Source organism: Balaenoptera acutorostrata, chromosome 2 (genome assembly GCF_949987535.1).
Source record: "Balaenoptera acutorostrata chromosome 2, mBalAcu1.1, whole genome shotgun sequence".
Taxonomy (NCBI): Eukaryota; Metazoa; Chordata; class Mammalia; order Artiodactyla; family Balaenopteridae; genus Balaenoptera; species Balaenoptera acutorostrata.
In genome coordinates, this window is record NC_080065.1 from 46484099 (window position 1) to 46620106 (window position 136008).

General features: G+C 39.4%; 1 protein-coding gene across 1 annotated transcript; it reads right to left on the reverse strand.

The window, feature by feature from the left end:
- Nucleotides 1-22366: 22366 nt before the first annotated feature.
- On the reverse strand, nt 22367-72933 carry IL6ST (interleukin 6 cytokine family signal transducer). Its single transcript, XM_007195601.2, has 17 exons — nt 72693-72933; nt 62491-62578; nt 58642-58720; nt 52705-53010; nt 51685-51805; nt 46909-47075; nt 46181-46335; nt 44218-44377; nt 42170-42252; nt 40951-41161; nt 40183-40365; nt 38294-38395; nt 37960-38106; nt 37548-37688; nt 32315-32411; nt 28186-28267; nt 22367-27333 (listed from the first exon to the last, which is right to left on the reverse strand). Exons 3-17 carry the CDS (start codon nt 58703-58705, stop codon nt 26596-26598), a joined length of 2757 nt encoding a protein of 918 aa, XP_007195663.2. The 5' UTR covers nt 58706-58720; nt 62491-62578; nt 72693-72933; the 3' UTR covers nt 22367-26595.
- Between the last annotated feature and the right edge of the window lie 63075 nt (nt 72934-136008).

Consider the following 136008-nt stretch of genomic DNA (forward strand, 5'->3'; position numbering starts at 1 on the left):
CTCGCTCCGCATCTGTTAACTTTGTCTACTTTTTAGTGTTCCTGACCCGTGGGCCAGCCTTGTCTGAGACCAGAGCCCAGTGGGAGCTGGATGTGGACCACTCCCAGACAGAGATCCATACCATCTCATTGCCAGCAAAGCTGCCTAGGGTGCCTGGCCCTAGATCTGTGACCCAGAGGGCTTGCTAATGGTCACCCCAGCATTAGACACACCGGGTCTCAAGCCCAGCTGGACTCCACAGGCCTCGCTCTGCAGGGACAGGCCCCACTCCTGTGGGGCAGAGGACTGACCAGGGCGCATTGTCCTCCAGATGGGCTGGCTCCCAGAGGGAGCGGCCAAGAGAGCAGACCTAGGGCTGCCCTCAGCTGATGGGACCCTTGGGGGTCTTGGCTTATAAGAACCACAAGGACAAGGCCCCGGGAGAGGACAAGGGGAGGGAATGCCGTGCCAAACAAACTGCTGTTCAGAATTCCAAGTATTAACTTGACGCTCAGGACATGGCAGGGCTTGGCATTCCATGGCAGCACACCCCAACTGGTGGACAACCCCCAGTGCCGGGGAGTCAAAACCATGCCGTGAAATGTACACATCTCAGAGCTTCTTTATTCCAGATCTTCCTTCACAGGGATGAGCCCAAAGGATGAAAAATCTTCCCTTTGCCCTTCCAAATAAATAGCAAATATTTACTTAGAATCTAAGTTGAACATTTTCTCTGGAGGAGTCAGCATGTATCTGTAACTCAAGCCCCTCCCAAGATGTGTTTTATTCAGCCAGCCTTTGTTGTCTTCCAGGAAAAAAATATGAGTTCCGGGGAAAAAAGCCTCTAGGGTTGTTGGATGCTGATTTCCTAATGGTAAGATAACAGTGTCCTAAACTGACAATTCCATGACATCTCAGGGCTGGTTCTAGAGAACACATGATACTTTAACCAAAGGGAAAATGCTCCACCCAAAGGCAGCATCTCTTGGACCCAAAGCAATTTTTTCCATCTCCCCATGCCAAAACAAAACAAACAAAACCAAAAAAATACCCCAAACACAGACACACAAAAACCAGAAACAAAAAACCCCCAAACATGGGCTTCCCTGGTGGCACAGTGGTCAAGAATCCACCTGCCAATGCAGGGGACACGGGTTTGAGCCCTGGTCTGGGAAGATCCCACATGCCGTGGAGCAACTAAGCCCGTGCACCACAACTACTGAGCCTGCACTCTAGAGCCCGCGAGCCACAACTACTGCAGCCCACGAGCCACAGCTACTGAGCCTGTGTGCCACAACTACTGAAGCCCACGCACCTAAAGCCCGTGCTCCGCAACAAGAGAAGCCACTGCAGTGAGAAGCCTGCGCACTGCAATGAAGAGTAGCCCCTGCTCACCGCAACTAAAAAGAAAGCCCGCACACAGCAATGAAGACCCAACGCAGCCAAAAATAAATTTATTTATTTATTTATTTAAAAAACCCACAAAACCCCGAAACAAAAACTTCTGAAAAGAACAAACCCAAAAGAAAAACAACAGAACGAAACCCAGGGCTCCCACTGTCTGAATATCATCCTATGTGTTCCCCCTGCCCTCCTTGGTTGGGAGAGTCCCAAGCAAATGAGCTTGTGGCGGGGGGTCCCTCCGAGGTCTGCGGTCTCAGGTTAGGACAGGGTGGCATTGGGGGCCCATGGGTATGCTGCCCGCAGCACAGCAGACATGCAGGCCCACAGATGGACGCATTCCTGACTTCTTAGGCTGGGAAAGCAGTCAGGCCCCATGAGAGCCTGGGGACAGCACACGGTGGTGTCTGGGATCAGAGCCACTACATGTGAGTTGGGACCAAACCTGGGAGGGTGGCGGCAGAGCCATCCTCAGGGCTCATGAATGGTCACCCCAGTTTCCTCCCACTCCTTGCTGGCTTTGGTGCCTGGCCGCCTTTGCCGGTGAGGGGCAGCAGGGAGGAAGTGACCGTGAAGTCTACAGGTGTTTGAACTCTGGTACTGATGCCGAAAACTCAGCCTCTGTGCACCAGTGCCGAATCAAATCTCGGAGACAGAGTTTTGGGTGAAGCAGAAAAGAAAAGCTTTATTGCTTTGCCAGGCAAAGGTGGACACAGCAGGCGCCTGCCCTCGAAAGCAGGGTGTCCCAACCTGGAAGGATAGGTGAGGAGTTTTACAGCAGTAGTTCAAGGGTGGGGTTGCTGACAGGATCAGGGTGTGTACAAGGCCTGCACTCCTTTAATCTGGTCTCAGGTGGTCTCTTGATGAGCATCTCTGTTTCCTTTAATTTGGCCTCAGGTGGTCTTCTCTGGTATGAAGAATGCTAACAGCTTCCATTTGTTGGGTTTTAGTTCTATAAAGAGCTCAAAGATATTGTTAATGTGTATCCCTTGAGGTGGAACAAAGACCCCAAGGCTGCGCTATAGTTTCTTGTTGGCTTCTCCCTTGTCTCTGCACTCCCTCCCTTCCCTGATTAGTAATTGTTCAAATCTGCCCTTTGGAACTCCGGGAAGGTCATGGAGGCTGGAGTCTCTTCCCTACAAACAAGAAACGGGGGACTCAGGAGCCCCATGGGGTCCTGCTTGGTTTCAGTACCCTAGCTTCCACAGGCCACACCCTTGGCGGGATTAGGACACAGACCCAATAACAAACCAGGAATTCTCTGGCTTACTCTCACTAGCAAGACTACAGAATGCTGGCAACAAAGCCCTGTTTTCTAGGGTTACATGCCTACCTGCTTCTCCCTCCCACTGTCTGCTGTGCCCCCAGCTCCTGAGGGCCTGTATGCGGCCCTGGCTGTGGGTAGGGTACTCAGCTGTGCGGGACTGACGGGTATCCCAGGATGTGGGCTTTGCGGTGCTAAAACTCGAAAGTCCCAGGCAAACCAGGATGGGGTAACCCTAGGCTGCAGGCCCTGGGCCTGTCCCCTCTTTTAAGGTTATGTCCTCGGGCTGGCATTATCTTGAGTGTGATGGTCCAGCTGTCCCCAGACCGTCAGCCAGCTTGTGCCCTGCAACAATGCCCTCAGGGAGCCCATCCCCTGACTGGAGAAGCTGGAGTGTAAGGGTGGCCCTTGCTCCCCACTCCTTGGAGGTCCATCAACCTCCAGTCAGGCTCCAGGGTCCCTCCCAGTTCCCATGATGCTCCTCATGACCCCAGCTGGCCCCTCAGTACACCTGGTCATGTCACAGAGAACCGCCCATGAGCGCTCATTCCTTTTCTTACAACAGCAACAAACTGGACTGTCTCCTGGCCGCTTCTGCGGCCCATGTCCATCTTTTAACCATTTAACCATTAAGTGATTTTGCCATCAAGCCAGGTGGGTGTGGGACTGCAGACCTCAGGGTTTGCTCTGTCCCATCTCCTAGGATGACCTGGGCTTTATACACAGGCCATCCCATCCTCCCCAAGGGACACTGGTGTCACAGAAGTATCCGCTCCTCCCGGAGGACCAGAGCTCTGCCAGGATCTTGGCAAAGACTGTTGTGTCCATCCTCGTCCTCACTTTGAGACTCCGACCAGCCCCCTCAGATTAGATTGGCCAAATGTCCCAGCCCCTTGTAACACAATGGAGAATAGGGTGATTTCTGGCTGGTCTGCCAGAGTTGTGGCTGATGAGTTGGGGCATGTTGGTTGGTGAAAGTAGGTGGGGATGGTACAGCGTATGCTGAAAGCTGGGCACCCTGAAAGCTTTCGTGGGCCCCAGGAAGCCCACATACTGTCAAATATATTGAAATTTCCACATTTCACATTAACTATAATTTTTTTTTGCCATAAAAATTTTGGAAAGGTTTTTATGGTGTTTTTTGAAATTATTTGACTGTATGTAACTTTGTTTTGTGATTTCTCAGCAGTCATCCTGCATCTATAGGGATTCTTGTGAACTGAGAAAATCCCTCTATTCTAATGTAATTTGCAACTTGTTTACCAACATAATAACATTTTTTCTGAATTCCAAATTAATGAAGTTTATTTCATGTTATGTTTGATATCAGCTTACTTACATAACCTTGCAATTTTCTTTTCTTGGTTTTTAGCCAATAATTGTTTTTCTCAGGTCACATATATTTTCTTAGGTCCCTCACCCACCTCTCGTGCCAGAGTATAGAATAACTCTGGCTGAGTGTTTTGTAACTCAAAACGCCAAACTGGCTGCTAATCAGAAGCTGTTGTGAGGCCAGCACCTTCCAAATGGGACATGGAGCGGAAGGGGGAAAGGCTGTTTCCTCAGAGGCAGGTGGGTCCACATGGAGGGCTGGCTCAGGGCTCAGCTTTCCTTGTGGGCGGAGAAGCAGGGCAGCACCCGCCAGGCCGACAGGATCGAGCAGCAAGCTCCCCCAGCCAGTGTCCCAAGTGGTGCCCGGCTGTTAAATGGAATGCATGAAGAGGTCACTCGATGGGCGCTTTCTGAGTTTGGTAGGCTGCGGCCAGGCGAGAGAGTCTGACCCTGTGAGTGAGTCGGCCTCCGACCATCACCTGGGCCCTCCTTGCACACCTGTCCGCTCTCAACCCAGATCAAGCCTGGGCCCATTATGGTCAGAGCAGTGACAGCTGCATCTGTTCAGGGTGCTGGGAGGGAGGGTGCCTTAGGTTAATTCCCCCAAAGCAAACCCTGAGACACCAAGTGTAGCAAATTTATCACCAGCGCGTTCCCAGGAGGCACTGGGAAAGGAGTGAGGGAAGCTTGATGGGAAAGGGGAAGAAGCCAAGGAGAGTGGGATTTCAGACGTGGTCCCGAGGAGGGCAGCCCCCGCCTGACCCCTAGAAGATGCTGGAGGTAATTGACTGGGTCCCCAGAGTGCGTCCCCGGCCAAGGCAAGGGGCCTGGGCTTTTATGCTCTTAAACCCCTCGGTCATTGCTACGGGCTTCCCCACTGGATGTGTGACTTTCCAGGCACTTTTGACTGTGTGTGGAGGCCAAGGACACCAGCTGCCCACCAAAGAGGAGCCACAGGGACAGGGGCAGGAAGCAACGCTTGGGCAATTGGCTGGATGGGGAGGTACCGTGGCACCCTGGCAGGGCGGCCATATTTAGCAGCTAAATATACAGAGCACATGCTTATTTAACATATACCAAGTACTGTGCTATGTGTGTTCGTCAAAGATTGTCATTTAATGTTCCCCTGTGGCCTCCGCCTGTGGGTGGGTGACCCCCAATATTTAGGCTAGAGCTTGGTGCTTGGAGCAAGAGCATTGCCGGCGGACCTGTTTTGACCCCAAGCTTTGCTGCCTGCTCACTTGTGGCCTTGCATGAGTTCCCTAGCTTCCCTAAGCCTCAGTTTCTTTATCTATAAAATGGGGGCGGGGGGAATAGTATCATGGAATTCAGTTAAGGGGAGATAAATGAAGTGATGATTGTTCTGAGCTGAATACAGTGCTTGGCACATAGTAAATGCCCAGTGAATAAGAGATATGCTTATTGTTGTGTGTTTAAAAATTTTTCTTTAAATAGTGTTTTGAATGTGAGGCAAGCTTATCTCACAGGAGAGTAAATGGTGATGGAAGTTTTGAGCAGTGAAGGAAAGGTAAGAGATAGTTCTTGCAGTGGTGAAAGAATAACTTTACATTTGTGATTGGTTGGTCATGGTGCTGGTGTGCCCAAAAATATTTTGCATGGAGGAGAGACAGGTAAGTAGGTTTATCCTGGGTGTGGACCTCTGGATGAATGTGATGGAGGGAGAGACACCTGCAGGGTCCTGATGAGGGTGAAGGCGGGCAAAGCTGATAGAGAAAGGAGGGGCGTGTTAGTTGTTGAAATGGAGGTTTTCCTGTGGGCGTGTTGGAGCGAGTTCGGAGGGGAAGGGAGGCTGTGTGGCTGAGGGGAGGGAGAGGAGCGGACGTGCTCTGGAGATTTTGAGGTTGGGGAACCCGGAAGCCAGGTGGGTTGTCTGCTTCAGACCTGGGGGTCCCGCCTCAACGCTTCGTGTCTTCTTTTCACTCAGTATTCGTCAGATCTTGGAAGGCAATTACTGATATCTTTTTTTTTTTTTTGTAAAAAAAATCGAAAAAGCTATACCACCTGTCAACTGAAAAAAAATGCACAACTTAAAAGCTGAGAATGATGTTTTATTCGGTGGTCTTACTGAGGACTATAGCCTGGGAGACAGCCTCTCAGCTCTGAGGAACTGTTCCAAAGAGATAAGGGAGGGGCCAGGATATATAGGATGGAAAACAAAAAACAAAAACCAAAAAACACCTACGTAGTCGAACATCAAAAGATTACTGTGAATCACAAAAACCAGACCTCTCAAGTTAATGAATTTAATGCTTTTTTATGTATGGGAAGACGCAAGACTCTGGGCTTATTGTAATCATTCCTTTGGTATACATCTTAACTACCTAGGGCCGGTATCCTGTTTTCTCCACCCTGAATTTCCCTCTGGTAGGGGGCAGCTGCAGTGGCTGAGGGCTTGAGGGCCACAACATCCTTTGTTTACTGAAATGGCAGGTGACATTCTTAGTCCACGCACCTTTGCTCAGGATTCTCAAGCCTTTGCCTCTAGCCCAGGTATCTTTTCTGCTCCAGTCTCCGCTTTTCACCTGCTGCATATGCATTTCTGAAGCCAACTTGACTCTCTCCAGTGCATTCTCTTCCCACTTGACTGCCTCTCCTCTCACATTTGGTAAAGCAGCTAGAGTGTCCGCTCCCTTACCTACCATATCTAATCAGTTGATCACATACTAGTGATCCTACCCCCTTAATACCCTCAAGTATCCATTCCTTCCTCTTTGTCTTCCTGACCCTGTCACTGTTCAAGTCTCTCCCAGAATTAGAGCAACAGCCTCTCCACTGCTCTCCTTGCCTCTGATTTTCACCCCACATTATATACCCAAGCATTTCTCCCCCTTGAAGACAAAGTGGTCTTTTAACTCTTTGAGTTATATTCCTACCAAATAAGCTTAGATTATGTTTGGGACAACAGTGGTGGAACATTTACTAATCTGATAAATTAAAACTCCCATCCATTGTGTCCTTTAATTGATGCCTAGTCTTCCTGAGGTATATTTGGAAGGAAAAGAAAACTTAGAAATTCAGGTTTTGTGTTCTTTCTTCGTACTTTCCATATCATTTTACTAATGCTAAATGCCATTTATTGAGTACTTACTATGGACCAGTCACTATGCAAAAGTTTTATGGGTCTTATTTTATTTAAGCCTCAAAACAACTCTGTGAGGTAGGCTCAATTATTATTCTCATTTTTTAAAAAATAGAGCTAATGAGATGACATTGCCCAAGGTCATATCACTAGAAAGCGATGGAACTAGGATTCAATAAAATTCAGGTCTGTTTGAGAAAGTTGTGTTCTTAATACACTTAATGCCTCTATTGTCACAATAAATTTCATTGTTTTGCAGGGTGGATTGGGAACTTAATGTGAATTTAGTTCAGGAGTTTTATGGTTTCAGGTCTTACATTTAAGTCTTTAATTCATTTTGGGTTAATTTTTGTGTATGTTTTAAGGTAGTGGTCTAGTTTAATTTTTTGCATGTGGCTGTCCAGTTTTTTTCAGAACTATTTATTGAAGAGACTGTCCTTTCCCCACTATATATTCTTGGTTCCTTTATCATAAATTAATGGACCATAAATTCATGGGTTTTTTTCTGGGCTCTCTATTCAGTTCCATTGATCTATGTGTCTATTTTTATACCAGCACGATATGGTTTTGACTACTATAACTTTGTAATGTAGTTTGAAATCAGGGAGCGTGATGTCTCTAGCTTTGTTGTACTTTCTCAAGATTGCTTTAGCTACTTGGGGTCTTTTGTGATTCCACACACATTTTAGGATTTTAGGTTTGTTCTATTTCTGTGAAAAATTCCATTGGAATTTTGATAGGGGTTGCATTGAATCTTAGGTAGCTTTGGATAGTGTGGACATTTAAACAGTATTCTGCCAATCCACAAGTACAGAATATCTTTCCATTTATTTGTGTCTTTTATCAATGTCTTATAGTTTTCAGTGTATAGCTCTTTCACCTCCTTGATTAAATTTATTTCTAGGTATTTTATTCCTTTTTTGAATATTAACTTTTTTAAGTTAATTTTTATTTTATATTGGAGTATAGTTGATTTACAATATTGTGTTAGTTTCAGGTGTACAACAAAGTGATTCAGTTATACATATATACATATATCTGTTCTTTTTCAGATTCTTTTTCCATATAGGTTATCACAGAATATTGAGTAGAGTTCCTTGTGCTATATAGTAGGTCCTTGTTGATTATCTATTTTGTATATAATATAAAATATTATATATTATATCTGTTTTTGTGCCAATACCATACATTTTGATGACTGTAGTTTTGTAGTATAGTCTGAACTCAGGAAACCTGCTTCCTCTAGCACCATTTTTCTTTCTCAGGATTGCTTTGGCTATTCAGGGTCTTCTGTGTTTCCATACAAATTAAAAATTTTTTGTTCTAGTTCTGTGAAAAATGCCATTGGTAATTTGATAGGGATTACATTGAATCTGTAGATTGCCTTGGGTAGTATAGTCATTTTGACAATATTGATTCTTCCAATCCAAGAACATGCTATATCTTTCCATCTGTTTGTGTTATCTTCCATTTCTTTCATCAGTGTAGTATAGTTTTCAGAGTACAGGCCTTTTGTCTCCTTAGGTAAGTTTATTCCTAGGTATTTAATACTTTTTGATGTGATGGTAAATGGGATTGTTTCCTTCATTTCTCTTTCTGATCTTTCTTTGTTAGTGTATAGAAATGGAAGAGATTTCTGTGCGTTAATTTTGTATCCTGCAACTTTACTAAATTCATTTATGAGCTCTAGTAGTTTTCTTGTTGCATCTTTAGGATTTTCTATGTATAGCACCATGTCATATGCAAACAGTGACACTTTTACTTCTTTCCTTCCAATTTGTATTCCTTTTATTTCTTTTTCTTCTCTGATCGCCGTGGCTAGGACTTCCAAAACTATGTTGAATAAAAGTGGCAAGAGTGGGTATCCTTGTCTTGTTCCTGATCTTAGAGGAAATGCTTTCAGTTTTTCACCATTGAGTATGATGTTAGCTGTGGGTTTGTTGTATATGGACTTTATTATGTTCAGGTAAGTTCCCACTATGTCCACTTTCTGGAAAGTTTTTATCATAAATGGGTGTTGAATTTTGTCAAAAGCTTTTTCTGCATCTTTTGAGATGATCATATAGTTTTTCTTCTTCAATTTGTTGATGTGCTGTATCACACTGATTGATTTGTGTATATTGAAAAATCTTTGCATCCTTGGGTTAAGTCCCACTTGATCATGGTGTATGATCCTTTTAATGTGTTGTTGGATTCTGTTTGCTAGTATTTTGTTGAGGATTTTTGCATCTGTATTCATCAGTGATATTGGCCTGTAATTTTCTTTTTTGTGATATCTTTGTCTGGCTTTGGTATCAGGTTGATGGTGGCCTCATAGAATGAGTTTGCGAGTTTTCCTTCCTCTGCAATTTTTTGGAAGACTTTCAGAAAGATAGATGTTTCTTCTCTAAGCGTTTGATATAACCAGATTCACCTGTGAAGCCATCTGGTCATGGACTTTTGTTTGTTGGAAGTTTTAAAATCAGTTTCGATTTCAGTATTTGTGATTTGTCTGTTCATATTTTCTATTTCTTCCTGGTTCAGTCGTGGAAGGTTGTACCTTTCTAAGAATTTGTCGATTTCTTTTTAAAATTTTTTTATTTGTTTATTTTTGGCTGTATTGAGTCTTCATTGCTGTGCATGGGCTTTCTCTAGTTGCGGTGAGCGGGGGCTACTCTTCATTGTGGTGTGCGGGCTTCTCATTGTCATGGCTTCTCTTGTTGCAGAGCACAAGCTCTGGGCGAGAGGGCTTCAGTAGTTGTGGCATGTGGGCTCAGTAGTTGTGGCTTGCGGGCTCTAGAGCGCAGGCTCAGTAGTTGTGGCGCACAGGCTTAGTTGATCCGCGGCATGTGGGATCTTCCCAGGCCAGGGCTCGAACCCGTGTCCACTGCATTGACAGGCAGATTCTTAACCACTGTGCCACCAGGGAAGCCCTGTCCATTTCTTTTAGGTTGTCCATTTTATTGGCATATAGTTGCTTGTAGTAGTCTCTTATGATCCTTTGTATTTCTGCAGTGTCTGTTGTAATTTCTCCTTTTTCATTCCTAATTTTATTGATTTGAGCCCTCTCCCTTTATTTTCTCAATGAGTCTGGCTAGAGGTTTACCAATTTTGTTTATTTTTTCAAAGAACAAGCTTTTAGTTTCATTGATCTTTGCTATTGTTTTCTTCATTTCTATTTCATTTATTTCTGCTCTGATCTTTCTGATTTCTTTCATTCTACTAACTTTGGGTTTTGTTCGTTCTTCTTTCTCTAATTGCCTTAGGTGTAGGGTTAGGTTGTTTATTTCAGATTTTTCTTGTTTCCTGAGGTAAAATTGTATTGCTATAAACTTCCCTCTTAGAACTTCTTTTGCCACATCCCATAGGTTTTGGGTCATTGTGTTTTCATTTTCATTTGTCTCTAGGTATTTTTTTTTGGATTTCCTCTTTGATTTCTGCAGTGATCCATTGGTTGTTTAGTAACATATTGTTTAGCCTCCACGTATTTGTGTTTTTTTTTTTTTTTTTTTCGTATTTGTGTTTTTTACAGTTTTTTTTCTTGTAGTTGATTTTTAATCTCATAGCATTGTGGTCAGAAAAGATGCTTGATATGATTTCAATTTTCTTAAATTTACTGAGGCTTGATTTGTGACTCAAGATGTGATCTATCCTGGAGAATGTTCCATGTGCACTTGAGGAGAAAGTGTATTCTGCTGCTTTCGGATGGAATGTCCTATAAATATCAATAATGTCTATCTGGTCTATTGTGTCATTTAAAGCTTGTGTTTCCTTATTGATTTTCTGTCTGGATGATCTGTCCATTGGTGTAAGTCGGCTATTAAAATTCCCCACTATTATTGTGTTACTGTTGATTTCTCCTTTTATGATTCTTAGCATTTGCCTTATATATTGAGGTGCTTCTATGTTGGGTGCATATATATTTGCAATTGTTATATTTTCTACTTGGATTGATCCCTTGATCATTATGTAGTGTCCTTCTTTGTCTCTTGTAACAGTCTTTATTTTAAAGTCTATTTTGTCTGATATGAGTATTGCTACTCCAGCTTTCTTTTAATTTCCATTTGCATGGAATATCTTTTTCCACCCCCTCACTTTCAGCCTGTATGTGTCCCTAGATCTGAAGTGGGTCTCTTGTAGACAGCATATATACGGGCCTTGTTTTTGTATCCATTCAGCCAGTCTGTGTCTTTTGGTTGCAGCATTTAATCTGTTTACATTTAAGGTAATTATTGATGTGTATGTTCATATTGCCATTTTGTTAATTATTTTGGATTTGTTTTTGTAGGTCTTTTTTCTTCCTTCCTCTTTTGTTCTCTTCTCCTGTGATTTGGTGACTATCGTTAGCATTGTTTTGGATTTCTTTTTCTTTTTTGTGTATGTATCTATTGTAGATTTTTGGTTTGTGGTTACCATGAGGTTTTGATATAGCAGTCTATATGTGTACAAGATTGTTTTAAAGTTTCTGGTCTCTTAATTTCAAAGGGATTTCCAATGTCCTGCATTTGTCCTCTCCTCTTCTCACTATTGCTGGCTTTGATATCGTACTTGAGTGTGGATGATTTCCTACCTTTACTGTATGTTTGCTTTTACTGGTGAGCTTTCCCATTTGTAATTTTCTTGTTTCTAGTTGTGGCCTTTTCTGCCTAGAGAAGTTCCTTTAGCATTTGTTGTAAAGCTGGTTTGGTGGCACTGAATTCTTTTACATTTTGCTTGTATGTAAAGTTTTCGATTTCTCTGTCGAGTCTGAATGAGAGCCTTGGTGGGTAGAGTATTCTTGGTTGTAGGTTTTTCCCTTTCATCACTTTAAATATATTGTGCCACTCCCTTCTGGCCAGCAGAGTTTCTGCTGAAAAATCAGCTGATAACCTTATGGGGGTTTCTTTGTATGTTATTTGTTGCTTTTTCCTTGTTGCTTTTAATATTTCTCTTTGTCTTTAATTTTTGTCAGTTTGATTAATATGTGTATAGGCGTGCTCCTCCTTGGGTTTATCCTGTATGGGACTCTCTGTGTTTCCTGGGCTTGAGTGATTCCTTTCCCGTGTTAAGGGAGTTTTCTGCTATTATCTCTTCAAATATTTTTTCCATCTCTTTCTCTCTCTCTTCTCCTTCGGCACCCCTATAATGTGAATGTTGATGCATTTAATGTTGTCCCAGAGGTCTCTGAGATTGTCCTCATTTCTATTCCTTCTTTTCTCTTTATTCTGTTCCTTGGCAATGATTTCCATCAGTCTGCCTTCCAGCTCACTTATTCATTCTTCTGCCTCATTAATTCTGTTACTGATACATTCTAGTGTGTTTTTCATTTCAGTTATTTTATTATTCATCCCTCTTTGTTCTTTAAATCTTGTAGCTCTTTCTTAAACATTTCTTGTATCTTCATGGTCTGTGCCTCCATTCTTTTTCTGAGATCTTGGATCATCTTTACTATCATTACTCTGAATTTTCTTTCTGGTAGATTGCATATCACCCCTTCATTTAGTTGTTCTTCTGGGGTTTTATCTTGTTTCTTCATCTGGATCATATTTCTCTGCTGTCTCATTTTGTCTAACTTTCTGTGTTTGTGGTCTCCATTCTGCAGGCTGCAGGATCATAGTTCCTCTTGCTTCTGGTGTCTGCCCCCTGGTGGGTGAGGTTAGTCCTGGAGCTTGTTCAGCTTCCTGGTGGGAGGGACTGGTGCCCATCCACTGGTGGATGGAGCTGGGTCTTGTCCCTCTAGTGTGTTTGGAGGTGTCTGTGAGCTCAGGATGACTTTAGGCAGCCTGTCTTTTGATGGGCGTGGCTGTGTTCCCACCCTGTTGATTGTTTGGCCTGAAGTGTCCCTGCACTGGAGCCTGCAGGCTGTTGGGTGGGGCCAAGTCTCTGTTCCAAAGTGGTGACCTCTGGTAGAGCTCACATCAATGACTATTCCCTGGGGCCTCTGCCACCACTGTCCTTGTCCCCACAGTGAACCACAGCTGACCCCCACCTCCCCAGGAGACCCTCCAAGATCTGTGGGTAGGTCTGGTCCAGGCTTCTATAGAGTCATTGCTTTGCTCTGGGTCTCAGTGCACAGAACAACTTGTGTGTCCTCCAAGAGTGGAATCTCTGTTTCCCCCAGTCCTGCACTCAAGCCCCATTGGCCTTCAAAGCCAAATGCTCTGGGGGCTCCTCCTTCTGATGGCAGACCTTCAGGCTGGGGAGTCTGATGTGGGTCTCAGAACTCTCACTCCTGTGGGAGAACCTCTGCAATGTAATTATTTTCCAGTTTGTGGGTTGCCCACCTGGTGGGTATGAGATTTGATTATATCGCAATAGCTCCTCTCCTTCCATCTCATCGTGACTTCTTCTTTGTCTTTGGATGTAGAATATCTTTTTTGGTAGGTTCCAGTCTTTTTGTCGATGGTTGTTCAGCAGTTAGTTGTGATTTTGGTGTTTTTGTTAGAGGAGGGCAAATGTTAACTGTTTTGATTTTTATACACTATACTAATATACTACTGCTAAGGCTGCCTAGGAGGGTCCAGGTCTGGGTTCTTGTCCTTGCTCCTCTCTTTACCTTGAACTTTTATTCAAATTTAACTCTCTTCTATTTTATTTCATTAATATATGTTTTAAAAAATTGGGGGGAGATCTGGGTTGGAAATTTTCTCTTTCTGATTAGTTTTGTGTGACCTTGGGCAGGCTGCTCACTCTCTTCTGACATTCTTTTTTCCCATCTTTTTCTTTTTTTCCTTCATGCTTTGTCTAGTTTCAGTTGCTCACAGGGGACTGCATGCAGAGGCCTTGCACTAGTCCTTCAGACCAGAGTTCCTAGTGCCAAAAGGCTGCCCTGACACTGCAGCTGGGGAGCAATGTTCTAGGTTTTTTATTCTTTTTGATGTAATTGTAAATGCAATTGTGTTCTTAATTTCTCTTTCTGATAGTATTATTACTGCATAGAAACACATTTGATTTTTTGTATATTGATTTTGTATCCTGAAACTTTACAGAATTTGTTGATTAGTTCTAACAGTTTTTCTGTGTGTGGAGTCTTTAGGGCTTTCTCCATGTAATATCATGTCATCTGCAAATAGTGACAGTTTTACTTCTTTTCCAACTTGGATGCCTTTTTTTTCTTTTTCTTGCCTAATTGCTCTGGCTAATACTTCCAATACTATGTTGAGTAAAAGCTTCAAGAGTGGGCATCCTTGTCTTGTCCCTGATCTTGTAGAAAAAGCTTTCAGCTTTTCACTGTTGGATATAATGTTAGCAGTGGACTTGCAATGTATGGCATTTATTATGTTGAGGTACCTTCCCTCTATACCTACTTTGTTGAGAGTTTTTAATCATAAATGGATGTTGAATTTTGTCAAATGCTTTTTCTACCACTATTGAGATAATCATATGATTTTTTATCCTTCATTTCGTTAATGTGTATCACATTGATTTATGTATGTTGAACTGTCTTTGCATTCTGGAATGAATCCAACTTGATCATGGTGTATGATCCTTTTTATGTGTTAATTGGATTTGGTTTGCTAATATTTTTTTGAGGATTTTTGCATCTATGTTTATCAGGGATATTGGCCTGTAATATTCTTTTCTTGTGTCCTTGTCTTATTTTTGTATCAGGGTAATACTGGCCTTGTAAAATGAGTCTGGAAATATTCCCTTCTCTTCTATTTTTTTGGAAGAGTTTCAGAAGAATTGGTATTAATTCTTTTAATGTTTAATAAAATTCACCAGTGCAGCCATCTGCTCCTGGGCTTTTGTTTGTTGGGTGGCTTTTGTTTACTGAGTCAATAACCTTACTAGTAATCAGTTTGTTCAGATTTTCTGTTTCTTCATGATTTAGTCTTGGTAGGTTGTGTGTTTCCAGGAATTTATCAGTTTCTTGTAGGTTGTCCAATTTGTTGGTGTTACACTTATTGTTGTTATTGTTACAGATGAGGTAAATGAGGGTCACAGAAATTGTGCCAGTTTTTTCTGCCCCCAAAGCCCATGCTTTTTCTAATGGGTAACCTTGCATTGTTCGTTCATTTCTGTGTGGGTCTATCTGTGTAATTGGGAAGAGTTGAACTTGGGTGGGGTATAAACCTGGCTTTACTGAGAACCTGGAGAGGGTCTGGGGCAGAAGTCCCACATTTTCCTACCCCCTATCAGTGCCATCGTGCTCGATGCTCTTCACAGACAGAACCCCAGGTGAGGCCTGAAGTCACAGGGCAGCGTCCTGGGGAGTTTAGGTAGTTGGTGCTGTAATATAGGAAGGAGGGATAAAGGAAGATATTAATTGGGCAGTGGTATTGACTACAATTGTCTTGAAAGTGGAATTGAGGTATTTCTCAGCTCTTTGCCATTAGCAGTTGCCTGGAGACACCCTTGTGAAGTTCCCTGTCTAGTCATACCCTGGAAGTCCTCCCTTGCTGTCGGCCCAACCCTCCCCAGCTCATAGGTACAGCCAGAGACATGGCATGAACATGAGCCCCTGAAACCAACAAATTGGCCTCCCCAGGACAGAAGTCTGCCAGTCCTAGAGAGGGAGGATGGAACCTGGTGTCATATGACAGGCACCTGGGACCTCAGGCTTCCCTAATTGTCTGCAGGATGTCTCTCTTTGGAGACAGCATCAAAAGTAGAGTAGATTTTCCTTTGCCTCTCTGGCTCATTTATCCAGATATATCTCCTTTCTCTCTTTCCTGACTGGCTATGTGGCATCTTAAATGTCTTGTGAGCTGCTTTTGCCTTCCTGTTTTGTGATTGGATGTCTCTATTGAACTTTCCTTAATTTAGGTCAGAGATTTTTTTTTTTAAATTAATTAATTTATTTTTGGCTGTGTTGGGTCTTTGTTGCTGGGTGCGGGCTTTCTCTAGTTGCTGTGAGCAGGGGCTACTCTTCATTGCAGTGCTTGGGCTTCTCACTGCAGTGGCTTCTCTTGTTGCAGAGCACGGGTTCTAGGCACACGGGCTTCAGTAGTTGTGGCACACGGGCTCTAGAGCGCAGGCTCAGTAGTTGTGGCACACTGTCTTAGTTGCTCCGCGGCATGTGGGATCTTCCCGGACCAGGGCTCGAACCTATGTCCCCTGCATTGGCAGGTGGATTCTTAACCACTGCGCCACCAGGGGAGCCCCGAGGTCAGAGATTTTTGATTAGATGTCATCTTGGGCATTTCTGTTTCTGTCCTGGGATTCCCTCCCCGTAGCACTTGACTGCGGGTTGCAGATCAACCTGACTGTGCCCATGCTGAGAAAAATGGAGATGTGACAACTGGGCATCCTTGATTACTTTTGGCCAAGGGCTGGAAGCAGGGCAGGTAATATCTGGATGTTACTCAGAGAGGTTAACAAAAATTTTTTTGCCCAATTCTGCAATTTAAATCATACATCACAAAAAGAATTATAGTTCAATCTGACCCCAAAAATCAAGGCAACATTAATATGAGAACAGTTTGCACACACTAGTCCCTCTCCTTTTCACCAATTCATGCCCATTACTTGTTCAAAATTCCACAGAAAATTATTTTCTTCCAGGAAGGCATGCCTGATGAATACAGCTTTTTGCCTGAATAGAAAATGAGTGTTTCCCTTAAAATCATTTCCTAGAAAAGGAAGAATCCCCCAGTAGTAAATTTCTTATAAGGTTTCTCATTTTATAGGTTCTCTCTCAATTACTTTGAAAATAAGTTCTGTTTAGGAAAAACCCATTCATCAAAATTCACACTAGTTTGGAAAGCATGTGGAGATCACCAGGAGAATTTCCATAAAAGGAACCAAAGGCAAAACCCAAAGATTTAGCAATAAATAACTCCTGCAGTAAGATCTCAATTTTTAATGTGTTAGATTTCATTGTAAACAAATTTTTAAAAGACTCCTTTAAAAAACAAAATGATAAGAGGTTACATTAGAGATGATACATAGGCATTTCTAAGATAATTGGGGGAAACTGTGTTAATATTACACAAGTGGTACTTAGGGCTTGGAATGCTGTTTTCATTGACAGCTTCATCATGCTGTGTCTCAAACAACTAGATGGGCTGAGCTCTGGAAAAATGTGCTGATGATTCAAAAAGGGGAGCTTGTGATGACAAGGAAAGGTCTTGCTGTCCAAGAGCATACAAAGATTTGGATAGAATTATTTCATAAGGTATGAGTGAAAAAAATCAATAGTCTATATTCCTATATTCTATATAGTCTGACTTAAAATATGGACTGTAGTTAGACATCTGACTATTTAATCAACATCTCTGAAATTTAAACATTCAAGGTGTCCACATTTTTTTCTTTAGGATCTTCTCATTGAGAAATTGGGGTATCACTCTACATTTGGGGCTGTCTCATCGTTTAGCCTGGAGATAACTCAGAGCCTGGTGTGTGGCTTGGATTTATTTGACTTTTCTGATGTGTTCTTTTTTAAGGATAAGCCTGATTCTAAGCCTGTTTATTTCATCTTCCTTTCCAGACAATGACTTCTGAGGGCAGGGCTGTCCTCTTTCTATTAGAACCCTCCTGATCGAGTTTTTTCCTCTTGAGGTGTTGGAAAGTTCACTCATTCATCTTCTCATTTTCCTTGTCTGCAGGATGATAAGATTGAATAAGCTAGTTTGTAAGGATCCATACTGGCTTTAATTTTTTTCTTGAAATTTAAAAAAAATTAATTAATTATTTATTTATTTTTGGCTGCATTGGGTCTTCGTTGCTGCACGCAGGCTTTCTCTAGTTGTGGCGAGCGGGGGCTACTCTTCGCTGCAGTGCGCGGGCTTCTCACTGCAGTGGCTTCTCTCGTTGAGGAGCACGGTCTCTAGGCGCACGGGCTTCAGTAGTTGCATGACACGGGCTCAGTAGTTGTGGCTCGCAGGCTCTAGAGCGCAGGCTCAGTAGTTGCAGCGCACGGGCTTAGTTGCTCCGCGGCATGTGGGATCTTCCCGGACCAGGGCTTAAACCTGTGTCCCCTGCATTGGCAGGCGGATTCTTAACCACTGCGCCACCAGGGAAGTCCTTGAATTTTTGTTCTTTGACTCACCAAGTATGTGTGTTGCTTTAAAAAAGCTTTTGCCCTTGGTGGGGGTGGAAGTGTGGTGGGATGGGAATCAGGAGATGCTTTCATGTTGGAGGTGAAGAAGAGGGCGGATTCCTAACTTCCCATGGCACTATGCAACTCTGGGTAAAATGAAATCTGAGACACATGCTAAAAATTAAAAAAAGAAAAGTTTCAGTAACAAATTAAAAAGTCTGTTCTGTCTCTTCATCCATCCAGCTCTTTCTATAAACAAGATTTATCAAGCACCTGTAAATACCAAACACTATGCTAGGTGCCAGGGAGTCAGAGATAAATAAGACGGGGACCCTGCCTCCAGGGGGTTCAGCTCCTAAGTCAGAGAGAGACAAACACTGGCCATCGGTCTGGTCTCAGGACACAGAAGGCCCTTAACTCTGCAGGGAAGGAGAGAGGAGGAGAATGGAAGGTCTCACCCAGGAGGATCTGTTTGAGGCTCTTACTGGTGAGTAGGTAAGAATTTTCCAGCTGAGCTATGGATTGGGGGCAGGAGAACATTTTAGGAGAGGAAATCATATGCACGGGCTGGGAGGTAGAAACACAGTATATTCCGCAAAAGAGGGAGTGTGTACCTGGAGAGGGGGCTATATGAGGCTGGAAAGAGAGGCACAGCAGGACCAGGAAAGAAGATGGAGCCTGAAAAGCAAATGTTGGCAGTTTGGTCAGAGTAGCAGGACCTCAAGCAGGCCCTTCACGCTGCCAATGCTGCCCCCTAGTGGAGTAGCAGGAGATGGGCAGGAGCAGCTGGAAACCATGTTAAAGGGAAGGCCCCAGAGGTGGACAGGCTGGGAGTGGGTCCCCGCGCTCGGCAGCAGTCCCGGGAAGCCTGTGGCAGAACCACCTGGGACAGATGATCTGAGCACTCAGGAAAGATGCCCTGCCCCCAGATCCTTTCGTCACTGGCTGCAGTCGCCAGATTCCACCGTTAGAGGTTCCCCCCCTACCCCCGCCCCCAAATAATGAGACTGTAGGAGTTGTGTCAACATGCATTCTGCTCAGGAAAGTGTGACATCTTTACCTCTCTTTTAGATGTTCCTATAAATGCATGTGCTGTGGGGAGGGAAGGCAGGCTTCAGAGCTAACTCAGATGAGGGCATAAGGGGAGAGATCCTGATTAAGGAACTGTACTCTGGGCTCAAGGCCCAGTTAGGACGCTTTGAAGTGGTCCGTTGGGGAAGGGGGGAGCGTGAGGTGCTGGGGTAGGGAGGAAAGGACGAGGAGGAGGAGAGAAACTCAGAAAGACGTTAGCAAGGTCTGGGAAACAGAAGTGCATTCCTGTACAAGCTGGCTTTCCAGCATGCCCACCATCCAGGGTTTTGCTAAGAGCGGTTGGGTACAGTTGGTATACGTGGCAGAGAATATAGGCTTTGCAGTCAGGCTGGAGTTGGAGCCCCTTCTCCTCTCTGTCAACCATAAGACCCTGAGTGAGTTGTTCTTTTCTGAGCCTATGAGTCTAAATGGTTCTGGTATTTACCTCGAGTTTTTCAAGGATTTAATGACCCAAAGTGCACATTCCATAGATGGTGTGCATTTGTTAACCTGTATACACCCTGCACCAGCATGGCCCCCAGTAGGTGATCAGAAATGTCTTGGGCAGGGAAGGGCCCCTCGCCACAGCAACACGAGCAGCCAACAATTTCTAGTCACAATTCTAAACGTGGAACTTAGATGTTCTCAGAGCTCCTTTCCTGGGCTCTGATGCCTGCTGGTAGCTCAGGTGTTTGTAAGTCTAGATTGAACATTGAGCAAAATCCACACTGACTTTGACCTATAGGGAAGAGTGGTTGCCTTTTCATTCCTTATTGGGGGGGGGGGTTCTTTCTTTTTAATTAATTAATTAATTTGGTTGCACCAGGTCTTAGTTGCGGCAGGTGGGCTCCTGAGTTGCAGCACGTGGGCTCCTTTGTTGCGGCAGGTGGGATCCTTAGTTGCAGCTTGCCAGCTCCTTAGTTGCAGCACTTGGGCTCCTTAGTTGTGGCATGCAAACTCTTAGTTGCGGCATGCATGTGGGATCTACTTCCCTGACCAGGGAGCGTGGAGTCTTATCCACTGAGCCACCAGGGAAGTCCCTGCCTTTTCATTCTTTAAATGCTCCTGCAGAGTTCTTTCTGTTGTCAGAATCTCAGTGCCTTTGAGTACCTTTTTACTTAAATATTCTCTTTCAGGCTATTCATTTAAAACCATGATCCCCTTTCTGGAAGCGTACAGAACCAGTTCCAGAGAAGTTGATATTCATTTAAAAGCTATCACTAGTCAACAGGTTTTTTCTGACTTTAGCCAAAACTGTAGGGAAAACAATTTCCTATAAGGACAGGATCCAGGTGTGTACTTATGAGTTTCATCTTTAACCGTTAAGATTCTTCTAGCAGAGAGAGTGGCACTGACATATACACACTACCAAATGTAAAACAGATAGCTAGTGGGAAGCAGCCGCATAGCACAGGGAGATCAGCTCGGTGCTTTGTGATCACCTAGAGGGGTGGGATAGGGAGGGTGGGAAGGAGACACAAGAGGGAGGGGATATGGGGATATATGTATGTGTATAACTGATTCACTTTGTTATAAAGCAGAAACTAACACACCATTGTAAAGCAATTATACTCCAATAAGGATGTTAAAAAAAAAAAAAAGATTCTTCTAGCAAAGGAAGCCTGGACTGAGTCAAGGGGTGGGATCTCTTTCAGTGTTTGAACCAGTGCTCTGGGGAATAAATCACTTTTGACCGCTTGGTTAATCTGGCCACTCTGTATCAAAAGGACCGTCCACAGTCCTCGCTGATGAAGTAGCCAGAGAGAGAAATGCTTGATCTGAGTTGTCTTCTTTTTCCCCTTCTATTTTTGTGTGTGAGGATTCCCACTATGTATCTCACCACATTATCCTGGAAGGATTCTAATTTCAACAAATGCATAAATGTATAAATAAAAGCCATTTAATGTTTTTAAAAAAATGTTCAAGAATGAGGAAAGACAATTCTAGTTATACTTTTCTGACACATAAAATGACAAAACCAGAGTCACAAGGGATAAATGTAAAAGAATTGGGTTTTGAATGTCCACAGATTTCTAAAACTAAGCTATGCCTTCCCATCTGTTTGAAACCTTTTTAGCAATTGGGAAAAAATAACTGTAATCTAAGAAATTTTGAACTTTGAATTTAAAGTAGGTTTTTCTCCCTCAGTGTAGATAGAACTGTTTTAAGCTGTTGAGGAACCAAGTAGCCTTTCGAAGGTCTTTCTAGGTCGGCCAGCAGCCAACCTAAATGAGCAGCAATGGGGGCATGAGCTGTTGACCTGGGGTCACTACCTGCTTCCCTCTGCTTCTCCACACTTCCTTCTCTTTCCACCTCAGGTCTCTTTTTCTCCTTCTCTTCTGTACTCTATGAAGTAACCAGAGCATGTTTAACTAGACTTAAACATCTCTGTAAGAGCACAGTTTGTTGTACTCTTGTTTATATTTTGAAAGCATGGAAGGAACGTTTTATATTAATTTAAAAAGAAAAAAGTTTAAACCAGAAGTTAAAATTGCTTCTCTGTCTCTGGGCTAGGGAAACTGAATGCTGAGGGAACTCTGTAATCTTTTTGGCAGTAGGATGGATTGGATCCATAATATAAATTAGGGTTAGACAAGAGGTACCACAAAGAAGTCAGGCTGAGCCCGTAAGAGCCACAGCCAAAGATTTTAAACAAACACATAGCCCAAACCCAAGACGCTATTTCTACAACCTTTAGTATATATGTGAAGGGATGAAGTTAACTTGTGTGTTTGTGGGTTTTTCATTTACTGCATATTTAAGATAAAATCACAATGTGAAGACACAAATCTAGTAGTTCAGATTTCCTCCCAGGTGGAACGGTTACTTTCATACACTTCTACTCAGCAACCTCAGGGGGCAGCAGTGGGCTGCTGTGGAGCAGTGGGCTTCGTGCCTCACTGTGACAAGACTCTAGTAGTGTGGGCACAGACAGGCCACAGGATGGCGCAGCGCCTCTGTACTTGGTTGGTCCCCTGGCAACCCAGTTAAAAAATATCCAGTGGGAGGTAAGATGCTGGGATTCCAGAAATCATCTTAGTAAATCCAGAAAAATGGTCAATGAATTTGCCACCTCCGAATCTGTATTTATTAAGGCCGAGATAGGGTATTGATTTTCTTCTAAACCCTATCCATTATGCTAAATGAGCATTTAAAAAGCCACAGAACCCTCAAAAACCACCTAGTTTACACAAAGGCCCAACACCAGTAATGATAAATACTGTTACCTTAAACATTGTGTTTAATGACATCTGGTAGTGACCACACCCAGAAAAAAACTGAGTTAAGAATTTATTAAATTTACTTAAAGGATGCGAGCTGATATATGAGAACATTTAAGAGTTATGTCAACATAAAAACAATAGCTGTGGTTACAAGTTGCACATGCAATTCACTGTGCAAAAGTGAAAATACATACAATACTCTTTCTAGACAAGCCTTCTATATGAAGTTAGATTAGGTCGGGGTAAAAGAGCAAGTGAACTTAAAAGGATTGCACTTACAATTAAATGGGACATAGGGTATAAATAGGAGACATACCTAATGCTACTCACTGTACTGTAGTACTAGTAAATTGCACACTTATTTTTAGAGTATACTATTCTATATATATATATATATATATACTAAGACTAAAGAATTTTCAAATATCCACCTTTAAACTATCCCTTTATTTCTGACACATCACATTTTGATATTCATGTAACAGCATCTGAAGCATGTAGTTATCATTCTCAAAGCTTATGTTTAAGAGATAAAAGGTCTGTAACATCTATCACCATTGGCCTTAAATTCATTTTCATCATTATCTATCAACTTTAAAGAACTGTGTAATGAAGTTTAACCCGTTTTAAGGAACTACTGACTACAAAAAGCCTTAGTAAAAAATTTAGAAATAGGTAACAAAAGAGCTCATCCAGAGCTGCCATTTTTAATGCAATGCATATTAGAATATCGTGGGAATACACATACAAGTAGCATATACAATGAAAAAAAAATAGATTAACCCAAAAGATATTACATTTAGCTTTGGAAAGTTTTGTTTTGACGTACATCTAAATTCTGTTTATAAATAGCCTGAAAAGGAACGGCTACCAAGGACCGGTTTATAGAATTAGGCTGTAAGTTTGCTAGTTTAAAATTTCTTAAGCCTAAATATCTTGCCATTTTATGGCTTCATATTCTTTTAATTTACAAAAAAGTGCAAAAAAATTTTTAAAGTAATCTTACCTGGGCAATAGAATCTAACACAACCTACAACAGAAAGCTATCCCAATATTTTTAAACAATTGAACTTTAAGTTTTATGTAGCTTATTATTTTGACATTTTACCCATTTCAACAAAGAACTACTGAAACAGAAATGTATGGTATAGAAATTTGTTCCTAACACCAAACAGAGGAGGAGATTGGTGTGGAATATAATGGAATAGATTAGGAAGAGTTCTCCTACTTAATTTATAGTTGGTCAGTACATGCCAGTTAACAGAAATATTTTAGGGAATTCTACTATATAATTATTTTATTTCTAAATTTATGTCATGATTTTAACTAAACTATGTGAGTAGAAAAAAGATGTCTTTTAAAATCTGATTTCTATTTATAGTGCTATTTTAGATGTTCCACTTTAAATTTGACTTTTCATAAATATATGTTTTAAAAGTATATTTCAACTTCATTAACCCTTAACTTCAAAATAAACTAGGGTCTTGGATGACTTCGTGTGTTAAAAAAAATCTCTTATCAAAGAAAAAGGTTGAAATTAAACAAACAACTAGGCACAGAACAGATGTGAACACAAAACACGTGAATGATTCTGCTTTTTCCCTTGCTTCTGCTCACATGTTGGGTATGTTCCCTAGTGCTGAATGATCCATGTTAAAAAAGAATTAAACTTTTAGATTTTAGTGGGTTTGAAGTCTGACAGTTTTCCAAGTTATTTAGCCTCATGCCTTTATGAAGGATGAGGGTAGGATACCAAAGACACCAGTAACAATCAAATTACAATAACAACACATGTAACATATGCTTATTATTTTTTTAATCTTACAAGAGGGCAACTGCATCAAATTTTTGGATACTAGATATTTAATGAGTAGTTTATCCACTATCTTAAACATAGTCTAATTTTCACATAAATTAACTGGATTTGTTTCTGGGCCTACCTAAAATATAATTTACATATATCAAGACAGATTATTCTAAGACATGCCTTATGAAAGTAATTTTGTACTTAAGTTTCATGATTCCTTTTCTCTTTTGGGGCAAAGATGTATATTACATAAATATATTTATATCCTGAATGAAGTTTTGCACAGTAACTATGTCCATTTAATATGCCTAAAGTGCTTTTGTGGCTGGGGGGCATTCACTCACTGCACCATATTCTATACAAGTTTCAACATACAAATTTGCTTATATGATGTCCTTTCTTAAATAACTATTTGTTCTGATTCCCATAGATCATGAATTCACATTTTATAACTGCCCACCTCCCACATACAATTTCCACACTAAAATGTTCTTTGCAACACTGCTATTTGTTAGGAGGAAGGTTAGAGCTAAACATGGTTATAACAACATGACTACTTTTTTTGAGGAAATGAAAAATGTAATAGATATAAATCTGTTGACATTTAGCAAGATAAATCTTGTCCTGATTTGGACCAGCCTTTGATGACCAACTTAAATGGTGGTAATGCTTATTACCTTGTAGTGTGTAGTGTGTGTGAGTTCGGGGTCTCTCTGTTCCAGCCTGACCTGTCTGTGCCTAATTTTCCTCATCTACTACTAATTCTGACATTCTACCAACCTCATGTTGGTTTTGCCTAAAGTAGAACTGGATATATCAGAATAAAGCATCTGCTCTGTCTCGCAAAGACTGTATATGAGAAAGAACTCTGAAAAGTATCAGGCAAGAATACAAGGGATAAAGCATAACAGCAAGTCTAATGTGAACAATATTGAGAGTAACGAGTTGAATTACATCTCAACTGTAAATGTGTACTAATTTTTCTCAGCCTTTTATTCTTCAATAACCTCTACAAACTATTTTAAGTTGGCTTGGTTTCTGTAACTTAAATATGACAGAAAAACAACACAAACTTACTTGGCAGCAGTAGTCAACCACATGACAATTTCTTCTTACTTACTCAGCTCCTAGCTTTAGCCCCTGCTTCCTTGTCAAATGTGGTGGGTAGGGAATAACATAAATGTGAAAGTGAGTTTAGTGCTAAACTCTGGAAGCCCAACTCACTTTTCCCCTGAAGAACAGAACATGTGGGAAGAGGTTTAAAATATTCCTAAATCATCATGTAGAACTAAGTTTCACCTACCTCAGAACTGGCAGACATTAAAATACTATCTCTTCATTAAGTGCCTCTACAATAAGGATATTTGCTAACTGTGATATTTCCTAAGATCAATATGTACATTTTTGGGGCGGTGCTTTGTTTGTTTTGGTGAGTATTGCCCAAGTCCTCTAAGTTATTAGTCTGCTTCAAACACCTACTAGAAAGAAAGAAAAAACTCAATCTTGGCCTACTTAAAAACAAAGCATATTAAATCAAAACACATTTTAAGGTGAAGACATACTGTATAAAGTGCTTCATCAACCAAATTCTCTGATGTCTTAACAAGAAGGGTCAATAATGTACATATACATGTATAGAAAAGTGTTAACAATTTAAGCCTTTATAAATGGCAAAGAATTTTTTAAATGTTTAAGATAATTCGTCGCATTCATTCCTAGCTCTTATCTGGACCCTCTGCTGAGTGTGTGAAATGGATCTTCAGAGGTTGTCAACAGTGATAGAAAGCAAATGTTTGAAAATTTACTTATTGTCTAATATTGAAAAATTAATATTTTTAGTTTGCCAAGTTAAAACTCCAGAATTCCTTTTCTCCAGTAACTGGCAGCATCACTACCAATGGATGAGAACTAATATTTTATATGTTGGTATGATTATAAATGAGCCCAATTTTTTTCTTCTTTTTGTCAGACAACAAAAGCTAGGCTCATATTAGTTGTACCATCTGGACTCTTTAAATTATGTTGTCACTTGAAGTAGAGGGTCTAGACCTTGCTCCTCTAATTTTTATGCTAATTCTCCCCAAGATTTGATATTTGATGACTATTCTCATTAAAATCAGTATAGCTGTGCTAAGTTTACCACTGCTTTTAATTTAAATACCCTCTGTTTTCTAGATAGCAAAACAAAAAGTTTCACTTTATAAATTTCAGACAAGCTTTGTTTTTCTTCAGTGCAAACATCCTGAAACAGCACAGTCATTCAGCTATTTGGAGGATGAAGTCAGTTTATGTAGTGCTTCAAGTCAAATCCCAGATATTCTGGGATGGAAACAGCCCACATGGGAGGACAGTACCTTCTTGTCCTTAAGGGCAAATGATCGTCTTCAGTGAGTGAAGATCTGAAATCACAGGTAAAATACTTTTTAGCTTTACTTTACAGGTGTTTCCAAAGCTGTAACAGGAGCTAGTCCTTCACTGAGGCATGTAGCCGCCTCGTCTCACCGTCTGTGGTAAGTAACTTTTAGGCACTCCTTCATCAACTGCAGCCTCCATCCCAACTGTTTCAAATCTCTCTACTTGTCCCTCAGTGCCTGGACCAAAAGCATCTGCTGCAGGAACCTCCTGAAACGTTTTCATTTGCCCAGATCCATAGGGCTGTGAAATATGATCTGAAATCTGTTGCTGTATAAGTCTAACAAAATCTTCTTCATTGACTGATGAAACTTGCTTTGACCTTTCAAAATGCGAAATATCTGGACTGGTTTCATGTTGACTGCAGTTTTGTTTGAAATACTGTTGCCTGGGCAAAATGCCGTCACTGCCATCCACATTCTCTACCAGCTGTAGATCTTCTGGCCGTTCTTCAGAATCTAACAAGGGCTGGGTGGACTCGGATCTTGAGAAGACCTGGACCGATGGCACCTGGTGTCTGTAGCCGCTGTGTACCACAGTGGAATACTGGACAGTGCTCGAAGTGTTCTGTGCAGATTCATTTTCATCACTGCTAGAAATGCTTGGCCTAGAAGATGACATGCATGAAGACCCTCCAATACCACTGCTGTGTCCTTCAGTATTAATTTTTTCCTTCTTGAATAGGTCCAATGATTTTAGATCTTCTGGGAAAGGCTTTTTGTCATTTGCTTCTATTTCCACAACACTTACATCAGTGAAATTGCCATCTGGATACATTTGATCTTTTGAATTAAAATGCTAAGAAAAAGAGAAAATGAATTACTACCTATGGTGCATGTTCATTTAGAAACTCTGAAATAATTACATACGACATATTAGTTAAAGCCACAGAGTAATGAAGCTCTGAAACTTCTCAGTAACTTTTAATGGTGCAGAGATAATCTATATCACTAACTAAATCACGTGAATCACGGACATTGTGAAATGATTCTAAAAAGTATGAATTAGGCTGTATTTCCTCAGAATTCTAAATCAATATTGTTGGTATTACATTTTGATAAACTTAAAGGTCTAGAAATAAAATTTCATATTTCATGCCTAGTCTGGGCAGCCTAGGATTAATTGGATAGAAAAATGAGGAAAACATTAAATCAAACTCAAATGACTGAAGTTTCATAGGATATACATTTCAATCATCTGTTAATCTAAAATTAACGGACTGTCAGAAGGTAATAAGTACAAATCATTTCCCCTTTAGGGAAGTTCAAGGAATTTACTGTAGGTTTCCAGAAGCCATTTAATCATGTTAAAATGGTAGATTTAAAATTTTATTTTAATACATAATCTAAAATGCTTGCCTTACAACAGAATTATCACATAGCAGCATTAAAACATAGTAGGTTTTCAACTTACAAGTTCAATCAAATATTTTTAATGTATACTAAATAGAATTAGGAATATAAGGACAAATATGCTATGGTGATAATAAACTCCTAGAATACATAAGTATTATTTTAAATTTTGACTAAAATTCTCATTTATGTACTATTTTCATCTACTTTTCGATTCAGTATTATCTTTTGCTTGAACTCTATAATATATCCTAATATGCTTGTGTATTACAAGTAAGTCAGAAATATTTCATCTTACCCTTGGAGGTGTGTGAGGTGACCACTGGGCAATATGACTCTTTGAAGGATCTGGAACATTAGGCCAGATGTGTTTTTTAATTCTGGAGAGAAAAGAAATATCTCATATGTAGAACCACATGTAATAAACAATGAATAGTTCCTATTTCTAAACATTATCATCCAAGAATCTTAAGAATCAAACCAATCCAATTAAATAAACAAAAAATACCTGCTGTATCCCAAAGCTAACAAAAACGTTATTTTTCTTGTAACCAATAGAAATACTGTTAAAAATGCATAAGGATCTTAATCTTTATCCTTAAAGAAAAAGTGTTTGTTTATAAGACTAAAGCTGGTAATCAGTATTCAATTTTTAAAAATCTCTGAAATTAAATTCTGCAATAAAAACCACTTAAAGGACTTCCCTGGTGGCACAGCGGTTATGAATCTGCCTGCCAATGCAGGGGACACGGGTTCGAGCCCTGGTCCGAGAAGATCCCACATGCCACGGAGCAACTAAGCCGGTGTGCCACAACTACAGAGCCTGTGCTCTAGAGCCCACGAGCCACAACTACTGAGCCCACGTGCCACAACTAGTGAAGTCCGTGCGCCTAGAGCCCGTGCTCCACAACAAGAGAAGCCACTGCAATGAGAAGCCCATGCATTGCAATGAAGAGTAGCCCCTGCTCGCAACTAGAGAAAGCCTGCACGCAGCAACGAAGACCCAACACAGCCAAAAATAAATAAAATAAATAAACAACAACAACAACACTTAAAAACTCTAGCCAGAGTCACAAAAAATTGTGGTATACCTTCTCTCCCCAAAACAAAAACCCAAAAATGTTCAATTTTCACATTGGTACAAGATAAAATAAATTTGATTTTTCACAAGGAAGAAAAGGCTAACAATGAATTCAGGATATCCCCCATCATCAAAAACCTATTTAAATATCTTTACCTTAATACAGTCCCTAGCCCAACATTAGAGGTCCATAGTGTACACAGGTACACAGGAAATGAGTCATCTTGAGAATAAGTTCAAATAAAGATGAGTAATAAGATCCTAACAGACTGTCCTGCAGGAACAACTATGAAATCTGGACATAATATAAAAAGCAATAAAGTTAACAACCTAAATGAACTGACCAACCAAAAAAAAAAAAATGGATGAATCCCTTGAAAGACACCAATTAATTACCAAAACAGATTGAAAAAGAAAACTTCAATAGCCCTATACTTGTAAGAAACTCAATTTTTAATTAAAAACCTCCCCACAGGGCTTCCCTGGTGGCGCAGTGGTTGAGAATCTGCCTGCCAATGCAGGGGACACGGGTTCCAGCCCTGGTATGGGAAGATCCCACATGCCACGGAGCAACTAGGCCCGTGAGCTACAACTACTGAGCCTGCGCGTCTGGAGCCTGTGCTCCGCAACGAGAGGTTGCGACAGTGAAAGGCCTGCGCACCGCGATGAAGAGTGGCCCCCGCTTGCCGCAACTAGAGAAAGCCCTCGCACAGAAATGAAGACCCAACACAGCCAAAAATAAATAAATAAAACTTAAAAAATAAATAAATAAATAAAAATTAAAATCCTTAAAAAAAAAAAAAAAAAAACCTCCCCACAAAGAAAATAGCAGGCCCAGATGGCTTCATTTGTGAATTCTATCAAACATTTAAAGAGGAAATAATACCAACCCTACACACTCTCCCAGAAAATAGAGGTACTATGTCCTGAGGCCATTCATTTTATGAGATAATTAGTATTACCCCGAATCCAAAACTATACAATGACACCACAAAAAGGACAAATCAATATCACTTATGAACATATAAAAAATGCAAAAATTATCAACACACCGAATCTAGCAAAATCCAAGGAATGCAAGGTATAACACCTGAAAATCAATGAATAAAATTCACCATATTTATGAAAGGAGAAAAATCATAAGCTCATCTCAACAGATGCAGAAAAAGCATTTGACAAAATTCAATACCCATTCATGACAAAAACTCTTAGCAAAACATAAATATAAGAACTTCCTCAACTTACACCTAACATAACATGCAATGGTGTAAGACTGAACGCTTTTTCGCCTAAGATCAGGAATAATGGAAAGATGTTGGCTCTTACCACTTCTATTCAACATAGTACTGAAGGTCTTAGCCAGTACAATAATGAAAAGAACTAAAAGTATAAAGACTGGAATCTTTACTTGCAGGCAGCATGACTGTGCATGTAGAAAATCCAAAAAGTGACTGAATTAATTTATGAAGATCTCAGTATACAAGACCAATACATTTACAAGATCAACTGTACTTTTCAATATACTAGCAATGAACAATTAGAAAATAAAAAAATTTAAATTCTATTTATAATAGCACACACACAAAAAAACACTTAGGAAGGAATAAATTTAACATGAGATGTGCAAGGCCTGAAAACTACAAAACATTGCAAAAGGAACCAAGATAAGTATAGAGATATACCACGTTCACGTACTGAAAGATTTATTTGACTCATGAACATGTGAACTCATGTTCAGATTGCATTTTACCCTAAACTGATGGACAGATTCAATAAAATTCCAATAAAAATTCTAACAGATTTTTAAAGGAAATTTATAAGCTGATATTAAAATTTATATGAAAAGGCAAAGAACCTAGCAAAAATAATTTTGAAAAAAAATATTGGAGGAATTCTACCACCTGGTCTCAAAACTTACTATAGAGCTATAATAAATCAAGACCACGTATTATCAGGATGAACAGACATATAGAACAATGGAACAGGATTGAGAGTCCACAAATAGATCCAGACTTATATGGATAATTGGTTTTGGCAAAGGTTCAAGATAATTCAATAGGAAAAGATAGCCTTATCAATAAATGATGCTGGGAATGACTAGATATCTATGGGAAAAAACTCTGACCCTGACTTCACAACATGCACAAAAATTTATTCTAAATAGATCACAGCACAGAGCTAAAATGATTAAACTTCTAGAGGAAAATATAGGAGAACATATTTGTGACATTAGGTTAGGCAAAGATTTCTTAAACAGGACATAAAAAGCAAGAACCATTAAAAAAAAAACCCTGATAAAATGGACTTGATCAAAATTAAACTTTTGCTTTTCTAAAGTCACAGTTAAGAGAATAAAAAGGCAAGCCACAGTTCAGAATTTGCAAAACATATATTTGACAAAAAGTTTGTAACCAGATATATAAAGAACTCTTAAACCTCAATATTAACAAGACAAATCACCCAATTTAAAAATGGGCAAAAGATTTCAAAAGACATACCACAAAAGAAGATGTATAGGTAGCACATGAAAAGATCTATTACTAGTTATCAGGGAAACAGAAGTTACAACCACAATGAGATAGCACTACAAATCCATGAGAAAGAATAGCTAAAATTAAAAACCTTGTCAGTACCAAGAATTGGGGATGATATGGAACAAATGGAACTCTCACATTGCTCGTGGGAATACAAGATGGTACAAACACTTTAGAAAACAGTTTGACAGCTTCTTATAAAGTTAAATATGTACTTACCATATGACCCAGCAATCCCACTACTAAGCATTTACTCAAGATAAATGATAATATATCGTCACACAAAGATCTGTATGTGAATGTTCATAGCAACACATACATATTTTAGCTATTTGTAATAGCCAAAAATCAAAGAAACAACATAAACTTTCATAATAGATGTACGGGTAAACAAATTTCGATATCTCTATACTATAGAATACTATTAAGCAATAACAAGAAAAATATTAGTATATGCAACAACATGGATGAATCTCAAAAATATGTCAAGTGAAAGACATCAAACACAAAAATTACATGTTTGATTCCATATATGTGAAATCCTAGAAAAGGTAAAACTGCAACCAGAGAAAGCAGATCAGTGATTGCTGGGGCCAGGGGCTGAGGGAGAGGACAGAGTACAAAACAGAATGAAGAAACTTTTTAGAGTGATGGAAATGTTCTCTATCTTGAGTGTGGTGGTAGTTATACATCTATATACAGTTACAAAAATTCATTAAACTGTATACTTAAGATGGATGAATTTCATTGCATGTAAATTATAGATCAATAAAGGTGGGGGAAAATGCAAAAATATGAATACAGGTACTTACAGGTCTCGCTTATTAAAGCAGAATAATACTCCCAAAAGGGTTGTCAATAGGAATGCTAAGCAAACAGGTACAACAATAGCTTCAATTTCTCCTTGAGCTAAAAAAACAGAAAGGGGAAAGAAAGAAAATAACTGTTGACACATATGCGAAAGAGAAATAATGCAACTTCCCAACCAGATTTGAAAAGATGAAATACCATCCTAATATTTTTTGACAACCTTTTCAAACTTAAAGGTGTTTCTCTCCCCCCTCCCTTCCCCCTTGGTAAATCATATCCTAGCTACTTACACCTTACACAGTAACCTGACCACATAGTATGCATAAAATATATGTTGGCTGGTGGAATAAACTGATTAGTTCAGTTTACTGGATAGATAATCTATCTACCTGGTAAGAGCTTTCAAACCTATTTATTACATTTATGGTCTGCACTCAGCAGAATCTCAGCAAAAGCTTATCTTTGAGTTCTAGAACTACTGGGTAGAATTGGAAAAGCCTTTTCTTTTTTAAAATTAATTAATTAATTAATTTTTGGCTGCGATGGGTCTTTGTTGCTGTGTGCTGGCTTTCTCTAGTTGCGGTGAGCAGGGGCTGCTTTTTGTTGCAGTGTGCAGGCTTCTCACTGTGGTGGCTTCTCCTGTTGCAGAGCACGGGCTCTAGGCACACGGGCTTCAGTAGTTGTGGCATGCGGGCTCTAGAGCGCAGGCTCAGTAGTTGTGGCGCACGGGCTTTGTTGCTCCGCGGCATGTGGGATCTTCCTGGACCAGGGATCGAACCCGTGTCCCCTGCATTGGCAGGCAGATTCTTAAACCACTGCACCACCAGGGAAGTCCCTGGGAAAACTTTAAACAATCTCAATAATTGAACTATAAATGTAATCTTCTATAAGAAATAAAAATGTACAATTCAGGCAAAATTTTTTTTTTTTTAATTTTATTTATTTATTTATTTAGTTATGGCTGTGTTGGGTCTTCGTTTCTGTGCGAGGGCTCTCTCTAGTTGCGGCAAGTGGGGGCCACTCTTCATCGCGGTGCGTGGGCCTCTCATTATCGCGGCCTCTCTTGTTGCAGAGCACAGGCTCCAGATGCGCAGGCTCAGTAATTGTGGCTCACGGGCCTATTTGCTCCGCGGCATGTGGGATCTTCCCAGACCAGGGCTCGAACCCGTGTCCCCTGCATTGGCAGGCAGATTCTCAACCACTGCGCCACCAGGGAAGCCCCAGGCAAAATTTTTAATAGTTATTTACTATTTTCAAAAAGATGATAAATCTGACATAGGGCTAAGAATTTTAGGAGAATCTTAACAGGCACAAGGAGTGGCAGAAGTAGGAATAATATCATCTAAAAAGCAGCAAGCCTGAGATCCCTAAATACCACATGAATCCCTATCTGCAATCAAAACTGCAATGAGGTATCACCTCACGCCGGTCAGAATGGCCATTATCAAAAATCTAGAAACAGTAAATGCTGGAAAGGGTGTGGTGAAAAGGGAACCCTCCTGAACTGTTGGTGGGAATGTAAACTTGATACAACCACTATGGAAAACAGTATGGAGGTTCCTTAAAAAACTAAAAATAGAACTACCATATGACCCAGCAATCCCACTACTGGACATATATATCCCTGAGAAAACTGTAATTCAAAAAGAGACATGTACCACAATGTTCACTGCAGCACTATTTACAATAGCCAGGACATAGAACCAACCTAAATGTCCACTGACAGATGAATGGATAAAGAAGATGTGGCACATATATACAATGGAGTATTACTCAGCCATAAAAGAAATGAAACTGAGTTATTTGTAGTGAAGTGGATGGACCTAGAGTCTGTCATACAGAGTGAAGTAAGTCAGAAAGGAAAAACAAATACTGTATGCCAATGCATATATATGGGATCTTTAAAAAAAATAAAAAGGTACTGGTGAACCTAGTTGCAGGGCAGGAATAAAGAAGTAGACATAGGGCTTCCCTGGTGGCGCGGTGGTTAAGAATCTGCTTGCCAATGCAGGCAACACGGGTTCGAGCCCTGGTCTGGGAAGATCCCACATGCCGCGGAGCAACTAAGCCCGTGAGCCACAACTACTGAGCCTGCGCGTCTGGAGCCTGTGCTCCGCAACAAGAGAGGCCGCGATAGTGAGAGGCCCGCGCACCGCGATGAAGAGTGGCCCCCGCTTGCCACAACCAGAGAAAGCCCTCACACAGAAACGAAGACCCAACACAGCCAAAAATAAATAAATAAATAAATAAATTAAAAAAAAAAAAAAAGAAGTAGACATAGAAAATGGACTTGAGGACATGGGGTGGGAAGGCGAAGCTGGGGCGAAGTGAGAGTAGCATTGACATATATACACTACTGAATGTAAAATAGTTGGCTGGTGGGAAGCAGCCGCATAGCACAGGGAGATCAGCTCAGTGCTTTGCGATGACCTAGAGGTGTGGCATAGGGAGGATGGGAGGGAGGCTCAAGAGGGAGGGGATATGGGGACATGTATATGCATGTGGCTGATTCGCTTTGTTGTGCAACAGAAACTAACACAGTATTGTGAAGCAATTATACTGCAATAAAGATCTATAAAAAAATAAAAGAGGACTTATTAATCAAATGAATCACTAATTGGGACAATTTATATTAGATATTTTTTTAATGATTTACCTATGGTTGTTTCTGGTTAACTCCTCCAGCCCCCTGTAACTAGTCTTTTACAGGAAAAATGTATGAAAGTAGTACTATAGTCATACAGTATTCACTTAGTCTTATCTTTCCACCACACGTATCCCTTTGTAAGTAACTTTACCTCCTACAAAGCATGATAGGAACCAAGAAATCAGATACAGGCTCAGGAATAAACTATAGGTTGGAAAATATTAATTCCTGAATGCTAAGGTTCTCATACATATGCCAAATCAAATTCAGGCAGATCCTCTCCTTTATTGGTGCTGAACTTCTGCTTACTATATTTTCATGCCTTGGGCCTTTGCTCATGCTGAACTAAGATTTCATGCCTTGGGCCTTTGCTCATGCTGAACTAAGATGCCTTCTTCTTCCTATCTGTCCACATCTTAACTTCAAGGCTCAAGTACTGTCTTCCCACAAAATCTTTGAAGGTAAAACTCCCCACTACAGATATCTTTAAATTCCTGCTCTATTTACTATCTACATGGCTCAAATGTCTCTCTGTTTTGTTTACTTGTACCATATTTCTTCAACTAAGCTATATGGTCCTTGGGAGCAAATTCCATGCCATGTGAAGTAGCCATAATGAATCCATAAAACAATAGATAGGTCAGAGGAAAAAGCAGATGATGAAGTAATACTAATAAGTATGATTTTGTTTTTGGAAAAAAATGTATGCATAGAAAAGACTAGAAGGATATATAAATATGTTGAGATTATTTTGGATGAGGGATCAGGAGTGATTTTTCTTCCTCTTTGTATTTTACTGTATAGTCTAAATTCCTTATAATTAACACTACTTTTATAATCAGGATAATATTTTTAAAGTTTATTATTACTATTTTTTAAAGATCATGGCACAAAGTTTTATTTCAAATATTACAGGTATCCCCCCACTTTTGGAAAGTTCACATTATGTCACTTCACTTTCAGGAAAGACCTACATCAGTATACTAACAAGCTTTTTTCATAAATTACATTAATGTCTGTTTTTGCTAACAGAAATAAATTTATGAAAAAAGCTTGTTAGTGTACTAACATAGGTCTTTCGTGAAAGTGAAGTGGCATAATGTGAACGTTCCAAAAGTGGGGAATACTCTTTGCTCTACACCACTTTGGCTTATGAAAGGTTTCATAGGAATGCTCTACTTTTGGATGGCGGGGGAAACCTGCATTTGTTACATATATATTCTACAAACATGTCACCACAAATATTATCCCATAGACTATATTCATTATTGGCCATCACAGCAAAGCTCAGGATCTTTTAATATCTATCTTATGTAGTCACTTATCTACTTATTTGCTCACTCAGCAATCATTCAACCAATGAGGAATATGGTTGAATGATTTATTTATTTATATGATAAATAGCTTATTATTTATCATTCACTGTCTTGGTGCTTGGGTGTAGGTGTTACAAATACAATTACAATAAAATAAGGTAATTTCTATAATGATTCAAAATGTAGTAGATACAGGAAAGAATGCAGTTTAAGTCTGCTTTAGGGAGGCTACAGGAATAGCCAAAACAAGGAAAGGTATAGGGCCACGTACTGGGAAAAGACAAAAAGGTGGGGAAAATGATGAGAAGTTTAGGGTCAAAGAAAGAGATTATGAAAGCACACGCACAAGCAGTAATTAGAAGGCACAATCTACTGGACTTGATACTTGGTTTATGTAAGTGAAAAAGATATGAAGAAACTTACTACAATTGCACCTAAATTTCTGGCTTTGGCAAAGAGTTGTGGCATGGAACAAAGAAAGAAAAATGTATTTGGGAAGGGAAGAGAGGATGGCTGAAGTCATAGGCAGGGAATCTGAATAGGCAAATAAGAAAACAGTGCCAAGAACAGAGCTCTGGAGAATATAAAACATTTAAAAGAGCAGAAAAGGAGACCAAGAAGAAAGTACCAGGGAGGAGACTCAGGAGAGTGTTATTAGAAAAACAAACGAAGGGAAGGGACAGTTTCAAGGATGAACAGGCCAACAGGGTCATATGCTGGGAAGCGCAGGAAAAAAAAGATGACTACAAAGCATGCATTGGATAGGACAACTAAGGGGTCTTCTATGAGTGACACTAGAGAGGTTTCAGTGGAGTGGTGGGTTGGAAGCCTGGTTTCAGCAGGTTAAATAAAGACTGAGCTGGAGGTATGGAAATGAGACCGCAAGGGTGGACTAGTCTTTATAGCAACCTGCCAATAAGAGGAAGAACAAGAGAAGAAAGACCACATCCAACTTTTGCCAGTGAAAAAGTGAACCCATTTAGAAAGATATACAAATTCTTTTGGGATTTACAGAGTACAAGTGAAATCAGTCAGAGACAATTAAAGAAACAACAAAAAAGTAAGGAAAAAATTTTCTGTAGTTTAAAGACATAACCAAAACCAGATAAACAACAATATAAAAATCATAATTTATGAACACTTCATTTATATGAATCCAAAGATGCACTTTAAACAAAATTTTAGCATATAAATTAAGCCCATTTTTAGTCTGATTAAATTTTAAAAAGAAAAAAGAGAAAAAAAGAAAGATCAAACATCACTATTTCTTACCAAACCTTGGTGTAGTAAAAGTGAATTCTGGACCATCCTTTCCACCTTCGTCTGTATATGCTGCCATTCGTACCATATACAAAGTGTCACTAGTCAAAGAGGACAGTGTATATTCTGTGTGGGAAGAATCCACATTCACAGCTGGAAGAAATCAATAAGTGTGCTTTATTCAACTATTCTTGCTTGGTTTGGCCTATATTTGACATTGTGAATGTATTAAAACATATTTTACTAGAAAACAATGTTTCTTTAATAGGACCATGAAAGCAACCATAAAGCATATTCTCAGGTATCTCTTTTCTGAGGATAATATGCTATACTAAGATGTATAACACAATAAGGTGAGACAAATTAGTATTTAAAAGCTTAAGAAAAAACACCTGATTCTTAATAGCTGATATAGTTTTATTACCAGTTTCATTTCCAATGATGGTTCTATAAAATATAGTATAATTTCTGATAAATCCGTTCTGCACATCAACAGGAAGTTGGTCCCACTCTAAGACAGCTTCATTTTTCCCCACTTTTTTTGTCCGGACAGTAGGTCCTTTGGAAGGTGCTGAAATAGAATAGGGTATTTACCAACTGAAAATCATTAGAATTTAGTAAATCATTAAGACTTCGTAAAATTTCATTATCATGAAATTATTTGAACATAATAAGACATATCCTTATTTAAAAGGGATAAAATGTCTTTGTTAGTTAAAAAACTCAACATTTCTCAAAGAAAGTAGGTCTGGACTTACGAGCTTGTTTAAGGTATGCCTTTATAGACTCGGGGGTTCCTGGTCCATCAGCATACACTGGAGTGACTGTTATCAAATAACATTTGCTCTCTGCTAGGTTTCCTGAAGTAAGAATAGTGGATTAAGCATTTTTTTCCCTATAGTGAAAAAAACCTAATTAATTCCATTACTTACTTTTACATTATAATTTCACGACCACTGAACTTTCTTTTATTTTCATTCATTTTTTAAAATTGAAATACTGTTGATGTACAACATATTTCAGGTATACTAAATAATAATTTGACGTCTGCATACATTATAAAATTACTACCACTGAACTTTCCTTTTTTTAAAGTAAGCATTGCCTTTTGTGTACTGGATTCAAGCTTAACAGAATAAAACTGTTTGAAAATAAAAGGTTACTTTTATTGCCAATACAGTGAATAAAAAATATTTATACTGTCAATAAAAGTAATGATTGCATTTATATTCAGGATTTATAAAACACTGATCTCAAATTATCCTGGGTCTTCCTTAGAGTTTGGCAATTTTTGTACATTTTACCTACTTCTCTGAGAACTGCCTAAGTGCAAGATGTCACTAATCAGAGCTAGGGAAAGCGCTAACGGCTGTGGTTTGTCAGGTAACTGGGAAAACAAGAATTAGTGTTATTTCTCCCAGAAAGTAACATAATTTTAAAAGAAAAAAATTATCTTAAATGTTTCCTTTATTTATACTCTCTCCAAATTAACAAAGCAATCTATCTATCCCTTCAGCACGCAATAGCAAAAAATTTTTTTGTTATACTGAAGTTTATACTTTCAACAAGAATTACATTTCCTTAACTATTATGCATGAAGTGACATATGCTTTTTTGATTTCTTAAAGAGAGTAATTTTCTTGATGATTCAATATTATCAAGAAGATAATCTTTGTATATTCTGCTGTAATACAGTGATGTTTTATCAGGCCTACTGAGCTTTGTGGGGATACCTGCACAACCTGAAGGTCTCCAGAGCCTACGGTATGCTATAGTAAAAGTTCCTGTTGTCCAGTTATTATCAATCTATCTCCTCTCTAGCTCCACCTTGTTTTTATTTGGATAAGGTGGATAAACTAGACAACCAGGATTAGTAAAACTATATATTAAATAATAGGTTAATGAGGGCCAAACAGCCTATGTTATGAATAAAGCTCATTAACCTTATGGCTATATATAAAGATATACGGTATATCTTTGTTAACATGTTTTCTCTGATTAATCATATTATTTGTAGCTGAATTCTAATGGTTATCCTTCTTTACACACATACAAACTGAATGCTCTGTTTTCTCTTTAAAGTTGTTGTATCACTTGATAAGTAGTATCTTACAATTAAAGCAACCCATTTTGGAGCTCTATAATACATTACTTTCTGTCCTTCATTAGTACTTGCAGTTTAAAAGACAAGGAAATCTAAGTTCTAGTTCTGCTTCGCTTCTTCAACAGCTATAAGAAGTTAACAAGCCATCTAGATGCTCAGGGAAAATATTTTCTCATTAAAGAATGAGGGAATTGAATCAGGTACAGAGATACTATTAGCAACAGAGGTTGGATTATCTTGTATTTCTCTTACTTTACAGTTTTGTGAACATTCCTTTGATGATCAAAACAATAGTGGAATATTACAAGAAGATAGTATTAACCCCACTTAGTCCATAAACAGACCCTGCAGTTTAGAGAGGTTAAGTGTGACTTGCTGAGAGTCACAAATCTAGTACACAAGACGTAACTAGTAACTATGATAAAATGGATATCTTTTCAATGGACCACAAAGCCTACAAAGCAGAAAAGAATATGTAAAAGAAAAATCTGTCTAAAGAGCTAGAAAAAGGACAGCAACTTAAATGTTTGTAGCCAGGTATACCTCTTAAATAGGTGCGATGTACAGTACCGTCTTCTTGTTGCCAGTCTGGGACACAGGGCGATTTATCTGATAACACACACCACTCAAGTACATATCTGTTTACAGATTCATTTGGAGCAGTCCATTCTACCCAAAGCACATTATCTTTGGGAAATGCTTTAAGATCCGTTATGGGGTGAGTAGCTTTAAAACAAAGTTTGAATACTGATATGACAAATGAACATTAAAAATTTGATATTCCAGTATTTTACATTCATTTCCATAACCATGTGATCTATCTTGCTATCACGTTTTTGTAGCATATAATATTAACATGTATTTACATGAATAAAAGCACTTTATTATAATTTACATGTAAAGTAAATAGTCAACTTATTTTGGAACTTAAATTCTTCCTTTCCCAAAGTTCTTCAAGTGTTTTGTGTACGTAAGTTGCAATGTTTTTCTTCTTTGAAAGCTACAGATAAAGCTATAGAAAAACAGTATATTTAAGTCATATACATATAAAGTTCCTAAAACCTTAAAAATATATTTAAAAAAAGATAAATAATCAGAAAATGCTTAAATGAATTAAGTAGCTTACTGCAAAGTTTAAGTAAGCCATAAAATGATGGACCAGGTTTGGCTGCTGACTGACTTCTAAAAATATGATCACTGTTGATACTGAGGAGACAGTCTTAGAATACTTACATTTTTTTACAGGAGCCCTGTCCATACCTAACTACCCTTTCCCATTCATAAGTCAGCCTCCATCTCAGGGACACAAACCTTGAAAGTCCCAGGCAGGGATAGTTAAAACAGATGCATCTGATTTGCCAACCAGATTTCTTGCTGTCAGAGTTGCTATGTAGCGATCATTTGTGAGGTTTACTGTCAGTTTTGTGTCCTTAACTGTGTAATTTTGTAAACGTGATTTCCATCTTGTGAGAGTCACTTCATAATCCAAGATTTTTCCATTGGCTTCAAAAGGAGGCAATGTCTATAATAAAATAATTTATTTTAAAAATGTATTTCATAAATCTTGAATAAAGTTAATCAGTTTTTCTTAATGTTCACAAATTCTGCTATTATGTCAAATCTCTAAATATTTAATTGGAAGGGACTGGCAACCTTACTTTGAACTCACTACTGAAGTAAAACTACTACACACTGAATGAAGACTGACTTCAAAAAGCATGACGTCAACTACGAGGGAAAGCACCATTCTGTTAGCCTTTCGTTCTCTACACAATTCTGCACTGTGGCTATGCTGGCCTAAATTATTTTATGTCTTGAGTATTTTTCTTTCTACCTTATTTTAGTATGATCCACTCATGAACATTTATGGAGTGCACAACAACTTTATTTCCTATTACCAGCATATACTTTGATTACCCAAAACACTAATTATTTTCTATGAGGCACTGAGGAAAGTTTGGTAAAAAACAAGGCTGCTAGGACTTCCCTGGTGGTGCAGTGGTTAAGAATCCGCCTGCCAATGCAGGGGACACGGGTTTGAGCCCTTGTCCGGGAAAGACCCCACATGTCGTGGAGCAACTAAGCCCATGCGCCACAACTACTGAGCCCATGTGCCACAATTACTGAAGCCCATGCACCTGGAGCCTGTGTTCTGCAACAAGAGAAGCCACCGCAATGAAAAGCCCCACGCACCACAACAAAGAGTAGCTCCCGCTCACCGCAACTAGAGAAAAGCCTGTGCACAGCAACGAAGACCCAATGCAGCCAAAAATAAATAAATAAATTTATAAAAAAAAAAAAAACACAAGGCCCCTCTTCTCATAGAACTTTCACGGAACTATGCTGAAATATCTATGAAGTATCACCTGTAGTTTAGGAACCTGACTTTTTTATAGTATATATAAAGCTTTGTGTTTCTATTTATTAAAAATAGTTATCAAATAGATATCAAAAATTAAGCTCCACTCATAACACCATATAAAATATATTTATATGAGATAAAAGAATATAAATAGGCAATTTTTTTTACCTTCCATATGAGTTGTACAGATCTACAGCCATGAGTATGAGATGGCTCTATCTTATACCAGAAGCTTGGTGCCTTGGATGGTCCTAAAGAGATGACATAAACTTTTTATTATAACAATAAAATAAAATCCTAGAAGTTATTCTCTTACTTTGTTCTTAATATTCTTGCCCTCCAATCATATGGTGTCTCTCTTTCTTTCTTTATACCAGCCTTTTCCCATCCCAGCATGATATGCCTGGGTCTTCCTTTAGTCAGGGTGATAGCTTGATGATTTAGATTACATTGAAACTCTTTTGTAATCTTGAAATATTAAAAGTACAAATATATCCTAAGCAATAACCAAAGATGTATCACTATTTCTTATTGCTAAAAATCAAACTGAAAAATCATATTTAAATACATGCTTAAAACCCCTAAATGCATACATTTAAGAATAGAAGACAAAATAAATGGAGTTAAATGTAGTATAAGTTTACTACTTTATGTTGGATGAGTCAATGTAATGGGATATTATAAAAATGAATTCACAGGATTGTTGTAATAATCACCAACCATGTGAAAAAGCACTTTATAAAACATCAAATGCTGATAATTAGGTTTTAAAAATTCAAAATTTTTATAAATATAATTGCAAAATATGGTATTCAACAGAATAAAAAAGGATCTGAATAAAATCTAAGCAGTGATGTGCTGATCATGAAGAGGTAATTACAGGTGACAAAACAGAGAAAAGAGGAAAGGCAGACCAGGGAAGGCTGGGGAAAAAGCTGCTGGTACAGGGAGTTCAAATAGATATATACATGAGTACAGTGCAGCACCCCGAAAGAATAAAGAACATGAAGTTATAAAGGAAATTTTATGGGCTGGAAATGGTTCCTAATATAAAGAGGACCTAGAAGCTTCTTTCACTAATTTGAAGAAAAGCATAATCCAATGGTTCATAACTTTTTGGACACCAGATATCTCTTTGATTTGACAAGGTTATGTACCATCGCTCCAGACAATTCACACAAGTACTAACCACAATATTTTGTCAACATTTTGAAGTAGTTCAAGAACTCCCCCAAACTGACCCAAGTACTTTTAAAGGCCCTAAGAATATCAGTTTAAGAATTCCTGACCAAGACAAAGGGATCTGATCGAGGATTCCCAAACCAGCAATAGTAGGATTACTTTCTTTCCTGGCATTTATCAAAATGAGAGAAACTTCTTGGTGGAGAAAGGTACTTTACTTTTCTGACTTTGACATTCTCGATTCATGTAACTCTCATGAAACCTCTGGAAGAGCTCCATGGAAGTGAAGGGATACAGGTGGTAGGGAAGGTTTTAAAGCCATGGATGCTGCCACTGACACCTAAAGAGGGTGACCATGATAGGAAAATGTTCCGAAAAAAGAATAAAAAAACAACAAAAAAACTATATGCCATAGGATTATTTCTTGATGGCTACAGAAGAAATTATTAACATTAGCTGCTTTGGGGAAGGAATTTTATTTTACATTGTGTATCCTTTTATGCCTTTTGGATTCTACACTATATACACTGTATTATCATGAGAAAGAAAGGGAAAATGAAAATAAATCAACCAACCAAAATGCCAGGATGCTTTTCCAGGGGCTTATTAAGTACTGATAAAAAAAAAAAAAGAATAAAAACTATAGTACAAATATCTTTTTGATAGTGAGGGTCTAAAGCACATTTTGCTAGATAGTGTGATTTTTAACGATTCAGGATATGATTCTAGTTAGAGATATTTCTGGACACCTCTCCTTTAATAAAATGTTCTGCATTTACAAACCGTTAAGTTAATGGTTTTCTCATGGTATCTAGGACACTATTCCATAATTTTCTTTAATTAGGTATCAAAAAGATTTGTACTATCAATAATTTATATTAGATTTTATACTTGATATCCTTTAAAAAGTGTAAAATATCAGTTTGAATAAAATGATCACAAAATAAGAAGCAATGAGATCTATATTATTAAAACCAGACATAATTTATAGTTAGAATTCCAATGCTTTTTTCTTCATATACTTATTTACTTACTATCTTCATATGTGATCCCACTCGCTTCTTCACTCCAGTCACTCCAAAATCCTTTACCATCTTCCTTCATACAACGAATCCTAAACACATATTCTGTAAAAGGTTTAAGGTCCTGGACAGTGAATGAAGATCGGGTAGATGCTGTATCTTCAGGAGGAATCTGAAAACAAAGCAAATTGACCAAAAAAAAACCCCAAAGGTATTTATTATAGGTCTTCTAAACTGCCTAAGATTTTAAAAGCTAATTAATGAAATAAGACTAATAACTAATGAAAGAAGACTAATTTGACTCAAGCTCTGGAGAGAAATAAATGCAAGTGAATAAGCAGTCAAAATCAGTAAAGTTAATAGGTTTGGGAAATACAGAAACATCTATTACTAAACCTTTCATCCTTTCTTTTCTTTCTTTCTTTCTTCTATGCTCTTATAACACTCAGGGTCTCAGCAGGAAAAAGATGGAAATTCCAATTAGAATTTAATTCAAGGAGGGTTTACTATAGGAAGTATGGGCAGAGTGTCGGGAAACCTTAGATAGTATAGGCAGTACTCTGGGGCTTCTAGGTGCTACCAGCTTTAGACCCAAAGGGATGAGGGGCGGTACCAGAACCTGGAAGAACAGGGACACAAAGGGTTAACTTGAGAGGAGCAGTGACCTCAGGTTGAGACAGGAAAGCTCCAGGGAGGAAGCAGGGAAAATAAATATGCTCATCTCACTTTTCTCTCTCCTCTCTCTTGTCAGGACCCCTCCTCCCATTAGCTAGGAACTCACTAGGACACTAGAGAGAACCAATAGATAAAATCCATACAGGTCAGCATCTCAAGACAAAGAGTAGGGTGGAGAAGGGTAGAGTGTAGATCTAGATAGGCAAAAGGAAGATATCCAGCCCAATTAAGAAAAACAAAAGCTATCTTTGTAGATAAACTTGGTTTTCAGGAAATAAAGACACAGATAAATAACAGGTTTTTTCTACCACTCTGAGATTTCAACATTGAATACCAAATAGGTGTCGAGTCTTTTTTGTACCAATGAATTAAGATTCTATGATATTAAAAAATATTTTGAAGGACTTCTGGTATGTATCCTCTCTGTACAATCCTCATGTACAACATGAAGCATTAATCCATTTTGGTTTGTTGCTTTTTCTGATTGTATTCTGAGCCCTTTAGATAAGTGGAATGCAGGACAGCAGTAGGAAGGTCATGGGCTCAATTCCCTTCTAAGCTCATTATTGCAACCAGAGAAACAAAGCAAAAGCATTCTGTTAGTGATAAATGGAGTTACAACAAAGAATAGTATGGGGAGCTCAATGCTATGATGATAGCCTTTTGAAAAGCTCCAAGTACTTCTTTTGCTGATAGCATCATCTTTGGGTACACTGTCCTTTTCCTTTTGGGTCTTACAATCCCTTCCTCATGGGTTAGCAAACTTTCTATAAAGGGCTAGATTGTAAACATTTTAGGCTGTGGGCCAGATGGTCTCTGTTGCAACTACTCAACTCTTTCTATGTAGCACAAAAACTGTCAGAGACCATATGTAAACAAATGTGTGTGGCTGTGTTCCAAGAAAACTTTCTTTACAAAAACAGATGACAGGCTGAATTTGGCCAGCAGATGTCGTTTGCTAACTCCTGCTCTACCTTATCTGCATAATCTCTTCATTTTTACTCCTCTACTTAATCTACTTCCTGTTATTTGTGGTCCTTTCACCTCTTGTCAAAAATGCTATTCCCTATCATCCTGCATCACTTCCATATTTCACTTAAAAGCTACTGTATTGAGCAAAACTGTATTTTCTATCTGGATGTCTTCCTGTTGGTCCTTGCTTGAGATACAGGTCTAGAAGAGGTGTCAAGCAAAATACTTCACATAACCAGAAACTTAAGACATTCAGAAAATGATTGGGATTTTTAGGTTAGTGGGTTGCAAGAAAGACTATTTGAATAAACAGTAACTTTCAATTTACCTGGTTCCAAGTTGAGGCATCTCTGGTCCTATATTGAATGTTATATTTCAGTCTTATAAAACTCTTAATACTTGAGTTGATCCATGTCAATTTTAAAATACTAGACAGTTCCTCTGAGTTGCTGACTGATAAATTATGTGGTGGATTGGGCTTCACTGAAGAATAAAATAGATCCAATAGATTATAACTTCTTATACAAAGTCAAATATATTCCTTATATTTTATTTTATTTTTATACTCCTTATATTTTATTTAAGTATTCTTTTATTCTCACCAAATGAAATAATTTCTCTAAAAGCAATGCTATGCCATACTATTATAATGGAAAGGAAAGGCTCCTAAAGAAAGTCTAGTTTTTTTCCTTGTCAGCTTATTACGTTTGTTAATCTTTTCAGGTTCAGATATTAAAAGATAGTTAAGTATTTATGATACATGAAATTTTAAAAAAGAATAAAAATGGAACATGTATATTATGATTACAATGCTATAAAATGTTTGATATTTGGACAAATACCAGAAGATAATAGTCAAAGTGAAAACAGCTGTGAGTGTGTTGGATTATGGATATTTTTCTTTTTCAAATTATTTTTAATGTTGTTGATAAAGTGAATTTGTAAAAGTCACTAAGATAATAAAATAAATGCTTATTTCTACGTTAATTAAACTTAAAACTAATTTATAAACCACTGTATATTCTAATAAATTCTCAAATTCAGGTTTACAACTACCTTTATCTACAGGATCAAAATTGATATGATCTGAGGTAACCTTCCCAAGAGCATTCTCTGCTTCTACCCAGACTTCAATGTTGACAAAATACACAGGAGAATAATCAACAGTGCATGAGGTGCGGGTGTCACGTTTTGCTTTACAATCATCAAACTTCTCTGTTGCCCTAAATACAAAAATGGTAGAATCAGTCATTAAAAATAGATTTGAACAAATTAGAGTGAAAAAGTTTACTTGGAAAGAGTTTGATGAGACCCAGATTATTATAGCTTAGAATAAAAAAGTTAATTCTAATAAGTTTAGAATCAACTGTTGAACACTAAAAACAAAATTTGTTAAAAGTTCACCTGTTTTGACATTACAGGAAACGTCTAAAAATCTTATATGTTCTGGTATAATGTTATAAGTAATAATCCTAGTTATTACTTTAAAATGTATATCTCAGAAATAACTAATTTTCTTGTCAACTGCATTATTATGAACTTTCATCAAATCTTTAACCATGGTCATTTTTAAGTCTTTTGTCATTTACAGACAGTTCTGGGTGTACTCTGATGATTTTGCAAATATGTTCCTATAAAAGAGTTTCATCTTCAAGAAATTCATGGAAAAGACTCTGACAAGTACAGGTTTCTGGTAACTGACTGTACTGCTGAACTGAATGAATAAGCATTTTCAGAACTCTAATGAAAAACTGATGAACTCATAAAAGTGCTAACAAAAGATCAAGATGAAAAAAAAGAAATTAATTACATGGGACTGAGTGAACTGATGAGGATGAGTATAATTTTTGTGACTTTCTGTCTGAATTAAAAAAAAAAAAAATCCCACAAGGACTCAGAGGAAAAGAATATACAAATCAATTTTCACTGCAAAGTAAAGGAGCTGTTACAGTGGAGGATTACTGGACTGAATGTCAATGTTATGACATAGTATAAGTGTGTTTCATGTTTGGTAATTGCAATCATTGTTGCTTTTGTTGTGGTCATCCATGTACAATGCTTGGTGTCAGTCTATCTATCTCTTGTAAAAATAAAATACAGTGTGTGCGTGTGGAAAAAAAAAAAAAAAAAAAAGTTCACCTGTTTTTCTTTAAAACTGAGTTTGATCTATATCTTAAAACACAAAATTATTTTCAAAATTTTACTCCGAAAATATCACATTTAGAATGTTATGCTCTATCCCCATTGACCTTTCTCTAAAAATTATTCATTTCCTGTGATATTAGTACTGTTTCTTTCCTCTCCTGAAACAGAATCTTTACTGTACCAGCAATGTCTTTCTTTAAGCACAGTATGCTTTTTCAAAGCACAGTATGCTAGGAGGTGATAGGGTAGGGATAAGAATTTCTATCACCCCAGAAAATTCCTTCAATCCCTTTCCAGTCAAACCCTGGCAACCACTTTCTGATTTCTATCACCACAGAAAATTTCAAGTGATGTGACTATATTTACTCACATATGTTTAAATTATTATCAATTAAGAATATTTATATACATACTTGCTGTTTTTTAAAATAGAAGGATAAATCAAAACCAAACCAAAACAGGTAACTTCTAGAGCAGCGGTCCCTAACCTTTCTGGCACCAGGGACCAGTTTCGTGGAAGACAATTTTTCCACAAACCGGGGGTGGGGGGGAGTGGTTTCAGGATGACTCAAGCACATTACATTTATTGTGCACTTTATTTCTATTATTATTACATTTATAATGAAATAATTATACAACTGGAGCCCTGAGCTTATTTTCACTTGCCACTCACTGACAGGGTTTTGATATGAGTCTTCAAGCAACTTATTTATTATGGTCTGTGTGCAGTCAAACCTCTCTGCTGATGATAATCTGTATTTGCAGCCACTCCCCAGCACTAGCATCACCGCCTCAGCTGCATCTCAGATCATCAGGCATTAGATTCTCATAAGGAGCTCACAACCTAGATCTCTCACATGTGCAGTTCACAGTAGGATTTGCGCTCCTATGAGAATCTAATTCTGCCGCTCATCTGACAGGAGGCGGAGCTCAGTCAGTAATGCTAGTGAAGGGGAGCAGCTGTAAATACAGATGAAGCTTCGCTCGCTTGCCTGCTGCTCACCTCCTGCTGTGCGGCCCGGCTCCTAACAGGCCACAGACCCCGTCCGTGGCCTGGGGGTTGGGAACCCCTGCTCTACAGGGAGGGAGGGAGGGAGGACATAAGGTAAAGGACACAGGGAACAGAGACCTCTGTGAACACATCTTGTCTTAGAAATTTGTGTGGGTTAATTTATTATTTTACACAATGAAGAAAATTCTTAAAAACCGAAAGCAAAATGAAACATGAATTCTTGTATTGAGTTGGTGGTGTAACACACAGAAAGGAACTATTTCCAGTAACTCTAAAAGAGTAACTTAATTATGTCCTTAGTGAGAGAAAAAACAATCTTAAAATTCTTTTTAGTAATCACATTGTTGGTGCTAATATTGGAATTGTTACTCTGTAGCTGTTTTGTTTACTGTGGAATAAAGCAAATGAATAATTATGTTGGTGTTGCTGGGAACTAAGGTTTTCAGCATAGAAGAAAGGTGATGTAGATGTTAGATAGATGAATTAAGTAAAAACCTATAGTCTGGATTTTAAATTGGAAACACCAGTATGAGTTCGCGATGTATTTTATCTGAAAAACATTCTTAGCTCTTTCCACTGAAAAAGCCTAGAAACAACAACCCAGTAGCAATGAGATTCCCAACACCCAGACTGTAGTCTCTAAATAGTACTTCACACTAACTGGAACCATGACTGCTTAGGAAATGGTTGATATTAAGATGAACCTGGAACATCATGTCACTTCAGAAATAAGGAAGCTATCAAAGACTAATGAAGCTGTGTCAAAAGGATGAGCCAATTTGAAAAGTTCCCACTAACCAAAGATGGGACGATTTAAATTTAAGAAGAATAATAACTGTAATGGATTAAAACACATCAAATATGTTTAAATATGAATCCATAATGAGGAGAAAAACCCCTTTGGAGGATGGTACGGAACCAACTTATAAAACTGGTTAATAAAGGGGAAATATTAACACCATTTTGCTTCTCTTATATGAACTGTACCTCAGGGTAACTAACAGTTGATGGAGAAAAGCTTTCTTTAAGTATTTCGGGTGAAAAAAAAAAAGAAGAAAAGGATAGAATACCATTATTTTGTACCTCATATATAAATAATGATCACTGATGAATGCTCAAACCTTTAAGTGAAAAACTAATGGGAAACAACATGGTTAAATTCCAAAACCATTCTGCTGAGTCATTAATCCTTTCACAAAAAGAGCACATACTTTATGATTCCATTTATATGACATTCTGGAACAGGCAAAAGTCTATAGGGAAGAAATGAGACAAGTAGTCGCCTTGTGGAATGTGGTGAAATAGGGTGGTGGTTGGGATTGACTGGGAAGGGGCATGAGGGTGTAATAGTAATGTTCTATATCTTGATAGGGGTTTAAGTTACACAGATATATATGCACTAGTCAAAACTCACTGAGTAATAAACTTAAGATATGTAAGTATATCTTGAGAGAAAAACAAATTTTCTTTTTTCTTTTTTGGCCACACCATGCAGCTTGCAGGATCTTAGTTCCCCGACCAGGGATCAAACCTGCGCCCCCTGCAGTGGAAGTGCAGAGTCTAACCGCTGGACTGCCAGGGAAATCCCAAGAGATACTGATACATAAATTTTACCTAAAAACAAAAACGTTCCTGTTTTTGTAAACATCTAGTTAATTAATCTAATTAATGGTGTAAATGCTGAAGTGATTAAGGGTGAAGTATATAAATGTCTGTAACTCACTTTGAAATGCATTAAAAAAAGAGATTGGTAGATGGAGACAAGGATGCACAGATAAACAGGTATGTGATAAAGCAAATACGATAAAATGTTAATTGTAGAATCTAGGTAATGAGCATGTATAAACGTTCACTGTAAAATTCTTTCAACTTTTCTTTATGTTTGAAAAAAAACTAATGGGGAATTTTATAATACCCGAAACCATTGCTTAAACTTAGCATAAGAAAAACAAATATTACGTGGTTGTTCCTAATGGAAGTACACATCACTCCTATGAATTATTTTTGAAATAAAAAAGAAAAAGAAATTAAACCCAAATCTGATTAAGAGTCTAGATCTAATGGCAAGTTTTAGGAAATAAAGGGACAGAGGAACGTATTAAATAATGTGTAACCATTATTTTAACAACTGAATTGCAAAGAGAAAGAAGAGAGAGAGAGGTGGAAACTATGGCTAAGAGAGACAAGCCATATGAATTGGCAATATATGGTGATTATTTACATCTTGAACAAATGTAAAAATACATACATATATCTATGAGACAACCGGGCAAATCTGAACACTGATTAAAAATGTGATAATATGAAAGTATTTTCAATTTCATTTGGGTATGTCGTCATGTTTTTAAAAAAAGTGTCCTTATCTTTTAGATAGATGTACTAAAATATTTATGGATATGACGATATGATGTCTAGATTCTCTTTAGAACGATCTGGGGCGGGGTATATATAAAATAAGACTGGTCATGAGCGGATCATTATTAAAGCTGGACGATGAGCACATGAGGATTTCTTATACAATTCTTTCTACTTTCATGTTTCAGATGTTCTAAAATAAAAAGTTAAATAAAATGTTTAAAACTTTGCATTTAGTATTACTACTTGACAAAATAAAAATTCTAGCACCAAAGGCTAACTTAATAAATTCAATGCATAACAAATTTAAAATAACTTGCCATTCAGATTTTAAAGTGTAGTTTGTTTCCAGGTGCGTTTCCCTTCCAGGATCCCACTGACACATCATTTTCTTTCCTTCGTTCACAATGCAACTCAAATTTTTAGGTTTTTCTGGAGGCACTAAAAGGGAGAAATTAGCAATTTTCAAAAAGCTTTATATTCACAAATAACATGCAATTTATATACTACTCTAGACATTTAAAACAACCTACATTAGATAGAAAAAAACAAACCCAAGAAAAAAGGACATAATGAAAGACTGGTAACTAAAAAATTAATTTCTTTTCTATTTAAATTCAAATCTTTTAGATAGTAACATACATTTTCTATCATAATTATCATTAATAGGTATGTTTCAAATTAATTTTCTACACAAAATCAACTTTCATTTATAGCTGGATAGCATTATCAACTGACTTCTCCATTAAATGTATTTTAAAATAATATTTGAATGTTAGGAAGAGGCGATTAAATAGAAGCAAAAATGATTCATTTATATTTCTCTCCCTATTGCCTTCCCAAACTCTGCTGGAGGAAAAGCAAATGCCAAAATTACAGTTTTAGGTGATCCACAAATTTGGTAATCCATTCTTAGATCATACTAAGTTTACTTATTTGCCTCAACACGGAAGAAGGACTCTCTCCAGTATTTATTCACCTTCTTCAGGTAGTTGCTTTACACTGCATTTTCTCAGCAACTAAGGGAAATTGAAACTTACTATGAATACAGTCACAGATTTCAATTCAACATTTTTTGGGAGTGTCTAATGTCAAAATAATTTTCCAGAAAACTGACAGATACTTGGCTTTCAGGAAAAATATAAAACTTGTGTTACTCTTTAGGTTTTTTGTACATGTGTACTGCAAATGCAGTTCTAAGCTCATTGAAAAAAAAAATGTCCAAAACTCACAGAGCTGACAGTTTCTGCATTTCATAAAGACCAATAGACAACAGACATTAAAGTTGTAATTCAACAGTAATGACAAAGTCTGAAATAAGAAAAAAGTAAAACACTTACGGCCTGAAATTACTCTGATTCCATAAACATTCTGATCAATCTGTCCAAATGTACGAATGTTGCAAGTGAGTTGAATATTTAATAAAGATATATCTGTAAACGTGACACTAGATGCTGTTCTGTTTATGACAGTATATTGTTCAAAAGGAACAATAACATGGTTTGTTTTCCAGAAAATGTAATTAGCATTCACATGAAAATAATCCATACATTTTTCCTTTAGCACACAAACTGCTGTGAAATTAGAACCAAGTTGTACAACTGAAGATTCAGGGTGGATATGACCACATGGATCTAGAAGTTCTCCTGAAAAGGAACAATAACAGAAAATATAAAAATGGACTGAATTTTTCTGGTACAAAATGATATTCTGTATCAATGCAGTTCTTCAATCTTCATTAAAATATCTCTAAAGACACAAAAAAAGAAGAAACTGTGAAAACTGTGAAACTTAATATGATCAGAATTTAATGTCTAAATTTGTAAAGAAATATATAAATTATATGGCAGACGGAGCTGGATTTTAAAAAAAAAAACCTATGCAAGCTTCAGCCCTTTTTATAATATTTTAACTTTGTTTAGGAAACAGTTTGCCTGCAGCATGATTCATATTTGCTCTGCCCCCAATCCTGTTCCTCGATTCAGACCCAGCGTCTAAATTAGACTCTCCAGAAGACAGGCAGTGGTCTCTGCTCTTCACCAGTCCTGAATTCCTTTGGAGGCGTGAATAGGGGCATGGAAAGATAGTCTACATTGTTCATATATCAAAATCAGACAAAAAGGAAAGAGCAAGGGAGCAGTAAAAAACAGAAAGACTAGAATAAGATGGCCAAATACATTGGTTTTCACAATAAGTATATGGGATAAAATCTCATATTAAAAAACAAAAAATCAAATTGTATAAAAAAATAAAATACAACCATATGCTTCACCTATCACCTACTCCATGTTGATGACATCTAAACCCCTGTCTCTGGCTCTAACTTCCTAAGTTTTCAATGGCTTATAAGACATCCACCTGAGATATTCTGTAAGTACTTTAAAATGAACATGTCTAAAGCTATATGCTTCATAGTCCCTTCCAAATTTATTCTTTCTTATTCTTATTCTCTACCTCTGCTAACAACACCACTCCCATCCAGCCATCTAGGCAGGATAACCTTGTAGTCCCCTCTCTCTAATTAGCCTCCTCCCCTGAGTCTTCTGTATTCTTAGTATGTATATCAACCTCTTCTCATCAACCCTATTTTGGCTGCTGGTGCTTAGGCCATCATATTATACCACAGTCTGACCTCCTTCTAGTTTATCTTACATACAGCTGCCAGAGTTACTGTTCAAAAATGAATATGCCATTTCCCTATTTTAAATTATTTAATGGCTATCTATTACGATCAAAATAAAATTCTCAAATATTTGGCATGATTCTATTCTCTTTCTCTATTCTCACTGTCTAGAAACTTAAGGCAGCTTTCTCTGGTGAATCCCATTTACCAATGGGATTTGAAGTTCTGAGCTTCAATTTCTTCACTTGGAAAATGAAGTTAATAATGGCTATCTTTTTTTTAAAATTTATTTTTATTTATTTATTTTTAACATCTTTATTGGAGTATAATTGCTTTACAATGGTGTGTTAGTTTCTGCTTTATAACAAAGTGAATCAGTTATACACATACATATGTTCTCATATCTCTTCCCTCTTGCATCTCCCTCCCTCCCACCCTCCCTAATAATGGCTATCTTGAAAAGATTTTTGAGATTAGAAATTAGTTATGTAAAGAACCTACTACAATGCCTGGTATTCAACAGGCCTCCAATAAATGGTAGCCTATCATCATTACTACTACTCTCCAGAGACAAGTAATCTAGTCACATTGATGGGGTCTGGAAGGGTCTCTTAGAGGTGACTGGTTCTAGCAGTTAAGGTAAAAGACATACAGAATCAGAGAATTACAAAACTGAGAAAAACCTTGGAGATCATTTACTTCAACCCTTTATTTTATAGAGAACACTGAGATACTTTTACCGAGTCAACCTCAAGTATCAGGCAGATTCTTCCAATTCCCAACTTGGTCCCAAGTTAGACTGCACAAAGGATAAAACTACTTTAAAAGCTAAACAATTATCTTCTTATCCATATCTCTCATAAAACCCATAAGGCCCAGAGTCAGAATGTTTATTTCTTTGTTTCAAAACCTATGATGTGGCCTATTTACATGACCTTGCCATTATTTATACATGTCTATGGCAAGTCCCAGTGCACAAACTACTCTAAATTTCTATCTTGTGGCATACTAAAAAGTTACCTTGTGATACTGAGCCAGTCCTTAAAACTCCCTTGACCTTACTTTATTCCTTAGTAAAATCCCTCCTGTTTTGCTTTCTCTATAATATTTAGAGGGAACAGTACCTATGAAATATACTTCAGAGTACTAAAGAATGTTAAGACATAACCAGAAACTAAATAACAATGTTTAATCACATAGAATAAGAGAAATACTAGAAATGGGCAAATGTTCCAGTTTTCAAAGTGAAACACAGGCTCACTGAAACCACCCCATACCAAACTAAACCCATTTTTATAGGACTACTAGGCTATTTGAGATCAAATTTTAAAAAGAGAGTATTTTAATTTAAATAAAGGTATTTAATAAAGTTAGTTGGGATATTCATGTAGACAAGATGAAGAACTGTGGATTAGAATATACTATAACAGATATTAGGGGCTTTCCTTGTGGTGCAGTGGTTAAGAATCCACCTGCCACTGCAGGGGACACGGGTTTGAGCCCTAGTCCAGGAAGATCCCACATGTCGAGAAGCAACTAAGCGCATGCACCACAACTACTGAGCCTGCGCTCTAGAGCCCATGCGCCACAACTACTGAAGCCCGTGCACCTTAGAGCCCGTGCTCCACAACAAGAGAAGCCACCACAATGAGAAGCTCATGCACCGCAATGAAGAGTAGCCCCTGCTCGCTGCATCTAGAGAAAGCCCGCGCGCAACGAAGACCCAATGAGGTCAAAAATAAAATAAATAAAATAAATTTATTTAAAAAAACAAAAACAAAAACAAAAACAAAACAGATATTAGAATGAACATTATGAAACTGCTGATATTTAGCTATTCTTGGTCTACAAAAACAGAAATTTCATAGCTTCAAACTAATAGATTTTTAATTGGTTGATTACTCATACATAAAAAAATCACTGACTAAAAATGTCAATGAGAGGGAGACTTAAGTAGTATGCTGAAGTGCCTGCCCTCAGTCCTTGGGGCAGACTGTATTTTCCAAAGAAGGTCATACCTATATATGTATCCCATTGCACCTGCTCATCTTACAAAGTGACTGATACTCCTTCTACAAAGAAATGGGGTCTGTATTCCCCTCCTGTCCTCAGATCTGTAAGGGTGCTTATGCCTGCTCCAGCCAACAGAGTGTGCTAAGTGACTTCCAAGGCTAGATCATCAAAAAAATACAACTTCTGACTAGCTCTCTTTTTCTCTTGGGACATTTGCCCTTGGAACCCAGCCACATGCAAGGAAGCCAAGGGCACGTGGAGAGACCATGTGTGGTGTTCTGGCCAAGAGCCCCAGCAAAGCCCTCAGTCTACAGCCAGCATCAACACCAGACATATAAGTAAATGAGCCTTCAGATGATTCCAGCCCCCAATCTTTGAATATTTTAGCTGAGGCCCCAGACATCAGAGCAAAGAAGAATCAGTCTGACTGTGCCTGTCTGTATTCCTGACCCACATAAACCATGAGAAATAATAAGTAATGTCATTTTAAGGCATGAAGTTTTAGAGTAATCTGTGTGGCAGCAATAGATAATGTAGTCCTGTTATTTTCAACATTTTTATCAACAACTTGGGGGAAAACAGAGAGAGAGAGAGACAGACAGACACACACACACATTTATCAAATCAGCAAAGGACAAGACTATAATGGATTGCCAACAATTTGGATGATAACATTAGGATTCAAAATTATGTTGAAAGATTAGACTGATAGGCTAATGGATTTTGCAAGAGAGAAAATTATCTTTTTAGGTTGATAAGAAATAAATATAGAGTGAGGGAGAAATGGCTTAAAAGGTAACTCATGTGAAAATGATCTGAGAGGGCTTCCCTGGTGGCACCGTGGTTAAGAATCCGCCTGCCAATGCAGGGGACACAGGTTCGAGCCCTGGTCTGGGAAGATCCCACATGCCGCAGAGCAACTAAGCCTGTGCGCCACAACTACTGAGCCTGCGCTCTAGAGCCCACGAGCCGCAACTACTGAGCCTGTGTGCCACAGCTACTGAAGCCTGTGTGCCTAGAGCCCATGCTCTGCAACAAGAGAAGCCACCGCAATGAGAAGCCCACACACTGCAACAAAGAGTAGTTCCCGCTCGCTGCAACTAGAGAAAGCCCACGTGCAGCAACAAACACCCAACGTAGCCCAAAATAAATCAAATTAAAAAAAAAAAGATGTGAGAATTTTCACTGACTGGTAGGTAGCTTAACATGAAACTATGGTGTATCTTAGCGGGCAAAAAACGATGTTGCTTTAATAAAAATGATGTTCAGATCAAAGTAAGTAATAAAATCACTATACTCAGACCATGTCTAGTTCTGATACATTTATTTTTTTCTTAAGTGCATTTTATTCAATAATAATAATAAAATAATAAATATATAAAATAATAAATATATTATTACTATCCTTTTTATATTCTTACTATGGGCCAGGCACTGCCCAAATGCCTTCTGTGTATTAACTCATTTAATTCTCACAATAACCCTAGGAGTTAGGGACCGTTATTATCCCCATCTTACAGATCAGGAAACAGACATAGATTAAGTGACCGGCTAAAGTTTCATAGTCAGTAAGTAGGAGAGGTAGGATGGTATTATATTTTAAATGTGATGTGGGAAACTAAGAGAAGAGTCAGGAGGGTAATCAGCACATATAGATTGGAAGCCAAGTCCTATAAAAGAATAATTAGGATAATTACGTAGATTTAGTTTGGGGAAGAGAGGGGTTATAGACACAGGAAAGCAGTCCTTCAATACTTGAAGAGTTGAACATGGGAAAGGAAAGTGAGCCTACTACAGAAGGATTTCTAGGATTAATGAGAAAAAGTTACATGGAAGAAAATTTGGGTTCAAGACTAAGGAAAGACTTAAATAAGGAAAAATTTCAACATAAGGTTTGTATCATTTCAACTGTTTAAAAAGAGGCTGCATTCTTGAACTTGAAGAGGGTTTGACTTAGAGCAGTGCTTCTCAAACTATCTGTGGTGAAGGATCAGTTTAGGTTTTCTTCTCTCAATCTTTCACAAACTTATACTTTTGTTTTATATTAATGTTCAATGGGACAAGTCCACTGATCACATGCTTGGATGTCATGGCTATGTCAAATTGTTAAAAGAGTTTCTAAACATTTACTCATAATTTCTGTACTCATCTCGCTGTGGACCAATAACCACCAGTTCTCAGACAGGCTGTGGCCTAGTATGAGCAGTACTGCTCTAGGCAACCTCTTCATTCTGTTATCACAATCACACTGCTGCTCAGTGACACCTTTGGAGTGAAGGTTAAGGAGGGAAGTGCTAAAAGTTAACAAATTTCCTATTTCTTTATTTATAAAAACAAACAAAAAAACCCCTTTTTTCCTTCTCTACATTAAAGGTACTGTTAGTATAGCTAAACAGGATTTAGGATTACTGAGTAACTGAGTGTTTCAACTCAAATTATACAAATTATAATTTATCAAGAGTATTTTTACTTCTTAAATTCATTTTTAACACAACATCATTCTCTCAATAATGATCCTAGAAAGAATAAATATATAAGCATAATTATTTAATTATTCAACATAAGCTTAATTATGTAATTATACAAAAATACACAAACCTAATTTGCGGGGTTGGGAGGTAGGATATTTCACGAACCTTACCTACAGATTCAGTGGTGAGGGAAAAAAACAAGGCTTGCACTATCCAAGTTTGCAATGTCAACATCTTGCATAGATATTTCTGTAAAAGACACATGTAATATTATTTTAAATATTTTTACTCTTACTACACATAATAAATTCAGACACAATTTCTAAAGCTCTTTTGTTTCCACTGTATAGCTGTTTTCTAAAAGGTGGTAAAATTCTTATAAGAACGCAGAAAACAAGTTGAAGTCTTCAGAATATTTTTATTTATTCCCACTAAAGTTATGGCTACATAAAATATTACTGGGAAACATAATTTATACTTTAAGGTTAATTAAAAGAGCAATTCTGTTTCTGTATTATGAAGTCTTGCACTATTAGTAAATACTCTGAGACTGAGAGTTTCACAGAGACAAAATTCTACATGGCAAAACCCAGCATTAGCAACTTCAAAAGATAATCGACAAAATGGGGGAAAGAGTTTGTAATTCATAGCCTGACCAAAAATATCTCCTGACATATGAAGAATGCCTACAAATCACTAAAAAAATTCCAACACCTCATCTTGCCTGTTTAGAAGAAAACAGGCAAGATGAGTTGAACAGGCAGTTTACAGAGAAGGAAATACAAGTAACTCAAACATATGAAATGATACTTTCAACCTCACTCATAGTGAGATGCAAATTAAAACAACCCAGATAGGAATGCAAGGTGATACAGACACTTTGGAAAACAATTTGGCAGTTCTTTACTAAGTTAAAAGCACATGATAAGCCTCAGCATTGACACTGACAATTATATCAAGTTCAAAAACAGGCTAACTTAATCTATGGGGATAGGTCAGAATAGTGGTTCTCTTTTGGGGAAGGTGGTGGGAGGACAGAAGGGAGCATTCTGGGATACTGAACATGAGCTGTACACTTATGATTTGTGAACTTTATTGTATATAAGTTGTAGTTAGTAAAAATAATAAAACAAACAAAACTATTGCAATATCATTCTCACCTTGAATACTGGCAAAAATATAAAAATTAAAAAGTTATCAGCAGTGTTATGAGAATATGACATAAAGGCATTCTCATACACTGCCTGTTATAGTGTAAACTGGCATAACCTTCCCATCAAATTGTACACCTAAAACTATGAATTTTATTGTTTGTAAATGAGACCTCAATTAAAAACAAAAACCCTACCCAGACAAGGTGTATGGCCAATTTTGCGCTATCAGTCAAAATTAAAGTACGTGTACATTTGAATCTAATGATTCTACTTCTAGTATGTTATCCTATGAATATGAGCAAAACAACACATGTACAAGGTTATTCACTACAGCATTCTTTTTAATAGTAAAAGGCTGAAGCAACCTAAATGTTCACGAATAGGAGACTAGGCAAATTATGGCATGTCCAAACACAGTATACATGTAGTCATTAAAAAAATGTACAGATATAGAATCATATCTAAAATACATTGCTAAGGTACAGAACAGTATATTTGTTATTTATCGGCAAAAACACAACAAAAAAGGCAAAACATATACTCATTTCCTTATATGTGCATAAAACATCTCTAGAAGGATAAAAATTCAAATACTGGCTGCCACTGGCTGTTTGAGACACTAGAGTGGGAGGGAGACTCTACAGTGTGCTCTTTGGACCTTTTCCAATGTTGTACCCCGTGGCTTCAGTATTTAGAAAATAGAAAATAAATATACTTTAAATAAAAAATACTTAATGTGTATCTCTCCAAGATAAAACTACTAACTTCTTGATGAGGGCTTCATAGTACCACGCTTGAAACATAGTATCATTTTATAAAATATAAATACTTTTATACTCCCTAACCAGGTAACAGTCACTCTATAACAAAATAATTTGATAATGAATTGTTTAGACTGTCTCAGGTAAAGCTATAAAAGAACTAAGTTGCAGGATCCATTTTCCTCCACCTGTTTTATTCCTTACTTCCCAACTTTAAATAGTCCCAGAGTAGAAAAATCTACCACATCATTCAACTGTTCATCAAAACAACAGAACAGAAAAATATCTGAGCATGTTGGTAGAGTGGTATGTGGTCATGTCATCCTGACCACCTACCCTACCAAGTACCTTGTTCACACTGTAGAGAGGTTTCTTCATAGTTCTGAAAACTGGCAATCTTTCTATTTATGTACTATAGTCTTATAACAAAACTCTGAAACAAGAAGTCCCATGAAAGTATTTACGATTACTTCAAAGCAATTTGATTTATGTGAGCAGTGCCATGAAACACAAGTAAAAGGAAAACAGGCAAAGGTAGGTTTCGCATTTTAACAGTTAGAAAGTAACGTTTCCTAATTTTTAAAGGATTGTCATTGAAATGTGATAAAGGGACATCTATTAAGGAACTTGATGTCATAGTCCAAACCTAAGCGGTGGAGACACAGTCGTACTGATACTATCTAAAATATTATATGCAATATAGTCCACTTCATTTGGAGGCTTATCTTGTTTTAAAATTGATTGAATTGATAGTACTCTGCTTATTTTTCCCCTTTCATTCTGTTGGCAACAGATAATCAATTTAAAATTCTATTATTAGCACTATCCTTTCTCCTCATCTCTTGCAGAATATTCTATGCATATATTATAAGCACATATTGTATATACTGATTTTCCTCGAAATTTGCATGTTATTTTGGAAGGTTCTATGAAGCCAAAACATGACCACTAACCACAGATACAGGAAAGGATTTTTCCAAGAACTGAGCGGTTGTTCTACAGCAGCAATTCCTCAACTATGGTGGTTTCAATATGGTAATGTGTTGAAAGGAGGCATAAGATGCATCATAAACAATTCACTACTATTAATGTTAAAGTAACAAAGTTTATGGATGATTTAGTTAAAAAATTAGAACAAATCCAAAGCTATCCTTATAGCTGTTTGTTCTTACTTTAATTTCCATTGATTTTTTTAAGTGGGAGAAAAAGTAGTGGAGTTTAATTGATAAATATTTAATAGTTTAACCCTTTATAAATTATTTTTATTCCTATGGATTGTGAATTTTGAGTTTTTTTCCCTTTTAATTTGATAAAAAATTAGGATAGAATGAAAAAGAATGAATAATAAATTTAGATTTACATGTGAGGAAGACTGTCAGTATAAACTTTATTACTACAGAAACAGTACTACCATAACTGTAGAATAGTAGATGAATTACGACTGCCAAATAGAAGGCAAAGTAATATTTGTTGAATAAATAAGTTGAGCAGGGATCAGGATGGGGAAATTTCAATATGGTACCTTTTACATCATGTCATACACAGTAGTGTGATTATGGATAAATTCGCAAAAAGTCAGTCATGCCTACATTAACTGATTATCAAATTAATTATTTAAAAAGTTATCCAACTCTGTGCTATTCCATAAGTACTAATTATGAATTCATAATAACTAATACTTGTATACTATTTCACATTACACAAACTGCTTTCATGTAAATTATTTCACTTGATTCTCCTAATATCTTAGAGAAGCAGGTGGATAGGGCAGGGATCATTATTTTATTATTTTTTTTAAGTTTTTTTTTTTTTTTACAGTAGTTTTAAGTTTACAACAAAACTGAAAGGAAGGTAAGGAGATTTCCCACAGACCCTCTGTCCCCACACACGTATGGCCTCTTGCATTATTAACATCACTACTCACCAAAATGGTACATTTCACCAAGGATGAACCTACATTGACACACTATAGTCACCTAAAATCTCTAACTTACTTTAGGGTTCACTCTTGGAATTGTACATTCTTGGGTTTGGAAAGGCAGGGATTAATTATTGGAACTTTACAAAAGAAAAAACAAAAATTCAGACAGGGTAAGGTACTTACCCAAATCACAAAATTCGTAAGTGAAAGAGCAGGGATCTGAAACTAAGTCTTCTGCTTCTAAATGTCATGCTCTTTTCGTTGGGTCTCACTGTAGAGAGAGGAGAGTCTTGTTTAGAAAGATGGTTTTGACAATATTTTTTATATGTGTACTTAAATTCCTGCCACCTACTGGTCTTTCAGGTTTTGAGAAAGCATTCTCATTTTAGATATCTTCTGAGTTTCAGTATAAAGCACTCCCATAAACACTTGTATAAGAGTATTCAAGTATCCTAGGGTAGTTTTGCTATGTGCTTGGAAACATTATTGGCTCCCCCATGCTTAACCTAAACCTCCTTGATATCCATGTATGTCATAGACATGTGAAAGGAACATTTTGTTGAATCTGACAAAAGCAGTTAAAGCAAATCTTACACAAAATCATACCTTTTGTCTTCCACTAGCAGTAAGTTAAGACTACTGACTCCTCAACTGCCAAATTATTATATGCACACAGACGTAAAAATTCATTTTAAAATCTGCTCAGTATTAGGTTAAATTCTAGCATAAGGAGCAGTCGTTCCTCTTTGAAATGTAACAAGATAACTTCAAACTCAGATAAGGAGTTGAATCCCCCACTATTGTTTCACACACGTTAAACCTTTGATATATTTAATAACATATAAGAAATTTAATCTATAACAATGATATTTTTAAATGCAAAGAAAATACATAATTATTTTAAAACTTTCAAATGAATAGGAATTGATAATATGTCACGTGAAAATCCCCTATAATCCCATCAAGATAACTGTGAACAATTTGGTGTATAATCTTACAAAAGTTTCTATGTGTATAACTTTATATTGTATAAATATATACTTTATCAGTCTACAAAAATGGGATCACAATAATGTTCTGTAACTTTTTTTTCCCTTAACACTACGTATTGGACATCTTTCTAAGTCAGTACATAAAGATTAATTCCTTGTAGCCTTTGCTCAAATTCACCTTCTCATACAAGTCTTTTCTGACTAGCCTATATTGCATATCCTCCCTTTCCTGTTTTTTCTCACTAGCACTTAACCTTCTAAAATAGGCTGGCAAACATTTCTTGTAAAGGGCCAGATAATAAATATTTTAGGCTTTGTGGGCCTTCAGGTCTCTGTGACCACTAACTAGTAAACTCTGTTTCTGGAGTGCAAAAACAGTCAGGGACAGTATGTAAACAAACTGGCATGGCTGAGTTCCAATAAAACTTTATTTATAAAAAGAGAACGCATGCTGGATTCGGTCTGCAGACCACAGTTTGCCAACCCCTGTTCTAAAATACTATTTAATTAATTTATTTTGCTTATAGTCTGTTATGGGTTGAGTTGTGTCCCCCCAAAAGATATGTTGAAGTCCTAACCCCCAGTACCTCAAAATGTGACCCTGTTTGGAAATAAAGCTGTTACAGATGTAATTAGATGTTAAGATGTCATACTGGGGGGCTTCCCTGGTGGCACAGTGGTTAAGAATCTGCCTGCCAATGCAGGGGACACGGGTTCGAGCCCTGGTCTGGGAAGATCCCACATGCCGTGGAGCAACTAAGGCCGTGCACCACAACTGCTGAGCCTGTGTGCCACAACTACTGAGCCCACGAGCCACAACTACTGAAGCCCGCGCATAGAGCCCGTGCTCCACAAGAGAAGCCACCCCAGTGAGAAGCCTGTGCACCGCAACGAAGAGTACCCCTGCTCACAACAACTAGAGAGCCCGCGCACAGCAACAAAGACCCAATGCAGCCAAAAATAAATAAATAAATAAATTTATTTAAAAAAAAAAAAAGATGTCATACTGGAGTAGGGTGGGGCCCTACTACAATATGACTGGTGTCTGCTATGAGACAGAAATACACAGGAAGAATGCCATGTGACTACAGAGGCAGAGATTAGAGTAATGCAGCTGTAAGCCAAGGTATGTCAAGGACTATCAGCTACTATCAGAAGTTACGAAGAGGCAAAGGATTCTATCCAGAGTCTCAGAAGGACTTTTGGTCTCCAGAACCTTAAAAGAATAAATTTGTTTTAAGTTTGTGGTATTCTGTTATAGCAGCCCTAGGAAACTAATACACTGTTAGTGTCCCCAAAATAGAATGTGAGCAAATGAGGTAGGAAATTTTGTATGTTTTGCTCCTTGCTATATTCCTAGTATCTAAAATCATACCTAGCATAGTTTAATTTGGGTCTTTTTCATATCTTCCATAACTCTACTTTTTGAACATATAGAACACAATTATGGCAACTGCTTTAGTGTCTTTGATAATTATAACATGTGTCAGTTTTCAGTTAGTTTTGATTAACTGAATTTTCTCTAATATATATATTTTCATGCTTCTTTGCATACCTGGTAATTTTTGATTAAATGTCAGACATTGTGAATTTTACCTTGTTGAGTGTTGGATACTTTTGTATTCCTATTAAAGATTCTTGAACACAGAATCCTGCCCTGTTCCAGGACACAGTTAACTTACTTGAAAACAATCTGATCCTTTCAGGTCTTGCTTTTAAAGATAAGTCGGGTGGGATTGGAGCAGTGCTTATTCTGGGACTAATTATTCCCTACTACTGACACAAGACCCTTCTGTGTACTCTATCCAATGTCTCATGAATCAAGATGGTTTCCAATCTGGCTGGTAAGGACAGGCACAATTCCTAACCCTGTGGAATCATTAAGCACTGTTACCTCTAATCCTTTCATGAGCTTCTTTCTCAGTAGTTTCTTTTTTGTTGTTGTTTTTTTGTTTGCTTTGTCTTGGCTGCGCCTAATGGCATGTGGGATCTTAGTTCCCTGAACAGGGATCGAACCCACACCTGATACAGTCGAAGTGTGGAGTCTCAATCACTAGACTGCCAGGGAAGTCCCGGCAGTTTCTTTATATGCATGCACTCAGCTAAACAGCTTAAGGGGACTCTGAAGTTTTCAAGAATTCTCTTGTTTCAAGAGTTTCAAGATTCTCCAGTATTCTGTTCTATGAACTCCAGCCATCTTCTTCAATTCAAAGAGTATCCACTGAGCTTAGCCTAGATTTCCCCAACCTATGACATGGTTTGGAAACTCTCTCAAGGTAGTACGCTAGTTCAATCATAGGATCTACCTCATTTGTTTCCCATCTCACAAGATCATTGCCTTTCATCATCCAGTGTCCAGTGTCTTATCACTATTCTATGTATATTTTCTGTTTTATGGTTGTTTCAGACATGAGGGTAAACCTTATCCTTGTTCCCCGTTTTGGCCAGAAGTTGCAGAGTCATTTGGATACCAAATCAAACAAGGATAACACAAGAAAACTATTGTCAAACTATTATGAATTGGTGTGAAAAAACCTAAGTAAAGCATTTGCAAATTTGTTCTAGCAATGTATTTAAAAGAAAAAAAAACCCATAAATACCAACAAGTATTTTTCCTAAAAATACAAGTATGTTTCAACATGAGAAAAGATACCAATGTTATCTACTATATTTTCTAATAGATTAAAGACAAAAATAACACAATCATTCCACTAGATGCTTGAAAAGCATCTGATAATATTCAACAACTGTTCAGCTATAATTTTAAAATAACAACAAAGTATTAGAAAACTAGACTGAAAGAGACCATCTTTATATTCATGAAGTAGATAAGAGGATGGACTCTGTAATCAGACTGCCTGTATTCAAATCCCAGCTCCTCTATTTTTTGTAAAACATCTTAGGCAAGTTATTTAATATCCCTAATTTTCATTTTCCTAATCTGTAAAATAAGGATAACCCCACCACCTACTTTCGTAGGACTTTTGTCAAGATTAAATAAGTCAGGGGAGGGGGAAGGGTAAGCTGGGACGAAGTGAGAGAGTGGCATGGACATATATACATTACCAAATGTAAAACAGATAGCTAGTGGGAAGCAGCCGCATAGCACAGGGAGATCAGCTTGGTGCTTTGTAACCACCTAAAGGGGTGGGATAGGGAGGGTGGGAGGGAGACACAAGAGGGAGGAGATATGGGGATATATGTACATGTATAGCTGATTCACTTTGTTATAAAGCAGAAACTAACACACCATTGTAAAGCAATTATACTCCAACAAAGATGTTAAAAAAAAAAAGATTAAATAAGTCAGTATACACCGAGTGCAGTGTAGTATACATCTGCCGCATACTACATACTCAATAAATGCTAACAGCTGTTATCAGTGCAGCTCTTGGTGTTGCTGCCACAGTACTTTATCAGAAACCTACAGTAAACATCATATTTAAAGATAAAAATTAGAGGCATTCCTATTAAGGTCAGGATTCAAACAAGATGCTTGATGTCATCACTTATTCAACACTGTTCTAGAAGGCTTAAACAAAAATATAATAAACAAAAAACAAGATATAAAAATGGAAAAAGAAAAAACTTGTAGATGATATGAAAACAAAGAGAATCAAATAACAAACTATTAGAACCACTGAGAGTTTAACATAACAGCTGAACAAATAATCACCAAAAAACCCCTCTCTCAGCAATAACCAGTTAGAAAATGTAATAGAAAAAAATCCTATTGACAATAGCATCAAAAACTAAACTATATCTAGGAAAAACAATTAAATCAGAACAATGCAAATAGTTTATGGAGAAAACTATAAAACTTTACTAAAAAGTTCATTAGTAAGACTTAAATATCATGGAACAAATATATATATATAGAGAGAGAGAGAGAGGGAGGGGGAGGGGGAGAGAGAGCTATCAGTTCTTCACAAATTAATATATCAATGAAATATAATTTTAATCCAAATTGCAAAGTGGTTTACTTTACAAACCAATTTAAAATTTCACATAAAATATTAGAAAATGGCCAAAAGCCAATTTTCAAAGAGAATAAACAGAATACTTGATATACCATCTATTAAGATACACTATCAAGTTATAGTAATTAAAACATGGCATTGGCATAGGAATAGAAAATTAAATCAAGTACAAAACAAAAGGTCCAGAAACAGACCCAAGTATATATAAGAATTTAATATCTTATGGAAAAAAAAGCTACTGGTATCACTGGGGAAATAAAGGACTATTTAATAAATAGTATTGCGACAACTGGCTCCACAAGCAAAAAAATAAAGAGCCCTACTTCATCACAGATACATACACTCCAGACTGATTAAGGACATAAATGCAAAAGTAAAATTGTAGGACTACTAGAAGAAAATACAGAGTATGCTTATGACCTTAGAGTTAGAGAAGGTCTTTTACAAATTATCTTAGACTGTTTGAGATCTATGAAAAGGTTTAAAGAGTACTTTGATGACGATCCATGTTCTCACCATAGCTTAAGAAATAAAACATTACAAATATAGTTTAAGCCAAATAAACAGTTGTTGCCCTTAAGAAGTTCAGTTTAGAGAGGTGGAATATGCACAGGGTGCTAGAGGAGCATAGAGAATACCCAATTCAGACAGGGCCCAGGACAGCCCATCATGAAATAAGAGTAAAGGTTTTCTGGACAGAGACAGTAGCATACACATGAACTATACACCATCTTTGACTCTATAACTGTAGATTACCAATGGCAAAATCCCAGAGCATGTCAGTCTACAAACCAGAGCTGTGCTATCTGAAACATTTTGTGTTAGGGGGAGTGCGTAGGGGAACACATACAACAGAACATCCAAACAAAAACAGATTGTGCAGAAGACCAGTATGAAATGCATTATTCAGAAGTAATGATAAAACTAATCTACCTTAGAGCAAAGGATGAAACTGATTAATTTGGATCAAGAGCAAATGAAAATTTGGAGGCTGAATATTCAAATTTTAACAGGGCAACAGATTTATTGTGCTGAAAGGAATGAAGCTCTCTTGCTATGGATATGTATACATTCGGCTTTAAAACAATAATCTATACTATAGCCACATTTCAAGAGATGTAGCTTTCTTACTCATGTCAATTGGCTAACACTTCTCATTAAATCTCACTAAGATATACTAGATAGAATAAAAAAGAGATTGTAGCCATTGTGACAATATCACAAGCATTTCTGAAGCATTTCACATTGTTGACCACCTCTGCTTTCTGAATTTCTCATATCTCTTGGTTTCTATGTAACCATATCATGTGGTTATATTCTTTCCTTTATTTACTTTACTGTCTCCTTCACTGAATTCTCTGCTAGGCTTTATCTGCTGGCTATGAATGTACCCGAAAGTATTTGGCATCTACTATTCTTTTAAAATACCAACTTCTTCAAAAATGTATGACTTCAACTACTACCTTCACACAAAATAATTTCAAATATTCTGATTGAGATGTTTCTTCCAATTTCAGTTATGTATCATCATCTTGGATATTCTGCCTCTGACTCAAATAAGTTTAACAGGTCTAAAAACAACATACACATATATACATACTCATGCCCACATAAATACATAAATGCATGCACTTTAAAAAAAAAAATCACAGTACTTTTTTTCCCCCTCATCTAAAAACACTCACCCTTCTTGAATTTCCTACGACGATGGGGTCCATCATTGTCTCCTGCCTATCCATTACATTCTAGCTTTTCTCAGTTACAAATCTTATTCAGTCTTCCTTCATGATCCTTCCCACTTGTTTTTTCTTTTCTACCCTCCACCATGACCAACCTAATTTAGGCACTGCTCACCTCAATACTTATAACTGCCTTCCTGCTTCTAGTCTCTTTCTTCCCTCCAAATCATTCTGAACATTATTACTGATAGATGAAATCTCTCTAAGCATACTTTAAACTTGTCACTCTTTTCCTCAAAAGCTTTTTAAAGGGTGAATAATAATGCCAAATATTTCAGCTATTTAAGAACCTAAAAATTTGGTTTCAGTGTGCCTGCCCAATCTATCTTCTTCAATATTTAAATCTATTCTAAAAAAACCAAAACCCTCTACTCAGATTTTGCCCTCAAGCTCTAGAGAAAACAGTGAGCAATCTGGTTTCTACTCTGCTCATGCTGAAATTATTTTTGTAGTTTCCCAAATGCAAAGCAAATATTTAAGCTCTTCATTTTACTTGACTTCACCATGCCATACACAATTTGGTCTTACCTTTTATCATGCCCTACCAGCTACCCCTACAGACTTTAAGCTCAAGTCACAGCGAACTACTAGACTTTCTCTAACACATTTTACTATTTCAGAGTTTGGGCTTCTACAAATGCTATTCCTTGGCTCTAGAATGTCTTTCTCCAAACTGTTCTGCACTGTTTATATCTCAGATGAAACATCATCTCTTCTGTGGAATTCCCCCCCACTCCCACAAACATCTTTGCTCCCAATGCACTTGTATACAGTTCCCTAACAGGATTCATAACACTGGATTGTAATTTTTGTTTATATGTCTTGATATCCTGAGAATCTAACATACTCTGAAGCACATAGCGGACAATTAAGAGTGGGTTTTAAGGGCTTCCCTGGTGGCGCAGTGGTTGAGAATCTGCCTACCAATGCAGGGGACCTGGGTTCGGGCCCTGGTCTGGGAAGATCCCACATGCCGTGGAGCAACTGGGCCCGTGAGCCACAGCTACTGAGCCTGCGCGTCTGGAGCCTGTGCTCTGCAACAAGAGAGGCCACGATGATGAGAGGCCCGCGCACCGCGATGAAGAGTGGCCCCCACTTGCCTCAACTAGAGAAAGCCCTCGCACAGAAACGAAGACCCAACACAGCCATAAATAAATAAATAAAACAAATACTTAAAAAAAAAAAGAGTGGGTTTTAAAAGACTTTCCGGAATGGCCATATTATTCTAGTTAACTGTCACTCAAGTATACTATATGAAGAGATAGTATATTTACCATCCTTAGGAGCTCAGATCCTCAAGCCAGGCTGTCTAGGTATAAATTCTGGATCTACCACTTAATAACCGTGTGGCACTGGAAGAGTTAATTAAGCTCTCTATGCCTGGGTTTCCTTCTTTATAAAAGGAGAATAGTAAGATCTACTTCATAAGGTTATGAAGATTAAATGAATTAATATAAGCAGAGTGTTCAAAACAGTGACTGACAGAAAATAAGAATTACACATATATTGACTATTATAATTACTATACCTTGATTATTTCTGACCCTTCCCACAGATACCTCTATTGGAATGGGCTCCTTTCATTTTTCCCTTTATCCAAATCTTACCCAGGTTTCAAGGCTGACCTCTGTTAAATCCTTTGATCCTTTCAACTCTTAAATGGTTACTCCCTAATTTAAATACCTATAGCATCTTCTGTATCACTCTGCATATAATTAAAACTGCCTTGCATCCTTGTCATTTTTCACAAAATGTCTACCCAATTTCTGTAAACTCTTTGAAGGTCCTAAGGACGACTCATGCATCTTTGTCCATTCCTACAGCAAGTACTAAGTGCTTAGTATTTGTTATGTAAAACAATAAAGCTCAGTAGAAACTTCAGCTCTGATCAAAATGTCTTTGCAAAGAAATGGAGAAGACTGTGAGAACATTCCATGCTTCTCTAAGAGCCAAGCTGCAAATGTATTAGCGCCAGGGAATTCTGACTCCCATTAAAATAAGCTGCTCTGAAATAGCTTCTGGAAGAAAAAAACCCTCCCTACAGAAGAGTTTTGGGGAGTTCTTAAGTTCCCAAACCAAATTGTAGCAGTGGATCCTCTATAAGAAATGTGTTAACATGACACAGTGACTGATTGAGAGTACAGGATTTGCAATTACATAGATCTAGGTGTCACAGGGACCCTGAGCTTCAGTTTCCTTCTCTATAAAGTGGGTATTGTAACACCTACTTCACAGGTATATGATAATCGACATCCACCCTAATGTTTAACTGAAATGCAAATTCCCTTGGAAACATTTAAAATAAACTGAAAACACGGCAATTCGTAAATAACTGAACACATTTTTCATTACCTAAGAAAATGTATTAAATTAGCTGTGTGTTTATAATATTCTAAATTACCTATAAGAAAATTAAACAAGTGTTGTCAATAATATGGAATTGGGATGAAAGAAAAATTGTACTACAAAATTTATCCTCCTTTTCTGACACTTTCTCCATCCTGCAATTTTTTTCTTCCACTTGTGATTAAACACAAGTGTTCAAGATCGTCCCCAAAGAGAATATTTGGAAAGCACAATTTAACTTAATAGCAAGTTGGTTCTAACATTGTAGTATTCCAGCTTACAGTTAAAAAATACTTCCAAATAGGAATTAACATGAATTTAAGAAATTGTGATAATGGCGAATAGCTCATATGATGATCTGAGTAATTTCAAATTAAGAGTTGTTCCAACTTGAAGCTGGCAGTCACACAGTCTAAAGGGTTTGTTTACAGCACTGACTAAACCAAACACTCCAATCTTTTAGAATATTCATCCTGGCATTCTAACAAGTAATTATTTTAAAGCAGTATAATCGCTGAAATGCCCAATACTACACAAATTAAACCGAAATGGGTTTCCTTCTGAAGAAAAAAAGAAAAGAACAAAAGTGGCAGGTCTTATTTTTAAGCTGTGATATTTTTTTCAGTTTGAAAAAATACTGAAAAACAGAACCTTGCTACTTGGAATAATCTTTAAACTTGGGGGAGGGGGTGAGAGAATTTAAAAAGACAGAATTCGGCGCCTTTACGATACAGTGGTATGCGGGGTTCACTAGGGCCAGGCCATGTAAGCGATCAAAAGAAGAAAAGAGACATTAGCTTGGAAATTGTATAAGTATGGTGTAACTTTCAGAAACGTTGAAACGTTACCCTTTAAGTATGAAAAGATGGCTTTGGGGAAAGAAAATTCACCTCCGAGTTGAAAATGAAGGGTCAAGTGCGGGACTACTGGAATTTAAGGGGAGATGGAAAGGACTGGGGAAAAAGTGGGGATTTGGTAACCAAAAAGAGGTATGGTCCAGAAGGGCGTGTGTGTGTGTGTGTGTGTGTGTGTGTGTGTGTCTCTGTGTGTGTGTGTGTGTGTGTGTGTGTGGTGTTGGAAGTGAGGCTTGCACTTAAATCTAGGTGATAAAGTTGTGGAGATCAAATTCGGAGGTGTGGGAACAGGGAGAGGAAGGAATGTGGGGATTTCCAGGCTGGGATAACAAGAAGTTTGGGGCGCGCGCTATCGGGGCGCCCCTCTCCCGGAGAAGGGGGGCCCCCTCGAGTGCCAGGTCCCCGGGCCCGCCCCGACGCAGCCCTCCCCCTCCGGCTACACGGCCCTTCAACTCGACCACGGCCCCTCCTCACCTAAAGGGCGCGGCGACTCGCTCCTCCGCGTGTCCACAGTGCACGTCCCCCTCGGCGCCAGGCTGGGCCGGGCCCGTCGGCCGGCAGCCGCGGCCCCCAGCTCAGCTGCGTCCGTGCGTTCCCCACGGGGCTCCGCGGGCCTGTAGGTTCCTCGCCCGGGCCTCGGGTCACTCCCGGTTCCTTCCCGCAGACGCGGCACGCGGCCCTCCTCCCGCGGCGGGGCGACGCGCCCCCTGACCCCGCCCCGCGGCGCCCTGTAACGCCCCGCCCCCGGACTTGGGATCTGTAAGCTGATTGGCGCCCGCGAGACCCGACGCGCGCCGGCATTGGCTCAGCGGCTGCCCGAAGGCGACGGGGAGGCTCTCCGAGCGGCTGCGATTCCCGTAATGCGGTTCCCGGCGTCCCGGATTCGGGTCGCTGCGTCCGCGTCGCCGCTCCCAGGCGAGATCGAAGGGTTCTCCCCACCTCCCCTTTGCGGGCGGAAGGAGCGGAATGTTCCATTTTTCCGTGGAATAACGGGGTCGTGAACTGAAGTCCGGGTGCTGCCCGCGCCTGCCGTCCTCCCTTCTTGCCGCGGCCTCTTCGGCCTCCCTTCGAGGCCTTCCCCAGGGTACTCAGAGCCGCTAGGGACAGCCGGGTGTCCTTGGGGACCGGGGAGGCGTGGGAGCTCCTGAGGGAAAGTGAAGGGCTCGGTGGCCATGACTCCACACGAGATTACCGCAGATTGTGGCGGCTTCGGTCCAAGTCTTATGTAAACGAACCTTGCCACGATATATATTTTTAAGTTAGTAAATGAGTTTGGGTGTGATTGATCAATGAACCCCAGAGTTGGTGACACGCCAAGAAACTAGTTTTTCTTGCGGTTTGTACCTCCCAATCTGTGACAAAAATACCGAGTAAAAACCAATTTCGTTAAAACCCCTTCTTCCCCGCTCGTGGTCCGGAAAATGAACCTTCAGGCTCACTTTGATACAGTTTTTTTTCCAAAGCAAGATGAGAAGCTTAAAAGATAAGCGTGTGTGTGTGTGTGTGTGTGTGTGTGTGTGTGTAAAGAAACACACCCAAGGCCAGGACCTTTTGTGGAAGAATGGCAGACTATAGGAGGGCAATAATGGTTTAATGGACCTGAACAAATTATACCCATAAGTTAACAGACAATTATAAGGTTCTTCATTATATTGGGGATTCAGATAGAGTAAAGCACAGACCAAATTACCATCTCTTAGTTGATCAGATAATTTTTAAATGACACGGAAAAGTGGGCCTGCTACGTGTCTAGTGCTAAAGGAGTCCCAGGCAAGCTTGGGGTTGGTGCTGCAGGAGAGACAAAGCTCCACTGTGTTCGACTCTTGCTGCTGCCTGTCATCGTGTTATCTAACCTGTAGAGAGTGACTGGATTGTATTGTAGCTCTGCCATTTATGGAGGTTTTTAAAACAAACTTATAAAATGTTAAATTGGGGAGGAGATAAATTAGGAGTTTGGGATTAACATATACACACTACTACCTGTATATACAATAGATAACCCACAAGGACCTACTGTATAGCACAGGGAACTATACTCAATATTTTGTAATAACCTATACAGGAAAATACCTGAAAAAGAATACATATAGCTGAATCACTTTGCTGTACACCTGAAACTAACACAACATTGTAAATCAACTATACTTTGAAAAATTAAAATAAAAAAAGTTGTTAAAAGTTTTATTTAGCTCTATTGGACATTTATTTAGGGACAATGTATAGAGGTTAAATGTACCTTCTGTTTCCAAATTGCCTGAGTTTGAATCCTGGTGCTGCCATTTCCCATGTCTATGAACTTGGGCAGGTCTTCTCAGATTTCTCATAAACCAAATGAGAATAATGGTAGCAACCTAACAGGATTGCTACGAGGGTTAAATGAATTAAAATACATGAAGTGCTTGGCACATAGTAGGTGCTCAATAAATGTCAGCTGTTATCATTATTGAATGTGCTTTCTCGACCTTTTTGTATTGCAGTGTATATTGAAAATGATGATTCTTCTCTGGCATAGGGAGAAGATAGAGGGGAACAATATCTCACAGCACACTAGCCTGCCTTGTGCACTGGTCAGGAAAGCAAAGGACTGAGTTAGTTCTTTTGTGGATATCTTTGCATTGGCTAATACTAACCCGTAAGAAACTCACATTTTGTGGAGAATGGTTAAAGTCTAGGTTAAAACAAAGAAACAAGGGCTTCCCTGGTGGTGCAGTGGTTAAGAATCTGCCTGCCAGTGCAGGGGACATGGGTTTGAGCCCTGGTCCGGGAAGATCCCACATGCCGCGGAACAACAAAGCCCGTGCGCCACAACTACTGAGCCTGTGCTCTAGAGCCTACAAGCCACAACTACTGAGCATATCTGCAACAACTACTGAAGCCTGCGCACCTAGAGCCTGTGCTCTGCAACAAGAGAAGCCACCCAATGAGAAGTCCGCACACCACATGAAGAGTAGCCCCTGCTCCCTGCAAGTAGAGAAAGCCCGCGCACAGCAATGAAGACCCAACACAGCCAAAAATAAATAAATAAATAAATAAATAAATAAATTTATTAAAAAACCAATGAATCAATATTGGAGAAAGATTTTTCAGGACAGCAAGATTCCATCTCTCCTTGGCTGGAATTAGATGACTCTGCAGATACCTCTGTAGGGTACTGGTCCTGAAACAACCACTTTCAGGATAAGGATTTGTCATTAGCACGCCCTGTCAAAATGCAGAGATAAGTGGGGAAAAGTGACATATCAATTGAGAACTTTCCATTTGTGCTTTGGGACTTATTCGGGATTTTAGATGTGTCAGCAGCAGAGGGGGAACCTGTACAGTGAGAGGGCAACAAGAGGACACTGAGGTTACTCAAGAGAAAATGAACAAAGTTAGGGGAAAATGCTACAGAACAAAGGTGATAAATGTCGAAGACAAACTCTGCCTGCCTTGCTATTTGCATAAATCTGGCCCTGACCAGGATGGCCATTTACTTCCTTGCCTGTGCCCAGTTGTGTTTCTGAAACTCTGTGTCAGCCTTGAATTATCCTCCTGTCCTGCATCAACCTAATGATTTCAGCATCAATGATAATGACTCAGTTAGCACACTGACCTCACGATTTCTCATCCTTCTCTTTTTCAGTCACCTTCAGCTTCACTCTGATATCAGGAGCCCACAGATATAGCCACACCTTGAAGCCAGTCATCAGATGAAATTACTCCATCTGCAAAACTTGGGCTTGTGAGTTTCCCTCTCTACCCACAGCCACCTACCCTCTACCTCTCTTACTTACTCCCACTGAGTCTGTAGTTTGTCCTCAGTGTGACCTCCGATCTTTGTTCTCCTAGTTTATCAGTTTTTTCCCACCTTCTTTTATCTTCCTAAACTCTGAGAACCCTTTTATCAACCATTTTAGCTGCACTCTCACTAGTGTCTTTAATTCCCTTGACCTTCAGCCATGTTTACCTTGTCAATGTTATTTCCTAACTATTTCCCTTTTTCTTGAACTAGCAACTCTATCCCAACATTTATTCTTAGTGCAGAACCTTGTTTCATTATTCCCTGGAAAAACCAAGACCATCGTTTGTGAGTGTCCTCTTTTCCTCTAAGAGGAAGAACAATCTTATTCTTTTAAAACATTTCCTCCTAAGTTCTTGGTCCTGCCTTTACCAGGTTCAGTCCCCTAGTTTTATATTTTTCATTATTAGCATAAAATACCTTAGAAAATTTTAAAAATTAAATATTAACTCAAAGAGTTGGGGACAGCTTTTCTGTATGTGTTAAAATCTTTGTAACCTAATAATGTCTAATTCACTGAACAGAATTAAAAGTAATTAATTCAGTATATGTTTCAAAAAAATGAAGCAGCTTAAGGCACATTATAATCCACTTAATAAAATAAGTTTGGAATGAAATATGAACTTAAATCAAGTTGTAACTAAATTTCCAAGCTAGAAAACAGGAAAAATGCATTTCATAGCAACAAAACTTAGCAACATTATGACTCTGTTTCGAAAATACTACTGAATACAAAACTACAGTAATCAAAAACATTGTGGTATTGGCACAAAAACAGACATATGGATCACTGGAACAGAATAGCCCAGAAATAGATCCACACACCTATGGTCAATTAATCTTCCACGAAGGAAGCAAAAATATACAATGGAGTAAAGTTTCTGCTAACTTCTCAATTTTAAAATGATAGTCATAAAACTGTGGTCTTATAAGTCTGAATAATGGTCACCAGTAACTATAAGTGGCCTTCCAGTAACTAGAAGGGAGGAGGAGGGGCTTTTTGAGGTTCTGGTCATGTTCTGGTTCTTGATCTAGATGCAAGTTATGTGGCTGTGTTCAGCTTGTAAAAAATTTTCAAGTTGTACTCTTTTAGCATACTCATTTTTCTGAATATATATTATTCTTCAGTAATATTTTTATTTAAGTCTTTAAGGCATTTTGAGTTTATTTTTGTGTATGGTGTGAGGCTGTGTTCTGACTTCATTGCTTTACATGTGGCTGTCCAACTTTCCCAACACCACTTGTGGAAGAGACTGTCTTTACTCCAAAGCAGGGAATCCAGTCAAGCTGTGCTCAGAATCCTGACCCACAGAAACTGAGATAAATGTGTGTTGTTTTAAGATGCTAAGTTCTGCAGCATAGAACACTAATACAGCAGGCAAAAGTTGAAAGCTATCCATGTAAATGTTCATAATGAATGTTATTTTTACACATTCAAATCAAGCAGTTCTTAAGTCAATAAGAAGATCTGTATCTGGTGAAGGAAATTATATCAAACAGGAGGCTGCTCTGGTGTCCTGAAGACCCAGGAATTAAGGGGATCTCAACCATTCCAATTTATTCAGTTTATTTTTTTTCCATAAACATTTATTGAGTATCAGCTATGTGCCAGACACTGAGATTTGGATCTAAACAAGACTCACGTGTTGTTCTTCCCTCAAAGTCTAATGAGAGAAAGAGAGAGATAAATAAACCAGCAATTATAGTAAAGTCATAGAGCATTCTATGTAAGAGCATTCTGGGAGTGCTCCTGCATGAATACTTCAGGAACTGGGGATAGTAAGAACTCTGTGCTTATCTCTACCTCCAATCTTACGTCCTGTCCTCGGACCTTGTGGTGGATTAAAGATGGCCACAAATTCTTTAATACTCCTCTGTGGAAGATGAGGTCTATTTCCCCTCCTCTTTAACTTGGGTAGGCTTGAGTGCTGCACTGATTATTAAATAGAGTACAGAAAAAGTAACACTATGCCAGTTGGGGGGACTAGCCCTTAAGAGGAGCTTTTGCCTTGGTCTCTAGAAGTCCTGAGCTCTCGTGTAAGAAGTCCCACTACCTTGTTAGACCATGTGAGACGGCTGAGGCGACATGGAGAGGGACAGTGGCCCCGCTGTCCCGGCACCAGGCGTGTAAATAAAGCCATCTTAAAACTTCCAGACTGTATCAGCTGCCAGGTGAATACTACTGTGATGCCAATCAGGGCTACAGAGAGCAGAAGAATTGCCTCGCTGAGCCCTGCTCAAATTCCTGACCCACGAAATTGTGAGATATAGTAAAATGTTTGTTGTTTTAAGTCACTAAGTTTTGTTAAGGAGCAATAAATAACCAGAATGAAACCCTCAAATCCATCATGCACAATGCTGAAAATCTGACCATCTTATTCTTTGAAGGTCTGTCAATGCCTTCCTATCACCTTAGCCCCTTTTGTATGTCATAAAAATCCTCCTTCACCTGACCTCTACTCACTTCTCCAGCCTTATCTCTAATATAACCTCTAACTCCTGGCTGTCACATTACCAATTTGCTAATGGTTCCTGGGCCAGCCTCCAGTATACTGTTTCCTGCTTCCATGCCAAAGAAAGAGCTTATGCTGTTCTCTTGGCCTATTATCGCCTTCTTCATTTTCTTCATTTAACTTGATCACCTTTCTTCAGTGTCTTAGGGGTTATGTCCTCTTTCCAGAAGTCTTTTCTGACTTCTCCCTGCTCTAGGCCCTGAGAAACTCACAGCAAAAGAATGCAAATGAGGGACTTTCCTGGGGGCACAGTGGTTAAGAATCCACCTGCCAATGCAGGGGACACAGGTTCGAGCCCTGGCCTGGGAAGATCCCACATGCCACGGAGCAACTAAGCCCGTGCGCCGCAACTACTGAGCCTGCGTGCTGCAACTACTGAAGCCCGCATGCCTAGAGCCCATGCTCCACAACAGGAGAAGCCACCACAATGAAAAGCCCATGCACCTCAACGAAGAGTAGCCCCCACTCGCTGCAAGTAGAGAATACCCATGTGCAGCAATGAAGACCCAATGCAGCCAAAAACAAATTAATTAATTAATTTTTAAAAAATGAATGCAAATGATTCCAGGTGATCTCCTCTACTTCCTTTTTTCCAGAGTGAGCTAACTTCTGGGTCATTAGGAGAGAGCTTCTGTCCTCAGTCTTGACATGCCCTGGCATCTGTTGAGATGAACAATAGCCTTATGTGGCTCTTAGGTGTCATCACTGCCACATTAGGCACCTATGGAGATGCCTTTGGCCCACCTGGACTCTGGATATACATTCCATGCCACTTCCCACTTTCACGACTCATTGTCTTGACTATGTAGCCTCTTGCTCTTCTCTTTGCCTATGCCTCTCTGGGGCTGCTAGAGATTCAGAGGGGCTGCCTCAGGCTTTCCTTACCTATGGCACTCTATGTGGCCATCTTTAACTTACTTACTACTGTCATGATATTGTGGGCTAAGAAACATCTGCCTGCCAGGATTTCACATGGTAACAGATCCCCAACATCATCATGAGCCTTCATCATCTTTCCCCACCTTAGATCTAACCTCAAGGTAAGGGGCATGGTGGAGGACCTTTTCTTACAGCTTCAGTACCTCAAGTTCTCTTGCTTACCCTCATTTATCCCCTTTTGTGCTCCTCAACTTGGAAAGTCTCTATCTAGTCTGGAGGTGGGGGTGGGTGGGAGGTTGATGTTAGCAGAAGGGACAATTAAAACTGGTCAGCAAACACTCTTCCCAAATCTCTGTCGTATACCTGGACCAAGGCTTCTGAACTTGGAAGAGTTTGACACCTTTATTCTCTGCTAATGCTGTGCTAATTTTTCTAAAGCAATAGGGGTAAGTTAGTAAATAGGGGAATGCAGAGAGAAAAAGCATAATTTGGAGTGAATACTAAAATATCTCGATATACCAGAATAAAGTTTTTTGCTTCCAAATCTATGCTCCCTCTTCTCAGATTGGCCAAGACAGTCATAGGTAAGAAACCCCAAATCGGAATGAAGAGTGTCTACTTCTTTAGTCGGATTTCTGCCATGTGGGTAGTGAGAAGGGAGAGATCAACTAGATGAAAACTTGCTTTCAAGTACCTGGGGCCAGAGCTTAGAACTGGATATTTTCCCAGGGGTTGATTGACTTGGGAGCTGAGCCTCATAGGTCATGTAGAAAATTTCCCAGTGACATTCAAGGTGGCCCACACTCTCTACTGTGGTAAATAAAGGGAAAAACTAAAAAAGCTACCTGGCACTGAACTTCTTTTGGTGGCTAGCTCAGTTCTGCGTTGTGTAGCTGTGGGAGGGAAGGTCACCGCTACATGTCTCTCCCACCTTGGCTCTTTCTTCATGCCTTCCTTTCTCCTACACCCTCTTACCTCTTAACATCATTATCGTGGATGTTTTTCCATATACAGCCTTTTTCTGCATGCATGAAGGCAGAACAAGAAATGAAAGAATGAGCAATAGCTCCCGTGTGTTTACCTGTAATGGTAGGAGGTGGGAAGGAAGCTGAGTATGTCTTTAAATCTCTCTAGCGTCTCACTGCAGATGGGCTAAAGAACCCAAGCTCAAATGCAGAAAACTATTCAAAACCATTTAGTCTGTGATTTTGATTTAAAAAAAAAAAAAGATAAAATGATTTTTTTTCTAGGTAGGAATACGTTGTGCTGCTTTCTCTAACTGCTCAGAGACAAATTTTCGATGCCCGAATAACAAGGGTAGTCATAACAGCAACCATTTTCTTGAGTGTAGCTTTGTGACAGGAACTCACTGTATTAGGTATTTTATATCCCAATTAATCTTTGCAATGTGGAAAGTGTTGTCATTCCCATTTTATATATGGGGAAGCAAAAGCTCTGAGGGTTTAAGCAACTGGCTGAGGTCACACAGCTAGAAATCTGTTCATGGGGACTGAAACCTAAGTCTTTATTGCTGAAAGTCATATTCTTTAATGATGCTACATTGTCACCTCACCACATGTCTCACAAATGTCTTCTAATGATTTTCATTATTTTGTGCTTATCAAAATGTAATGAAAGAGGCTTTGGAGAAAAGTCTTTTCTACCCACAAAGCTCTGTCATGTTGTTCCCTCCAAATCAGGAATGTCATGGCGGTAATTTCTATGAGTAAGGATTATTATGTGTGAAAAATTTGGGACTTGAATCCCAAGACTCTTAAACACTCTGAAAACAGCTATTTATAAATTATAGTGTATAAAGTTATTTTTATAATTTAAAATATGTACAGTCAGTCTCAATTTCTGTATCAGCTAGGGCTCCTTATGCTAAGTGACAGAATAACCCAATACTACTTCTGAGAAGTCCAGAGGCTCCAGGAAAACTTTGATCCAATAACTCAAATGATGCCACCAAGGATGTGTCTTCTCTCTATCTCTCTACTCTGTTCCCACAGTATGGCTGGAGCCTTGGGCTCTACTCAGTGGTCACCTGCGTCATTACCATGTTTCCATTCTGTGGTGACAAAATACCTGCAGAAGTTTGAAACTTAACATTACCACACCATTTTAATAGGGGAAAAGTGAAAGCTTGCCTTTCCCCAAAGCTCTAGCAAACATTTCTTCATGTCTCATTGGCTCTAATTAGGTTACATGTCCACACACAAACCATGGCAAAGGGAATGAGCTAAGCTGATTAGCTTCAGTTCATTGGGTGCCACCTCTGTGGTTCACACCAGACACATGTCTGAGAATGAGAGGGTGGTTCCCTAAAGCAAATACAGGGAATTATTTCATGGAGGGAGAATGTACACTGGGCAGGAAATGGCAGGTTTCCATGGCACCCATGCTCCTACGGTCTAGAAGTATTCATATTTTCTAAGAATGTTTTTTACTTGCATATACTTTTTGTTTTGTTTCTTCATCTACCATTATGGCGTAAGCAATTTCCCATGTTGTTAAAAGCTCATTTTACTAACTACACTCATCTTGCTTTTATTAGCTCAATGAAATCTTCAAATAGAGTCCATCGATATAGATACTGACAGTAGATGTAGCTGGAGGGTATGGTAACTTCAAGTTAGCCAGGGTATTGTCTCAGAAGGAGGCAGCTGCCTGACTGCTCCCAACTACTCTTGCTTCTTCTACAGCTAAGCCTCAGGCCCCTCTCTGCATGGCTCTCGGGGTTTGGTTTGTGAGGGGAGAGGGTGAGGAGAGTGTAGGCTCAACCAGTATTTGGCCTACTTTACCCTATCACCACCATCCCCCGACAGAAAAACTGTAGACACCAACACATACTCCTTCATGACCTGAGAAGCTTTCTAGCTTGGGTAAAAAGACCAAACAGTGGGAAGAAATTAATTAGAATAATGGCACATTATGGGTGGAAGGAGCTGCCATTGTATGACTTTGAAAACCTTCAGCGTGGCCCTGGCATCAATCTCTGAAGATATACAATATCGCCTCTGTGCGAGGTGTTTTTCATTTTTGGTTGGAATTTTCACTTGTAAGAGGGCCAATTTCGCTAGGATTTGGCCAGAATATTTTAGATCCTGAATTTGTGGGTCCAAACTCATTTGTGCTTTTTCTAAATAGAATAGTTAGGTTGAATCTGTGGATTAACAGTCAACATTGTGCCAAGCAAAATATTTTCTTCTTTGAGGCAAGTAATGAGTTCCGGTTTTCTTCCTGAGCCTTTCACACATAAGGAAACAGGTCACATCATTAAAACTGCCTGGGGGGAAATTATATGATAGCATTTGTAAAGCTAACATTCTAGAAGAGAGGGAACCATACAAATACAGAGAATTATTAATTGCTATTTTGTGCCCTCAGATGACTTGACGTTTTGTGTGTTAGTCTCTAAGTGAAATTCACAGTGATCACATTATGTGATGGTGCAAGGCACTGGCCAAGGGGTAGGTAGCTGTTGGCTCTGATTTCTGTTCTGCTGGGCCTTGATGGAAGCAACCAGTTAGGTGAATAGAGGCAGGCAAACACCTTTTACATGATGTGCAATTGGTAATGATTTGGTGTTTATGATTATGGGTCTGAGAAGAGTCACTGGAGAGGAGACAGAAGACCAGATAACTCTACCACTTCTCAGCTCTAGTAACTTTAGGCAGGTTACTTGTCTCACCTGAACCTCCATTTCCTCATCTGTAAAATGGGAATATAATCTTTTTCAACAAGTTATTAGGTGAACTTCCCTGGTGGTCCAGTGGCTAAGAATCCATGCTCCCAATGCAGGGGGCCCGGGTTCAATCCCTGGTCAGGGAACTAGATCCCACATGCCGCAACTAAGAGTTTGCATGCCGCAACTAAAAGATCCCGCACGCAGCAACGAAGATCCCGCATGCCGCAACTAAGACCCGGCGCAGCCAAATAAATAAATAAATATTAAAAACGAAAACAAAACCAAGTTATTATGACCATTATGAAGAACAGTATAGAGGTTCCTTAAAAAACAAAAAATAGAACTACCATATGATCCAGCAATCCCACTCCTGGGCATATATCCTGAGAAAACCATAATTCAAAAAGATACAGGCACCCCAGTGTTCACTGCAGCACTATTTACAATAGCCAAGACATGGAAGCAACCTAAATGTCCATCAACAGATGAATGGATAAAGAAGTTGTGGTACATATATACAATGGAATTTTACTCAGCCATAAAAAAGAATGAAATAATGCCATTTGCAGCAACATGGATGGACCTAGAGATTATCATACTAAGTGAAGTAAGTCAGACAGAGAAAGACAAATATCATATGGTATCACTTATATGTGGAATCTAATAAAAAATGATACAAATGGACTTATTTACAAAACAGAAACTGACTCACAGATCTCGAAATCAAACTTATGGTTACCAAAGGGGAAATGTGGGGGAAGTGATAAATTAGGAGATTGGGATTAACATATACACACTACTGTATGTAAAATAAATAACTAATAAGGACCCACTGTATAGCACAGGGAACTCAATATTCTGTAATAACCTATATGGGAAAAGAATCTGAAAAAGAATGGAGGGATATATATATATCTCTCTGATTCACTTTGTTGTACACCTGAAACTAGCACATTGTAAGTCAACTATACTCCAATAAAGATTATTTAAAATAAACCAAGTTATTATGAAATCTAAATAAGATAGTATATGTAAAGTTGATTTATGTGGAAAAATACTTTATAAATGTTAAGGTATGTTATTATTGTCATGATTATTATTACTATTAAGTTTAATCATGCAAAGACTTACAGATTGACGAGTAAACTGTCATAGCTTAATAGAGATCTGTGGCTTGGGGTCTCAAAATAACAACAAAAACATAAATGTTGGTACTAGTCTCCATTTTACAAAAACAAACATAAATATCTACCCCTATTTTACACACAGACACACACACAGCAATTTATTTAATTGGTGCCCTTGGTAATGATGGGGTAGATTTTTTTGACCTTTCTAGTTCTAGCTCCCCACTTGTCAAGTAGTCAAGGCAGGATTCTTTCCAGATTCCAGAATAACTTCTGAGAATTGGTAGATACCCCAGAAATTTGTACATCCAACCTTCATATTTTACAGATGAGAAAATTGGGACCTGCTCTGCCTCTAATTGTCCCTGGTTCAAATAAATAATTAATGGCAGAATTGGGATGACAAAGCACAGTCCCAGGCTCTTACCACTGTCCCAAGTAAGTGTGACATAGGACCGAACAACGTGGAGCAGCCTGGGTCTGACATTAAACCCTCAAGTGATCCCATTACATGGAGATACAGTCTTTTGTCTGTAAATAACTGAGGTTTTTGAGTAACTGGCTGAGCCTGATAGAGGTCAGAGAGAGATTGTTCTGATATCATAAATTGTATTATCTGTAAGGATATTGTTTAGAAAACATTGCCATGGTATAATTCTTGTTAATTGCTTAGGATGAGAAATTATACCCACCATTTATTAATCACGCATTATGTGCCAGGTATTCTCCTTAAGATAACTTAATCTTTCCACCAGTCTGGAGAGTTGGTATTAGTCTCCCATTTTACAGATGAAATCAAAGCTCAGAGAGGCTAGGGAACTTACTCAAGGGCACAGAGCTGGTAAATGTCCGAGCCAGGACTGTAAGCCAGGTCTGTAAGGCACTGAAGCCCAGACTCTTTCCACCACTTAGTGTGTATGGATGACTCAGAGACAAAGACTGATTGTCTCATTGATGGCCACATCTTTAGTTGCTAGTCAATTTGAAAACAAAACTTCTGCACAAGAATTAGTTGTCCTAACCCAGAGTTGCTAGCTTAACGCAATTCACACTGTTAAGATTCTCTACTTCTAACAAGTGCTTGGAATCTTCCTTGTTACAGTGAATTCACAGTGTTGTGACCCCAGCTCTCCAAATCTTTCCAAACATGTCAGGTTCCTTCCTTGAATGTGAAGGGAAGGAAAAGAATCACTGTACATAGTCAAATATGGAAACTTTGGTTTGAATAAACATAAGAGGTACAGATTTGGGCAAACACTCAAGTTAAATAGGATTTGGTTACTGCTCAGGGTTAAGGCATAACAATAAATACTTTTCGGATAACTAACTGAAAGACAGATGTGTCCCTTCTTTTTCTTGGGAACCGTACGCGGCAACGAAGAACATTCAGCAAAGGATCCTGGAGAGGAAGGTGAGAAGATTTTTACTATTCTACAATTGGGCTAAAATAATCTTACATGTAGAAATACACATTATGCTTTCCTTTGGAAAACCTCATTCTACGCACAGGGCATGTGGACTGTGAAGAGGATGGGCAGATGAGTAAGTTGGGGTCAGAACATCTCTGAGTCCTGGCTCTGTAACTTCCTGACTATGCAGCCTTTGGCAAGGCGCGTAATCACTCCAAATTTCACTTTCCTAATGGGCAATGTGAGACTAACAAAGGCTGCCCCTGGGTACTGCACAGGGATGGTACGAGGGCCAAATGAAAGAAAGACCATAAAGCACTAGGGAGATGTAGGGAGTTACTATTAGCTGCAGAACTTCCTTGCTTTGTGTGTGACTTGCTGTGATAGGCTGGTGGGTGGGGAGGTGGTGGTGGGAAGTGTGGTGCAGAGGAGGATATTGGTAGTTTTTGCATTCAGATGCTAAACCACAGCTGCCAGCAGAAAGCCGGGGCCAAGCCTGCTCTCGCTAGCCTAGCCGCACTTGAGACTCCAGTTTTCCCTCTTCACGCTCATTCACTGCCTTGCCCGTGAACAGGGAAGTATTAGGCCCTTCACCTCCTACAGCCACAGGGAGGAGGGAAGCCAGCACTGAGCGACAGAGAGGTTGGGCACCTAACAGTAACTGCTACCTACTGAGTGCTTACTGTGTGTCAGGCATGATGCCAAGTATTTGACATATATGATCTTATTTATTTCTCATGTCAGAAAATGAGATAGGTATGATTATTATCCGCATTTTACAAATGAGGAAACTGAGAGTCAGAGAAGACAAATAACTTGCCCAAGATTATAAGTAGACAGCGGTCTTCACCAAGAGTCAAATCCAGGTAGTCTGATTCTGAAACCCACATCCTCAAACACTAAGCTATACTGTCTCAGAAGCCCAAGTGGTCTCTGTCTCACGTGCCTCCTCACACCCTTAGCTTTCTGCCGTCAAACACAACCCCAATGGTGGGATCCTGTTTCTGAAGAAAGCAAATGCAGAGAAGGGTATTGGGTGCTAATGATGATGTAGAAACTCCATTTCCTACTCACCGCATAGACCTGCCTCAGTGCGGTAATGGCCCGTCCTGTGAGGGTGACCAAGCATTTATCTGGTAACCTGTGTCTGTTTGCTCTTGGAGATTCCAGCTAATAAATGTCATAAAGTTGTCTAACTCTAGTTTTAGGCCACAGCAGGATTAGAGTTGTAATTAAGGCAGGGTTTGGTGTGGTGGTCATAGCCAAGGAACGTCTGTGAGCTGGGGATGGGGAACAGTTGCTAACAGCGGCAGCAACTGGTAGCACACCAACTCCTATCTCCATGGACCAAGGGAATCACCATCTATAGGAAATATTTCCTGAGCATTGCTGGGATGCCACCCACAAAGCCAGGTGCCAGGTATTTACACACGATAAGGTACTTAGACATAAGAGAAAGCAGTAGAAGGTAGTATATGGTGAAAACAGATCAGTAGCTCAGAAAGTAAGTGAATTCTAAAGAGGAGGAGACAATTTGGAGTAGAGCAGTCAGGATGACCTTTATGAAGGAGGGAGTGAATTGGACTTTGAAGGAGGGATGGAATTTGACTACATGAAAAGGAGTGGGGATTGAAGGGAGAAATGTAAGAAAGGATAGCATTGTAGGAGAAGGTATAGTGCCAAGGTAGGTTCAAGAAAAGTGGGAATGAGCACTAGTGTGTAAGGATGCTTTCAGCTAGTTGAAACAGAAATGGCTTCCGCACACATAGTCCAGAGGTTGGATGAGCTTCTGGATGGCTTGATCCAGCAGCTAAACAGTGCCAGGTTTGCATGTCTCTGCTTTACAGTTCCTAGAGTCACCTCCAACAGTCAGGCAATATATTCCCTGCTCACATCCAACAAAAGAGAGATTGATTTATCTTTCCCAGAAATCTCCAGCTAACCTCTCTTTGTATTCATTGGCTCAAACTGGCTCTAGACCTGTCTGTTTGCAAACCCGTCATTGAAGGAAATGGAATATTATGATTGGCTTACACCAGTGGATCTCAAACTTTAGTCTGCATTGAAATCACCTGGAGGGCTTGTACAAACACATATTGCCACCTTGTTCTACCTAAGAGTTTCTGATTCAGTAGGTCTCGGGTTGGAATTTACATTTCTAACAAGTTACCATGTGATGCTAGTACTGCTGGTCTGGGACCACACTTCGAGGACCACTATCTTAGAATAATCATTTGGGGGTGGAATGGAGGTTGGGGCCTCAATCACAATGTCTCCTATGGATATGGCCACCAAATGTCCTGGTTTGCCTGGCACAGTTCCTCTTTATGTCTGTTAAGCCAGTGTAATTATGTCCCCTTTACTCTCAAAAGTGCCCTGGTCACTTTCACATATAAATTACACGATTACCTGACTATAAGGTGCTTTAGTTGAAGACAGAGACCCTTCTCTACAAGTGAGCACAGGCTAGGATTCATCAATAAAATATGTCTTCCAGTTGGGAGATCTCTTCTTTGTCCTGTGTCCAAGGATCTAAAAGAGAGAAAAATGGCCATCAGTATCAACCATATTTTACACTGTTGGATCCTGACTGATGTGTGTTAGGAGCATTGCTCTTAATTTATATGGAAAGTGTTCTCTACTCATCGTAAATACAGCTTTTGATATCCTTTTTGCTTACCGTTCTTAACAGTATAATTCATTTTACTGAACAGTAAGGCATCAATTGCAAATAACTCATTTTATGTCTTATGGTCATCGACTTACAATTTTTATGAAAATATGAAACATATTTTATATCAAGCTAAAATATCATATTTTTAAAACTTTGGCCATAACGCAGCTCACAGTAAAAGAGAATTCAGAATTAATAAACAGTGTTGGTTGCCAAGTATTTCTGCTTCATCCAGAACTAAAAGTTTTTGTTGAAAATTTACTACATCTGGCATAGTAGGAGGCCATGTAATTTCTGGAAGAAGAGCAGTGAAAGAATATTCCTGTTTCTCTTTCTTAATCTAGTAGCTTTTTCTTAGCTTTTTCTACCTAAAGGTTGCCAAAGACTAGATTTGAAATGATCTTACATATTAGATACCTCCAACCTTATTCATATAATCTGGTTTAACCTCTTGAGTTTCTTAAGAAACTGATAACAAGCAGTGTTGGGGATGCAGATTAAGTGTTTACTTAAACCACTTCCTCCCATCCCCACACAAAATCATAAACTCAAGCAAAATCCAGATGATAGTCACAGACATCTCATTGCTCTTGGCAAAACCAAGAATTGTGAAATTTCACTTAATCCAAAATTGTTTGAATTTTGTTGTTCTAAGCCTTTTCCTAGTTTCTTCTTATGCCAAAATAGCCACATATGGTTTCAGTCCTTTGAGAGGAGGATAATTTGGGCTGAACCTAGTAGAATAGCAACGTTTTAAAAGTTTAATATGGTAGAATTTTTGAGTTGGAGAGAGCCTAGCAGTCTTCTGCTCTAAACTGCCGTTCATTGTAGGAATCTCCCCTCCAACATCAGTGAGAAAAGTGCTCTTTAAACTGAGTTACTGCTGCCAGTGATAGGAAGGCCACAGCCTCAAAGGGTGAGCAATTGGTTTCATTGTTGAACAGTTTTCACTATAAATGTTTCTTACAGTGAGTTATGACGTGTCTCCCAAAATGTTTACTTTAGAGGACTATAGACTATGCTATGGACTAAATTGTATCTTCCCCAAGTTTGCATGTTCAACCCCTAACCCCCAATGTGACTGTACTTGGAGATAGAGATTTTAGGAAGTAATTAAGATTAAATGAGATGATAAGGGAGGCATCGTAATCTGATAGGATTGTTGGTATCATAAGAGAAGGAGAAAAAGATCTTTCTCTCTCTCCATTGCATGCACCAAGGAAAGGCCATGTGGGGACTCAGTGAGAAGACAGCCATCTGCAAGCCAGGAAGAGAGCTCTCACCGGAAGCTGAATAGACCGGCACCTTGATCTTGAACTTCTAGCCTCCAGAACTGTGAGAAATAAATTTCTGCATTTAAGCCACTCAGTCTACAGTATTTTGTTATAGCAACCTGAGCTGACGAAGACAGACTGTATGGACTGCCTTTTCAATACCAGAGGTCTCAGCTATCATGCCCATCCTAACACAGTCTTTAAAATGAAAATTCACAGGGACTTCCATTTTCTTTATCTGATTGCTGTCCAGACTGCCCATTTTGAGATCACTCCAGCTTGGATCTGTCTCATCAAAATAATGTTGTCTAGAATTGAAAATATAATATTCTAAATTCATTCTGACCAATGCAGAATACATTAAAACATTTTCTATAAGCTAGATTCCATGTCTTTTTGCAGGCCATACAATATAACATTGGTTTGGGGTTTTCAGGAACACATTATATACAGGTTAAATTTGTGGTCACCTAAAATCTGCATATTTTAAATAATGAGCTTCTTTCTGAGCCCTGTAATCCAGTAGCCTTTTGGATTACCAAGTATTAGACCATGTGAAAAAAAAGGTAGAAGTTTAAAGAAAACTGATACAGTTGACCCTTGAACAACATAGGTTTAAACGTATACACTTTTTTTCCCCAATAAATAGCACTACATGATCTGCAGTTGATTAAATCTGCAGATGTGGAAACTTGGATGTGGAAGGCTAACTGTAAAGTTAAACTCAGACATTCAAGTGCATGGTGGGTCGGCATCCCTAACCCCCTCATTTTTCAAGGGTCAAATGTATTTCACCATATAGCTGTGAACTCCAAGAGCCAGGTGGTTTACATAATATATGTCAGTTATATACTATGTTGGAAGGGGTTAAATGCTATGGAAAACAAGAAAAAGTAAAGCAGAGTAGGAGGTTTGGGGATTACATTCTTCTGGTCAGAGCATAGCAAGAAGCACTAGATCTCATTAACATGATTGTCACTTTTTCTGTTTCTGTTGCCTCAAACTCAGCCATGAGTAAACTGATTAATTTGGAAATTTATTACATATTTCACGTATTTAATATCTCTAATGCAGGGTTGTTGTAGACTATGCTAATTAATTCAGCTTAGGAAATAGTCACTGAGTTATTCATTTAGAATAACACATTGTGATTTTATTAGTGGGATATCTGATTTTGAAAGTGCCTTCATTTAATCAATTGATTCATCACCCATCATTCAGTCAACAAATATTTGTGGACTGCTTGTTAGGCAGAAGGTTGAATTATAGGTACATGTATTAAAGTTATAGTTACAGAATTACAAACACTAGAATTCCTGGGTGTTTATAAAGGTGGATAGGTGTCTAGAAATGCGAAGTTAAAAATGGCAGTATATATATATATATTTGGCTACATTGGGTCTTCGTTGCTGTGCACGGGCTTTTTCTAGTTGCGATGAGCAGGAGCTACTCTTTGTTGCAGTGCATGGGCTTCTCATTGCGGTGGCTTCTCTTGTTGGGGAGCATGGGCTCTAGGCGTGCAGCCTTCAGTAGTTGCAGCACGTGGGCTCAGTAGGTGCAGCACATGGGCCCTAGAGTGCACGGTCTTCAGTAGTTGTGGTGAGTGGGCTCTAGAGCGCAGGCTCAGTAGTTGTGGCGCATGGGCTTAGTTGCTCCACGGCATGCGGGATCTTCCCGGACCAGGCATCAAACCTCCCCTGCATTGGCGGGCAGATTCTTAACCACTGAGAAAATGGCAGTATATTCTAATCCAAAGAATATAGCTGAGGTATGAGCATTTTTCTTTTTTTGCTTTTACCAATATGTAAGAACATGTTAATTGGTCTCTCAATACCTCCCTGGTAGATGGATTAGCATGTTTTCCTCATTGTATGTGTGGGGAAACTTGAAACTCCAGGAAGATAGGTGTCTTACCCTTAGTCACTCAGGGAGTGTTAATATTGCAGTGGAAACAGTAGATTTCAGGGTCATCGTCTAGCAACATCTGATCTTCAGCCGATTAGTATAAGAGTTCACGCAGCTTTGGCTCCAAGTCTCTATGGGAGCCAGGGGACCTTCACTGTAACATCACCCAAACCTCCCCTGTTTCTGGAGTCCACATCTTCAGTGTCAAAAGGCCTCAGGTATCAGAAGTTCTCAGGGTGCTCCAGGCTGTCTGTCTTTGCCAGTGGGGTTCAGCCCTCTCTCTGGTCCAGGTATCAGTAGGTGAAAGTGGGGGCAGGAGAAAAGGCCAAAGAAGGTACTAATCATATTTATTCCAGCTCCTTTATCTTACTGCTGCTCCCAACTTGCTACTTATCCTTCTCCTAATCAATTACAGAAAAAAAAGGAAAATGATAATCACAAAAGAGTCTAGATAAGTGACCTTGACCACTTAGCTTTTGGGAATGTCATGTTGTTGGGCTACACCCGCAGACCTGAAAGCCTTGTAGTTGCCCAGCCCTGAGACAGAAGAAAGAGGCCGGAGACAGCGACAGAGACAGCAATGATTTATTGAACAGGGTCTTACATGTCTGCAGCAAAAGGTCCTGCTGTCTGCCATCCACTGTGTACGACAGACAGCAGCAGGACATGGCAGCAACCTTCGCTACTCGGGGAGAAGGAGGCTATCATTTATAGGGGAAATTGACCTCAGGTTGACTCATCAGTTACCAGGGAAACAAGCAGTTGGGCCACGTCCTTCCCAGCCCCTCAGGCTAATGACCATCATGAGGGCAGATGTTTCCCTTTAATAAACTAACAGGTAGAGCCATTCTGGCCTAAGGATTAGAACAGTAACTAGCTAAGGCAGGGGGCAAGCACGTTCACGTGAGGAGGGTGTAGGTGAAGCAGGAACTGGTTGAGCAGGGGATGTACAAACAGCAAGAGAACTTCTTGAGTGGCCTGGCCATACGCATGTTCACCCCTTACCTTTTGCACATTGTTATCTGGTGATTTTCAACCTGGATACAAAATGGGCAGAAGGCATATTACCCCATTGAGATGTATTAAAAACACCTAGGGGAAGGATGTTAAAACGTGAACCTCTGCCTCCGACCCTCCCAAGAGGATCTCATACTAGCAAAGGTTCTCAACCCTGGCTGCACATTAAAATTACCTGGGGAATTAAAAACAAAATTCCCAGGCCTGGGGCCCACCTCCAGGTGTTCTGAGATCTTTGGTCTGAGGTACAATCCTGATCAATATTTTTTGAACGCTCCAATGGGCTTTTAATGTGCAGCCAGGATCACTGCTCTGTGGCTGACAGGAGAGTGTCCTATCCTCAGTGTCCTACTTCCAGGTGTGTGAGTGCTGATGACAAAAGCTTGAGAACCATCAGTCCAGTGATTCTTTTTTTAATAAATTTATTTATTTTATTTATTTTTGGCTGCGTTGGGTCTTCGTTGCTGCACGCAGGTTTTCTCTAGTTGGGGAGAGCGGGGCTACTTTTCATTGCGGTGAGCGGGCTTCTCATTGCGGTGGCTTCTCTCATTGTGGAGCACGGGCTCTAGGCGTGCGGGCTTCAGTAGTTGCGGCATGCGGGCTCAGTAGTTGTGGCTCACGGGCTTAGCTGCCCAGTGGCATGTGGGATCTTCCCGGACCAGGGATCGAACCCGTGTCCCCTGCATTGGCAGGTGGATTCTCAACCACTGCGCCACCAGGGAAGCCCCAGTCCAGTGATTCTTAAACTATGGTTCACACACCAGCAGCATTGGGATCAGCTGGGAACTTACTGGAAATGCGCATTTTTGGGCCTAACTCCAGACCTACTAAATTGGAAACTCTCTGGGTGAGGTCCAGAAATCTATGTTTTAAAAAACCCTCCAGGTGATTCTGTTGCATAGTAAAATTTGAGATCCACTGTCCTAACCTAATCTATGGTATTCTGAATTTATAATTTGAATATTATTGAGTTAGGTACCTGTCCTTTCTGATAGAGAGAAGATTCTAGTTATAAATGTGAATATAGATAAGGCTTTGTTTGGATAAAGAAATTAAAGTGTGGCTATAGACATCTTAGACACTAACTCTGAAGGACTCTGGGGTAAGGACAGAGGATGCATATGTTTTTTGTTTTGAGACACTGGCTCTTTCCCAAGAAATCACACTGCGTAGGCAGACATCTCCTCCCCTTGAGCTAAATCTCTTTTTGTATTGACTATGAGTTTATATTTTAACCCACACAAGGTAGGCCCTTCCCTGTAATCAAACAATACTTTCAAAGACAATGAAGATCAGCAAACAAAGCCCTGCACTAGACAAAAGGACTGAAAACACTCAAAGCTACCCTCAGCCAAGACGTGTCCCTGGGAATCCATTGGGTCCTTGACTACAACAATAATATTGATTTGGTAACACCAGAGTGCTGTGGTCATCACAGTTGCGCTGAAGAGTGATATTTTCTGATCCCTTTTGTCCCTCAGTGATCCCATTAGCTCTGAGAGAACCTTTAGATATGAATCTTTGGAGGTGAGAAGATGTGTGTGTTTATGCATGCTTCATATTATCATGTTTCCAGCTTTCGATCATATCAGTGAGGACTTGAGCAATGCCCTAAAGCAGGACAACTGTGCTGTCATTAGAAAAGCCTTCCAGTTGACAAACTTTCATGCAGAGTCAGATTTCTTTCTCATGGAGGAAGTTATTTTATTTTCAAAGACCTCAGATCATGTTGGATTAGACTGAAACAGGTCTAAGGGTTAGGCTGCTTTAGAGCTCACCTGCTTCAAATAGTTCATAAATTCCTGAAGAATAGATCACCCTTACTGGGACTGAAGACACATTTAAAGTCAGAATGTAATGATTCACTCTGAGATTTCATATCAAGCCACAGGAACTAAAAATGCAAGTATATTTCCCAATGGGGAACATGGCCTGTAATCTTAATCCATTTAACTTCCTCAAATTACTGTATTACTAAAAACAGCCTATTTCTTCATTCAGCATAGATGAATTTCCTCTGTGGTAACTGTCACAATCTGACCCAATGGTATAGCCAGGCTCCCCCAGCCACCTGTGTGCTCTTCTTCAAGGAAGGACATCAAGCAAGCAGAATTAGGCTAGCTAAGACCATGTGCTTGGAATCAGGTTACCCAAGTTCAAATCTACCAACGTGGCTTGTTAGAGATGGACCTTTGGGTGGCTTCTTAGTCTTTCTAAAGTACAGTTTCCCCACCTGTAAAATGGGGAAATAACAGTACCAACCTCCTAGTATTAGCAATAGCACAGTGTCTGGTACACAGGGAGTGCTCAGTAAATATTATCTCTTATTTGAGTGGTTTACAGTATAACGGTTAAGAGCAGGATTTGAAGGCCAAACTGTTTAGTTCAAATCCTAGATCTGCCACTTACTAGCTGGATGACCTTGGATATGTTTCTGTTTCCTTATTTATAAAATAGGAATAGAAGTAATGCTATTTCACAGGTTGCTGGAAGGATCAAATGAATTAATAAATGTAAAAGGTTTACAACAGTAATTGGCATATAGCAAACCTGGATTAAGTATTAGTCCTGTGATACAGGAATCATGACATAGAATTCTTTTCAGGATATAGTAGGGATGGGTCAAGATCAGGTAGAATCAGACTAATATTTCTCTCAACTTCCTTACCTAAGACTGGCTTATTTATCAGAGATAGAGGTGAAAGGGAGTCCAGAGGAAACTGGGACAACCTACCAACACATTTGCTCCTCACATTTGTGGGGCATCAGACAGAGTGTTAATGAGGCCCACCTACCATATTTTAAATGCTTAAAAGTTATAGATCAAATCGATTATACCTCAGTAACAAATAAATAAGTAAGTAAGTTCTGGGGATGTAATGTATAGCATGGTGACTATAGTTAACAATACTGTATTATATTTTTGGAAGTTGTCAAGAGAGTCAATAGTAGAGTTCTTATCACAAGAAAAAAAATTTGTAAGTATATGAGGTGATGGATATTAACTAAACTTATTATGTTAATCATTTCACAATATATACATATATCAAATCATTAGGTTGTATACCTTAAACTTATACAATGTTATGTGTCAATTATATCACAGTAAAAATGGAAAAAAGTTATAGATCAAGATAAAAAGCTGTTAAATTAAACATTTTAAAAATCCTCCTATCTTGACAAATATTTCTTCATAACCACCTGGAAGTTCAGGTTGGAATGTAGACTTCTCAGAGTTCCATGCCAGATGTCGGAGGTCAAGATCAAGCCAGGGTCCAGCCCCTGGCCCTGAGCTTCTTCCTGCAGCCAGTCTCAATGCTCGAGGTGTACCCCCACCCCCCCACCCTGGCCTCCACCCCATACACCATTCAGTGGTAGAAGTGTGGTACCTGGCAATCTCTAGGGAAGTCCCAGGTGGATATTCTCCAGAGAGCCTGGATTCTTTGGGCAGAAAATTCCAGAGTCTTGGGTACTAGGAACTCATTCTAGAGGGAGATGTTGTACACTAAATGTTTGTGTCCCCTCAGAATTTATATATTGAAGTCCTGACACCTGGTATGGCTATATTTGGAGATAAGGCCTCTGAGGAAGTAATCAAGGTTAAATGTGGTCATAAGGGTGGGGCCCTGATCCAAAAGGATTAGTGTTCTTATGAGAAGGTACACCAGTGAGCTTGCTTTCTCCCCCTCTCTCTTTGTGTGCACAAACCGAGGAAATGCCACATGGAGAAGGTGGCCATACAAGCCAGAAAGAGAGTCCTCACCAGAAATCATCCTTGCTGGTTGACTGATCTCAGACTTCTAGCCCCCATACTGTGAGAAAATAAATTTCTATTATTTAAATCCCCAGTCTGTGGTATTTTGTTATGACAGTTGGAGCTGACTAATACAGGGAGTGTGAGGCCGGCTCCTGTTGGCACACCCCTTGGCCCTGCAGAGTCCTTGATCTGTGTGGAAGAAAGGCAACAAGAGAAGAGCCCTCTAAAGAGTCCCTCTAAAGAGCGGGTCTCAGGGCAGGAACCTCTTTGAGCCCTAAGCATGGTCCTTCTCCCCAAAGGTACTCAGGGAGAAGTGGAGAAACTATGACTTTCATTTGTACTTGGTCTAGAGAGAGAGACTCAGCATGGGAATTTAGGCCAAGAACTAAATGACCAATTATGGTCATGGACTCTTCAGCTAGAAATTACCTCAGGAGTCATTTGGCCTTAGTTTTACAGTTGGAGAAACTGAGATCTACAGACTTTCCACAGTTTGCATAGAACCTTGCAGAGACTTTGACTCTAAAATCTTAGGCATATACTCTTTTAATTATTAGCTTAAGTTTCCCAATTTTTGGATTAACTTTCAGAAGCCCACTGAATTTGCTAGGAGAAGAACTTTGGAGAATGCTTTAAGAATTCTTGCTTCGTTGTGGACCAGAGCTACTCATGTCTGCTTGACCCAGGGTTAATGAGACAAAAGCATTCGGTTAAAAAAACATACATAGCCTCCATGTAATTATTTGCATTTTTCTTTATACTAAGTAACTTCAGGAAAAGTGCTTAATAATGTTTTTAGGGCAAGACTTTGGATATTTACAGACTGTTATTCACCCCATTAAGACAAACATATGACTAACAGCAAATATGGTCCTATGAGGTTCAAAGGAAATGTCTGTTTACATTAAAAGTCTATTGAGGTCACATGAAGGAAGCACTTTTGAAACTGGGCAGAGGTGGCCAAGCTGTAGCTTAGTAATGGAGCTCATATTCTCTCACATTCCTGAGGGCCTGGGGGGTTGAGAGGGGGCCAGTTGGGACTTCAGAAGATCGAGGTCTAAAGAAATAGGGTCAGCATTCAGCACCCGTGGAGTTCAATGCAGCTTCTGTCCTTTCTTTGACAATAGGTAACCTGTTCCACTGATGACAATGAGAGCCTTTCCAGGCAGGGAGAAAAGTCTAATTATAATAATAATCTTCATTTATCTAGGGTATTTTCATTTCCAAATGACTCCTACACATTTGAAGGTATTTGAGCTGACTGGTCCTACACTTTTATTATTCCTTTTTGGGAAATGACAATATTAAGATTCAGAGAGACTAATAAAATGATTGGCCCATAGTCATGCAGCTGAGAAATTTAGAGCTGAGTTCATGTCTTCTGGCATCAACCTTGGTAGGGTGCTGTAAAAATAAAACAGCCAGAGAGTATGGACATTTCTTATCCAGACCTTGGCTGTGCTTATCAAAGGAAATTGTTTTAAGAAGGTAAGCTGATGTATTTTGTTTCCTCCTACTAATGCTATAAATTTGTGAGCATCCTTTGCTAACAGCTTGGGCAGTCCAGGGGGTTCCCAGGCCTCTCACTTCTGTCTCCAGGAGGACAGAGTTGTGGCCCTTTTCTCTCTGCAGCTCTGCTTTTTTTTTTTTTTTTTTAATTATTATTTATTTATTTATTTATTTTTGGCTGTGTTGGGTCTTCGTTTCTGTGCGAGGGATTTCTCCAGTTGCGGCAAGCGGGGGCCACTCTTCATCGCGGTGCGCGGGCCTCTCACTATCGTGGCCTCTCTTATTGCGGAGCACAGGCTCCAGACGCGCAGGCTCAGTAGTTGTGGCTCACGGGCCTAGTTGCTCCGCGGCATGTGGGATCTTCCCAGACCAGGGCTCGAACCCGTGTCCCCTGCATTGGCAGGCAGATTCTCAACCACTGCGCCACCAGGGAAGCCCCCTGCAGCTCTGCTTTTGACACAAATGATCAATGGCCTCTGCTACTGCTCTTAGGTTTGAGTGGATAAGATTGGGGGATATCTCAGGATATGCAGTTTATCTCCTGAAAGGAGTAAGAGTCTTTCACAATGTTCCAAATAATTCTGTTAAAACATAATCTAATGTTCATTGGCTTTTCCCTGATTACAAAAGAAATAAAAAATCTTACAGATTTCTTTGTAGAAAATTTAGAAGGCACAGAAAAGTATTAAGAGGAAATCAAGTTCACCTGTAATTCTACCTCTCTGAGATAATCACTGTGAACACCTTGATGTGTTTGCTCAAGTCTTTCTGTTCTGTATTAAAATACTTAGACCACTCTATATACACATTATGTTATATCTTGCTTTTTTTCATATGGTAGTATGTATTATTGTATTTCCTCATGTCATTAAATATATTTTAAAATGCGTATTTATTTTAGTAAATGCTTTCCTGTTGTTGAACACTTAGGTTTGTATCTAAATTTTTCAGTTTTATAAATAATTCTATAATAAATATTCTTCATGTGATTCTCTATTTTTATCTCTAACATCCTCAGAATTGAATCTTGGACGTGAAGTTATTGGATCAAGGACTACAAATCCTTTTAAGATCCTTGATACTTAGATCAAATTGTTTTTCAAAGAGGCATTTCCAATTTATTCCACCACCAGCAGCACAGAAGAATGTTTGTTTCACCACTTCCTCTCAACACTAACTCTTGCCTCATAGCTTATTAGCACTGGGATCAGGCTCCTGAATCAAACTGTGTAAAATTGAATCTCGACTCGACCACATCCTAGCTCTGTGGACTGGGAAGAGTTGCTTAGCTGCTCTGTGTCTTGGTTTCTCTTCTATTAAGTGGGCATAGCAATATTGCCTACTTTGTAGATTAATTATGAAGTTTAAATGATGTATTGCAAGTAAACACTCAGAAGAGCGCCTAACACACAGTAAATACTCAATAAATGCTTGTCTATTATCATTAATAAAATTCTCTTCCAATTTGATATGTGAAAAACTATCTTGTTGCATTAAATTTCATTCTTTGATTACTAGTGGTGATAAACTTTTTTTATGCTTATTGGTCAATGTGTGTGTTTGTGAGTTACTATTCATGTCCACTGACTACTCTCAATTGGGGTTGACGTTTTCTTGTTATAGATTTGTTGGAGACTTTTCCATAGTAAGGATATTTACCTCGTGCATGTCACTTATACAGCAAATATTTTTCACAGTTTGTGATTGGCTTTTAATCTTTGTTTATGATTTTTTTTTGGTTATATAAATGCTTGAAGTTCTATGTGGTCAAATTTGATGTTGTCTTTGACATCTTTTTCTATTGCTTTTATGCTTAGAAATCCAACCCCTTGCCCATATTAGTTTGTAATACATAATTTATCATTTATAAATTGAATTTTTTATATTCTAAGGTCTCTTTTGAGTTTCGCTAAAAGATTCCATTTTTGCATCAATAAAACAGTGTTTTAATTATTCCAGCTTCATAACATGTTTCAATACCTGATAGCTTTTGTCTTTCAAAAATTTCTTAGAAATTCTTGAATTCGTATTCTTTCAGTTTATGATTATTTTAATATCATGTTGTAAAGTTCCCATGCATGAAAAATCTTTTTAATTAGACCCAGATTTAACTTATAAATTAAACCTGTTTTAGGAACATGGATTATTTCTTCATTTATAACAATTTTATTTTTAAAGTTTCACAGGTCTACAGTTTTTGTGGTTGTTTTCATATAGGCCTATACATTTCTTGCTAGGATTATTTCTACAGTTTTTAAAAATATTTTTGTATTATAAGTGGGCTGGTTTTTCCCACTATATTACCTAACTTATTGCTGGTATGGGACATTTACAGATTTCTGGATGTTTTGTATTTGACCACTCTGAGGAACTTTCTTAGGAATTCCAAAGACTTATGGTTGAGTCAGTTGGATTTTCTTAGTACATAATCAGACCATCTGGAAATAATGTTAATCTTTTTGAAATCATTGTATCTTTTTTCTGTTTCATGGATATTGTCAATTGCTGAAAATGTGTGGAAAATACAATGTCTAAAGCAAAATTTTCTTCCCTGTTCTCTCCATGCCTATGACAAATTTGCTGAGAATGAGTTGGGGGTGGGGGAGAGGAGCAGGGATGGTGCTTGTCTGCTAATCTGAGAATAGGCAGAGAATGCCTTGGGGCTTCAGGCAGCACAATTTCCGTAGCCTGAGGGCTGGCTCCTGATCTACTGTTGTCAGGGATCTGCCACCTTCCTTGTTTCCCTTCCTTCTGCCTGAAGGTGAGGTGAGGATATGGCAGTGGCTGCACCCTCTGCACCCAGGAGAGAAGTTGCTGACATGCTTCTTGCTCTACTAGGAGCCTGTTCATCTTTGGCCAGAGATGGGACCTTGGATCAGCTGTAAGAGCCCTTAGTGCACCTGCCCTGATGCAATTCCTCCCTTCTCTCCATCTTCCCTGCTCCCACCTTCCTCTGAGCCACCAACAACTCTCACACTGACTCCTGAAATAGCTTTCTAAATGGCTCCCCTCCAATCCATTCTCCTCTCAGGGTCATATTTTTAAAAACCAACATCAGAATGCACTCCCTTGTTAAAAACCTTTCAGTCCCCATAGGACTTAGAATGAAATACAAACTCCTTAACATGGTCCCGTGTGATTAATCCCTTTCTATCTCCCATAGCATCTAGTACCACCTCTCTTTTCCTTGTTCTCTGGGTTCCTATCACTCTGCCTTCTTTCTGTCTCTAGAATACACCAAAGGCATTTTCACCTCAGGTCCTTTGGACTTGCTACTCCTTCCGCCTGGAACATGTTTTTTTCTCCAGCCCTTGGCATATGTTCACCTTCTTATGATTCAGGCCTCATATCCAATACCCAGGTCCCCACCCTTCCTGCTCTCAGAGCAACTTGTTTGTGTTCTTCAAGGCACTTATCACAATCTGTAATGATCTTGTTTATTTGTTCACTAATTTATCATGTGTTTGCCACCTGGATTGTAAACTTTATGGTGGCAGGAAATTTTGTTCTGATTACGTCTGAATCCCTGGAATCCAGAACCATGGCGTAGAAGGCACTTGAAAAACACTGCTTTAGCCTGAGTTATTCCTAGAAAATGGTGTCTGCTACCAGGGCTTGCGTGCATTTGGGGAAGTAATCTCATGTAAGATTGGGGGTTGGGGGACTTCCCTGGTGGGGCAGTGGTTAAGAATCTGCCTGCCAATGCAGGGGACATGGGTTCGAGCCCTGGTCCGGGAAGATCCTACATGCCGCGGAGCAACTAAGCCCGTGCGCAACAACTACTGAAGCCCACGCGCCTAGAACCCGTGTTCTGCAACAAGAGAAGCCACCGCAATGAGAAGCCCATGCACCACAACGAAGAGTAGCCCCTGCTCGCCGCAACTAGAGAAAGCCCGCGCGCAGCAAGGAAGACCCAACGCAGCCAAAAATAAATAAATAAATAAAATATTAAATTATTTAACAAAAAACTTAGAAAAAAGATTGGGGGTTGGGGAAGTGGTCACTCAAAGATGGGGGATCGTGGCGACAGGCACCTTCTGTGCGGCCATCTAGAATGTATCTCAGAACTGTCCATTCAAGGGACAGAGGAAGGGGGTATCTACCTACCAGATTCTGTTGCAGCTCTGGTCAAGGGCTCTCATTTCCATGGGTGCATGCAGGACCAGCTATAAAATTCATGAGGCCCAGTACAAAATGAATTTATAGATCCTTGTTCAAAAAGTAGTAAAAAATTCAAGACAAGGATAGCAGAACCTTAAACCAAGCCTGGGGCCCTTCTGAGTACAGAGCCTGTGACACTGTACAAGTCTCATGGCCAAGCCCTCAGGTCCTAGGTGTACACCTGGGCGCTAAGCAGGTTCCAGGAAGGCATCCTCCTGGATGTCAGAGTATCAGAGAAGCCCCAGGGCAGAAGAGCTAGAGGGATGAGGGGCAGCTGAAGGAAGGTGCTGGCAGGTTACACCTGCAAGAAGCAGGTTTCCCAGCAGTGGCTGGCGGGAAGGGTGGGCTGAGAGGATGTCAGGCCGGGCCACTAGAGGTATCAGACACCCAAAAGAATAAATGAGTTTTGTGTTACTATTGCTCATTGAAATATACCTAAAATTCCAGAAAACCTAAATGATAAGTTTGAGAGTAATCATTCTTGTATTTTTGATGTTAATGAATACATCGCTTTTGCTTCACCATTAAGTATGATCTTGGTATCGGTTTAAGTGAGATTATATTTATTATGTGAGAAAACACCCTATTCCTGGTATTCTGTACAATTAATTATTAAAGTATTAAATAATAAAATAGTTTTGTTTTCTTCTGTTCTGGTTATCTACTGCTATGTCACAAAGGACCCCAAACTTTAGTGGCTGAAAACAACTACCTTTTTTTACAGTTTATGACTGAGTGGGTCAGAAATTTGGGCAGGGCTAGGTGTTTCTTCCCTCCACATAGTGTCAACTGAGTCACTGAGCATTCAGCTGTAGGGTAGGCTGGTCTGGAGGGCCCAGGATGGCTTTGCTTACATGTCTGCTATCTCAGCAGGGTTGGCTAGAAGGCTGGGCTCAGGGACTGTCAACCAGGGCTCCTACATGTGTCCTCTCAAGCATGGTGGTCTTAGGGTAGTCAGATTTCTTACTACCCTTCTCAGGGCTTCTAGAGGGTCCAAAGGGACCTGGGTGGCAGCTGCAAGGCTTCTTGTGTCTTAGCCTCAGAAATCACAGAATGTCACTTTTGGTACATTCTATTTGTCAAGAACGTCCCTAAGGCCAGCCAGGATTCAAAAGAAGGGGAATAAACTGATCTTCTCAGTTGGAGGAGTGGCAAAGAATTCGTGGCCATCTTTAATTTACCACACTCCTGTTAAAGTTTCTTGTAAATCACATGGTAGGACAACTGATCCCTTTGGTATGGAACCAGTGGTATCTTCAATTAGGTTGCCAGATAAAACACAAATATCGAATGAGACATATTTATCCTAAAATCTATTTGTTGTTTATCTAGGCATCTTTTTTTCCCTCCTAAATCTGGCCACTCTATCTTCATTACTCTGAAGTATACTGCATATGTACTAAAGTATACGGTAGATATGCCAGTGTATCCTCAGAATAGCCAAGGGAGATGCGCTGAAGATCAAAGTGAGAGTGGATCTGTAACATAAAGCGAAGCCAAGGAGCAAACTTCATGGGAGAAAGGGCTGGTTTACTTTTCTGATCAACTGAGAATTAGCTAGAAGCCTTTCTGTTCTTTGACCTAGTTTCTGCAAATTGTCTAAAGTGTAGGAAAGACAATATGCAACAGTAGTAAAAGGTCTAGCCTCTGGAGTTAAACATATCTGGACTCAAGTGCCAGCTCTCCCCTGACTAGCAGTGATCTTGGGAAGAAAGTTGACTCTCCTGAATGCCATTGCCTTATTTATAAAAGAAGGGTAGTAGTACCTTACAGGGTTGTTGTCAGGGTTAAGTGAGTGCCTGTAAAGTCCCTAGCACAAAATGAGTGCTCGCCAAAGTTACTTGTTACTATCATTATTTTAAATCTTAATAAGTAGAATAGGCTGAAAATAATTGTTTTTTAATTACTGAAATTTGGATGAAAGCCTACTCTTGCAAGACATATAGTTACAGTTTTTTAAAAAAATTCTTGGTATTTTCATATAGCTGGGCACATAGAAAGAGCTCAGCAAATATTTGCTTATCAGCCTCATTCACTTGTACACACATTATAAAAGAAAGAGAGGTTAAATGGTTCCAGCTAGCTCACTTTGAGGTAAAGGAGAGACTACCCACTCTTTAGAAAACTCCCTCTAAAGTATGATTATCTGATTGTGAGACATTTGGGGTGATTTGCTTAAAGTGGTGTCATTCCTCGATAGTCATGTTGCTTATGTGCCAGTGACTAGCCTTCAAACCCCAACACCTACTCAGCCTCAAAAACCCTAACTAAAATGACGACTTTTTATCACTTGCAAGAAGATAAAAGATTTAATCTTTTGATTTTATCCTTCTGTGCTCTATTCACCCACCAAGTGAAACCAGCTATAGTATTATCAACCATTGAGCCCACTTTGAATCTCAACTGGCCAGTGGGGACAGCTCAGCCCATTATTCCTCAAGGACTAAAAAAGTGTGCACACTCGGGAATTCCCTGGCAGTCTAGTGGTTAGGACTTGGCCCTTTCACTGGGGGGTGGGGGGAGCCCGGTTCGACCCCTGGTAGGGGAACTAAGATCCCATAAGCCGCCTGGCATGGCCCAAAAAAATAAGTGTGCACACTAACCAAGAAAATGTGTTACAAAATATTGGTACTGTGGGCTACATCTGAGTTTATTTACTCTAAGCATTGACACAATTTTCTAAGGCATCCTAGAGAGCAGCTCTGTCCAACAGAGCTCTCTGAGATGATGAAGATGCTGTAGGCCTGCTGTCAGGTATGGTAGCCAGTAGGCACATGCGGCTACTGAGTACTTGAAATGTGAGGAACTGTATTTTAAATTTCATTTAATTTTAATTAATTTACATTTACATTTAAATCGCCACATGTGGCTGGTGGCTCCTGTATTGCACAGTGCAGCTACTGACAATGACATTTGGTCACTCTACCAATTTTTTTTTTAAATTGTATTTTTAAAAAAATATTTATTTATTTATTTCCGCTGCACCGGGTCTTAGTTATGGCATGAAGGCTCTTAGCTGCAGCATGCATGCGGATCTAGTTCCTTGGCCAGGGATCGAACCCTGGCCCCCTGCATAGGGAGCACAGAGTCTTACCCACTTGACCACCAGGGAAGTCCCTCTACCAACGTTAATAAAATTCACCAAAAGTTCACGTCTGTACAGTCTGTGAGCCTCACGAATTCAGAAAGTTAGTCCAAGCTTGCTTAAGTCTAAGGCAAGATATTCTAGATCCAGGACAAGGAGTTCCATTTCCCTATCTCATACCCAAGGTGAAACAGCTAATTGATCGTGGCATATTTTTCCCTTCTGAGCATAGAAGCTTTATAATCTTTCCCACAGCTAGACTCTATAAAGCCACTACTCATTGGGAGGAGTTAATAAGCTGATACTTACTGAGGGCTAACGATGTGCTGAGCATTTTATAAAGCATCACCTCATAATCACGTCCTAGGCGTTCCAGCCACACAGATCTGCATCTTCTTTGTGTTAGAAACCAACAAGATATTCTTCCAAATGTGATTGGACATCAGCCTGCTCTGAGACAGCCCAGTCATTCAAAGGACAAAGGAGCTCATTTCCCTCCTCACAATATTTGACAAAACTTTAAATATTGATCTTCCAATTTTCATTCCACTACATTAATTGCATGTACATAATGGAGGCTGGACATGGGGGAAGAAAAGCAAAAGAACATTTACTAAGTGCCTGTGTCAGCACTGTGGAGGATGCTACAGATATTTGATGTCATTTAGCAGCTAGAAGAACCACACTGACAGAATACAAAAAGCATCTTTAATTTTCCTTCTCTGCTGTACCTCCCAAGAAGTGAATAATTTTTGGCAGAGGACATTTAATCCAATTTGCTTATTAATTCATTCACTTACTCCTTCAGTGATATTAATTATCTATTAAGCGTAAAAGCCAGTGCTGGGTGCTGGGAGAGGCATATAGACAAGGTCCTGGTTTCAAGGTGTTCAGCTTCTTGGAGTATAAACTTAGAATAAAGAGCCAAGGCAATACAGAGAAGAGAGTGTTTGAAGAGCCAAGAAAGGCTACAAAGAGAGGTGACCTTTGAATTGGGTGTTGATGGATGAAAAGGGTTCATCAGGCAGGAAAGGAGAATCCAGACTGCAGTAAAATCTTTTATAGTAGCATGGAGGCTTAACAAAATCATGTGACATATTTGAGAAATTGCAAGAGGTTTACTATTACTAAAAGTTCTGCTCTGGGACTGATATGTTGCCATTTACTATGGTATGTTGTAAATTACTTTGCAATTTCACAATGAACTCAAAGTAATCATTTGGTATGTAAGTGAGGTTGTGCTTGTGAAGATGTTGTCATGTGAAATATCAACATGTTGCAATATTGAAGTAAAATCAGAGGGAAAGTGATCTGCTGCTAACTAGCTATCTGATGTCAGGCAAGTTTAAGCATAATTATGAGTCTAAGTTGTACTGTTTGAGGAAGAATTGCCAGACTTGTACAAAGCAATCAGAAAAAAAAGGTACTGCTCTATCAGTATCTTGTTCTTAAAAAACAGAAGTTATTATTCCTGAAACTCTGATAAGAAAGGTTCCAGTAGGCAGGTCAGCTGAGGTTCAGCCAGGAAGGCTATTTACTGAATATTGTTGCTGCCTGGATTGAAGGGAAAGAGACACTCTTAGTTTCAAACTCAGCCTAGACTATAACACATGGAAAAAGGATTTGTGTGTTTTCTAGGAAGAAGCAGATGTTATCAGTAATAATAATAATAACTCGACATAGCTGCTGCTATTGTAAAATTCATGTATGAGAACTCATGTCACATTCATGTGTGATAAATGCCATTTGTTCTTTACATAAAGAAAGATAGTAATGCATTTTCAAATGATCAGATAGTTTAAAAACTATTTGATTTGTTAAAACTAAATTAGGGGCTTCCCTGGTGGCACAGTGGTTAAGAATCCGCCTGCCAGTGCAGGGGACACGGGTTCAAGCCCTGGTCTGGGAAGATCTCACATGCTGTGGAGCAACTAAGCCCGTGCACCACAACTACTGAGCCTGTGCTCTAGGGCCCGTGAGCCACAACTACTGAGCCTGTGTGCCGCAACTACTGAAGCCTGTGTGCCTAGAGCCCGTGCTCCACAACAAGAGAAGCCACTGCAATGAGGAGCTCACGCAACGCAACGAAGGGTAGCCCCCGCTTGCCGCAACTAGAGAAAGCCCACGCGCAGCAACAAAGACCCAACACAGCCAAAAATAAAAATAAATAAAATAAATTAAAAAAAAAAAAACTAAATTAGGAGGTGAATTCTCTAAGACCAACTGGTGGCAGATCTGAGGCTCCCACACCTACAGATTTCATTTCATTCCAACAAATATTCATGAAGTATGTGCCAGGCACTGTGCTAGGGGTAGGTATACATTGAGGGATGAAACAGACACAGACTTGGTCCTCATAGAGCTTAGAGTCTAATGGAGGAAACACATGTACAAATAAATACAATAATAAATATCTCATTAAAGCCTTAAAGGAAAACAGCAGCATGCTACGAGAGACAAAAATGAGGAGAATGTAATTTAGGTTGAGGAGCCAGGGAAGTAGATCCTGGCTGCTCTTTTCACTGCTTGTTAAACAGACCCCATTCAGCTGTCTATTAGGAATTTCTCAGAGTAAAATAATTCTGTAAGCATCCAAGTGATTTAAGTATTAATTCAGGATTTTGTGGCCATAAGAGTTTTAAAATCTCCGTCCTTGACACACTAGTCAAAAACTATTTTCACTCATAGCATCTTGACCCACATTAAAAATAGCAACATAATCCACGTCATCCCCTTCAGATCTAGATAAAATTTCATAAAACCTCCCTCATTCCATGCTCTGTAGAAGTCAAAGTCCATTCCAATACTTCTATAAATTCCTTAAGATTTTATGATCTCACGGTCATGGCTGGCCCTGAACTCCTGCTTTTGTAGATGGGTTTAGATTATGGAACATATTGCTTTCCTGTAAACGCGGTTTCTGTTCCATGCCATGTTAACCCAGATGTGAAACTCAGCCTCCTTTATGAGCACCGCAGAGCCCTCACTCTCATAGGACATTCATATGTATAGTAGACTTTTTTAAAAAGATTTGAAAGGGGATGAGATGAAGAAGAACTTCGCGTTCGTCAGGACAAGTCCGCTTAACCACTGTAACAAACCAGTCCCAACTGCAATAAGTTCACAACAAGAGCAAAAGAGGAAGAGGATGATTCCTTACTCACATCACCGTCCAAAGGAGATTGGAAGGGGCCTCATCCAGCCAGTCCTTCACAGACTGAGGCTCTACTCATCTAGTGGCTCCAGCATCTTCTGGGGTCCTTGGGGTCCTCCACCTGATCCTCTGTAGCCGGCCTGCAGGAGAGGGCAGGGTGTGGAGGGTAAGGCGGGAGTTATATTAGCCAGGCCTGGAGGAGGCCCACATCCCTTCCACCCACATTCCATTGACTAGAACTAGTGCTATTGCTACACCTAACTGCCAGGGGGGCTGGGAAATGGAGTCTAGTTTTGAACCAAGGAAGAAAAGAAAATGGGTTTGGAGAACACTGAATCTGTCTTGGTCAGAGGATTTACACCACAGCAACACAAACAACTTCAAATTTAATGTTACGTCTCCTAACTTTTAGAGATTCCCTGGCCTTTTCACTACTAGGGATTTTTAATGCAATGCTCAGGCTCATGCCAACTTGTTCTTCTCTCTCACTTTATTCCTTCTATCCTTTTCTTTCTTTCAATTAACCCAACATTCCTGTTAATTTTTTCTGAAAAGGATTTTTAACTCTCTCATTGTCGTCTCCCACAAGTTCCTGAGGCTCTCAGCGTCCATCTAAATGTCTTATCAGAGAACAGACAGTTCTTCAGTAGACAGTTCTTCACAGGACTTGAATTTGAGGCCCTCTGAAATACTGTATGACATGTGTCTGTGTTTCTCAAAATGACATAAATGTATTCTTGGGAATATGAGGCTTTATGCCTGGAAATACATGAAGCCTCAAGATAAAAATAATCTGTTCCTGGCTCAGAACAATTCCCCCAGGGGCCATGTCTGTGCTCTCCCCTCCGTTTTGAAGAATTGTTCCCTTGCACCCCACTGCTCTAATATGCAGTCTGAATCTTCTGGATGTGACTGATGTGTGTGTGTGTGCACACCCATGCAGGTTGCATTCTTTCTTCCCTCTTTTATGATAAAACTGAAATACGTGTCCCCCAAATCCTGCCATATTCTCCACTTGCAGAGAAAAGCAGAAGCAAGAGGCAGAGGGGAAAACTGTATTGGTGGTGTCAAGCCCTTGAATTATTCCTTCCCTTATCTTTTCTGGTTATATGAGCCAATAGATGCCCTTCTCTCTCTAAGCTGGTTCAAATGTGGTCTGTCACTTACAATGAAAAGAATTCTGATTTATATAATGAACATGGCAATTTTCCCAAAAAGTCATCTTTTACTATCAAATTTGTGCAACTCCCCAACATTATTTTTATTTTAAACCACTACTTGGAGGAAGACTCACTATTCACAGTTTGGGGAGAGATCAAATTACCTCCTCCACAGAGAAGGAACTTTTGCCTGGGGACCTGTGAAATAATGAGCTTTCTATGCACTTTCTTTTTGGATGGACTTTGGGGTGTGGGGTAATAGCGGCAGGGATGTGCAATAGAATAGCAACATCAGAAAAATCTACCGAGCCATCTGGCATCAGGAGAATTTGCCCAGATTGCTTCCTGGAGGGTGTGATAAAATTGATAAATAATTTATAACACAAGGACTTCTAGAGAGGCTTATAGGAAAACTCATTGCTGTCTCAAACTGCTAGGAGTAAGCTGTACGTCCTCAGCTTCCTCCCCCACTACAAAAAAGTGCTAGTTTTGAATGGAAAGGAAACACTTGTAGCTCCGTTTCCTCTCAGGCACAAGCAGCTCTAAAAAAAGAAGCAACGTGAACAGAATGCATCATTTGCAAAGTGATGAGGAAGCAAAGCAATAGTGGTAACAGAAATAGTTTGAGGCTAGGGCAAGCAAAAAGAATTGTAAATTAGAAAATATACTCTAGTGGGATGGAAGCATCAGATAAATCTACCTCACTGCACAGGGAGATGTTTTGTTTTGGTTTTTTTCCTTTGTCCCGCAATTGAAATGAGCATTATCTTCCAATCTGAACATTGCCTACTTCTTTCTTTTCTTATACCTGGAAGCTTCCATTTGAATTTTATCCACCTTGTTTAAGTAGATGGTTAACTACAGCAGGATATGGCTTTTTTCTTAAAGTGAGATTGGGCACAGGTTAGATCCACAATTAATGAGGTTGGTTACTCCACATAAACATCTGTCCACAATTTTCATTTGTTTTCCATAGTTGTAAATTTTCACAAATAAAGGGATCTATGAAGAATCTATTGTCAAATATGCCACTGACTCACTTTGCATCTTGGTTAAATAAACCTCTTGTTTTCCTTTCTGTAAAATAGGTGTCTAATTTTATAAAAATGGAACGTGAATGGATTAAATGCTCCAACCAAAAGACACAGGCTTGCTGAATGGATACAAAAACAAGACCCATATATATGCTGTCTACAAGAGACCCACTTCAGACCTAGGGACGCATACAGACTGAAAGTGTATGGAAAGGGGATGGAAAAAGATATTCTATGCAAATGGAAATCAAAAGAAAGCTGGAGTAGCTATACTCATATCAGATAAAATAGACTTTAAAATAAAGGATGTTACAAGAGACAAGGAAGGACACTACATAATGATCAAGGGATCAATCCAAGAAGAAGATATAACAATTATAAATGTATATGCACCCAACATAGGAGCACCTCAATACATAAGGCAACTGCTAACAACTATAAAAGAGGAAATTGACAGTAACACAATAATAGTGGGGGACTTTAACACCTCACTTACACCAATGGACAGATCATCCAAAATGAAAATAAATAAGGAAACAGAAGCTTTAAATGACACAATAGACCAGATAGATTTAATTGATATTTATAGGACATTCCACCCAAAAACAGCAGATTACACTTTCTTCTCAAGTGCGCACGGAACATTCTCCAGGATAGATCACATCTTCGGTCACAAATCAAGCCTCAGTAAATTTAAGAAAATTGAAATCATATCAAGCATCTTTTCTGACCACAATGCTATGAGATTAGAAATGAATTACAGGGAAAAAAACATAAAAAACAAAAACACATGGAGGCTAAACAATACGTTACTAAATAACCAAAAGATCACTGAAGAAATCAAAGAGGAAATCAAAAAATACCTAGAGACAAATGACAATGAAAACACGACGATCCAAAACCTATGGGATGCAGCAAAAGCAGTTCTAAGAGGAAAGTTGATAGCTATACAAGCCTACCTCAAGAAACAAGAAAAATCTCAAATAAACAATCTAACCTTACACCTAAAGGAACTAGAGAAAGAAGAACAAACAAAACCCAAAGTTAGCAGAAGGAAAGAAATCATAAAGATCAGAGCAGAAATAAATGAAATAGAAACAAAGAAAACAATAACAAAGATCAGTAAAACTAAAAGCTGGTTCTTTGAGAAGATAAACAAAATTGATAAGCCATTAGCCAGACTCATCAAGAAAAAGAGGGAGAGGACTCAAATCAATAAAATCAGAAATGAAAAAGGAGAAGTTACAACAGACACCGCAGAAATACAAAGCATCCTAAGAGACTACTACAAGCAACTCTATGCCAATAAAATGGACAACCTGGAAGAAATGGACAAATTCTTAGAAGGGTATAACCTTCCAAGACTGAACCAGGAAGAAACAGAAAATATGAACAGACCAATCACAAGTAATGAAATTGAAACTGTGATTAAAAATCTTCCAACAAACAAAAGTCGAGGACCAGATGGCTTCACAGGTGAATTCTATCAAACATTTAGAGAAGAGCTAACACCTATCCTTCTCAAACTCTTCCAAAAAATTGCAGAGGAAGGAACACTCCCAAACTCATTCTATGAGGCCACCATCACCCTGATACCAAAACCAGACAAAGACACTACAAAAAAAGAAAATTACAGACCCATATCACTGATGAATATAGATGCAAAAATCCTCAACAAAATACCAGCAAACAGAATCCAACAACACATTAAAAGGATCATACACCATGATCAAGTGGGATTTATCCCAGGATGCAAGGATTCTTCAATATACGCAAATCAATCAATGTGATACACCATATTAACAAATTGAAGAATAAAAACCATATGATCATCTTAATAGATGCAGAAAAAGCTTTTGACAAAATTCAACACCCATTTATGATAAAAACTCTCCAGAAAGTGGGCATAGAGGGAACCTACCTCAACATAATAAAGGCCATATACGACAAACCCACAGCAAACATCATTCTCAATGGTGAAAAACTGGAAGCATTTCCTCTAAGATCAGGAATGAGACAAGGATATCCACTCTCACCACTATTATTCAACATAGTTTTGGAAGTCCTAGCCATGGCAATCAGAGAAGAAAAAGAAATAAAAGGAATACAAATTGGAAAAGAAGAAGTAAAACTGTCACTGTTTGCGGATGACATGATACTATACATAGAGAATCCTAAAGATGCCACCAGAAAACTACTAGAGCTAATCAATGAATTTGGTAAAGTTGCAGGATACAAAATTAATGCACAGAAATCTCTTGCATTCCTAAACACTAATGATGAAAAATCTGAAAAAGAAATTAAGGAAACACTCCCAGTTAACATTGCAACAAAAAGAATAAAATACCTAGGAATAAATCTACCTAGGGAGACAGAAGACCTGTATGCAGAAAACTATAAGACACTGATGAAAGAAATTAAAGATGATACCAACAGATGGAGAGATATACCATGTTCTTGGATTGGAAGAATCAATATTGTGAAAATGACTATACTACCCAAAGCAATCTACAGATTCAATGCAATCCCTATCAAATTACCAATGGCATTTTTTATGGAACTAGAACAAATCATCTTAAAATTTGTATGGAGACACAAAAGACCCCGAATAGCCAAAGCAGTCTTGAGGGAAAAAAACGGAGCTGGAGGAATCAGGCTCCCTGACTTCAGACTATACTACAAAGCTACAGTAATCAAGACAATATGGTACTGGCACAAAAACAGAAACAGATCAATGGAACAAGATAGAAAGCCCAGAGATAAACCCACGCACCTATGGTCAATTAATCTATGACAAAGGAGGCAAAGATATACAATGGAGAAAAGACAGTCTCTTCAATAAGTGGTGCTGGGAAAACTGGACAGCTACATGTAAAAGAATGAAATTAGAACACTCCCTAACACCATACACAAAAATAAACTCAAAATGGATTCGAGACCTAAATGTAAGACCAGACACTATAAAACTCTTAGAGGAAAACATAGGAAGAACACTCTTTGACATAAATCACAGCAAGATCTTTTTGATCCACCTCCTAGAGTAATGGAAATAAAAACAAAAATAAACAATTGGGACCTAATGAAACTTCAAAGCTTTTGCACAGCAAAGGAAACCATAAACAAGATGAAAAGACAACCCTCAGAATGGGAGAAAATATTTGCAAATGGATCAACGGACAAAGGATTAATCTCCAAAATATATAAACAGCTCATTCAGCTCAATATTAAAGAAACAAACAACCCAATCCAAAAATGGGCAGAAGACCTAAATAGACATTTCTCCAAAGAAGACATACAGATGGCCAAGAAGCACATAAAAAGACGCTCAACATCACTAATTATTAGAGAAATGCAAATCAAAACTACAACGAGGTATCACCTCACACCAGTTAGAATGGGCATCATCAGAAAATCTACAAACAACAAATGCTGGAGAGGGTGTGGAGAAAAGGGAACCCTCTTGCACTGTTGGTGGGAATGTAAGTTGATACAGCCACTATGGAGAACAGTATGGAGGTTCCTTAAAAAACTAAAAATAGATTTACCATATGATCCAGCAATCCCACTACTGGGTGTATACCCAGAGAAAACCATAATTCAAAAAGACACATGCACCCCAATGTTCATTGCAGCACTATTTACAATAGCCAGGTCATGGAAGCAACCTAAATGCCCATCGACAAATGAATGGATAAAGAAGTTGTGGTATATATACACAATGGAATATTACTCAGCCATAAAAAGGAACGAAATTGAGTCATTTGTTGAGACGTGGATGGATCTAGAGACTGTTATACAGAGTGAAGTAAGTCAGAAAGAGAAAAACAAATATCGTATATTAACGCATGTATGTGGAACCTAGAAAAATGGTACAGATGAGCCGGTTTGCAGGGCAGAAGTTGAGACACAGATGTAGAGAACAGACATATGGACACCAAGGGGGGAAAACTGCGGTGGGGTGGGGATGGTGGTGTGCTGAATTGGGCGATTGGGATTGACATGTATACACTGATGTGTATAAAATTGATGGCTAATAAGAACCTGCAGTATAAAAAAACAAACAAACAAAACAACTAATACTAAACTTTCATCGGGTTATTTGTATGGAAATATGTTAATATAAATGTTTCAGACATTTTAAAAAATTATATTAATAAAAAATAAAATAAAATAAGTTTTAATGATGAAAAAAAAAATAATCAAAATGACCTGCACTGAAGTTGATTAGGATCATTGGATTTATCACATGAAAACTTCTGGGCTTTGGTTTTGATTTAGGGTGGATCTTAAAAATAAATTGTTAAATGTGATGTTAAATATATGTTTTGATAAGTTCATAGGTTGCCTTCTGATCTCCATCAGTGGAAATGATTTCTCTATGAATCTGATGAAGATTAATCTGATAAAGAGGTAAAGCATAATTCATATTTTTAAAAAAGGTTCTAAAGTCACTGCATTTGTTGTAGTGATATCAGTTTGACAAACACTGGAACAAAACCACTGCATAGCCCATGTCTGTGATCTGCCACACCTGACAGCTTACCTTCATGCTTCTTATCTGTGGAAATGTCCAAATGCCATGATGATAAACAGAGAGATAGTAACTGTAACTTGGCAGGCCCCAGGTGTCCAAAGTGTAACTTGACTGGGTTATAGAATAACCAAGTTGTCCAGCATTATCTACGCACTTGTTCCCCAAACAGGATGCACATCATAAACATCCAGAGAACTTTAAAATGTTTTCCAATTCATTTTAAAATTTAAACATAGTAAAATTCACCTTTTGGTGTTAAGTTCTATGAGCTTTGACAAATGCTTGTTACCACCACCATGATCAAGAAGCAGAACCATTTTACCGCCCCTCCAAAAATTCCCTTGTGTTATGTTTCTGTACTCAAAACCCACCCCCACCCTTAAACTCTGGAACACACTAATCTCTTCTCTGTCACTACAGTTCCACATTTTACAGAAGGTCATATCAATGGAATACAGTATGGAAAGGGGATTCCTTCACTTTGTATGATGTACTGGAGATTCATCCTTGCTGTTGCTTGTATCAAAGGTTTGTTCCTCTTAATTGCTGAGCACTATTCTATTATATGGATGTATCATGGTTTGTTTATATATCCCCAACTGAGAGACTTTTAGGTGATTCCCAAATTTGGATGATTATGAATAAAGCTGCTATAACCATTCATATATAGCTCATTGTGTGGACGTACATTTTCATTTCTCTTCGGTAAATACGTAGGAGTGAGATACCTAGAAAGTTTTGAAAAATAATCCCATGTCCACTGAATTTCAATCTCTTGGGTATGGGGCCTTGGCATATATACTTTTAAAGTGCTCCTCAGGTGTCACTTCTTAATGGGTATGGAGTGTCCTTTTGGGGTGATGAAATGTCTTACAAAGAAATATAAATGTCTTACAAAGAAATATGTGTGATTATTGCACAACATTGTGAATGTACTAAATGTCATTGAATTGTACACTTAAAAATGGTTGATGGTTAATTTTATGTTATATGAATTTTGATTCAATTAAAAAGAAACTAAAAAAAAATGCTTTCCAGGTGATTCTGATTTTTGGAAGCTCTGAACTTGGGAAGCTGTGTGTGGATAGGTTTCATGTTTAAGATGTCTGTACTTGTTAGAGGTGGATCTCAGGAGAATGAACTGGATCTTGGGTCCAACCTTCAACTTGTAAATCTGTAACAAACTGAATTTTCTTCAGAAAGTTCAGGGAGTCTTTAACAACTTTTGGTGGTTAGAAGGTAGGCCTGTAGGTTATGTGCCCTCTTGGAGGTTGCTCCTGGTTTGGATGGATCCAGAATTCTGAGGTCATCAGAATTCTGTTCTGGTCAAACCAGAGCTCCAGGGAATTAGCATGAACCCTGGGTCCAGCCTGTCCTGGAGTGGAGCAGTGTAGCTGAGATCCTTCTCCCCAGAGGATTATCAAGGGGCGGGATCACAGGGATGTTACACTTTAGACCTGAACTGGTGAAGAAGATTCAATGATTGAACTTCCCTTCATCCACGTAGCTTGCATCTGACCACGAACATAAAGAGGAAATTACTGCCCCACCACGTACATGTTGCCTTTCCCACCTTCCCCTGCTTCCCCAGGCTGACTCAGGGCTAGGAGCATTTACTACATATTTGGTCATGGGGATGAGGGACAACCAGGCAAACTTGTAGTGAAGATAATTTGTTTGGACTGGCTGCTTCTTTATCTCCCTTTCTGCACTTCTTCCCCCAGACCTGATGCCTTTCTACACAGACTCTGTGGCCTTCCACTCCAGTAGGACCATTTCTGACCACTTCTCTTTCCTCAACCTTACTATTCCTGTATCCTATCCTGCCTTTAGGGCTAGTGTGCAATTGGACTTAAGGTGTGGTGAATGGCAGGGTCTTAACATATTTGCCCTCTCTCTGCTTCTAGGCGATGTTTTATTCCCTCCTCATTATCACCTGAAGAAATGAGATGGGCAGGAGTGTGAGGACACATGGTAGGGCTGTTGGTGAAGATATTTTTTTGGTCAGGGGAACATTTAGATGCATATTACATAGGAAATTGACTTGAATGTATTCAGCTGTTTATATAAAAGCTCAAAATTCCAGAGTATTCTATGGAAGCATAGAGTTAACATGCTTATCCACCCATCCATTCATCTGTCCGTCCATCTACCCAATAAACAATTATGGACCCCTGCTATGTACATGCTACTCTGCTATATAATATACTGTAATATATGCTGGGAAGGAGAGGGGGAGAGACAAAGATAAGATACACAACTGCTTAAGGCAGTTATTGTCAGGGGTTTATCATCTGAGAGAGAATTTGAAAATCTTGGCTGGTACACACAATGAGGATCCCTAAGGAAAGCAATACAACTGCTTCACAGACTGTAAGGGAGACCAAAAAAGCACATAATGCCATCTTAGCAAATCGTACCCCAAGGCACATTTCCCACAGGGCTGTGGTTCCCCGGGTCCGCACCCCTCCTTGGTTATACTAGTGGCTAGCAGGCCATGTTCTGTCATTAGTAATAGCTCTCTTTGTGGGAATAGTGGTGTAATTGTGGACAGAAGTTCAAGCTGAGTTCTATTTATAGCCTCTGATGACTCATTAATATGTTACCTTAGCAAAGGCTAGCTCCAGAGCTAGCCTTCTACTACCTTGAGTCACAAACATTCTCACTGGAGTATTCTGATGAAATAAAAAGCAAATTGTCTGTAAAACACTCCCAGCAATTTGCACATCAGCCGTTTAATTGGTGTAATATTAGCCACACTTCCATTTAGTATTGTAAACTACAATTGTCAAAAGTACCGGCATCTCCTGGTGCTTACCAACATGTAGATTTTGTGTTAAGGAAAAAAGAAAAAGAATTCACTGGTAGTTTTCTAAAGAGTTTAACCAGCAGTTGATCTGGAAATATGTTAACCAACCTTCAAAAGTATTTCCGTTCCCGGAAGTCTTTGTGCCCTCTGTGACTAGGCCCTTTGTGACATTTCCACACACATGACTTCACACTCATCACTCTGATTCCAACAGCAAAGTCGCGGTCAGGGATAACTCTGAGTTTTGTAGAGATGTTAAGGTAAGACTTTGAATATACAGTGCTTTTATCAATTCAGTCTGAAAAATAATCTCTGTGGTTCAGCATATTAAATCCTCCTGTGCTTTCATAGCAGCTTGGCTAAAGGGTATTACTGTGAACACCAGAGGGTGAGTGGGAGATAACTGAGACCAGAGTGCTGTCACTAAGATGAGTTCAAAGGAGTTACTCATCTTCCATGCATTTTGGCGAAATCTCATAATCAGATATTATTCTACGCTTTGTTAAAAATACAGCATACAACAAAGACTACCAAAGCCAAGTGCTAGCAAAGATTAAAGCAACTGGAGCTTTCATACGTTGCTGATGGAAATGCAAATGGTACAGCCACCTTGGAAAACAATTTGGCAGTTTCTTATAAAGTGAAACATACGCTTAGCCCTTATAACAGTCTCAAACGCCTAGGTATTTACTCAAGAGAAATGAAAACATATATCTCTGGCAGGGAGTGGTGCTGTGGTAGAAACAGAGCATTCAGGCAGAGGAAAGAGCATTTCCAAGAGCGTGACAAGGTGGAGGAACTAAGGATGTGGAGGATGGAGGGTTGGGAGAGGCAACAGGATGAGGCTGGAGACGGCCAATGTTGGGCTTGGTGGGCCATGGCAGACTTCGGTCTTTATCCTGAGGTTGATGAGAGACTATTAAAATGTGTAAAGCAAGAGGATGGTATAATCAGATATGCCTTTATAAAAGATCAGTCTGGCTGCAGTGTGGAAAACAGATGGAGGGAGGCACAGATGACTGTGGGGAGGCTGTTGAATCATCTGGGATAATTCACAGTGGCCTTGGGTTGGGGCTGTGGCCTTGGGGATGTTCTCTTTAACCTCCCAAACCCCTGAGATGGCTTGCACTGATGCCTTTCATGTAACAGTATTTCTAGTAGAAACAAGAATGATGAATTGCTTACTATAAAATTTGTTTATTATAAAATACTCAATATATAAAAAAGAACTTATGTAACATTAAGGTAAATTAAAGAACATAAGGAAAACTATGCAAAGACATCTTCATGTTTCAAAACTAGAACATTATTGTTATGAAAACCTTCTTTAACCCAGACTCTGTGCTTAATTTTAAAAAGGGATTGAAAACTCTCCTTGGAATGCGGTGATATCAGGACTTCCTAACAATTAGAGCTTTCAGGCAATTAGAAGAAGCTGTCTCAGGAGGCCTTGGGAGGCCAAGCTGCAGTCTGTGTAAGAATGCGGAGGAAGGGTTCCCAGGAGGGGAGGAAGGTTGGGTGGATGAGTGCAAAGGTGCCTGTCCTAAAATCCTCTGCCACAAATGCAACAAAGGGAATAAATATATGGTAAGAGCAAAGCTTTCGAGAGGCATTTAAAATCCTGGAATGTTGGTTTCTTAAAGTTAAATGTGGAATTGTAGATATTTTGTGGAGAAGTCCTTTGATTTTTGGAATACATAAAATAGAACCCAGGACTTCTCTGTTGGCGCAGTGGTTAAGAATCCACCTGCCAATGCAGGGGACACGGGTTTGAGCCCTGGTCCGGGAAGATCCCACATGCCGCGGAGCAACTAAGCCCGTGCATCACAACTACTGAGCCTGCACTCTAGAGCCCGTGAGCCACAACTACTGAAGCCCGCATGCCTAGAGCCCGTACTCTGAAACAACAGAAGCCACTGTGATGAGAAGCCTGTGCACCGCACAAAGAGTAGCTCCCGCTTGCTGCAACTAGAGAAAGCCCACGTGCAGCAACGAAGACCCAACGCAGCCAAAAAAATAATAATAATAAATAAATAAATTTATTAAAAAAAAGAACCATGTTTATACACATATCCAGAAATATACAGAAATATGTGTGGCTGCAGTATTTTAAGTTCTTAAGCCCCAGAAGTAGTGGGTTAGGAGCAGGATGAGGGACTGGATAGAGCTTTTGAATACAAGGAAAGAGTTGCAACTCCGTTTTCTATCTGTAGCAGAGGGTGGCAGACTATGGATTTGGGGCCAAATGCTGCTTGTTTTTGTATGACCCACAACCTAAGAATGGTTTTTACATTTTAAATTTGAGATAATTGTAGGTTCACATGCAGTTATAATATGTGCATGTATTACTATACAGAAAAAAAATTAGATATACTGGATTCATCACAATTAAAACTTCTGTGCCTCAGTGAAAAGGCAACCCACAGAACTGGTGAAAATACTTGCAAATCATATATCTGATAAGTGATTAATATCCAGAAGATATAAAGAATTCTTACAACTTAAAAACAAAAAACCAAACAACCTATCAAAAAATGGGCAAAAGACTTAAATAGACCTTTCTCCAGAGAAGATAAAAAAATGGCCAATAAGCACTTGAAAAGATGCTCAATATCAATAATCAACAGAGAAACGCAAATCAAAACCACAATGAGATACCACTTCACACCCATTAGGATGGCTATTAAAAACTAGGAAAATCCATAGGGAATTCCCTGGCCAGTGGTTAGGACTCAGCTTTCATTGCTGTGTCTCCGAGTTCAGTCCCTGTTCAGGGAACTAAGATCCTGCAAGCCGCAAAGCGGGGCCAAAAAAAAAAAAAAAAAAAAAAAATTAGGAAAACCAAAATAACAAGTGTTGTCAAGGATGTGGAGAAATTGGAACCCTTGTTGCACTACTAGTGGGAATGTAGAATAGTGTAGCTGCTATGGAAAACATTATGGTGGCTCTTCAAAAAGTTAAGAATAGAGTTAAAAATTACCATGTGAGCTAGCCATTCTACTTCTAGGTCTACATCCAAAAGAATTGAAAGCAGGGACTTGAATATATGTTTGTACACTCACATTCATAACAGTATTATTCACAGTATCCAAAAGGTGGAAACAACTCAAATGTCCATCAATGTGTGATAAGATAAACAAATGTGGTATACACATACAATGAAATATTATTCAGCCTTAGAAAGAAATGGAATTCTGACGCAAGCTACAGTATGGATGAACCTTGAAAACATTATGCTAAGTGAAATTAACCAGACACAAATACTATATGATTCCACTTATGATGTACCTAGAGTAGTCAAATTCATAGAGACTGAAAGGGGACAACAGGAAGGGAGGAATGGGGAGAGTTTCATTTTGGAACAATGTAGAAGTTCTGGAGGTAGATAGTGGTGATGGTTGCACAACATTGTAATGTACTTAATACCACTAAATTGTAAACTTAAAATGATTAAAATAATACATTTTATGTTATGTATATTTTACCATGATAAAAAAATCAGAGAGATCCTGTATACTCTCTAGTTTCCCTCAGTGGAAACATCTCACAAAACTATACAGTACAATATACAATCAGGACACTGACATTGATATAATCCATTGATCTTGTCTAGAGTTTCCCAGTTTTACATGTACTCATTTGTGTGATTTTAAAATTCTTAAATGATTGAAAACAATCAAAAAGTAAAATTGTGTGACACATGAAAATTATATGAAATTCAAATTTCAGCACTCATAAATAAAGTTTGGAATACAGCCATGCTCATTCATTTATATAATATCTATGTCTACTTTTTTTAAAATAAATTTATTTATTTTTGGCTATGTTGGGTCTTTGTTGCTGCGTGCGGGCTTTCTCTGGTTGCGGCGAGCGGGGGCTAATCTTCATTGCAGTATGTGGGCTTCTCATTGTGGTGGCTTCTCTCGTTGTGGAGCATGGGCTCTAGGTGCCCAGGCTTCAGCAGTTGTGGCTTGCGAGCTCAGTAGTTGTGGCTCACAGGCTCTAGAGCACAGGCTCAGTAGTTGTGGCACATGGACTTAGTTGCTCTGTGGCATGTGGGATCTTCCTGGACCAGGGCTTGAACACACATCTCCTGCATTGGCAGGTGGATTCTTTTTTATTTTTATTTTATAAATTTATTCGATTTATTTATTTTTATTTTTGGTTGCGTTGGGTCTTCATTGCTGCATGCAGGCTTCTCATTGCGGTGGCTTTTCTTGTTGCAGAGTACGGGCTCTAGATCGCGGGCTTAGTAGTTGTGATGCATGGGCTTGGTTGCTGCGTGGCATGTGGGATCTTCCCGGCCCAGGGCTCGAACTCATGTCTCCTGCATTGGCAGACAGATTCTTAACCACTGAGCCACCAGGGAAGTCCCTCTATGTCTACTTTTGAGTTATAGTGGTAGAGTTAAGAAGTTGTGACAGAGACATATGGCCTACAAAACATAAAATATTTCCTATCTGGTCTTTATCTGGTCAAGTTTACTGAACCCTGTTCTAGAGTACAACCAGCTGCTCTCTCTAACCCTCCCTGCCCTCCCCCAAAAAGGTAGTGAGTGTAAAATAACTTAGGGGAAACTACTGGATATATGCATAAGTTTAGGCAAAAGAATCATAATGAAAATGGTAAATTGTCAAGAGTGGTATTTACATAACTTAAGTTGGTGCTACTTGGCCTTGCTGGGAATCTTAATTGTCCCCAGTGGGCATACTCACTTCTGGAGAGTGTTGAATATTGTTTTTTTGGTTCTTATACTTTTGGTCATTATATCAATGGATATGTTTCTGATGCAAGTAACAGAAAACAAAACTGAATTTAATTTAAATAATTAAAAAAATGTTTCTTACCTCTCATTAAAATTCTAGAAGCAAGGGGATTCCAGAGGTGATTAATTCAATGGCTCAAAGATGTAACCAAGGACCCAGGTTCTCTCCACTTTTCTGCTCTGCCATCTTCAGCTTGTTCTCAGGCTCATCCCGTCACGTCCTCAATGTGGCTGTTGTAGTTCATCATGTCCTAAGATTGGAAGAGGGGAAAAGCCATGACCCTTCGTCATGTTCCATTGTAAGGATGATGAAAACTCTTCCAGAAGTCCACTAGCAGCCCTGCTTCCTGCATTGCTTTATAAGCCTAAATATTGATAGAATACCATGATCAGCCTAGACTAATCAGGATCCATCCCTGGAAGGGGGAAGAGCCCAGTGTTTCTGAGACACATGGTCATCTAATACTTGAATACAACTGGCATTTTGTTAGCAAAGAAAAATGTGGGGGAATGAACGCTGGGAAGCAACAAATAGTGTCTGCCATAGTCACAGTTTAGATGTCTGCAACCTCAGTTGCGGAGTCTGCGAACCAGGATGTGGCTTTTACCAGACACCAACTCTGCTGGCACCTTGATCTTGGACTTCCCAACCTCTAGAACTGTGAGAAACAAATTTATATTGTTTATATGCCACCCGGTTTACGGTACTTTGTTATAGCAGCCCAAACTGACTAAGACACCATTCAATATCTCCTTCCATCTGGTCTTAAAGTATTTTTGAAAGTTGACTTTCCTTTCTTAGGTGACATAACTCAGTAGTAGTCATCTCAATTTGTGGGTAGAAATAAAATACTTAGATTAGTCTGGTTCATGCAGAATCTCAAATTTACCCACAGCTAACCCACCCCCTCTTTTTAGGAATAAGGAGAAAAAGTCTGAGAAATGTACCTCTGACTGAAATAGAGAAAAGAGATCAATGGTATCAATGAGAGGGCTTCTAGGAGAGTGAAGTTAGACAGGTGGGAGATGTTACGGAGGGACAGCCTGGGGACTGAATACTTACATAAGAGGGGCATTTGGGGCAAAAGGACATTAGAACTAAATTTGGGGGGTAATGGTGAGTGCCTTCTTTAGACTCTGTTCTCACACTGAGCTGAATCTGAATTTTGAGTGATTAGAAGTTTGGATGGGGGCTATTAAATTCAGACTAGTCCGGAGGAAGACTGTCCTGACAAGAGTTAAACCCCTGTCCCCGCTAATCATCAGCTTTCCCCACCTTCAGGCCTCTCCGTACATCAATCCTTGCTTGCTTCTTCCAGCAGGTCTAGTGTCTCTACAAAGATAGCTCAAGTCTTTCGGAGGGTCCAGGGAGGTTGGGCCTCCCCGTCCCATGATCAGATCTCTTTCCTGTGTGAATTATTTGTAATGCCATTCCTAGGCCAGAGTGCCTTCACTCTCTTTTTCAGACTCTTAAGAATCTTCTCAAACTTCATTTGTATCCATCTGCCCTGAGTACATTTTATTGATAAGCTGAGTACAATTTGAATCTTGGTAAGCATTCTCAGAGCATTCCTTATAATGAATGGGGATGGGGAGAGATAGACGGTGGGATAAATTCTGAGTGTGGCAAAGATGGAATAGGAACAAATTCCACCATTGATGTTCCCCAAGATTAAGTGACAGAATGCTGGGATGATGTAAGAGGCACACTTGACACCCTTGGTGAGCAAGCAGGAGTATGAGTGTGGAGAGGGTAAGTGGGAAGCATCAAGAAGGATGCTTCACAGCTAAATATTCCACCTTCAAAATCTTTTTAGTTTTTGGTGTGGTAAGTAGAGAATTTTTGCTACAAATCCTTGTGGCTATGATACAACTATAAACAGAATGTTTTAGAAATAATGTTTTATTAATTCATATCCCTACTGTCTTGAGAAGGGATGCATAAAATGAACAGTATAGCATGAAAAATAATTAGAAATAAAAGAAGAAAGACAACATAAAACAGAGCCAGGAATGTGACTACAAAAGCACACCATAATTATTAGTCATGACCCGAGTGCAAATTTAACTTCAGGCTTACCAGCAACCAACTGAAAGTGGGAAGTATGACTGGTTATACAGTTCACATAGTTGATAAGATAAAAAAAAGGCCAGTGACCCCGAATAAGTAAATCATTCTTGGTACTAAGACCAGACAAATTCTTTGGAGAGTCTCCTGGAGTAGGATAGTGTGAAATGCTGAACAACGTGCTCAACTGTATTCTTTTTTTTTTTTTTTAATCTTCATTACCTACTCTTACAATGACTCATTATTTATTTATTTATTAATAAATTTATTTATTTTTATTTATTTTTGGCTGCGTTGAGTCTTCGTTGCTGCGTGCGGGCTTTCTCTAGTTGCAACGAGTGGGGGCTACTCTTCGTTGCGGTACACGGGCTTCTCGTTGCGGTGGCTTCTCTTTGTTGTGGAGCACGGGCTCTAGGCACACGGGCTTCACTAGTTGTGGCTCGTGGGCTTCAGTAGTTGTGGCTTGCAGGCTCTAGAGCGCAGGCTCAGTAGTTGTGGCACACGGGCTTAGTTGCTCCACGGCATGTGGGATCTTCCCGGACCAGGGCTCGAACCCGGGTCCTCTGCATTGGCAGGCGGATTCTTAACCACTGTGCCACCAGGGAAGTCCCTCAACCGTATTCTTATAGGAGATCCAATGATAAGCTCTTTCAGTCCAGCAAATTGTACTCAGGGGAAGGGTGGGTGGTGGTGATGGTGGGTTCTTTGATATATCAGTATGTGTTCATAACTGTGAAAAGCCACAAACATATTGCCAGTTTAGAACATTTCAATGTCTCAGTGAGGAAAAAATCATTAATAGTCCATTTTCTAGCAGAAGGAGAAAGTCCTTCCTTCAGAGCCCTAATATCACTGTTCTCTCTTCAACCTATGGCATGAAGCATACACACACACACACACACGCACATGCACACACACCTCTAAATTCTCATTCCATGCCTTGGCTGAATGAGGGAAATATTATACTATAATTATTTTTATTTATTTATTTTTTAATTTAGTTATTTTTGGCTGCGTTGGGTCTTCATTGCTGTGCGTGGGCTTTCTCTAGTTGTGGCGAGCGGGGGCTAATCTTCTTTGTGGTGTGAGGGTTTCTCATTGTGGTGGCTTCTCTTGTTGTGGAGCACAGGCTCTAGGCGCACGGGCTTCAGTAGTTGCAGCACGTGGGCTCGGTAGTTGTGGCTTGCGGGCTTCAGTAGTTGTGGCTTGTGGGCTCTAGAGTGCAGGCTCAGTAGTCATGGTGCACGGGATTAGTTGCTCCGCGGCATGTGGGATCTTCCCAGACCAGGGCTCGAACCCGTGTTCCCCTGTATTGGCAGGAGGATTCTTAATCACTTCGCCATCAGGGAAGTCCCTATAATTGTTTGTAAAATTAAAAAGGAGCCACTAATTAAGATTACTAGGAACTGACACTAGGCAATAAATTATAATTAAATATTATCCATTCTTTTACAACAGTAGAGCCAGATTTTGTGCGTCCTGAAGCTTATACAACTTTGGGCACTCTCTTTAAGGAAAATAAGATAAAATTATGAAAAAATGGGTATGAAAATAAACATACAGAAAGAGGAAAATAAATCACAACAAATTACTAGAGCTGTGGAGATTTGAGTTCTTTCCTTCTGAGATTAGGCAATTTACCAGAAATGCTTACATGGAAATGCTTCTTCCCTTTCCCACCAGCAGCTAACCCCCAGCACTCACAGGGGCCTCTGCAAGTAAGAGGCCCTGCAGCTTAACCTTCATTAATTCATGGCTTTATAGAAAATCTTGTCCTCAGTTCCCATCACTAAGTCCGTCATCTTTTCCTGGAAGATTCAGCTTCTCCCTTCCTCTGATAATGCAAACTTTGAACTGTCACTGACAAGACCCCAAAGAAATCAATGCCTTTATTTGAAAATGACTTCATATGCATCTGGAAAAAATAATAGCTCCCAGACTTGTTCTTTTAAAAGTGATCCTTTGCCCTCACTTACAGGTCATGCTCTAAATATGGGTATCTTTGGCTGTCATGCAAGAGAATTTCCAGAGAAGTGTTTTGGGGCCAAAGAGAAGGAATGTGAGATCTGCTCTGCTCTGTGGCAAACAGCAGGAGGCTGGGAAAGTCTGATATCTCTGAACTTATTTTCTGTACATCTTGTCCTCTCTTCAAATCAATTTTACTTTCATTTCTTGGATGAAGAGCTAAAATCAAGTTGCCACTGACGAGCTGTGAGAATTCTGACTTCAGTTTTGTAACAAATGAATTTGAAAGTAGAAAAGCCAGATGGAAAAACAATCTCTAATCTGAAAAGTAAAAAGTAAAATTTACTTGTAGAAAAATACTGCCTATGACCTGGAGAAAAAATAGAATTACTTATAAAATGATGTTGGTTTTGCTGAGAGTGTTTCCTCTCACTTCTTGTAATTTTACTCTGGGATTTAAGCAGTGTTAGCATATTTGCTACACAATAGATTTCCTGTAGTAAGAGGAAAGAGTCATAGGCTGAGTTTATCTGAAGGAAGGCAAGGCTCTCCGATGATTAATACAAAATGTAAAGTGGTCAGATTTTTTTCAGAAGTCAGCAATCAGTTTAACACAGGAAGATTCCCCCTACATGGCCATGGCGCCTTGCCATAACTGAGCTCCTGGCGGCTGCTTCATGGCAGTGATCCCCTCCAGGTCCCTGGAAGGTTGTGTGTGATGGGAAACTAGGTGAGTCTGAGTACACAGGGGAGGCAGGGTTCCGAGCCAAGGCTGGAAAGCAAAGCCTGGGATTCTCAGGGCTGATATTTAACCTTCTGGCCCATGGGTCTCTGCAGAAATTGGGGAACCCTTTTATAGAATTGACATCTTTGCTTAGAAGGCCACAGGGCTGCCAATGTGAACATACCAAGCTGATCCACCAATGTGTTTTATAGGAGACTCTGAGAGGAACAGAATGGGAAACAATGCACAAGAAGGCAAAAAAAAAAAAGAAAAAAAAGAAAAAAGAAAAAAAGAAGAGAAAGAAAGCAGAGATAAATTCAAGCTCAAAGTATGGAGAAGAAACACAGACTGTTTTGAAGCATAAAACTACAATGAGCTCTCAGTAACTCAGAATAGTGTTGAAGAGGTCTGATTTGGATAAAAACAGAAATAATACATTCATTTTTAAAGTAAACATAAATTTATTATTTTCAGGCCTATTCTTTAACAGTTAAATAGCTGAGAAAAACAAGTAGAAATCCTCCTGGGATTGCTTAAATGCCTAAATGAAAAAAAATTATGATGAGATTAATTAATTGTTCTTATCTAAATACATGCTGCCAAAATACTTTAAGTACTTGAAAACTGTTTCCTTCAGAGGGCTAAACATGATTTTGACATTTGTTCTGCAAATCTTATTTTTCAAAATATTGAGATTTTGACTATATCTTGAAATTCTTCTGTACTCTTTCTTTTTAGCAGGATGAGAAAGAATGTGGTCTTATTCCATGTGGAATACATGTAGCAATAATAACAATTATTGTAGCAATAATAATAATGGTTCTCTTTTTTTTTGTATTTACTATATATCAGGCTCTGTACTGATCTCTTTTTCTTTTTTTTAATTAATTAATTTATTTACTTTTTTATTTTTGGCTGTGTTGGGTCTTCGTTGCTGTGCGTGGGCTTTCTTTAGTTGTGGTGAGCGGGGGCTACTCTTCGTTGTGGTGTGCAGGCTTCTCACTGTCGTGGCTTCTCTTGTTGCGGAGCACGGGCTCTAGGCATACAGGCTTCAGTAGTTGTGGCACGTGGGCTCAGTAGTTGTGGCTGGCGGGCTCTAGAGCTCAGGCTCAGTAGTTGTGGCACACGGGCTTAGTTACTCCGCGGCATGTGGGATCTTCCCCAGGCCAGGGCTCGAACCCGTGTCGCTTGCATTGGCAGGCAGACTCTTAACCACTGTGCCACCAGGGAAGCCCTGTACTGATCTCTTTTTGCATATGTTTTTTGAGATTACACTTTTTTAAAATTGGTAATCTCCACCCACTAAAAAATTTAAATGCAATTGAAGAGCATAGACTAAGTAAGTCTGAGGTAAGTCTTCCTTCCATTCTTGTTCCCTAATCTTTCCCCCAGAGCCCACTGGCCTCACCAGTCTCTTTTGTTTGCTTTCCAAGTTATTGTGCTGAGCATTTAAAATATATTATTTCGTTTAATCCTCACTACAACCCTATGTGTTAACTACGATTATCATCATTATTAATAGATGAGGAAACTGAAGCACAGAGTGTAATCGCCCCAAATCACAAGAAAACAGGAGAACCAGGATCAGAACTCACATCAGTTTCATCACTGCTTCCCGTTATCTTCACTCCAGAGGGCCTCAAAGCCTGCACTCTACTCTCTCTTTCCTTCACCTGCCTGTCTAAATCCTACCCATCCTTCAGGGCCCTGCTCATAATAATAATAATTATAATAGCAGTATTTACTGAATGCTTTCCATATGCCAGGCACTTACACACACGATCTTATTTAATCCTCATAGAGCCCTATGAGGCATGTGCTATTATTATCCTCATTTAACAGAAGTGAAACTGAGACTTACTTAGAAAGTCACACAGCTAACAAGTGGCAGAGGTCAGATTCAGTCACGATGGTCTGATTGAGGCCCTTGCCTCCCAGCTCAGGAAAGCCTCTCAACACTTCTCATCACAAACCAAGATGATATCAGCTAGCAAATCGTCCTGTATTATTCTCTGGCAATTCAGCCTTCTATTGATTCTTCTCTTTCAACTTTGCTGTCCACTCCTGGAGAGCAAAGACTCTATTTTTAATGCTTGGTCATAATGCTTAGCAAGTGCCTGATGAATGGTAACTTTTTTTATTATAAAGAAAAATTTTAGCTCCATGTGAGCAGTTGTAGAAATCCTAATGAGATCTTACAAAATATAACAAGAAGATGGACTAATGAAAATTGAACTCTTTGAACTTCTCTCTGGAATTACATCATCAGCATATTTAACTTCTGAAAAATCATATCACTGCACACTAGAAAAAGTGAGAGGAAAAAGTCAACTTAGAGAGGGCAGTGATTTAGAGAGGCCATATGCACCAGGGGGCTGCGGTCTGCCTTCCCTGGATCGGTCTCCATTCCAAGGGCTTCTCAGAGTGTGATGTACCTTCTTTCTGAATGTGGTTCTATTGCTTCTACTGTGTCTTGCTGGGTTTTGTTGTTTATTTTTTGTTTTTAAATACAACACAGCCTCTACAAGTTGACTATTTTATCTGGTGTTCAACTGAGGACACTGAACTGGGTTCAAATGTTAGAAGATAATCCAACAATATACCCTACTTTTAGGGAAATTAAAGAGTTTTAATCTGAGCTTACACATTTTCTACTTTTGGAATCTAACTGCAGTTTAAGATGCTACAACACCGTACCTTGTATCTAAGGACAAAGTTGGTCCCTAGCCAGAAAAACTTCAGATCCCATTAGTTCACATGCTAGTACTGGGCAAATAAATTTGAAAACTACTTTCCACAGTGAAAAAAGATCTGTGTGTGAAATGAGGTTGTTTTTGTTTTGTATTGGTTTGCCTTTTCTCTTTCCAGTGACATGGCCTCAACTTGCAAATTAACCCTAATCACAGGTGAGGCCTTTGCTTTAGAAACTGATAGCAACACACTCTGGTAGGTCAACTTAGCCTAAACTTCGAAGTAAAAGGGATCCCTGCTGGGTGGAACATCAGGTTAGACATTCTCCAAGTTTCCTCCCAAACCTCTCACTCTGTAATAATATTCCAACAGCCCTAAGTCTATTAGAAAAAAAGGTCTTCTGAATAATTTCTGGCCTCTTTCCTTTACCAAGCACAGTAAGCTGCTCTCCAGACCCTTCTATTCCTTTGGAAGTAATTGGATGCTGGATCATCAGCCACTTTGGGCCACTTTGCTGGGCTGTGGGGACCACTGCTCAGGCCTGCAGGGACATATTTAACCTGCTGATTTGCCTTCTACCCAAGGCAGGGGTAGAAGTCTACTTTGGAGCACTCTGAAAGCAGAACAGACTTCTGGAGCTTGAGCACAGGGCCTCTAGGTCAGAAAAGCAGGACACCAGGATGGGTGATGAAAATTTGCTGGGGAAGGCTACCAGCCCTTGCCTCAACCTTTGGGGCTGCCTGATAGTTTCTATGTCTCCTTAAAGCTGTCTTGCCTTGTTGTGACCCATTTCTGGCTTTTCTGAGAAATGGCTTTCTCCACCCCCTACCCCAAGACCCTCAGTTAAAATTTCTTTCCCCTTCTCAGGGGCATATTGCCAGAATGGGCTTAAAAAGCCATGTCCTCTGACAATTCCCTTCCCCATACCCCCCTTTCCACCCAGTCTCACGACCCCTGCCCCCCCAAATCTGAGAGTGCTTTCTTGCTAGAGCAGGAAGGCCAGTCCTGTAACTTCTCTGCCCGATAAGCTTTCCCATTTATCAAGCCTCAGCCCAAGTGTCATTCCCTTTAGGAGGCTCCCGACCCCTCAAATACAAATTCCCAGTTCCCACCCCACCTGAGACCACACTCCTCCCTCGCTGCCACGGCACCTGACACATTGATCTGTCTGGTCTGTCTACTTGTCTGCCTTTCACCCTGAGCTGTTACCGTAACACTGGGTTTCATTCATCCTTACCCACAGTCCCTGCAAACAGTGTTTTGGGGAATAATTGACCTGCATAGGGAGTTTTTCCTCTTCTTATCTTCCTAAGCTCGTTCACATTTTTACACTTTCATACGTCTTCATATGAACAGAAAAATGGTACGGTACATAGTGAATACTCATTTAGCCAGATTTACCTAGTTTTACTAATTGCTTACACCCTGCCATATTTACTTCACCTGCTCTTTTTTGCTGAACTATTTCAAAGTAAATTTCAGATTTAATAACATTTTACCCCTAAATACTCATGTATACACTTCTAAAAATAAAGACTTTATTTTTTTGGCTGTGCTGCATGGCTTGTGGGATCTTAGTTCCCCAGCCAGGGATTGAACCCAAGCCCTCAGCAGTGAAAGTGCAGAGTCCTAACCACTGGACCGCCAGGGAATTCCCAGGACATTTCCGGACAGAACTATGACACCATTATCACACATATTCATATTATCACACCTAATAAAATAAACAGCAGTTCCCAAATATCACCACTGTCCCCAGAATTTTTTTTACAACTCGTTTATTCAAACTAGAATCCACTCAGGGACTATACGTTGTTAGGTCCCTAACCAACCAATTGGAGACAGTCAATTGTTATGTCCCTGAACTTCTTTTAACTTTCAACAGTCCCTTCCCCTCTTTCCCATGTTTATGGACTTGTTGAAGAAATCCAGCCAATTCTGTTGGAAGTCCCACTTTCATGGTGCTGTTTAACTTTCCCAGACTTCCGAGGCGAGCTGACCTAAGGAAGAATCACAGCCACCGCTGCAGGAGTCTCCACGTCCAGGACCTGGCAGTCCCGTTGTCTTCTTTGTTCTCATCCCCTAAGCACAAATCCTTAGGGCAGTAAGACTCAAGACTTACCTGTGCTCTCGCATCTTCTGCTTGGATGTCCCTCTCCTGTTTCTGCTGTCAGCTGGTGTGAGCCTTCCAATGAAGCAGGGACCTGCACAGCGCTCCCTTCAGCTGCCAGCAACCACTTGGAAGCCTGGCTCCCATTAAACATGCTGGGGAGAAAGCCTTTGACCTTGGGACTCCGCGTCTTCATTATTAGTAGTAGCAACCGGCAGCCACCATTTTGGAGTGAAGTTAAACTCTATCCTCCAACTTCCGCGAAGCCAATAAACCTCTTAAATTCATCCCAGAAAAAGAACCTGTTTTCTAAGTGATGTAAGGTCCAGCAGTGCCACCCCTACTCTCTTGGCCCAGACAGATGGTCTGTCTCCAGGCAGAAAATCTTTCACACTGGCTGCTCCTGCTGGCAACAGAGAAAGACGTTTCCACTGATTTGACGGAGAAATGTGAGGGATTTAGTCTCTGCCATAAAGCCATTAGAGAGTTTTCTTGGCTGAGACGCTCCAGCAAACCACCCAGGAAGAGCAGGATCTATCTTCCATTTCAGAGGGCGGGGTGGAGGTGGGAGGTGGTGGGCGGCGTGGGCAGGGAGAGAATGGAGTCGGTGGGAGGCTGGGAACAGCTGTGTGTTTAAATTGGAGGCCCTAGGCCACGGGCACTCAGAGAACATGAAAATTCAGGCACACAGAGGATTCCTGAAAGTGTTGATCCCTCTTTAGGTGAAGAGAGAAATGGAGAAGGAGAGTCATGGCAGCAGGGGGTGTGGGCTGGAAACCCCAAAGGGACAATTCCTGCCAGCCTGATATGAATATCTAGCTGTTTACTTTGGCTCATGGGATTTCTAGTTGTGTTTATTTTTTTAATGAGGAAAAAACTCTCCAACAACTACATTTCTAGTGGTGGAGTAGGTCCCGTTTTATTCTTCCTGAACGTGGTAAAATCCTTGATAGGTAACAAAGGGGAGGAAAGAGAGGACTTTATAATTTTACACAAAATTCTCAATTTGGAGGTCAGTTAAACCTTTTCGTTTTCTGGCTCTTCCTCTTCATAATTCTGTCTCCTGGTTTCCCTTTCTGCTCTGTGATGCTCCCTTCCCTGCCCCACGCCCCCCAACACACACACACAGCCACACACACACACACACACACACACACTCTCCACTCTCTGGCAAAATCAGAACATTAAGTTTTGAAATAGTCGTTGCAGAAGTTTATGAAATCTTTTTCTCTAGTGGTTTTACTAAAGCAGGTCTGAGCCTCTCTTTTTTGCAACAGTTTAGGGAGAGAGTGGGTTCGGGGGGAGGGTGTTGGTGAGAGATCAGGTAACCTCTCAAGGACTCCCCTCTTTGTGGTACACAGAAACCCGATCCCCAGAGTAGGGGCAGAGAGCAGGAGAGGGAGAAACTTCTGTGCTCCCTCCTCAAGATCCAGTGGGAGGCCTGGCTTTTTTGGCAAATAACTTGCCCTCCACTTTGTTATGTGGTTGATTTGGAAAGCAGATTCCGAAGAACAGCAAGGAAAGCTGGAACCTTGAAAATTGCTTTTATGTGAGAGCCCTCCTCATGCACAATCGGGGATGGATCTGGATCACCTGTGTGTGCAGAGGGGGCCCTACAGCCTTCTGGTGTCAGCTGTGTGGGGTGGAAATTCCCCTTCCTGTGTGAAGCCGCAGTGGGAAGTGAGGTCTGGGAGCCTGAAACAGCTTCAGCTTTCTGGGAGTATATTATGAAGCCAACTAAGTAACAGGAAGTCATCACTTGGGCTTTAAAGCAGATTAATGCTTTATATGAAGCCAATGAATACAGAAAATGGTCTAAAGATTTGTTAAACAAACAGGGGGCTGGGGGGAGAGGGAGGGAGAGAGATGGGCGTTAGCATCTTCAAGTTCCCGATAACCTGCTGTGTGAGGGTCAGGAAGTTGATCTGGTTGTCTAAGTGAATTGCATTGGCCCTTTCTGGACCTCTATCTTCAGGGTTTTTTTTTCCTTCTCTTTAGCCTTTGCTTCTCTGAGGTCAGCCCCCACTTCTTCAGTAATCATTTCCTGGGGCACCAGTTCTTCTTGGGCTTCAGAAAACCCTCCCTTCTCTGTCCTTCCCCAATGTTCCAGTGATTGAAGGCTCACTGGGCACACAGCAATCATACCTATGAAGGAGGTGGTGCCCAGGAGTTGTCAATAGCTGGGCTGGTCCCCACTCTGCTCACTGGAGCTTGGCTAAGGCATCTCCTGGGCCTACAGCTGGAGGCTGGGAGTTAAGACCCAACTGTTAAAGGAAGAAAAGAGAACCATTTAATGAAAAGTTTTGTTCTGTGTTCATTTTTACTTACAAGTGAAACCGCTCTCAGAGAAAATTTTTGACTGTAAGCTTGGCCTCTCTCTCTCTCTCCACGTATATATATTTTAAATGTCTTCTGTTGGGGAATCTTTCTTCTACTTTATAAGAGAAAATAAAAGCCACCAGAGAGAAACTCCCTCAAATTCTTGCCACACACTTACCTGCAGGGATGCCTATCTTTACCTCCTTTCCTTCCATCATAGTTGAAGTGATTGCTCATTGCCAAGGTCAGTTGTAAGGCTCTATATTTCTCTTACAGTCTGATAGACTCTGCTCCATGGCACGTTCCTTCGCTCTCCTGCTGCCTCACCTGCTACCAATTCATTTCATCAGCATTTAAACAAGTCCAAGTACCTCCTATCCTAAAAATAACATTCTCCCCAGCTTCTACATTCTTTTCCAGTGTATTAACAATATTTTCATACTTCTGTATTCTTGATGCTCTGGCACTTGAAGCCTTGCTGGCCAGGGAAGGCCTTCCCTGTTCCCCCCTGCACTCCCACAGGGTTAGCTAATTCCCAGAGATATAACACAACTCACCGGAGAATGTATTTTTCCTATGCAAACTAACCAATTCCGGAGCCCACACCCCAACTACCTCCTTTATGGGCTCTCACAGGGTTCTTACACTTGGCCCACTATCCTCCTGCCCTAATCACCCCAGGGCCAGATACCAGAGGACTAGAAGTGGTCCCTATGCTGCAGAGTCTGCTAAAATTATTCCAACTAGCCAGTCCTAAACCTACTTACCCTGCCTTGCCTTGCCTTCCTGTGAAAACCATAATCAAACCTCCTGCCCGTGTTTCCCCCTCTCTTTCTTCCTCCTGGTGCTTCCCTGTGGGACCCTGCGTGGCCTGGTCCCCCTCCTCTTGAAGACAGTGAGTAACAAACTATCCTTCCAATGGCAGTCGTCTCCTGATCTGTTGGTCCCATATTACTGGAATAATAATGAAACCTACATTTTAAAACATCCACCTACTTCCTTATCGGTTCCTTTTGTCTTCAGTCAAGTGTATTGAAACAGGTGCCTATACTCACCATCACCACTTCCTTACCCTCCACTCTGAAATTCTCCTTGAAATCTGGCCTCTGTCCCAACATTCCTCTGCTACCGTTCCTGCCAAGATCACTAATAACCCTGTTGCTAAATTTTAAGACTGCTTTCCCAGCATTATCTGATTGGAGTTTTAAGCAGCATCTGATACTAGTGACCACTATCTCCTTGAAACTGTCTTCCCTTGGTTTTAGTGATATTCATCTTTTCCACCAGTTTCTTAGAATCCTTTGTGTGTTCCATTTCTGTTTATCTGTTCATTGTAGAATCCATAGAAAATTCAATGTTTACTTGTCATCTCCACATGGATATCCTACCAGCATTTTAAACTGGGAACTTCCTAAACTGAACTCATCGTCTCCATCTCTTAGCCCCTTCCCCCTCTGTGCTCCCTTTCTCAGTGAACAGCAACGTCATGCTGGAGTTGGCCCGGTCAGAATCCTGACGTCCATCACCCTTGGCTCCTCCTTCTGCCACATTCCCCACAACCATCCATCACCAAGACCCATCAATTTTACATCTTGAATATTTAAAATCCATTTATTTCTTTCTATTCCCTATGTCTCTATGTTAATTTGAGTTATGGTATCTCTCACCTGGTTAATGC

Excerpts from the sequence above, each read along its gene's own strand:
- IL6ST (XM_007195601.2), bottom strand. The coding sequence starts at position 58,705 with ATGTTGACATTGCAAACTTGGATAGTGCAAGCCTTGTTTTTTTCCCTC. Across the intron at positions 42,253-44,217 it reads TGGGATCACATATGAAGATA|GACCATCCAAGGCACCAAGC; the intron begins GTAAGTAAATAA and ends TCATCTCTTTAG. Across the intron at positions 28,268-32,314 it reads TGCTTTAATAAGCGAGACCT|AATTAAAAAACACATCTGGC; the intron begins GTAAGTACCTGT and ends TTTTCTCTCCAG.